The sequence below is a fragment of the Spermophilus citellus genome (genome assembly GCF_964194105.1).
Source record: "Spermophilus citellus genome assembly, chromosome: 17".
Classification (NCBI taxonomy): domain Eukaryota; kingdom Metazoa; phylum Chordata; class Mammalia; order Rodentia; family Sciuridae; genus Spermophilus; species Spermophilus citellus.
This window is the reverse complement of record NC_138199.1, coordinates 43377140-43520510: the sequence shown is the minus strand read 5'-3', so window position 1 is coordinate 43520510 and position 143371 is coordinate 43377140. Positions and strand designations below refer to the sequence as shown.

General features: G+C 43.5%; 4 protein-coding genes and 2 long non-coding RNA genes across 9 annotated transcripts in view; 3 read left to right on the top strand and 3 right to left on the bottom strand.

Annotated features, from left to right (window-relative positions):
* DGKE (diacylglycerol kinase epsilon) overlaps positions 1-13382 on the top strand; it is a 26181-nt gene extending 12799 nt beyond the window's left edge. For both annotated transcript variants that reach the window (XM_081272976.1, XM_081272975.1), the window contains exons 5-12: positions 143-286; positions 645-802; positions 1133-1184; positions 2417-2530; positions 5356-5427; positions 8968-9095; positions 9311-9422; positions 9776-13382. In XM_081272976.1, coding sequence (XP_081129102.1) covers positions 143-286; positions 645-802; positions 1133-1184; positions 2417-2530; positions 5356-5427; positions 8968-9095; positions 9311-9422; positions 9776-9955 — 960 coding nt within the window. In that variant the 3' untranslated portion in view covers positions 9956-13382. The remainder of the gene's footprint in view (positions 1-142; positions 287-644; positions 803-1132; positions 1185-2416; positions 2531-5355; positions 5428-8967; positions 9096-9310; positions 9423-9775) is intronic.
* Positions 13383-44269: 30887 nt separating this feature from the next.
* On the bottom strand, positions 44270-59178 carry TRIM25 (tripartite motif containing 25). The gene is made up of 8 exons (XM_081270592.1): positions 58493-59178; positions 53972-54067; positions 50661-50894; positions 49019-49190; positions 47267-47332; positions 45193-45342; positions 45018-45113; positions 44270-44872 (listed from the first exon to the last, which is right to left on the bottom strand). Exons 1-8 carry the CDS (start codon positions 59084-59086, stop codon positions 44343-44345), a joined length of 1938 nt encoding a protein of 645 aa, XP_081126718.1. The 5' UTR covers positions 59087-59178; the 3' UTR covers positions 44270-44342.
* A 10375-nt stretch (positions 59179-69553) lies between these two features.
* COIL (coilin) lies at positions 69554-89070 on the bottom strand. 2 transcript variants are annotated; one of them, XM_081270593.1, is made up of 7 exons: positions 88711-89070; positions 79817-80924; positions 79602-79688; positions 79282-79329; positions 77904-77973; positions 73584-73672; positions 69554-70829 (listed from the first exon to the last, which is right to left on the bottom strand). In XM_081270593.1, exons 1-7 carry the CDS (start codon positions 88953-88955, stop codon positions 70746-70748), a joined length of 1731 nt encoding a protein of 576 aa, XP_081126719.1. In that variant the 5' UTR covers positions 88956-89070; the 3' UTR covers positions 69554-70745. The 2 variants fall into 2 exon arrangements, with proteins under 2 accessions (XP_081126719.1, XP_081126720.1); XM_081270594.1 differs by lacking the exon at positions 79817-80924 and having other exon boundaries at positions 88711-88970.
* A 9631-nt stretch (positions 89071-98701) lies between these two features.
* Positions 98702-131133, top strand: SCPEP1 (serine carboxypeptidase 1). The gene is made up of 13 exons (XM_081270595.1): positions 98702-98829; positions 102575-102723; positions 107078-107167; positions 107945-108100; positions 108454-108528; positions 114490-114562; positions 120043-120080; positions 120685-120813; positions 121634-121727; positions 122776-122889; positions 125109-125246; positions 126147-126310; positions 130324-131133. The coding sequence occupies exons 1-13, from the start codon at positions 98748-98750 to the stop codon at positions 130384-130386; spliced, it is 1365 nt and encodes a 454-aa protein (XP_081126721.1). The 5' UTR covers positions 98702-98747; the 3' UTR covers positions 130387-131133.
* A 7832-nt stretch (positions 131134-138965) lies between these two features.
* On the bottom strand, positions 138966-141534 carry LOC308636089. Its single transcript, XR_014019340.1, has 3 exons — positions 140498-141534; positions 139455-139538; positions 138966-139330 (listed from the first exon to the last, which is right to left on the bottom strand). It is a non-coding gene; the product is annotated as an uncharacterized lncRNA (long non-coding RNA).
* LOC308636088 overlaps positions 139888-143371 on the top strand; it is a 14209-nt gene continuing 10725 nt past the window's right edge. The window contains exon 1 of one of the 2 annotated variants that reach the window (XR_014019337.1): positions 139888-139917. This is a non-coding gene — a long non-coding RNA (uncharacterized lncRNA). Of the gene's footprint in view, positions 139918-141531; positions 141617-143371 lie in introns of those variants that run through there. The other variant, XR_014019338.1, reaches the window with a different exon arrangement.

The following is a 143371-nucleotide window of genomic DNA, read 5'->3' as shown; positions in this document are numbered from 1 at the left end:
GGTACCTGACATGTTATTAATGATAAATACACAGTGGCCAGTATTAGTTAACTATATGCCTACTCATCTACAGGGAAATAATCTCTCAGATGAAGGACAATATTGTATAAAAATACTTTTTTTCTTGTTCTTTCATTTCTAGGTTTTTGATGTAACTAAAACTCCTCCTTTCAAAGCCCTACAACTTTGTACTCTTCTTCCCTATTATTCAGCTCGAGTACTTGTTTGTGGAGGAGATGGGACTGTGGGCTGGGTCCTGGATGCAGTTGATGAAATGAAGATTAAGGTATTTGTCTTTAAGAACCGCTGTAACGGGGATGTAGCTCAGTGGTGGAGCACTTGCCTAATATGTATAAGGACCTGGGTTCCATCCCCAGCACCAAAACAAAACAAGAAAAAACAAACTTACTACTACAGAAACACTTCTAAGATTAATTATACAGTATTGTTTTAATTATGTAGGAAATATTAGAAGACATCACCAATTCAAATGGATAAGGATGGGATATTGTGATAAAGCAGTTAGTACAACCTAGAATTGTTATATTTTTGTCTTTATTGCTTTGGTTTTCAAGTTTTACAAAATATTATTATGTTATACATTATTTAAAGAGAAAATCTGAAGTATATCTTCCATGTTCTAGGGACAAGAAAAATACATTCCACAAGTTGCAGTCTTGCCTCTAGGAACAGGCAATGATCTGTCCAATACACTGGGTTGGGGTACAGGTTATGCTGGAGAAATACCAGTTACACAGGTCCTAAGAAATGTAATGGAAGCAGATGGAATCAAACTAGATCGGTAAGTTACACTTTGCCAAAAAGTGTATTTCTTGAATGTTGGGAATAGTATTTGGTTTGTAAATGAAGACTTGTGTAGCTGTGAACTTAAATGTAATTTGAATGTAAAAGATTATATTAGTTTTACTTATAAGTAGATGCTGATGTCTGTCTTTGTTATTTTATAAGGTCCAAAGGCAAAGTATGCTGAGTACTTTCTCAAAATTTGCATTCTTTCTTAGATGTGGTTACTTTCTCTAATGTTATTTTAATAGAAAAACCTCATCTATCAGGCATCCAGAGTATTGTTTTTGGTTTAAAAGTTTGTTTGGTTTTTTTTCCTATCTTCCAGATGGAAAGTTCAGATAACAAATAAAGGATACTACAACTTAAGGAAGCCTAAGGTATGTTTTTAGTGCTTCTGTTATGAATAGTTTTAGCAAACAGACACAGAATGTCCACAGTGCATAAGTTGCAGCACTATCTAGTTGGATGCAGAGGCCTGGTGCTTATCTGGAGGGAGCTGGTAATGGAACAGAAGAGACCATGTGCCCACCTCACTAGCTTCTGTAAAAGGTGCTGTGGGGAAGAACAAGGTGTAAGCATACTTCCTTCTGCCTTGGCAGATAAGGCTGAGGAAATTACAGAGGAAGTGATGTGGGAGCTGGCCCTTAAAAGATTAATACAGTTTAGATCAACAGAGAAAGGAACAAAGGACTTTCCACAGAAGGAATAGTTAAATAGTGTGAGGTGTGGTTAGCAAACAGCAAATAGTACAGAGATAATGGATCTGTGTTTTTGTTTTTATTTGCAGTGCTGGTGATCATACCCAGGACCTTGCTCATGCTAGGCAAGCACTCTCCCACTGAGCTACAGCTCCAACTCAAATCTGTATTTCAAAAAGATATTCTGGAGATAGTGTGAAAATAAGTTAGAAGCTGCATGAGAGCATTAACAAGGAGAATCTTAGAGTGAGGACAATTCAAAGACATTTTAAAGTTGGAATTGATCGAGCCTTGGCAATTTATTGGTATAAGAAGAAAGAGAAAACGCATATTACTACTAGAGTTCTGATTTTTATTATTGTATATATGGAAACGGCATTAACCAAGATAAGAAAAACAGGAAGTTTCAGGCTTAGGTAGGAAGAAAATAGTTACATTTGGGGTATATCAACTCAAATAACTGTGGGTTGGAAGTTTGAGCTTGTTAACTCAGGAATAAGAACAGAGCTAGACATATAGATTGGGGCGTCCAGGCTAGGTCGGGAAATAAGATACTTAACTATCTATAGCCTGGATTGAGACTGATAGAAACTGAGAGTTGCAAAGGTTTGAAGTAAATACATTGGGACTGTCAAAGTGAAGCCCTGAGTGCACAGAGGAGAGCCTTTCTAGATGCTGGGGTATGAGTGTGGCATGGTAAATAGAAATGGAAAGTCAGATTCATATTCATAGTTACCAGCCTAGAACTGAAGTTTGTTTCTAGTAACTTCACCAGAGAGTATAAAGTAGCTCTATGTGAAAAATTTTAAAAGTACTCAATTTTCAAAAAGGAACAAAAGACTAAGATTTACATATTGAAGTATGACACCTGCTTGCAGAGAGACAGTTCTATTGCTTATCCTTTCTCACAGGAATTCACAATGAACAACTATTTTTCTATTGGACCTGATGCTCTCATGGCTCTCAATTTTCATGCTCATCGTGAGAAGGCACCATCTCTGTTTTCTAGCAGAATTCTTAATAAGGTGTGTTGGATAAAATAACATTTCCTGCTTATCACTGAAGGTACAGTAAAAATCAATAGTTCAATTATATTTAGCACTCTTAGATCTCTTAGATTCTAATTGAACTAACTTATAGAAACATTTACCTGCTCTGTTGTGTAGGACTGTCAAGTTAGATTCTTTTTTTTTTTTTTTTTTTTGAGTTGTAGTTGGATATAATACCTTTATTTTATTATCTTTATGTGATGCTGAAGATTGAACCCAGCGCCCCACATGTGCTAGGCAAGTGCTTTACCACTGAGCCACAACTCCAGCCCTCAAATTAGATTCTTAAATATATTTTATTAACTGGAACACATTTTTTTTTAAAGAGAGAGTGAGAGAGGAGAGAGAGAGAGAGAGAATTTTTAATATTTATTTTTTAGTTCTCGGCGGACACAACATCTTTGTTGGTATATGGTGTTGAGGATCGAACCCGGGCCGCACGCATGCCAGGCGAGCGCGCTACTGCTTGAGCCACATCCCCAGCCCTGGAACACATTTTTATTTTATTTTATTTTTAGATATCAATGGACCTTTATTTATTTATTTATTTATTTATTTATTTATATGCAGTGCTGAGAATTGAACCCCAGTGCCTCACACATGCTAGGCAAGTGCGCTACCACTGAGCCACAACTCCAGCCCCTAACTGGAACAGATTTTTGAAAATTCAATGTTGGAATGTTTTTCAACATATTTTGTTTAGGTGAAAAGTAAATATATGATAACTTATATAAATGGCAACTGAAATTGGAAAGGCAGATAGGCAGAGTAAAATTTTAGTTAAGTCATTAATGAAAAAATATAAACCATTGGCTTATAAAACTCCATAAGACAGATGAGGTAAGGAAAAGAGCACTTGTTTACTGTGACTCTTAGCTATGGTCATCACTCTGGTTTCTGGCACAGTCAGTTCCTTTAATGGAAGCTTTGTTTTGGATTTTGTTTGTTTGTTTTGGTACTGGGAATTGAACTCAGGCACTCAACCACTAAGCCACATCCCCAGCTCTATTTTGTATTTTATTTAGAGACAGGGTCTCACTGAGTTGTTTAGCACTTCGCTTTTGGAGAGGCTGGCTTTGAACTCATGATCCTCCTGCATCAGCCTCCTGAGCCACTGGATTATAGTCGTGCACCACTGTGCTGGGCTCAGAATTTTTTTTAAATGACTTTAATGATAGAACAAAAGAATGTGAAAGACAAATACAACCAGGCATGTTAGCACACACCTGTAATCTCAGCAACTCAGAGGCAGAGGACCCCAAGTGCCTCAGCAACTTAGCAAGACCTTGTCTCAAAAAAATAAAAAGGTTGGCGAGGTGTGGTGGTGCATGCCTGTAATCTCAGTGGCTTGGGAGCCTGAGGCAGGTGGATGTGAGTTCAAAGCCAGCTCAGCAACTTAATGAGGCACTTAGCAACTCAGCAAGACCCTGACTCTAAATAAAATATTTAAAAGGGCTAGGGATGTGGCTCAGTAGTTGAGCACCCCTGGGTTCAATCCTCAGTACCAAAAAATTAAATTAAATTAAAACAAAATAACTAATTCTATTCCTGGGCCTATTTTACAATATTTCAAATTTTATTTCGTTCCCTTTTATTATAGTTACTAAAGCAATAAATATTGCGATTTATATAAATGATAATTAACTCTTCTGTACTTCGTCAACCTTTCTGTATTCAATATTTATATTCAAAATGAATCATTAAATGTTTGCTTAATTTATCTGCATTTTCCTTAAGCAATTGGAGTAATCAGCAGAAAAACATCATTTAAACATAAACCACCCCTATTCCTTCTGAAAAACAGACTAAACTTTAAACTAATAGCCTATAATCCCAGCTACTCTGGAGGCTGAGACAAGAGGATCACAAGTTCAAGACCTGGGCAACTTTAGCAAGACCCTGCCTCAAAATTAAAACACTAAAAGGGCTGGGCTATAGCTCAGTGGTATAGTACTCTGGGTTCAATCCCCATTACCACCAAAAAAAGTATGGCCTTTATTGTCATCTCAAAAGAGGGATGATTAACATTTCCTCTGTTGTACCACAGTTCAACTCTTTTTTTTTATTTTCAGAAAATGTATAATTTAATAAATATTGTATAATTGGAATCTTGCCCCGAGTGTACAGTCCAATTGGAGAGATAATGCTCACCGGGAACAAATTTTTTAAATGACAAGTATAATGTGATATCAGCATAACGTCAGAATTGTTTAGGAAAGAGAGAGGTGGGAAAGTTTCCAAGGAAGCTCAGGTGCAAGGGCCAGACTTGAGTCTCTGAAGAATGAGCAGCATACCTAGGAAGAGAGACCATGGACTCATCCTAAACTGGGGCTACTGATCTTATTTCTTTTTTGTACCAGGAATTGAACCCCAGGCACTCTACCACTTAGCCACATCCCCAGCCCTTTTCTACTTTTTTTTTTTTTTTTTTTTTTTTTTTTTTTTGAGACAGAGTCTTACTGAGTTGCTTAGGACCTTGCTAAGTTGCAGAGGCTGACTTTGAACTTATAATCCTCCTGCCTCAGCCTCCCAAGTCTCTGAGACTATAGGCATGTGCTCACATAGAACTCTTTAAGCCAAGAGTAGCATAATAGAATGAAATGTAAAATGAAAAGGCTGGTAAAAGAGAATCACACACCAAAGCATCCCTTGGAGTGCCCTTCTGTCCATCAGTGTTCATTCCACTCCAAGGAAATGCTGTTCAAGGCAGAATGGGGAACTTTGTACAGTGTCTTTTTCTTAACATTTAAAAGGGTTTGTGAGATTTGTTTTAATGTCATATTTTTGTTCATTTTTCATAGGCTGTTTATTTATTCTATGGAACCAAAGATTGTTTAGTGCAAGAATGTAAAGATTTGAATAAAAAAATTGAGGTAAGCCACAAATACCTTCCACAAAGTTTTAGATGTTTTCAGGATTATGAAGGTTTTTTAACAGAAATGCTGATTCTTCTTTTAAGTTACTTTGCTAACATATGTGGGGTATTTATTTGTGTGCCAAGCACTTTGCTGAGTGCTTTATATACATTATCCCTCTAAACAGTTCCCATAAACTATAAGGCAAGTAGTAGTATATTACTATTACACAGAAGAGAAAACTGAATTTAAGTAATTTGCCCATATTCGCACAGTTGGTTTCACAGGCATGGTAGTCAGGTTTGAACCCAGGTTTATCTAACACCCAAATCTGTTTAACTGATATGCCCTAATGATTTGCACTTTAAGTTGTCTACTACAGTGAGTGCCTGATTTATCGTAAATGCTCAGAAGACATTTAAATGCAAAGTTCAATTCAGACTGTTTTGGTGCGATCTCTCTCTCTTTTTTTTTTTTTTTTTTAAGTATCCCTCCTGGTGCCTTTCCTCTACTGATCTCCCTTTGATTTTTTTTTTTTTTTAAGAGAGAGTGAGAGAGGAGAGAGAGAGAGAATTTTTATTTTTTTTTAATCTTTTTTTTTTTTTAAAGAGAGAGGAAAGGGGGAGAGAGAGAGAGAGAGAGAATTTATTTATTTTAGTTCTCGGCGGACACAACATCTTTGTTGGTATGTGGTGCTGAGGTTCGAACCCGGGCCGCACGCATGCCAGGCGAGCGCGCTACCACTTGAGCCACATCCCCAGCCCTGAGAATTTTTAATATTTATTTTTTTTTAGTTCTCGGCGGACACAACATCTTTGTTGGTATGTGGTGCTGAGGATCGAACCCCGGTCGCACGCATGCCAGGCGAGCGCGCTACCGCTTGAGCCACATCCCCAGCCCAACGATCTCTCTCTTATATACCTAAACAAAATAATACTGTACATGCTGGCACATTCCTATAATCCCAGCTACTCAGGAGGCTGAGATAGGAGAATTGCAAATTTGAGGCCAGAATGGAGAACTAGACCTTATCTCAAAATAAAAAGATCTAGAGAGATAGCTAAGTGATACAGCACCCAGTACAAAAAAAAAAAAAGACAGAGAAAAAAAGGAGTGATGGTAAAGGACTAGGGATGTAGCTCAGTAATTGAGGGATCGCCTAGCATGCATGAACCCTTGGTTCAATTCCCACTACCAAAGCAAAAATGTATAAACAGTAAAAGTAGAATTCTAGTGATTGATTATTGTTACAGTATACCTGATAACATGAGATGGCAAAACCTTGTGTGTATTTCTTGCTTGCTTTTAAAAATAATCTAATGGGCTAAGGCTGTAGCTCAGTGGCAGAATGCTTGCCTAGCATGTGTGAGGCACTGGGTTCAATCCTTAGCACCACATAAAAATAAATAAAGGCATTCTTTCCATAAAAAGTAATAATAATAATCTAATGGTTATAAAAACAACAAAGATGCTAATGGAGAGACCCAAAACTAGTAAAGTAAGTATGGGAATAAGTAAGATGGGAAGAGATAATAAAAGAGAGAATAAAGTGAGCAGAGAATAAGGAGCCAAATTTACATTAGCCAAGGAAAGCCATGCTGTTAGCAAACACTCAAGAGCCTGTGGGAGCCACACCACACAGAATAGCCAGGTTCTCCATAAAGAAGGTCTTGGGCATCCCAGCTGCCCAGGAGGCTGAGGCAGCAGGATCGTGAGTTCAAAGCCAGCCTCAGCAACTTAGCGAGGCCCTAAGCAACACTGATCCTGTGTCTAAATAAAACACAAAATAGAGCTAGGGATGTGGCTCAGTGGTTGAGTGCCCCTGAATTCATTTCCCTGTACCAAAAAAAGGTCTCTGGATACTTTATTATATTTCCTTCTTTCTGGGCTTTGATAATATTGGTAGCACATATAAAATAGCACTTTATTTTGTTGTCTGAGTTTTAATTTATACAAAGGTGTTTGTGAAGCCACCTGCAAAATGCAAGGTACTGTCCTAAATACTGGAGTTGCAGTGATAAATCCCTTCTCTAAGTTTACAGCCCAGAGGGAAAAAAAGATACTTAAATCACATTGCAACATAGTATGAGAAGTGATATAAAAAAGCAGGTGGTCTTATAGGAGTTAGGAGCTTCAGATGCTTGTCTAAGGAAAATGACAATAATATGAAGTCATTCTAGAAAAAGTAACAAGCTGAAATCTAAAAATTAAAAATTAGCTAAGTGAAGAAGGTAAAGAAGATTGTTCTATGGTATGTTCTCCTTGCCTCTTCGGCCATGTTTGCATGGCCGAAGAGGCAAGGAAGAACATGATATAGTAGTGTTCAAACAGAAGCATAGTAGCAAAAGCTAAGGATGGACAGAAACCAAATCACAGAGGTTTGTATTGGCCTATTAAGGAGCTTGAATTTTGTCATGAGCATAGAGTCAAGCCACTGAAGGGTTATAACATGGGTCTTAGGTGCATTGTGTCAATCCAGCTGCTCTGTGAGGAGTGCACAGGAGAGAAGTAAAGCTAGTAATAAACAGACCGGTTAGAACAAGCAGAAGAAGGAGATGATGGTTCTGCCCTAAGGTACTTTCCCAAATGATAGAGAAGTAGTATCAGCTGGGCACAATGACACACACCTGTAATCCCAGCAGCTTGGGAGGCTGAAGCAGAAAGAACACAAGTTCAAGTCCAGCCTCAGGAACTTAACAAGGCCCTAAACAAATTAGTGAGACCCTGTCTCAAAAAACAAAATGTAGTTAAGCAGTCCTGGGTTCAATTCCTGGTACCCAAAAAAAGAGAAAAGTAGCCTCACCTGTTTTCAGATTGATGAATGTGGAGGAGAAAGGCATAGGTGGCCAAGATAAATCCCATGTTTCTGGCTTGGGGAAGGTGAGGGATGTGCTGCTCTTCCCTATGAAATAGGTTGGTGAGGGGAAGCAGGTTGCTGAGAAGGGTTTTGTCTGTTTTGTATATGCATCATGAATACCACAGTCAGTAGAAGTGTTTTGTGGGCCTTTGAATATGGCCCAACTCGCCAGCAAACTGTGCCAGCAAAGTAGAACTGTCAACACAGAGATGGCTAAGACTACCCCCCACAGCCTGCAGCATGGAGAGAAGAGGGGCTTAGTACTGGCCACAGAGGTAGGAGTCCCCAGCGAGCAAAGGAGTTTTCAGGTGCAAAAGAGGCTTCATTAGTATCAGGTCAAAGGTAAGCTGTGAGTTAGACAAGGCCTGAAGAGAATGATGGAATTTAACAAAAAGGTCATTATTAATGCCTTAATTAAACACAATTCCTCTGATTGGATGTGGTGTACACCTATAATCCTGGCCACTCTGGAGGCTGAGGCAGAGATTATAAGCTTGAGGTCAGCCTGGGCAATTTAGGGAGACCCTCTCTCAAATTTAAAAATGTTTCACTGAGGAGGTGGGAAAGCCCAGACCATCTCCAGTGAGAGGTGGGAAATAGTCTTCTCCTACACCTGCTTCTCTCATGTCTTCATGATTCCAGCTGGGTATGTGTGGAAGTCACGAGCCCTGTGGTAACTAACTGCTTACATTTCTTTAAAGCTAGAACTGGATGGTGAGCAAGTACAGCTGCCTAATTTGGAAGGCATCATTGTTCTGAACATTGGCTACTGGGGTGGTGGCTGCAGATTATGGGAAGGAATGGGAGATGAGACTTACCCACTAGCCAGGTATGTGTATTCACAATCTTATGTCACCATTTTCTTTAAAACACCCTATTATTATAGACTTTCACATTTTTTTTCAGCTTTTCTTGTTTATATACTCAGTAATATAAACATTTAATAGGTTGATGGCCCCATTTGTGTTAGAAAATAACTGCCCTTACTTGGCTGATTTTATTTCATTGCATCATATGATCCATATTTCCTTCTTCAATTGTTAGGCATGATGATGGTTTACTGGAAGTCGTAGGAGTGTATGGGTCTTTCCACTGTGCTCAGATTCAAGTGAAACTCGCAAACCCTTTTCGAATAGGACAGGCACATACAGTTCGGGTAGGTAAAATATGCTGTAATACTCTATTTTCAGACCATTCATCTGTTGAAGAAAGGAGGCATGGTGTTTTTTTATCTAAACAGGTTTATGGCCCATGCTGTTGGTAACCCTACTTCAGAGGCTCGAGTGGATGGGAAAGAAACAGGAAACATGGCCCTTAATCCAGTCAAAGAAATAAGGCATCTCCTGAAAATGAATCCCTAAACAATCCGTGAATATTTTCATATATTGAGTTTAGTTTTCTAGAAATGAGATGCAGAAGGATTAAGGGACCATAGGTGGTATTAGTAAGGAAGATCTTTCTGAACTTCTTGGGACTGACTTTTTTCTAATTTTTTTTTCCTAACATCAGCTGATTTTGAAGTGTTCGATGATGCCAATGCAGGTAGATGGAGAGCCATGGGCCCAGGGGCCCTGCACTGTCACCATAACTCACAAGACACATGCTTCAATGCTGTATTTCTCTGGAGAACAGACGGACGATGACATCTCTAGTACTTCAGAGCAAGAGGACATAAAGGAAACTGAGTAGACAAATGAGAAAATGAAAACTTAGTGTAGCATCTGCACAAGCCAGTAGATACATGTTCATCCAAAAGCAGAAATTCTGTATCAGCTATTCAGTCTTAATTTCACTCATAGTATAATGGATATACATGTAAGGGCTGGGATCTAGCTCAGTGGTAGAGTATTAGCCTAATGCATGAGGCTCTGGGTTCAATCCCTAGCACAAGGGAAAAAAAAAAAAAATACAGTATTTAATGGGTACACATTTATGTAAATAGCATTCCCAAAAGAGTCAAACTTCCAGTTAGTACAAATTCGTATTCTCTTTTCAGCATACTTTGACCATGTTACTAACTTTGGAAAAATCACTAAAGATTACTTGAACATGAAATGTTTTTCATGGTTGTATATTTTGAGAGTGAAGCTTACTCTGAAATACGCACTCTCATTCCTTATTCTTAAATAAAATATTTGATGGACAGTATGTGGGTAGAAAAATCATTTCCATCTTAATTTTTAATTCGGTGACTCCATATTGTTTTAAAAATTAGCTTGCTGTTTTGAACGGAAATGGTTCATGTCAAACTGGCATGGTGAATGCTAGGCAGTCTCCTGCAGCATGCTTTTTCAAACCCTTAAAGGAGAAATGTAAAAGAAAGACAATGATCAAAATTTGCTTAAAATGTTATAATTTTTATTGTTTGGTCATTTTTAGACTTCTAGATACTGTTTATTGTTTGATATTAATCCTGTCCATGACCATGTTGAGCGAAAGTTCAGGACTTTTGCATTTTGTTTTGTTTTTGTTTGCAGTGCTGGGAATTCAACCCAGGTGCCCACGAATTCTAAGCAAGCTCTCTACCACTGAGCTACACCCCCAACCCAAGGATCTTTTTTTATATCAAAAGAGAACCAGATAGGGGGATTAATCTAAAATAAGATTTAGAGCGTTTTTGGATTAAAAGCTACAGGTTCCAACAATTTTAAAAAAAAATGGTTAAAAGAAACTTACTGATCAGATTAATTGCTCAAAAAAGTTCAAGACTAACTCATGTTTTCAATATTCAGTAGTCTTCTAAGATTTTAAAATAGGGTAGTCTTTCATATTTAAAACTCTTAAAAGAATTTCCCCATGGGGAGGTAAGTGGACAGAAACCACTGCTAAAATGTTTATGTTCTATTTATTTTAAAATGAGAGATATATTTTTAACTTATTTATTATTTACCTTGTTGTGTGATACTTGTGTTTAGTGTTTACACTGTATTATATAGTTTATTTAATAAGTTAAATTGGTCACATAAATTATCCTAGTTATAATTAGATAAAAATATGAAGTCAGGTGCAGTGGCACACATCTGTAATTCCAGAGATTTAGGAGACTGAGGCAGAAGGATCAGAAGTTTGAGGCCAACCTCAGCAACTTAGTGAGACCCTTTCTCAAATTTTAAAACAGGACTGGGGACGTAGCCCGGTGGTAAAGTGGCCCTTGGTTCAATCCCCAGTACCAAAAAATAAAAAAGACATGTAATAAAATCCTAATTTAATTCTCCTCCCAGAAATATTACCTCATTCCTCTATGTTTAAAGTGGGTAGGGCATGAAAAGCACTGGCAGAGTGCTTTTGGATAAATGCAGACATTGTCCCTCAATGCCAAAAACTTATTGAGGGGCAGTTCCATGGCTGCCCGGTAGAGGGTGCTCTTCTGCCATTGTTAACCAGCCTTACCCTAAGGGTCTGCAGTTGGGCACATCCAGTGGGCCTCCAGCCTGGTGTTTTTCTGACAAATGGCCTATTTGTGGGCTTAATGGTCTTTCATGACATTAATCTCTGAAAAACTAGAAAATCCCAGTGGTTCCCCTTAAGGGTCTGCTATGACCCACATGAACCATAAACTTCAATTTGAGTCACCCCAGGCCCAGACCACATTTTGAAAGAACTTTGTAATGTATGCAGTAATCAGTATGTTATATAAAATACTTTTACATTGTTAAATTAACTTCTTTCAGATGTCCAAATGTGATGCTAAATTCTAGTATTGAAAGATTTTGTACACAAGTCTACTTTCAACTTATTCAGGCACCTTTCACATCAGGTAACCATGGCAGACATAGTGGGAGAGTTTTGAAGATTTTCTTTTATGGGCTGATCATGTTTTGAGTATAATGAAGTTTATCCTTTAATTCATGATCAAAGTTTTTATGGTTACCACACTTTATTAATACATTGTTATATTCACTTTGTTGTAGGTTATACCTATAATTCATAGTGTTAATTGTAATCGAAGCAAAGTAAATAGTTTGGAATATCAGAATTAAAATAATCAAAATAACTATAATTTTAATTGTTGAAATTACTCTAACCATAATGTTACACTGGATTTAAGTTTATGTATAATGCCTTTATTTATTTAAACACATTTTTCGGTTATAATCTAATGAGGTTTTTTTTTTTCCTGCTGACCCTTCATGAAATTTTTCTGCTGCCTTATTGATTCATTCAGGTTTAATTTTTATTTAGGAAAGTTATTTCGGAATACTATATCACAAAACATATTGCTATCTTTAATTTTAACAAAATTCACTTACTTTTTTAGCACTAGTTGCCCAGCACTTCAGATAAATGTATAGGCCTGTGCCTTGTTTAAATAAAAACGTTTTGTAATAATTCATGTTTGCAAGTTATATAGTAGGGTGTTAATTGTTTATATTACCAGGGATTCTACATTTTATGAAATAATTCACCATAAGATTTTTCTGTTCCATTTAAAATTGTCTTGATATTAAAAAATAACTTCTACATTCTCAGGAAGAAATATGTGAAGTAAATCATATTTCCATATCCTTTCACATTTCTCTCATCTTTTACTGCCCTAATACATTCCTAATTCCTCATAAACTTAGTGGCTTAAATACTGATTACCTGGCAGCTCTTATAGATCCCTGAGGTAGATAATAATTTTCAGTGCTTTGTTATATTTAATAGGAGTCATCTAGTAGTAAGATTACATGGTTTAAATTATTTAGGTTTTCTGCAACAATTAGATGTGAACCTTTATTGTAATGCTAATGTTTGTAAATTTTTTATAGTTAAAATTATTTATTTTTATTTTTTCAGGATATGTCAAGAACATGTAGTGTTTACTTTCTGAAATGTATTTGCCTAGAATTGTAAAATATACTGTGACTTAGAAATTCCATAGTCTGTTTCGCACTGTAAAAATTAATACTACCAGCATGTCAAGAAAAATAATTTGCATTTGTACTATAAAGTAAAATTGTATCTAATTTATGTTATGGGGATTTTAATTTGCACTAACTAGAAAACTTTAAAGGTTCTGTTAAAATACAAATTGATGTGGACTCAAATACCAAATTTGGCCATTCAATAGAATGGTTGATAGTTTTGTGCAGTTTTCCTTCAAAATAATATTAAAGCAAGAACCAGCACTTTATATTCAGAAATGTTGTTTGAGACTTTTTTTTCCTTCCTATTTTCACCTAGCTTAGGACAGTGAAATGTTAATTTGTTTTTTAAATCTATAAATTTAAAAAAGAAAATATAATTTTGTTACTATATCCCAATCCAAATGAAGATACATGCTTAGCAATAAGACAGAAAAAGGTTTTTTTTATTTTACTTTTAAAAAGTATGTCCCTGTGAGGAGCATGGTGATACACATCTCTAATCCAGCACCTCTAGAAGCTGAGGCAAGAGGATTGCAAGTTTAAGGCCACCCTTGACAATTTAGGGAGATATTATTTCAAAATAAAAAACTGTTAAAGGGCTGGAATTGTAGCTCAGCAGTAGAGCACCCCTGGCCTCAAACGCCAGTACTGCAGGGTGGGGTGGGGGAGTATTCCCCTGCTTTCTGAAATCCCCCTTTAAGACCTGTCTTGTTGGGTTTTGGAATTTTTTTGTAGTGCTGAGGATTGAACCCAGAGTCTTCTTGTGCATTTAAGGCAAGCATGCTACCAACTGAGCCATATCCCCAGCCCATTGTGTTTTTCAAAGTGTTCTCTCAGCATCGGAATCAGGCAGACAGGTCGTTGAAATTACAGCTTCCTGAGCCCAACTCTGGATTTAATAAATCATTGTCTCTGGACTTGGGACATGGAAATCTCTTGGTATTAACAAGCACCCAGACATTTCTCCTGTGCATGGAAACCTGAAAGTTGTTGATGATCTGTGCCTCTTATATTCACCCAGAATATATATATTTTAATGTGGTGCTGAGGATTGAACCCAGGGCCTCTCATGTTCTAGGCAAGCGCTCTACCGCTGAGGCGCAACCTCAGCACCCAGGGCTTTTGCCAGGAGAATACTGTACAAAAAAAATTAATTGAATGTCCTCAAAATTGTTTTTCCTTTACTTTGCTAACATACTTCTTCACAGGCAAATAAATCATTCTTCTAAGAACTCTGAAAAACTTTTTTGCATCCTATTCAAATTGATGTATTTGCTACCATATAAAAATAGCCTCTGCTGGGGCCAGTGGCGCACACCTGTAATCCCAACTGCTCAGGAGGCTGAGGCAGGAGGATCATGAGTTCAAAGCCAACCTCACCAAAAGTGAGGCACAAAACAACTCAGTGAGACCTTGTCTCTAAATAATTAAATACAGGGGCTGGGATTGTGACTCAGAGGCACAGCACAGTGCCTAGAGGCACTGGATTCGATTCTCAGCACCACGTATCAATAAATAAAATAAAGGTTGATTGATATCTAAAAAAATTGTAATAATAATTAAATACAAAATAGGGCTGGGGATGTAGCTCATTGGTTGAGTGCCCCTGAGTTCAATCTCCTCTACAAAAAAAAAAACAAGGACAGGAGGTAGCTTAGTAGTAGAGTATTTGCCTAACATTAACATATGAAGCCCTGAGTTCAATCTTGAGGATGGGGGACTGTATTTTAAGATTCTGGGGAAAGAATTTTTAAAAGTCACCCTATTACAACCATGTTGCTGGTACTCAACCAAGGACATTTCCCCAGTCAGTAAAGATACCCTGAGCTAACTCCCTATTAAAGGAATGCACTAAACAGGAGAGGAGCCATAATCTAGAAAATTTTCATCATGTGGGTTGTATTTCTGGGGGACTGACAGAATGTTGAAAAGGATGAGCTGGGGAGAGTTCTGTTTTCCTTTCCTCTAAGATTATCCAGGTAAGAGAGCATCCTGATCAGAGGAATAGATTGGGCTACTTGAGAAACTGAAGAGCATTTGTTCTTATTTGAGTTCTGGGCTCTGCTGGCAGTCCTTGCAATTTGATCTGCTTGAATGACCGCTGCAGATAAATCGGCACTGTGGTCCATACATCTATTCTTTATAAGTTCAAAGCAGCCCAGCTGAGTCCTTGGCCCCGGCACTCTTCTGAGGGGGTGACTACTTCATATCAGAATCACAGTATTGAGGACACTTGTGGAAACTACCTGATTCTCCAACTGGCCTTTGGTATTTTCTTCCCTGTTTGAGCACAGCCCTGGTACCTACCACTTTATCAGCCTATGTTGATTGCTTTTGTTGTGTTGGGTCTATACCGTGATCATTGCCTACAGACAGAAATGTGAATTGAAGCATCTGATAAGTTAAAGATGTTCGCTTGTTTTTTAATAAAAGTTAACATGCAACACTAGCGGGGCATGAGTGCACAGTTGTAATCCCAGCAACTCAGTAGGCTGAGACAGGAGGATTGCAAGTTCAAAGCCAGCCTCAGAAACTTAGCAAGACCCTGTCTCAAAAGGGCTGGGGATGCGGCTCAGTGGTAAGGCACTCCTGGGTTCAATCCCCAGTGCCCCCCAAAATTAAAAATAATAAATTTAAAAGTATGGTCTTGTGGGTTTGGGGAGGGGTTTTTTTGGGGGGGTACTGGGAATTGATCTCAGGGGCACTCAACCACTGAGCGACATTCCCAGCCCTATTTTGTATTTTATTTAGAGAGAGGAGGGTCTCACTGAGTTCCTTAGCACCTCACTTTTGCTAAGGCTGACTTTGAACTCGCTATCCTCCTGTATGAGCCTCCTGAGTTGCTAGGATTATAGGCGTGCGCCACTGCACCCGGCTTCTTATATTGTTGTTTTAATACTTTTTTTTTAGTTATAGATAAATGCAATACCTTATTTATTTTATGTGGTGCTGAGGATCAAACCCAGTGCCTCACACGTGCCAGGCAAGCGCTCCACCACTGAGCCACAACCCCAGCCCTTGTGTTGTTTTGACACAGTAATGAGACAAATTAAGAAACTTTGGGCTGGGGATGTGGCTCAAGCGGTAGCGCGCTCGCCTGGCATACGTGCGGCCCGGGTTCGTTCCTCAGCACCACATACCAACAAAGATGTTGTGTCCACCTAGAACTAAAAAAAAATATATATATTAAAAAAAAAATTCTCTCTCTCTCTCTTAAAAAAAAAAAAAAAAAGAAACTTTGAGTGCTTGCTTCAGCAGCACATATACTAAAATTGGAACGATACAGAGAAGATTAGCATGGCCCCTGTGCAAGGATGACACACAAATTCGTGAAGCGTTCCATATTTAAAAAAAAAAAAAGAAAGAAACTTTGAATTCACTTCCAGAAAATAGTTCTTGGTCTATAGTAGGGCAAACTTGACAATGTGGCAAGTTGTAAGTCCTGTACTTTTGAGTAGAAGGAATATATGGTGTGGCTTTTGTAGTCTAGAGGCACCGAGTGTCCACGTGTACATTAGGAGAAACACATCCGCTTGTTAGTAGACAGGCCCCCAGCAGAGTGGAGCCATAAACAAATGGAGTGAAATGTGAGATGGTGAAGAACAGGTTGGACACCAAGCCCCCACGCTGACTGCCTCTGGGGCATTATCTTGGTTTTGTCCCTCTGTCAGGTGGAACCCGTGCCCTCCCTGGAGCTGCAGTCTCAGAGGCCCTCAGGCTCTGGGCAGGTGGTAGGTGCAGGGGGCTGTGGAAGCTAGAGAGCTCTGACCCTGGGAAGCAGGCCCCTGGGGAGAGAGCCTACTTTTGTAGAAATCAGACAGACTTTATATGAAATCCTCTTACTGGTTGGCAACTCCCTGACCGCCTGTGGCCTCCCTGTGCTGTGACGGTTCTAATGTGGGCAGAGGGGCCCATCCTAAGGCCTGGCAGAGGGTTTCCTTCCACTTGAGTTTTCGTGAAGCTTTGGTTTATGATTGTGACCTCGCTGTCAAAGAATGTTTGTCACAGATAACGGTTTTTTCATTTCATCAGGTCTTAGAGGAAAGAGTGTTTATGGTCCTACTTTATCCTGTCATTCTAACCCAGATTCTAGATGTCCTTTTTTTCCCTCTCTCTTTTCCTTGTGTGTGTGTGTGTGTGTGTGTGTGTGTGTGTGAGAGAGAGAGAGAGAGAGAGAGAGAGAGAGAGAGAGACACTGAACCCAGGGGCGGCGCTCCACCCCTGAGGTATATCCCTAACCTTTTTTATTTTTTATTGACTGTCTCACTAAGTTGCCCAGGCTGGCCTTGAACTCAGCAACCCTCCTGCCTCAAGCCTCCTGAGTCTCTGGATGACAGGTGTGCATCACTACACCTGGCCACAGTCATCCATTTTTACAAAAATTCTTGAAATAAAACTAACTGTTCATTTACATGCTTTAAAAAAAATGGATGAGGGATAATTTTACACATGAATTGCATAGCTGTGATAACAGCTGAAATTCACAAGGAAAGCTTTCTTATTTACTAATTCCTAACAATTCCATGTTTGGACTTCTTAAATAGCTTCAGCAAACACTTGGGTATTTGTAAGGTGTGTTTACTTTTAGCCTGTGACAACCTATATAATTCTGAGTTAGACATTACTAAACTCATTGTACAGAGCTAGAGGTTGATCCCCTGCCATCCTACCCACTGCTTTTTCTTATTTTATTTATTTATTTTTTATTTTTTCATGTACCAGGGATTGAACCCAGGGGTGTTTAAACACTAAGCCAAGATTCTGCTCTGTGTGTTACAAAACACGTACTCTGCAGAACAGAGCTCCAGTTCCCAGCTGAGGATGCTGCATTCAAAGGGCAGCCCTGAAAACAGCAAGCTATCATCTCCTATTGCATGCCTGCATGTAGATCCCGACCAGTATCTCTGCCAGGTTGTTCTCAACCAAATCAACCAAATCCTCTGTCAACTGGTGGCATGTATACCATGGTATCACTCATTCCTTGAAGCTGATTGGACCAAGGGAGAACCATCCATTGATCATCAGCTAATCAGATTTTCCACTGGACTTCATCTTCTTGAAATACCTGTGTAGCCTTTAAATCTGTACTCTTTGTGAACTGTTTGCTTCCAAATCCACCAAAAGCACAGAAATTGCAAGTAAGATCTAGACATTTTTGTAGATATTTTGACAATTGTCTATGGAATCTAATGGTTAAAAAAAAAACAGGTCATAATTTACAGGTCTTATAATTTTTCTAAAATATTAATACACAACCGATGTGATGCTGCAATCTGTATACGGGGTGAAAATGGGAGTTCATAACCCACTTGAATCAAAGTGTGAAATATGATATGTCAAGAACTATGTAATGTTTCGAACAACCAACAATAAAAATTAAAAAAATAAAATATTAATACACAATTTTCTAAAAAATATTAATACACGATGTTTCAGAAAGCAAGACTAAAGCCAGGCGGTGGTGCACGCCTGTAATCCCAGCAGCTTGGGAAGCTGAGGCAGGAGGATCGAGAGTTCAAAGCCAGCCTCAGCAAGAGAGAGGCCCTAAGCAACTCAGGGAGACCCTGTCTCTAAATAAAATACAAAATAGGGCCAGAGATGTGGCTCAGTGGTCGAGTGCCAATGAATTCAATTCTTGGTTCAAAAAAGAAAAAGAAGAAAGCAAGCAAGTAAGACCAAAGTCCTTCACCAGGGATAATTTGAGATGCACTGCTTTAAATAATATGTTCATTTCCGTTCGGAGAGGAGGGGACCCAGCTGCAGTGAGTTTCTTTTCCTCATCAACAAGCTCTACAATGATGCAGGAGCCTTGCTATAACCTGATCAATGGGAGCTGGGGCTGTCAGGGTCTGATCCCAAAGCTTTGCTTGTGGCCATGATTGAGGTAATTGCAAAGGACTCCAGACCAATGAAGCACACAGACAACCAGGGGGAGGGGACAAAAGATAAAGACGAACTTAGTATTTTGAGATAAACAGGACATGATGTCAACTGGAACATAATACACGGAACCACATGGCCTGGAATTAAGTGGCATAATGAGATCTGTAGAGCACTCAATCATCTATAAAGCAATTTTATGTAAAGTATTTTATTTATTCCTTTAGAAAGTCAGTAGGGTAAGCAGAACAGATATAATTTCTGTTTTCCAAATGAGTACACTGTGATTCAGAAAGGTTAATGATAAACCAGTGTGACACTTAGCTGAGATACCTGTCCAGCCTTGTAACGCCAAACCCTAGTGGGGTTTAATCTTCTGCCTACATCAGGGGTTCCTATCCTTCATGGGGTCCAAGCAGCCTTATGCAGTTGGCTACAATTGCAGACCTTTCTTCCTCTTCCACCCCACAGCTATGCAGACAGCAAAATTATATGGCAAATTTTAGGGGCCTCCTACACTGCTGTTTTCAACAGGAATGTGGTGTGGTGGCACACGCCTGTAATCCCAGCAACTCAGGAGGCCAAGGCAGGAGGATCACAAGTTGGAGGGAGCATCAGCAATTTAGCAAGGCCCTAAGCAACTTAGGGAAATCTTGTCTAGAAATAAAAAATAGGAGGGCCGGGGTGTGGCTCAGTGGCAGAGCACTTGCCTAGCATGTGTGAGGCACTGGGTTTGATTCTCAGCACCTCATATGAATAAATAAATAAAATAAAGGTCCTCCTGCCTCAGCCTCCCAAACCACTGGGATTATAGGGGTGCACCACCAAGCCAAGCTTCTCTAGTCATTTCCTACTTTTGACTCATCTGCAAGCCCACAGAGAATTCAGTCACCTGCAGTTTCAGAAGAATTCAGGATGTAGGAACATATCAGGAGAAAAGAAAGTGATACTTAGCCTAGGCCTCCCAGGAGATGCCAATCTGGCAAATTCAAAGACCCACATGCTAGACAAGATGGCGAGATGAAAAGGTTGATACAGAGGATTCTTGGGAAAGAAATTTGAAGAAGTAACAAATGACCAAGTGTTAAGAGTCTTGAACAAGAAGCTAAAGCATGTCAACCTACAATCTGTGAACTTTGGGGCACCATGTACAAAATGGCATTTTAAGATTACTCTGGCCAGTTGCAGTGGCACCAACTTATAATCCCAGGGACTCAGAGGCTGAGGCAGGAGGATCGTGAGTTCAAACCCAGCCTCAGCAACTTAGGGAGGCCCTAAGCAACTCAGCAAGATCCTTCTCTAAATAAAATACAAAAAAAGAGGGCTGGGGATGTGGCTCAAGCGGTAGCGCGCTCGCCTGGCATGCATGCGGCCCAGGTTCAATCCTCAGCACCACATACCAACAAAGATGTTGTGTCCGCCGAGAACTAAAAAATAAATATTAAAAATTCTCTCTCTCTCTCTATCCTCTCTCACTCTCTCTTTAAAAAAAAATACAAAAAAAGATGGGAATGTGGCTCTGGAGTTAAGCACCCCTGGTTCAATCCCTGGTACCAAGAAAAAGAAAAGATTACTCTGGGAGTGGTGTGGTTGGAAAGGAAGGATTGGAAACAAGAAATGCAATTCAACAGAGCAGAAATGAAACATGCCTGGAAGAAAAGTTGACAGGCAAGATGGCTAAGGACACTCCGAGGAGATGGTGAGCTATGAAGCCTTGGGCTGCTCGCCTTGGGCTGCTTGCCTCGAGAGCAGAAACGAGGACGTGCAGCTATCAAGCTCACACCTGGCAAGGCCACCTCCTGACCAGGTGAATCAGTGAGGTTACAAGGAGCCACTTTCAAACTTCGATCATGTATCACAGCAAAAAGAATAATTTAGGCAATTTACAGATTGCAAAAAGAATAAGCCAAAGATGCCAAGTCCCTGTGACTTTTGTCTCACCCACCAAGAAGTCCACTACCACAACTAAGAGGTCCAGTGCATGCAGTGTCTCAGGACAGCTCCCTGCTCGACAGAAGGTGGCCCCATAGCAGCTCCCTCCATGTCCATGAAGATCACAAGGCGTTCTGCCAAGACTCAGATAAACTACTGTTCAAGACATTGCCTAAGTAGATATGAGCAAGGTCACTGTGACACCATGGCAGAGCCATGCCCCCACACGGGATGGCACCTTTTTGAGACCGGATCTCGCTAAGTCACTAAGGCTGGCCTCCAACTTGCTATCTTCCTGCCTCCCCCTCCCGAGTACCTGAATTGTTTTCTTTCTAGCCCTTTCTCCCAATTAACATTGATCTGTGTGCCGTCTGTTCCCTCTATAGAATGCACAGCCCACAGAGGCTGGGATCAGGGTTTGTATTTCCACTGCTGCATCCCCAGCAGGAGAACGATGCCTGGTGTCTCGTCAGTCCTCAAGATGTATCTCCTGTATGAATAAGTCAATGGCAGCCCCTGGAGCAACTGTAGCCTTGTACAGGGGACCTGCAGAGGCATGTGGGGGTAGGGGAGAAATATCCTAAAGAGGGAAGCCCCGAATGACCAGTGACTCAGGAGGGCCGTTCTTGGACGACACCATGTTCAGCAAGTCGGTCTCTGCTGATCAGTTCTGCTTTGTTAAGGAATGTGGGGGTATAACTAACAGCCTGGGAAGCAAGTGTCCAGTGGGAAGGAACAGATCAAAGATGCAAAAGTGAGGTGATAGCTGTGGATTAGAACCCAGTGCTGACATAGATCTTTCAGTCCCCAACTTGCATCAAGGCTGGGAGTTATCACTTCCCATATCCTCTCCTTTTCCCAGCATACAGGCTGCTGGTTCCTAAAAGTGGGCAGCAGTGCCTGCTATAGCTACTTACTCTTTGGCTACCTTCCAGATGGGTGACAGATAAGAGGGCACTGCATGTCACTGTTAGAATTTTTTTTTTTTTTTTTGGTACTGGGAATTGAACTCAGGGACACTCAACCACTGAGCTGCACCCCCAGTCCTATTTTGTATTTTATTCAGAGACAGGGTCTCACTAAGTTGCTTGGTGACTTGCTTTTGCAGAGGTTAGCTTTGAATTCACAATCCTCCTGTCTCAGCCTCCTGAGCTGCTGGGATTACAGGCGTGCACCACCGTGCCTACTGTTAGAATGTTTTAAGGAAATCTGGCTTGATACACTACAATGAATCCCGTTTGTGTGTATATTTCAATGCACTAATTGAAATAATAATAATAATAATAATAATAATAATAATAATAATAATAGAAGGGAGATCAGCAGAGCAGAGCAAGCAGATGGAAGGGAGATGGGGAGAGGGAAAGGGAAGGTCCTGCAGAATGAGATTGATGGAATTATATATATGTTATGTGCATGTAAGAAGGCGGCATGACCAATCTCACTATTATGTATAATTAAAGGCAGCAATAAAAAAAGTTTAAAAAAGAAACCTGGGGCTGGGGATGTGGCTCAAGCGGTAGCGCGCTCGCATGGCATACGTGCAGCCCGGGTTCGATCCTCAGCACCACATACAAACAAAGATGTTGTGTCTGCCAAGAAGTAAAAAATAAATATTGAAATTCTCTCTTAAAAAAAAATAAAAAAGAAACCTGACTTGAGGCATATTAAACAGGTAGACATAAAAAGTAGTTGTTTCACCTCTCATAGGAGCGCACACCTATACTCCCTGAGACTTAGGAGGTTGAAGCAGGAGGATCACAAGTTCAAGGTCAGCCTAGAAAACTTAGAGACCTTGGGTAACTTCTAAAACATAAAAAGGACTGGAGGTGTACCTTAGTGATAGAGTGTTCCTGGGTTCCCCTGTGTGTGTGTGTGTGTGTGTGTGTGCGCACATATATATCTGTTAATAACCCTGGATTATTAATTACCTTTATTGGACAACTAGATGCAATATTCCTAGAAGTGTTTAAAGCACAAAACTAAATTCTATTTTTTTTATTGTGGTGCTGGTGTAACAATGGTCCACTTTATGCTTTGACTATAGCCCTTGCTGCTCTGCCACTGCAACTTATTTTTGAAATGAACATATTTCTTTCTCTTCCTCTCCTCCTGCCCTCCCTAATTTCTCCCCTTCTCTAATCTCAGGGGAAACAGGATTACTTTTCTTTCCCATTTTAGGCAGATTTATCTGTCCTCGAGTACACACTCAACATAGAACCTAAGTAATCCAGATTTGGGGGATGGCACCAGAAGATCTCAGAAAAGAAATGACTATCCCCAAATTAGCAAGTGAATGACAACTCCAACAGAGAACACGTGAATGTAGCCTTCAGTCACCTCTTTAAAAGTCTCTGTTCCTGCTGATGGGCAGAATCACAGCCTCTAGGATGGGAGTCCTCTGTGTTTCTCCTTTGCTAGCAAAATAATCAAACTTATTTTTCCTTTTTCTCAAAATCATGTCCTCATTATTACATTGGCATCAGGGACAAGGTAACAAATTTGGCACCCTAGATGGGACCCAAGAGCAGCCCCCACTCCAGCTCTCTTGGGCAGACCTGGCTCTCCAAAGAACCCCATTTTGATGCTGGGATGCAAGATGCTGGCGAACACTTGTTGAGAGCCAACTGCTGGAGAGTTAGGAGATGGGTGAGTTTGCCGTGGGTTGAACCAGAGGAGCAGTTCCTGTGAGCAAAGGGAGGGACTGAGGGACCCTCCCAGCAGCTGCCAAAGCTCCTTTGGCTTTGGAGAACTTCTGCTTTCTCTCCCTAAGGGGTACAGGTTGCTCCATTGTGGTCCACTTTGAGAAAAAGGAAACTGAACTCAGTAAAGTCACAACACCCTTGGCCATCTGGTAAGTCCCCCATGTGCACGCCAAGACCTTTGATTCTACACACCTGTTTCCTCTTCATGGGAACATCTGGTCCCTGTTTGTGGGGACACCTGTGGCACCACTGGGGTAGGAGTCCTGGTTAAGCAGGATATTTACTCCCTTCTGATTTTTCTAGGTTCTCATCTGTTTATTGGCCTTGGGTTTGGGAACTCCCTCTGGTTGACTGTCTATGTTTTCGTTTTGTTTATATCTGTTATTACCCCCTTTTAAAACATGGCCAATACTGCACTGATCCTATAGGTAATCCCCTGGGAAAGATCTGGGCTGCTCAATTTAAAGGTTCCCATCTGTCAGACATGGTTTGGGGGTCCTCTCTGGTGGTCTCTCTGTTTTTCTTTTTTGAACAGTCTTACAATTGGAGTTGGTCTGCAGAGGTAAAGTGAGTTTAAAAAAGGACCACCTACAGGTATAAGCCTGTCTATGATAATGTTTTACTGTAACCCTCTGGCTTTTGAATAGCTTTCTGGATTATGATACAATCTTGCTATTGGAGTTGGTGTGTCCAAAGTCAAGTAAGTGGAAGAAATTTGTACCTGCAGATGTGTCTGTTTTAAAGTTTCCCATCTGTCAGCCCTGGTTTCAGTGATTCTCTCCTGTTTTTTGTTTTGTTTTGTTTTGTTTGTTTTTTGGGGTACTGGGGATTGAACTCAGGGGCCCTTGACCATTGTGCCACATCCCCAGCCCTATTTTGTATTTTATTTAGAGATGGGGTCTCACTGAGTTGCTTAGCACCTCGCTTTTTGCTGAGGCTGGCTTTGAACTTACATCCTCCTGCCTCAGACTCCCAAGCCGATGGGATTACAGGCATGTCACCACGACCGGCTGTGTATTAAAGTCATAAATGATTACTCTGTAACTAGTTAAACAAATAACTGTTACTAGGTTATAACAATTTAGTTGATACCCTAAATATATGTGACTAGGTATATGTATGCATCTGAAAACTATATCTAAGTCTTATATAAGTGTTATATAAAAGTTCATAAAATGAAAGTTTTGTAAGATTAAAGGCAAGATAACATTAATAAGTATTCTCTTTTATAATTGTATCTGACACACAAGGGCCACACTGTCACTTGAAGACCTATCTTGTTTGCTTTGACAAAGTCAATTTCTGATCATTAGCACTGTTTCCTGAATGTAGAAGAGATTTAAGGTGATCCTTTGATTTCTGCTAGCACTCTAACCCATGCAGACCTGTGATTATTGCTACTGTACACTCTGGATTCTAAATTGTACTTTTAAAGTTAAACTTAGTTAAATGTAAAGCTTAGGAGACCACTTTTCCAAGCTTGTTCTCCAAACTAAAATTATCTGTAGCAATAGTCTCAGATTTGCATAGAAATAACAAACTTGGTTGGCATATATTCATGTCATTTGATGTTTTATAGATGAATAAAGTAACCTGTTTTCAGTAAGCTATAGATGCAAATTTGTGGTACTCTCCACACTGCAATTGGAATTTAAATGAATTTTTGAAAGATAATGAGAGTCTTATCTCTTTAAAGGTGACATTGTGCAACATGGAATCATTCTGCCACTTTTTCCACAAAAAGAAAGTTAAAAGCTCTCTTAGCCTTTCTTTGATTCATGTTCCAGATGTAATGTTGTATTGTGTTATTTGTGAAGAGCCTCCACCTTACCTGAGATAAGGCTCTGCCTCCCACCTCACCCCATGTTAGAATGGCTCCAAAATAGGCTAGACTTCAGCTCATTTAAAGTTGTGTTCAAAAGATTGATTTTTGTTGTAAAGATGACTGTGACCTCAAAAAGGGGGTATAATATATAAGTAAGTAAAGGTTTAAGATTATAAAAATCATTTTTCATAGTTCACAGCTATTAAACTGAATATTTTTTTGCTTTATTAATTTCACTTTGTATTTTCTTTGTAAACTTTATAACTGTTACCTGTGTTTTTTAAATTTATTCTAATTTGTTATATATGGCAGCAGAATGCATTTTGACTCATATTACACATATATAGCACAATTTTTCAGATCTCTGGTTGTACACAAAGTAGTCACACCATTCGTGGCTTAATACATGTACTTAGAGTAAAGATGACCATCTCATTTCACTGCCTTTCCTACCACCATGCCCCCTTCCTTTCCCTCCCTCCCCTTTACCATATCTAGAGTTCCTCCATTCCTCCTGTGCTCCCCCTCCCAACCACACTATGAATCAACCTTCTTATATCAGAGAAAACATTCAGCATTTGGTTTTTTGGGATTGGCTAACTTCACTTAGCATTATATTCTCCAACTCCATCCATATACCCGCAAATCCCATGATTTATTCTCTTTTATTGCTGAGTATGTTCCATTGTGTGTATGTATGTGTGTGTGTGTGTGTGTGTGTGTGTGTGTGTGTGTATATATATCACATTTTCTTTATCCATTCATCTACTGAAGGGCATCTAGGTTGCTTCCACAGTTTAGCTATTGTGAATTGTACTGCTATAAACATTGATGTGGCTGTGTCCCTGTAGTATGCTGTTTTTAAGTCCTTTGGGTATAGACCGAGGAGAGGGATAGCAAGTCAAATGGTGGTTCCATTCCCAGTTTTCCAAGGAATCTCCATACCATTTTGGGGCTGGGACTGTAGCTCAGTGGTAGAGCGCTTGCCTAGCATGTGTGAGGCACTAGGTTCAATCCTCAGCACCGCATTAATATATATATAGGTATTGTGTCCATCTACAAAAAAAAAAAATCTCCATACTGCTTTCCATATTGGCTATACCAATTTGCAGTGCCTATTAGTGTTTTGCAGAGGTACTACTTCTGAAAAAACAACCTGGGTTAATTTGAGATTATAAGCCATCACCTACAGGACAGATACTATATAATGCTGACTTCCAGTACTAATACTAACCCCAATTATGAAAGGGGCAACTGTAAAATTATAGAAATTGAAGTTATAACCTGTTACTTCCTCTCTCTCTCTCTCTCTCTCTCTCTCTCTCTCTCTCTCTCTTTTAGGTGCTGGGGATTAAACCCAGGTCCTTGTGTATGCAAGGCAAGAACTCTACCAGCTGAGCCAAATCCCCAGCCCCTGTTACCCCCTCCTTAAGATTGGTGAAAATGGCTTGCTAGGAGTTTAAAACCAAAAACTCGGAGACCAAAGTCAAGGAAGTAAAAGGGCCAAGAAAAAGCATCCAACATTGGGCTGGGGATGTGGCTCAAGCGGTAGCGCGCTTGCCTGGCATGCATGCGGCCCAGGTTTGATCCTCAGCACCACATACCAACAAAGATGTTGTGTCCGCCGAGAACTAAAAAATAAATATTAAAAAAAAAAAAAGCATCCAACATTTTGGCCCTTTACCTCTAAGGTCAGCCAGGATGCAGAGAATGACGGGACCCCTCTCTGGACCCTGAAACTCTGATGAGTCACCCAATCTGCTGATCAGGGAGATTGAGAGGACCCTAGATAACAGGAAGCTAACCAGTGCACATTCTGCAAAGAGGAGGGTCACTAGAGACAGAACTGTCCCTGATGCTTCCAAGAGAAGCCACATATGGTCATCAGGACTCTGACCCATCCTGGAAGATGGCATCCCTGGTAGCAGAAAGCTAAAGAGGATTCACATACAACCACAAGAGTGATCTCTAAGGAATTTCAGCTGACTATTAAGAGTAGATAGGAACAAGGTCAGTTTTGACCAACTAGGTCTTAAACACCTGGCAGGATAGTATAGCCAAAGCACAGTCCTACGTGGACATTTAAAATGAAAAACTAAAAAAAAATAAAAGGAAAAAACAATGCTTTTTTTTTTTTAATGTAATTTAAGATGTACTCTTGTGTCAATCCAACCAGAAATAAGTAAAGCTAGAGTCTACAAAGGAAGGATTCTTGTGTGGGAGTGTCTATTAATAATGATCCACAAAGGACTCTAGAATTGCAAGTTTGTCCTGAGTTAATTTGAGCCTGATCTCATAGACCTACAAATCTTCCTAAGCTTCTATATGGATAAAATTGATCTATTTTTCACTGATATAATTATGAGTTACTGTCTTCCTGGTTTTCACAGACTGGCTGAAATACTAATTGCTTTTGTGCTAATTGTTTACCCAAAAAAAGTAATGCTTTGCTATCTTGTTTATTGATACCTGCCCTATGTCTGCCTTATCCAGACACCTGCCATCTGCCACTGTGGACCTCTGGACTGTTCTGATGCTGAATGCCCTGAACTGTCCATGCCCCACCTGATAGAGAATAAATAGAGAATCCACCTGATAGGATTTTGGGTTACTTCCCCCAACTTTACCCTCTTTCACCAGGAAGAGACTCCCAATTTTCCATAGAAATGGAATGTAGAAATTGACAGTGTGGAAAAGTAACCATGGTCCACTTTATGCTTTAACTATAAATAGCCCTTGCTGCTCTGCTACTGCAACTTAATTTTGATGGACATGTTTCTTTCTATTCCTCTCTCTCTGCTCCTCCCTAATTTCTCCCATCCATAATCTCAGGGGAAACAGATTACCTTTCTTCCCCATCCTAGGCAGAGTTATCTGTCCTTAGAACACACTCACTATAAAAACTCAATAATCCAGACTTTGGGGATGGTACCAGAAGATCTCAGAAATGACACTCTCTCAAATTAACAGGTGAATGACAACTCCAACAGAGAACAAGTGGAAGGTAGCCTTTGAGTCACCTCTTTAAAAGCCCCCTGTTCCTGCTGATGGGCAGAATCACAGCCTCCAGTATGAGAGTTCTCCTGTGCTAGCAAAACAATAAACTTTCTTTTTCCTTTTTGTCAAAACCATGTCATCATTATTGGATTGGCATCAGGGACAAGAACCAAGCTTTCGGTGACACTGGGAATTGAACCCAGGGGCACTTTGCCACTGAGCTATACCCCAAGCCCTTTTAAAATTTTTGAGAGGGCTGGGATGTGGCTCAAGCGGTAGCGCGCTCACCTGGTATGCGTGCGGCCCAGGTTCGATCCTCAGCACTACATACAAACAAAGATATTGTGTCCACCGAAAACTAAAAAATAAATATTAAAATTCTCTCTCTATCTCTCTCTCTTTTTTAAAAAAAAAAAAATTTGAGATAAGGTCTCACCAAGTTGCTAAGGCTGGCCTCAAACTTGTAATCCTCCTGCCTAAGCCTCCAGAATCACTAGAACTACAGACATGAGTTACTGTGCCTGGCCAGAAACTCAATTTTTTTTTTCCCTCAGGGGCACTCGATCACTGAGCCACAACCCCAGCCCTATTTTGTATTTCATTTAGAGATAGGGTATCACTGAGTTGCTTAGCACCTCCCTTTTGCTGAAGATGGTTTTGAACTCGCAATCCTCCTGCCTCAGCCTCCTGAAGTGCTGGGATTACAGGCATGCGCCACCGTGCCTGGCTCAGAAACTAAATTCTTAAAAGTGCTGAACAAAATCAATGCTATTCCCATTTTATAAAGCCCTTGCTGCTTATTTGTAAGAAACAGCTATCATTATTACCTCTTCCTACAATACAAGGCCAAGAGCAATTTGTGCTGTTTCCTTTTGGGATATTTCTAGAACTATAAACGTAAATTTTACTAGTGATTTGGATGTGCCAACGATCATTAGTCAAAAATATATGTTGGGGATAAGTCGTATGAAATATAAATAGAGAACTTCTGTGTGTGGTGATTGCTGCACAACTCTGAACTTTGCCCTATTCCTAGGGTCCCATCTGCTGGGTGGGGCTGTTTGTGTGCTTTCCCTTTCGGATTCCTAATGACTCAGAACAAAACAAAACTCGGAACTCGTGATCCTCATACCTCAGCCTCCTGAGCCACTGGATGTGCTGAGGATTGAACCCAGGCAGGAAAAAAAAAAAAATTGAGCCCTCCTGCCTCAGCCTCCCAAGTCACTGTCATGACAGGCATGTGCCACCGCACCCCACCCTTCTGCTGTGGTTTGAATGTAGTTCGTCCCCAACAAAAACTCTTGTTGAACTGTTATCTCCGCTGTTTCATGTTAGTGGGGTGGAAACTTAAACCATGGTGTTCAGAGGTCATTTGGTTCTCTAAACTGAGGTCATCAGGATGCAGCTCCCCTCCTCTGACTGAATACTGGTGCCTTTGTCCCTGGAGGGAGTCTGAGGAGGTCCCTGGGGTTTGGAGGAGAGGGGAGTCAGAACAACAGGATTTTTTTTTTTTTTTTTTTGGTAATAGGGATTGAACTCAGGGCCTTGTGCATTTGAGGCAAGCACTCTACTAACTGAGCTAAATCCCTAGCCCTCCCAAGCCCTATTTTCTATTTTATTTAGAGAGTTTGATTAGCACCTCACCTTTGCCGAGGCTGGCTTTGAACTGGTGATCCTCCTGTCTCAGGCTCTCGAGCCCCCAGGATGACAAGCATGTGCCACCATGCCCGGCTGCAGTTTTTTCCTACAACATGTATATGTCAAGAATCCCTTCTTACCGGGCACAGTGGTGCATGCCTGTCATCCCAGTAGCTTGGGAGGCTGAGGTATGAGGATCACGAGTTCGAAGCCAGCCTCTGCAAAGGCAAGGTGCTTAGCAACTCAGTGAGACCCTGTCTCTAAATAAAATACAAACTAGAGCTGGGGATGTGGCTCAGTGGTCAAGTGTCCCTGAGTTCAATCCTCAGTACCCACCCACCCCGAAAAAAACAAAACCTGCAAGATGTGTCAGAGGCACAAGAAGAGATTTATTCTGGAAAGCAAGGAGTACACATTCAAGGGGAGACGTGGGCTGTCTGAGAGCGAGTCATGTCTTGGGAGTCTCAAGTACTCCTTTATGTATGCATGTAATTTATTTATTTATTTGTTTATGGGTCCTGGGGATTGAACCCAGGGGTGCTTAACCACTGAGCTACATCCCCGGCCCTTTTTATATTTTATTTTGAGACAGAGTATTACTAAGTTGCTAAGGGTCTTGCTAAATTACAGAGGCTGGCTTTGGACCTGCCATCCTCCTGCCTCAGCCTCCTGAGCCACTAGGATCCCAGGTCTCTGCCACCATGCCCTGCTCAGTCCTCCTTTTTTTAAAGGAAATATTGTGAGGGATGGCGTTGAAGGTCTGTAGAGAGGACATCTTGGTGATGACAAGATGTTCTGGTGGTCTGACTGTTCTCAGGATCTTTGACACTGTTTCCGTTATCTGATCATAGATAATGTTTGCAGTGCACCCGCTGTGAAGGCTCCTTAAACCATCACATCTCCCTTTGTTCAGTCTATTCTCAAAATTCAATTCATACATGGCACAGGGCAGTTTTCCTAAGTAAGTGAATTTCTAGTAACTTCAAGATTGTGAGAAAGATGAACAGATTTCCCAGAAATTTGAGAGTGAAAAGAAAAACCGGCTTGAGGAGTTATAGGCCTGGGAGGAATATTGGCCCCCAAGTGAAGGCCAAGGTCAAGGAAGGTCAAGGCTTTCAGAATAAAGTTGCAGTCTCCTTTTCCTTCCTTTTGTCTTTTCTCTATCTTTTATTTCTCCTCTCCTGTCTCAGCCTTATAAGAAGAAGGAGAGACCAGAAGCCACATCCCTGTCCAGGGCTTTGTGATGTTCCATGCCACCTAGGGACTCCGCCAGCAAGAAGGTTAGCACCAGAGGCATGACCACGCACCTCCAGAACCAGCTGCCCAAATTAACCTTTTTTCTTTATAACCTTATCCACTCTATGGCTTGTATCATTAACAACCAAAAACAGAGAAATTCTCATCCTGCAGTAACTTATCAACTAGCTCAACAGCCTTCATCTACCATGGTGACCTCAGAATACTGCACTGACCCTGCCTTTTTTTTTTTTTTTTTTGGTACTGGGAATCAAACTCAGGGGCACTCAACCACTGAGCCACATCCCCAGCCCTATTTTGGATCTAAAAAAATAGCCAGTAGAAATTTCTCAACTGGAAGTTTTTTCTTCTTTCAAATTTTTAAAGCTTTTGTCTTTCTAGAGAGAAAGTGCCAGCTGATAACTGGGCACACAACAAGTAACAAATAAATATATATTCATGGAAAAAGTCACAGGAGCTAGTTTTGCTCAGTTTAATAGTTTGAGTGTGTGTGGGGGGGTATGGTATGTGTCAAAATATTGCATGCATGTTTTATCTTCTGCTGCTAAAATGTTTCCATTATGAAATTAAATGTAACTGCCCATGGATACACAAATATCACCAATGATTCTTGTGGCAGAGGCTTCTCATGAATCCCCTGAAACTGTGTGCAAAGTTTGGGTTTGTGAATGTGTGTGTATGTGAGTGTGTGTGTGTGTGTGTGTGTGTGAGCGAGCGCACGTGCCATGTTCTAATAAAAGAAATCTGAGGTGTAGCTATAACCAGAGATCCGTGATCCAGAAGGATTTCAAAGCCACTGACTGCTTATCATTCCCTCTGTCTGCCATCTCTCTAGGTCTAAGAAAAGTCTATGAATCTACCAGGAGACAGATTTCTGTCCAGATGGCAACCTCTGAGATAATGACTTCTTCATTTTCTGTCCTGCTTTAATTCTTCATAATGACCATGTGTCACTTTGAAAAATAATGAAGTGATTTGAGAGAAGTAAGGGGGGGAAGCCCATCAGGGTGGCCTACCAGCCTCCTTTTTTTTTCCCTTTAAATTTTTTTTATAGTACTGAGAATCGAACCCAGGGCCTCACACCTGCCAGGCAAGTGCTCTTCCACTGAGCCACATCTCCAGCCCACCCAGCCTGTCTTACACCTCCATGGATAGGAAACTCCATTCCTAAGGGCTCTAGTCGGTCTTAATCCACCCCAAAGCATTAACATTTCTTCCACATATTGAATTTATGTTTATATAAAGAACAAATTGGGGCTGGGGTTGTGGCTCAGTGGTAGAGCACTTGTCTAGCATGCATGAGGCACTGGGTTCGATCCCCAGCACCACATAAAAAAAAATACTAAATAAACCAAAATAAAGGTATTATGTCCCTCTACAGCTAAAAATATTTTTTAAAAAGAACAAATCAATGAAGTTCCACGAGGCCAAAAAAACAGAAATGATTCTTGGGGTGAAAGAGCAGGGAGGGAGTGGCCTGTGGCTGATCCTTAGAAGCCCGCCTACTTGGCTATACCACATCAGGGATGAAGTTCAAGGACACCAAACAGGACTCAGCACAGCCTGGGGATGCAAAGGTCTTATCTGTGGTTTGGAAAGTGGAATGTGGAGATGGGGAAGACAGTGAGGCAGAAAGAAGGGCCAAGTTCAAATACAAACGGGGGTGGCAGAGGGTCACCTCTGTCAGGAGCCCTCAGAAGTAGGAACATTGTGTAGGGTGTGAGTCCAGGAAGGGAATGCTCGAAACATCAATATGCCACAGTGGAACAAAATAGCCTTTCGTCTCTGTCCCTTGTCCCAGTTTCTAAGGCAGCCTCCTGCTGAATTTCCCTCCAAGTGCAAGTGCAGGCCAGGGTGGGCAGAGAAGGTAGAGGAATAATTGCATGCTCAATGCTTTAGCTTTATGGCCCATTTTTACCTCTAAAATTCCATCTGGATGGCAAGTTCAAGGCCCACCTGGGCAACTTAGCAATACTCTGTCTCAAAAAATAAAAAATAAAAAGGGTTGGGGATGTAGTGCAGTGGCAGTGGCAGAGCACCCCTGGGCTCAATCCTCAGTTCTGCAAAAATTAGTTAATAAATGAAAGCTTGGTATGTGCCTTAGCCATCCTTTTAAATGAGCTTCAGAGCCCAGGTGCCTCATTAGGGCCAGGATGCTGTTGCCATGACGACGAGGACAAACAACAGAAAGGATTAAAAACTGTTGAGGATCCACCAAAAGAGCAAATTCCCAGGGTCCTTGACATTTCACTCACTGTGGTTTGTGTTCTCTTAACTGCAGGCTGGGGACACAGCTCAGCTGGTAGAGTGCGGCACGCACAAGGTCCTGGGTTCAATCCCCAGCACCACAAAAAAAAAAAAAAAGAAAAAGAAAAAAAAGAAAGAACGCAGCAGGATATGAGAAGCTAACCTTCGCTCCTGAAAGCCCACTGAGCAGGCCTTCCTCAGAGTTCAAGGAACAGGGAATCCCACCTTGGAAATGAACCTAAAGCTGATGAACATTCCTAAACCTACCCCCGCTGCCACCCGCCCTGCACTAACTCTCCACTTAGGGGATCAACCAGTGCTCTTTTCTTTTCTTTCTTTCCTTATTTTTCTTTTAATATTTTTAGTTATAGGCGGACACAATACCTGTATTCATTTTTATGTGGTGCTGAGGATCAAACCCAGTGCCTCACATGTATTAGGCAAGTGCTTTGCCGCTGAGCCCCAGCCCCAGACCTGTGTCTCTATTTTCAAAATATGTTTTAGTGTTCACAGACCTTTATTTTATTCATTTATTTATATGTGGTGCTGAGAATTGAACCCAGTGCCTCACACATGTGAGGCAAGCGCTCTACCACTGAGCCACAACTCCAGCCCCTGTGTCTCTTTTCTTTAAGCGAAAGAAATTTAAGCGAAAGAAAAGAGACACAGGTTTGTTCGACTAAATTGCTCTCCTTTCTACCGTCTGCCCACCAGTGCTATCTGATATCACTCCTGGCTGTCCACAAATGAGCTACCAGTTCTTCCTTTGTTATGGCGGTGAGGCTCTGTGACCTACCTGGGATCCGTGCTCAATAAATGCATGAATCTGTGCTTCTGGGGAAGATAGGCAGGTAAGAAAGTCCCTTGGCCCATGAATTCGAAAGAATTGGCTCAGGAGAGAAATGAGGACAAAAAAACAAAGAAATAACCTTTATTTTCCTTTTTTTTTTTTGGTACTGGGGATTGAACCCAGGTGGCTGGCTTTGAACTTGCAGTCCTCCTACCTCAGCCTCTGGAGGCACTGGGATTACAGGAGTGCAGCACCGCACCCATCTAGACACAAGCATTTCTTAACGGTCCCTTATGAGCTGCCTGTGTTAGGGGACAGGCAGATGTGAATTGTGGGAACATGAAAAGAATAATTCTGTAAAATGGGCCCACGGTGCTGACACCCACATGCTTTCTTTGCCAAAAAGCAATTTGCCTGCAGCCCTGGCCTAAGTGGACAGGTTATGTCACATTCCCCAGAAAACTGAGGCAGGGGCAAAGGTCAGGCAATCAGTGTAGGTAATGAATGATGGGGATCAAGAGAGACCACTGGTTATCAGAGAACAGTGTGTTGCTAACAGTGAACCTTTGCACTCCTGCTCCCAGTCACGTACACGGGGAAGAAAAAGAAGAGAATGATTATAAAGAGGGGTTCTGGGGCCTATAGGAAAGCAATCTCACCCCCTCCTATGGACACCCAGCCCCTTCTGTTTGGAGAAGTCTGTCTCTATTCTTAATAAAACTTGTCCTCTACACTTGCCTTGGTTCCACACCACAGGTATTTTATTCTTCAACACCCAGGAACAAGAGCCCATTCCTGGCCTGTACCCATCCTGCTCCACAACTCTGTCAGTAGCTCCATCCTCTGCTACAAAAACAATCTAGAGCCAGGCATGGTGGTGCACGCCTGTAATCCCAGAGGCTCGGGAGGCTGAGACAGGAGAATTGTGAAAGCCAGCCTCAGCAATGGCAAGGCATTAAGTAACTCAGTGAGACTCTGTCTCTAAGTAAAATACAGAAAAAGCTCTGGGGATGTGGCTCAGTGGTCAAGGGCCCCTGCGTTCAATCCCTGGAACCAAAAATAAAATTTAAAAAACTGCCTACAGGTTCAGTCATTCCCAGAGATGGACAGCTGGTTAGAAGACCCAGATTGCAAACCCAGATTCATCAGGCCCCAGAATTCTTGTGCTCTACTGAAATCCCCTCACTCATGTCGCCACCAGTTGAGGCAGAGTCGGCCGTAAGCAGCTCAGAGTGGCATCTAACAATGCTGTACTTTGCTTTTGTTTTCTGGTACTAGGGATTAAACCCTAGTTTAAATTGTATTTAAAAAGGATCTTGCTAAATCACCCAGGCCAGTCTTGAACTTGTGATCCTCCAGCCTTAGCCTCTTGAGTCACTGGGATTACAAGGGTGTGCCACCACGCCCAGTGTACCACACTGCTGTACTCTGTGTTTGTTTTTAGTAAATGTGGAAACAGCAGAAGCACATCAAGATGATTTTAGTCAGCTGTTAAGATCTGAAGGAAAACTTGAAGCTCACAAGGTTCAGGGATCACCCTGCTGCGCCAGGCAGGAGGACCTACCCAGTATGTTCCCTCCACACTGGAATCGCCTACAGGCCCCAGCCCAAGAATGGAGAGGCACAGAACGGGGAGGCCACCTGGAGAAGGGACTAGGGGGTGAGTTCTCAGGATGCCATTGTCAACCAAAATCAATTCTACAAACAAGTGGTGTGAAAGCCGACTCTGTCACAGAGACAGCATCGCTGAAATCGAGCACTGTTACTAGTGTCCTTGGGCAAAGGCACAGGCCCTGGGGGTGCCAAGAGACAAACTTGGCCACTTGTCCCAATATGCCAATCAAAGAGACGAGTCGTGGTGAAGGGTGAGAAAGGGAGAACTGGCTCTGGAGCATTCTCTCTCTCTCTCTCTCCTCTCTCTCTCTCTCCCTCCCTCCCTCCCCATGGGACCCAGGGCTTTGCAACATACCAGGCAAGTGCTCTACCATGGAAGGACATCCCCAGCTCAGCCCAGGAAAGGAGTGTTTCAACACGGCCACACTGGGACAAACTGATACTGGGGCACAGTGACCCAAGTTCTATCTTCCAGGGACTGACAGAAACTTTGTGGTTTTACAGAAAAGGGCAACGAAGGAGGTTTGCATAGCTGCTGAGGAGGTCATCCTGGTCAGGTCATTCTGGTTGATCATTCTCTCAGGACTGGTTCTGTGTGCCTCTGGAGAGGTCACCATGGCTGGAGGGATGGTTCTGTTCTGATCATGAGAAGATTACTCCTGCTCGGGGGCAACCTCGGCTCTGAGATGGCATCACTGGCCGGGCTCCAGGAGATGTCTCATCATGTCTATGGTGGGTTGAACTGTGTTTCCAGTCCTTTGTCAGAGCGATGCTTATCCATCAGGCCTATTCCTGGAATGCAGATAATTGCAAAAGGAAGTAGCTCAGAGAAAAAGCACTGAAGCCTTGGAATGGAATCAGAGAGCGCCAGGATGGAGTCGGTCAGGCCTGATCAGCAGAGGGACCCTCATTTTCTTCTTTCATGCATCTGTGCCACGTTCTCCCTTTCCACAGGCCTCTCTCGGTGCCTCTTTTCCCTCCCCTTCACTCTTAGACCTGCTGTTTTAGGCTCTGGGAAGTAAGTGTGTTGGGATTGGAGTCAATACAATGGGAGTAGCCTAGCACTCCAAGGTCAATGACAACTGGGGATCCATCCATTATTCCTGATGTTACAGACATCGCAAGACCACCTGGGGCTGGATGGGGTGGCTCACGCCTGTAACCCCAGGAGCTCAGGAGGCTGAGGCAGAAAGATCTCTAGTTCAAAGCCAGCCTCAATAACTTAGCTGGGCTCTAAGCAACCTAGCAAGAACCTGTCTCCAAAAAAAAAAAAAAAAAAGGATGGGGATGTGGCTCAGTGGTTAAGGATCCTTGGGTTCAATTCCCCATACCAAAAAAAAAAAAAAAAGGGAAGGAAGAAAGGAAGGAAGGAAGGAAGGAAGGAAGGGGAAGGAAGGAAGGAAGGAAGGAAAGAAGGAAGGAAGGAAGGAGGGAGAAGGAAAGAAAAGGAAGGAAGGAAGGGAGAACTAGTGGGAAAACATGTAAGACCCATGAGAGAGTCAGTTCAACCCTGGCCAGTGGTCCACTCCAAGAGACCACAGGGGATTTTGAAATAGCCCCCCACCCACACACAAGCACTCCCAGCTTGGCTGTGTTTTACTGAGGAGTCATAGATTACTACCTTGAACTGTGTGTGTGAGTGTGTGTGTGTATGTGTGTGTGGTGCTGGGGCCTTGTGCGTGTGAGGGAAGCACTCCACCAACTGAGCTATACCTTGAATGTCCTTAGAAATTAGAAAGTGTCCCAGGCCACTGGAAATGCTATCTCTGAATGGGAGGGCCATTCTGTCACTGACATTCTGAGCACTTTTGTGGCTACAGTGAGGAGAAAAAGCTGCAAGAGGCGGCGGGAATGAGAGAGAAGAAAACATGGGACATTAAAGAACAGCACGCACACCTGTCATCCCAGTGACTCGGGAGGCCGAGGCAGGCAGATCCCAAGTCCCAGGCCAGCATCCGCAAATTAGCAAGAACCTGTCTCAACATAAAACATTAAAAATAACAAGTAAGGGGCTGGGGTTGTGGCTCAGTGGTAGAGCACTTGCCTAGCATGTGTGAGGCACTGGGTTCGAGCCTCAGCACCCCATAAAGATAAATAAAGGTATTGTCCATCTACAACTAAACACTAAAGATATTAAAAATAAATAAATAAAAATTGAAAAAAAAAATGAACAAGAGGTAGATATAGCTCAGTGGTAAAGCACACCGGGATCCTGTTTTAATCAGCTTTTTTGCTTCTGCCACTCAAAGATCTGACCAGAACAACTGTAGAGGAGGAAAGAAAATTTGATAGCTCACGGTTTCAGAGGTCTTAGTCCATAGAAGGCTGGCTCCATTCCTAGAAGCTTGAGGTGAGGCAGAACATCATGGCAAAAGAAAGCAGCTCACATGATCAGGAAGGAGAGAGACAGGGGAGGGGGAGGGGGAGGGGGAGGGGGAGGGAAGAATGGAGAGAGGAGGAGAGGGGGAGGGGGAGAGGGAGAGAGGGAGGGAGGGGGAGAGAGATTCCTCTCTCTAGATACAAAATATATGCCCCATAGCCACACCCCCAATGAACCACTTCCTCCAGCCACACCCCACCTCCCCCCCCACCATCCAGTTAATCCTATCAGATTAATTTGCTGATTAGGTTAATGCTATCGTCCAGTCATTTCTCCTCCAAACCTTGCATCATCCCACACATGACTTTCTGGGGGACACGACATCTAAGCCATAACAGGTTCAACCCCCTGTATCAAGCGCGCGCACACGCACGCATGCATACACCCACACCCACACCCACACCCACACCCACACCAGCAGACTGTTCTGACAGGTTGATCAAAGGGGCTTATTCAAAGCTAGCTGGTCCCATCATCTGTTCTGACAGGTGTACTACAGAACAATGGGCCCATAGCCACCCAGAGTTAGATCAGATGCCACAGGAGAGGGATAGAGCCCAAGACGGTCCTTACTTCAGACATTAGCCCCACTGTAGGGTTCCCAGGCCAGATTACTGTGACCTCCCTCAGATTGAGTCATTCGCTAGAGAGCAGTGTCACCAATATTTGATCCTAAACGGGGTCCTTTGTCCCTCTGGGAATGTGGAACCAATAATAAGATGGATGTATATTGAGCCCCGAGGGGTTTATTCCTGGCGAATAGTGGGGGGGGTCAGGAGGCTACAGATAGAGGGTTAAGGACATGAGAGGAAGAGCCAATAAATGGGAACAAAATTCACCGATGATCTGAGGGTGGCTGAGGACGATCCAGCACCACCTCATTTCCCTCCTTTCATAGTTCTTTTCAGTCATCCTCACGGCAGTTGTCAACTGTCATGGTGAGTTGTGGGGGGTGTCATTTAGCATGCAAATGGGATTATAAATCAAGTTAGAGGTTGTCTGGGATCATTCTAGCAGTTGTCTTGATCCACCCAGTTTTGGCAAGCCTACCCAAAGAGGAACTTCTAGCCTGCAGGTGTTATGGTGAGATTACTCTAGATCACCTGAGTCAATCTTAGAGCAGGAAATGGAACCATCTTTATTCCCCAGCTGGTGTTCAGGATTCCGCAGCTGGAGGGCCAAGGGGCAGGCGGCAAGTCTACACCCTTTGACCTCCTCGAAGGGTTAGAGCACACCTTTATATTCCAAAAACTACATTAATCTTAAGTGGCTGTTGCTATGATTCAAAGCCAGAAACAAACACCATGAGATCTAAAATCATAAGCAGAAGGGGAAGTGGGTCAAAATGACCCTGTGTTAAGTACAAGTGAAAAAATGTTTACTCACGTCCAAACATTCTCTGACAGGGTACATTGCCCAAGAAAAATGGGAACCAAAAACAGAACAATTTTACATTGTATAAGAACTGCCATTTTGTGTTGCCAAACATGTTATACTAAGCAACTGCTGATGGGTACAGAGGTGGGGTGATCCCAAGGGAGAAGCATTTTTTGTATGACATGGAGTCTCGGGGTAAAATGGAGTCTGTTTGGTCACTGCCCATAGAGCCTGGACTAGAACACAGGTATCCGTTCCTCAAAGACAAAAAAGATTATAGAGGGGGCAGAAATTCAGCTGGCTCACCTAGGCAGTACAAGATTAGGGTCAAGTAACAACAGAAGCAGGAAAGCATTATATGTATTAGAATTTTATTTATAAAGGACAAATCAGAACCAGACAAAAATACAGGGCAAAGTCTGGGAGTGTCTCAAATACAAAATTTCCCTGCCATGTCCTCATGGAATCAGGCCCCTCATCCTCCTAGCCCAGCCAGGTGCTCAACCCGGGAGTCCACCGAGCATCTGTGTCCAGGTATCTTACTGGAATTCCATTATGTAGGTAGGACTGAGTAAATCACTGGATCATTGGCCACATGATTGAACTCTATCCCCAGGACCCCTGCCCTGCCCTCCCCTCCTTGAGTCAGCTGGCTCAGGGCCCAACCCTCTCATCACATCCTGAGTCATCTCATTTCTTAGTACAAACTCAGGTGCCATCCAAGGGGCTCGGGAATAACAGACACTCCTCCTACTCAGAAAATTCCAAATATTTCAAATCCCTCCTCTGAGTAACCAGGAAGAAAAGCCAGTTAAATTCTTTAATATACAATAACTTCGAATATACACCTCCTTCCCAAACAAGGTTAAAACCCACTAAAACAGGGCTTGCAAAATGATCTGGGCTGTTTTCTGTTTCACTTTTTATTATGCAATTTTTTGAAAGGTAGGCAACAGTAGAAAGAAGAAAACAGTGAGCCCTCCATTCGCAACACCATTCACCCATTTTTCTTGTGTGGCTTATTCTTTCATTGATCCTGGCATTCTCCGGAAGCTGAGATCAGACATTCTATCAGTCTGAGAACTCTTTATCCAGGCCTCGGAGGTCTGGGAGTGGCTGGGTGGAATCTGGACAAATGGGCCACTTGGTGGTAGCTTTCAGGCATGGTACACATCATCTGTTGAGTCCAGCATGATGGACAAGGATTGTTTTTTACCTGTCTGCACCAAGATGCGAGAAAATACACACCAAACACCACTCTATTGCATTCAAAATTTCTAAGACATATCAGCCAGTCTCAGCCCCGTTTATAGCTGTATTTTCTTTTTAATTTTTAATTGTAGATGGACACAATTTTTATGTGGTGCTGAGGATTGAACCCAGGGCCTTACATGTATGAGGCAAGTGCTCTACTACTGAGTCACAACCCCAGTCCCCTAGCTGTATTTTCTTAAAGAATCAAATAAAGCTGGGCACAGTGGCACAAGCCTGTAATCCCAGTGACTCAGGAAGCCAAGGCAGAAAGATCAAAAGTTTAAGACCAGCCTTAGCAACATAGCAAGGTCCTAAGCAACTTACCAAAACCCTATCCCATAATTAAAAGTAAAAATGGCTGGGAATGTGGCTCAGTGGTTAAGTGCCCCTTGGTTCAATCCCTAATACCCACCTACACACATAAAAAGAACCAACTAAAATTTTTTTCAAAAAAATGACAGACATTAATTAAAATCAGTAAGGATGTGGGGGAGTCAGGTAAGAGATAACATATCAGTATTAGATACAGATCACAGTTTGATTGAAGAGTAATTAAAACAGACATAACTGGCCAGGCAGTCTTGAATAACACAAAGACCTGACCTTAACCTTTGGTTTATCATGACCAGGGTGATGGAGGCCAGTTCCCAGTATCTCCGACTAAGATAGGATTTTGATTTCATGTTAGTATTTCTGGGAATTTTGGATACTTCTGCAGGATACCAGGGTTTCCCCATCACACAGGTGAGGAGTTATTTCCTCCATGATGGAATGGTACAGATGCAGAACAGTCATCCGCTACCTTCTCATCTTATTCTGAAAAATGAGAAGACAGATGGATACAAAAGTTCCTCCCACTCTAGGGTCTTCAGTGCACGCAGTGGGCCCGCAAGGCTGGATAATGTAAAGTTTTACCACAGCAAATGGAGTGGGTGGGTCAGCACAGCTAACATGCACTCCTTAGGTCACATCTCCAATGACCTTGTACAGAGCTAAGCACTAGTCACCTAGATGGCTCTCATGCAGAGGGACTCCTGCTGCTCATTTGCCATGAAGCGCCCCCTCATTTCTGCAGAGAAGAGCCCTAGCAGGAGTCCTGGATTCCTCTTGCACTTTCTACTCCTCTAAGCCCAGCTGTTTCTCAAGTATGCATTGACTCCGGATCAACAAAGATACTTGTGAACACCTTTGAAGTAGAGAAGCTTCAAAGAACTTTTCTTCTATGTAGCAAGGAAGAAAACTTCTTTTGAGGGAGGAGGGTACTAGGGATTGAACCCAGGGGTGCTCTACCACTGAGCTACACCCCCAGCCCTTTTCATTTACTTTGAGACAAGGTCTTGCCAAGTTACTGAGGTCTTGCTAAGTTACTCATTAAGTTGCTAAAGTTAGCCTCAAATTTGCAATCCTCCTTCCTCAGCCTCTCAAGTCGCTGGGATTACGGGCATGTGTCAACATGCCCAGCCAGTAAGAAAACTTTGAAAGTCACACATACCAGCTATGGCAGGGATATCTTCCCTAAGATGATTATCTTTTCTCCCAAGGAATGGAGATCATTGGGAGATGATGGATCATACATCTGTCAGGAATCTCAAGTGCTGCTCGGAGTCTCCCAGGAATTCCAGCACAAGGCCTGAGATGTGTTAAAATTCTCAAATATCTATACATAAGGTCTGGAGTCCCCATTTTCCCCAATGGTGACTTCTTAAGAAGCCAGACTCAGGAAGCTCCCCTCACATTTTTGGGGTCGAAACTTCCATCCTGACAGCAGGATATAAGGAGTTTGGGGGAAATTCTGAAATCCGTTCACTCCTGCCCCTTAATATACTGGGTTATTTTCACTGCATAAAACACTACAGGGAAAATAGCCACTTATCTGACCCTCTTTAGCTCATTCCTCCCCTGATCCTCCAAGTCTTCCTGACCTCTAACCTGGTCAATTTGAGTATCTGGAATGGGCTCAAATGAGGAAGATAGCAGAAGGAACCAAGGTCAACAACAGGATTGAGGAGAGGGCCAGAGCTGTGTCTCTAGCCCATGGCCAGGAATAAATGGGAATGTTGCCATCTCCTGCTGGGCCTGCTAAAAGGCCATTTTGTCATAGGTAGCCACCCCAACAGGTGACTGAGTATGGTCCATGCAGCAGCCATGCATGGCCTGAATGGTGGCGGACTTCAGATGCCTGCTGAGGCTGGGTGCGTGGCTGAGCTAGCCACAGTGGCATCTGCAGCAGGCAGTCCAATGTCTACACTGTGGGGGAGGGAACGCTACTGCCAAGGAGAGCTGTCATGGCAAGACACCGTAGTAAGAGCCAAGCCACCCCACCTCTGTTAACCCAGGCCAGGGTCCGTCTTGCCATGTAGCCCAGGCCATTGGAGGAAACAAGGCCTCCAGCAAGGCTCTGCAGCAACAGCCAAAGCTTTTGACCAGATGTCCCTTGTTAAGGCTGGAAGCGATATCCATTCCAAGTAGATCTGGGTCACCTTGACCTTCCCTCAATCACAAATTCAACACAGGCTGTTCAACTGAACTTTTTTTGGGGGGTGCTGGTCATCAAACCCAGGGGCAAGTGCTCTCATGCTGGGCCCCAACCCCAGCCCTCAAATGAAGATTTTAAAATCACGGATGGGGTCATGAAGGGAACATGATAAGGCGGGAAGCAGGGCTGTCCTTCACGGGAGGGAAACCACTATTTCTCTGGGAAACTCTGGTCCAGTTGGAGAACGGCTACCCATGGTTTCCCTCCAGCACAGATAACAGCAAGGAGACAGAGCCCAACATGCAGAGAGCTGAGAGAACATAATGTTGAAATTCAGCCTGGGTGTGTGAATCAGTGACAGAACCTGGGCTTAGCATGTGCGAGGCTCTGGGTTTAATCCCTAGCACTGAAAAGAGAAAAAAATATATATATCGAAATTCAATGACTCTAGAAGACAGAAGGCTACCCCAGAGAGCAAGAGTCAGCCCCTGGACTAAGAAGGAAACTGCCATGAGTAGTATATATATATGTCTTCCGCAAGAGCAATTGGGGCACGAATGACTTGACTTCCCAAAACTCTGCCCAGGTTCCCCAGCAGCCTGGAGATGTCCTGAAACAGTCCGAAGGAGGTGGCCCTGCCCAGATGGGTACCAGGAAGTAGAAGGAAAAGCTTCCTGTCCACAACACAATCACCCCACCCTCTTCCCCTGGCTACCTCCTTCCTCCCATCCCATCTCTCACCCTCCCACCCGCTCCCTCCCTATCCTCCCACCCGCTCCCTCCCCATCCTCCTGGGGAAGTTCTCCAAGGAGTCCCACCTGGGTGCTCTTTGGGCAGCCAGCCCAAGGGCCTGCCTACTTTGGGGAGCAAATGGAGAGCGTGGCACCCGCCGAGAACACCCAGAAGGCCGGGTACAGAGCTTCGGTGAAGTCCACGACGTATTTATACATCATGTGGAACTTGTCAGAGACAGCAAAGAAAATGACAAAACCGTGGTCACAATTGAGGAGCACGCCCACCCGCGTGGCCTTGGTGGGGGGCAGCGTCTTCCCCGTGTTGTTGTGCCAGGCGGAGATCTTGTTGTTGAACCACTCCACGCACCAGGAGGTTTTGTTGCGGCCCAGACGGCTCTCAGGACCCTGGCGGTCCATGGTGCCATAGCAGATGCCCACCCCACAGAAGTTGTTCTTCTGCAGCTCCACCTCCCAGTAGTGGATCCCTTTCTTGTAGCAGTGCAGACCCAGCACCTGAGAGCAGTACGTGAACCGCTGGGGGTGTGGCCGGTACTTCTGGGGCACATCAGCCACGGAGGCGGTGGTGTAGTTCTCGGTCAGAGCCACTTTGTAGTGGGCGGTGTTGTAGTCCAAGATGACCTTAACAAAATCTGAGAAGACACCACCCCAAGCTGGGAATTACGAGGGGTCCCCTCAAGCTCTCACTCCTAGATCTTCCCCTGATACTACCTGTTAGATTGTTGGATCCCCCCCTACCCACACCGGCTCTTCCGTTCCCACCACCAAGCTACTCACACTCTAAGAGCTCAGATCTGGTCTTGGCTAAGAAGTTTTCCAGCACCTTGGTCTTGATGGTCATGGCACTTGGCAAGGTGGTGGTTTTGGCTGCATCTGGGAGAGGAAACAGAGAGCAGTTTTCAGGGCAAATTCAGAGCGGACACCCCACTGGCCCTTGGTCATGATGACGCACCATCAGGGGATGATTTCATTTCCACCGACTGTCCAGGGGCTCCGAAGCTGAAAGTCTGGTTGGACAAGGCAGAGGCAGCAGTAGCGCCAGGGTCAGGTCCAACAGCGATGGGTGAACCCAACTTACTGTGTTTCTTGGTTTTCTTTTCTTCTGAAAAAGAAAATTTCACAATTGATCTATCTTAAAGCACAATGCCATAACACTTCAAATAAAGCTGGGATGTTTTAATTTTTTTAAAGATCTGGGTATCGTGGTGCACACCTGTAAATACAGTGGTTCAGGAGCTGAAGAAGGACGATCATGAGTTCAAAGCCAGCCTCAGCAACTTAGCAAGACCCTGTCTCTAAATAATATAGTCTATACTCTCAGGAGGCTGAAACAGGGGGATGGCAAGTTCCAAGGCCAGTCTCATCAACTTAGTGAGCCCCTAAGCAACTTAAGTGAGACCCTGTCTGTAAATAAAACATAAAAAAGGGCTGGGGATGTGGTTCAGTGGTAAAGTGCCCCTGGGTTCAATCCTCAGTACCAAAATAAATAAATAAATAAAAAAGGTCTGGAGGTATAGGTTGGTGACAAGAGTGCCACTAGGTTCAACCCCCCAGTATTGCAAAAACAAAACAAAAATTAAGGGGCTGGAGTTGTAGCTCAGCGGCAGAGCACTTGCCCGGCATGCATGAGACACTGGGTTTTACCCTCAGCACCACATAAAAATAAAGGTATTGTGTCTATCTACAGCTTAAAATAACAAAGAAACAAGAAGTCAGTCCAAAATAAAAACTTACCAAATATCACAACAGTCTTTTAAAAATATTTGGGCTGGGGTTGTAGCTCAGTGGTAGAGCACTTGCCCAGCACATGTGAGGGGCTGGGTTTGATCCTCACTCACCACTGCATAAAAATAAATAAAGATTGTGTCCATCTACACCTAAAAAACAATATTTGGAGTGTATGCCTATAGGAAATGAGTGGACTAAAACCCTGATTCTCCATGTGTGGTTCCCAAACCAGCAGTACCTGTGTCACCTAGTATCCTGTAAAAAACGCCAGCAAAATCTTGGGCCCCACCCCAGACCCGCAAGAAAGGGCAGGGGTGAGACCCAGCCATCTGTGGTGTGCAAGCCCCAAGTGATTCCAGAGCACATTCAAGTGGGCTTCTAGAAGGATACATCCCTCTGTCACCTTGCCCACCACTGGAAAATACTGCCAGGGATACTTTACATACAGACAGGCTGAGCTTCTCCGGATGGCTTCCACCCCACCCCACCCCTGCCAGATCCCCTGGGCCCCACATGGCTCTATGCCCCCTTACCCACACACTTCAGTCTCTCTCAGGAGCCCCATTTCCTCACCTCTACCCCTCCCCAACCCACTCCCAAAAGACCAGCACCTTGGGACGCAGCCTAAGGCACAGGCTCCTTCCTGATAGTTACCTCTCTCAGGTGTTTTTACACTCAGTGACAGGTCTGCTCTCTCTCTACCTACTCCCTCACATCAACCAGTTTATTCTGAGCTGTTTTCAACATAGAAGAACTTCAATTCATTCTTGAGTTTAACTTCCATGGCTCTGAAAATTTTCTAGAGGGTCATTCTGTCATTTTTCCAAATTGGCTCAGTGGAGGAGAAGGAGAGGGGCACTATTGAAAAGGGGCAAGAAATGCTAAAACAGCTGAAGCATATTACAGAGCAAAGACTGAGAGAGGTATGGCCTCCTCTGCTCCTCAGGACAGGGTCCACCTCATCTCCTCTAGGGCTCTGCCCAGAGGCCCGGACTTGGGTGTAGCCAATGTTTTTAAACAAACACTAGCTTTGGTAACCTTCCATTCCAGACAGCCCAAATATCCAATGCAGGTAGACAAGCCCTCCTTCCTGGGCCAAGAGCACTCCTGCAGCAGTGCAGCCCTGCATTGCCCTTCCTCTGGGTCTGTAGGCAAACTTGTATCCAACAGAGGCCCCAGGCCCTGTGGTGGTGTGGAATGAGCTACGGCCATCTGGAAGGAGTGATGTCCCCTGTGTCAGCCAAAACACCAGCCAGTCACAGCCATGCAGACGCCAGGAACAAGGTGGGGCTACTTACGTGAGGACTTTTTCCCAGGGTTCAAGGGCTTGTTTGTAGACTGGGTGCCATGGTCTCCAGAGTCATCTGTGCCAGAGAAGGACTGAATGAATGTGGCTCCTCCTCCCACCCCAACCTCAGAAGCCAACTTTGCCATGGAGGGAGAAGAGAGCATTTATACAGCCAGCCAGTCTTTCCTTCCCTCCTTCTCTTCTTCTTTCTTGATAATAGGGATTAAACCCAAGGGCCCTTAACCACACTGGGCCACATCCCAGCCCTTTTTAAAAATATTTTATCTAGAGACAGGGCCTCATTGAGTTGCTCAGTGCCTCGCTAAGATGCTGAAGTTGGCTTTGAATTTGAGATCCTCCTGCCTCAGCCTCCGGATCTCCTGGGATTACAGGCACATGCCACAGAGCCCTTTTTTAATTTTTTGAGACAGGGCCTTGCCGAGGCTGGTCTGGAACTTGCGATATTCCTGCCTCGTCCTCCCCAGTTGCTGGGAAACAGACGTGTACCATGGCACCCAGCATAACCATAGCCATTTCTGACTTCCTCGTCCAATTACTTGCAAGAGAGAATAAAAAGGTAATAGAAGGAGCAGTTCTGTGTGTTCCCTCTTTTTCTCTGCTTAAAATGTAGCTGAGGTGAAGGCTGTTCACCATCACCCATCTCTACGACCTCTGAGATCTCTCTGAGCTTTGGCAATGGGGATGACTCCGGCTCACTCGTGGTGAGACCACAGCTCCTAGCAGATAGTGAAGTCTCTGTCAGCATTAGTTCCTTGCCTGCTAGTTCTCCTCTCTCCCCTCCCTCCTCTTGCAGACCAGGCTTCAACAGCTTTGGCCCCAACAAATAACCTCCACGAAGCAGCCTCGCCATCACCTGTTCCACATTTCTTCTGCAAGGATGTTCAGCTGGCCAAGCTAGAGTTCAAGCCCAACCCTGATTATACAATAGAGATTTATTATGTACCAGGCTCTGCTTTGGGCACAGCAAGACACCTCCAAACAAGAAATAGGCACAGGCCAGGCACGGTGCTACATGCCTGTGATCCCAGCAGCTTGGGAGGCTGAGGCAGGAGGATCATGAGTTCAAAGTCAGCCTCAGCAAAAGCGAGGCCTTAAGCAACTCAGTGAGACCCTGTCTCTAAATAAAATACAAAATAGGGCTGGGGATGTAGCTCAGTGGTTGAGTGCCCCTGAGTTCAAAAAAAGGTGAAATCTGGGCTGGGGATGTGGCTCAAGCGGTAGCGTGCTCGCCTGGCATGCGTGTGGCCCGGGTTCGATCCTCAGCACCACATACCAACAAAGATGTTGTTTCCGCCGAGAACTAAAAAATAAATATTAAAAATTCTCTCTCTCCTCTCTCACTCTCTCTGGAAAAAAAAAAAAAGTGAAATCTGGCTATGGATTGGATATGGGGGAAGAAAAGTGGTGTCAAGGGGGAATTCCAGTTTCTTTGACCCCCAAACTAGCCACTTCCCCACCAAACACACTGACAACCCAGCCAGCACCCATTTAAAACCCATCTGGATTGGCCTCAAGATCAGACAAAAAGAAGCCCATTCAAAGAGTCCCATCAGATCATAGAGCCCCCAAGTCTTTTTAAAAGGATGGCTTGATGTCAGGATGAAGCAGAGACTCCTCTAATCTCAGGCAGCTGTTTTGGACCTCTGAAACTTGCTCCCAAGCTCTGGACCATGCCCGCTCTCCCACTCCGAGGCAGAGACCCACCGGGTTCAGGGCTCTGTGTGGTTGCTGCTGAAGTTACCTGAGCTGATGGGCTCTTCGGGCTTCTTCTCCTGGGACTGTGCCACGGACTGCCTTAGCTGGTTTTTGACCTCTAAGGCACCTTGGTAGATACCCTTGATCAGCTCATGGTCCAGCTCCACCCTGGGGATGTAGACTGGCTTCGTAGAGACTGTTTGCAGTTTTGACGCTTTCTGCAACAAACCAAGAGGTTAAGGGCAGGTAGCTCCGGGGAAGCCAGCACCTGAGCTCAGTCCTCACCAATCCCTTGAGCAGCTTCCTGTGATTGCAAGTTTGAAGTCCAACAGGCCTGCTCAAATTTCAGGTCCAAGGTCACCAGGCTTTAAAGTACCCCTTTAAGACCTAGAGCTAGAATAGATCTCAAAGGACACTCCTCTTACAGATGGAGAAACTGAGGTCTAGACATGACAAGTGGCCTGCCCACACCACCTATGTGTGTATGGTCACACCTATGTGTGAGCGGGTGGCACAAACTCAGTTGGGACAGAGGTCTCCTGAGGTACGTCCACTCTGCCAGCTGTGGCTGTCAAAGCACAGAAGACACAGGACCTTTCCTCTCTAGAGAAGCAGCCCTAATCCCAGACCTGATGATGGACAGGGATGCTTCGCTGGGAAAGGAGAGTCACTAAGTTGAGTCCTATAGTACCAAGGGGACCAGATAGATGTGGACTGAGCCTTTCTCATACAGGCCAGGCAGCTGCAGATAAAAGCCCTTAAAAAGGGCTGGGGTTGTGGCTCAGTGGTAGAGCCTAGCACACAGGAGGCCCTGGGTTCAATCCTCAGCACCACATAAAAATAAATAAAGATATTGAGTACAACTACAACTAAAAAATAAATATTTTTTAAAAAAGGTATTATGTCCAACAACTACAAAATAAATATTTTTTAAAAAAAGCCCTTAAAAGAGGAACGGGGACTCCCTAGGTGGAGAAATTTTCCTGCTGACTTGACATAATAAACTGCAAAGTTGAGAGAAGGCCTCGGCGGACAGCCAGCACTAAAGTAGTGCGGGCATGGTGGCTCACCCCTGTAATCCCAGTGGCTCGGGAGGCTAAGGCAGGAGAATCTTGAGTTCAAAGCTAACCTCAGCAACTTAATGAGGCCTTAAGCAACTCAGTGAGACCCTGTCTTTATTAAAGGCATTCTGTCCATCTACAACTACAAAAAATAAAAAATAAAAAAAATACAAAATTGGGCTGGGGATGTGGCTCAGTGGTTAAAGTGTCCCTGGGTTCAACTGAAGGAAGGAAGGGAGGGAGGGGAGGAAGAACATAGGGGCCTAAATCCTACAACTATAAGGAAGTAAATTCTGCCAACAGGTGAACCTGGAAGATAACCCTAAGCTCCAAATCAATACAATCCAGCCAACACCCAGACTGTGACCTTGAAAGACCCTAAGCAGACAAGTCACAAAGTCATACTCAGATCCTGGGCCAGGGAAACTCAGAGTAAATATAAATTCTCCTAAGCGCCTCAGTTTGGGATAAGTTGTGGCTCAGCGAGAAAATGAACACAGCAGGTGTCTCGGGGATGCTTCCAATGCTCCAGGTGCATCTGTAACCACACCCCGGTGAGGGCTCTAGGTATCCTGCCTGCACTCTGTGGGAGCACAAACTGGCAGAAAGAGGATTCGGCACACCCACCTCAAGAAACTCGAACTCGTCCCTCTTCACCAGGCTGCTCTCGATCTCCTCCTTCAGGGTTTGGATCTCATTTTTCTTCTTGAGGAGAATCTGGTAAATGGAGTCAAACTTGTTGACGACCCTCTTCTCTTCTTCCTTTAGCTTGCGTGTGGCGCTGGCCTCGGAGGCCTCAATGAGAACCTTCATTTCCGTGTACTCCTGTCTCACCTGCTCCATCTTCCTGTTTGTAGCCTCCTAAAAGGCCCAAGGCAAGAGGACTCCCATCAGGCAAAAAGGCTAAGGTTGCAGTCCCAAGTGTCAATGGGATGAGGGCTCTAGGTCCTCGTGCCTGCACTCTGTTGGAGCACAAACTGGCATGACGGCCTTGGGACGCCACTGGGCAACACTTACTCAATATGAAGTGCTCGCAACCCAGACCCAGCTCTAATCCTAGGTTTATACTCTAGAAAAATCATTGGACACCTACTCCAGAATCACACACACAAGAATGTTCATAAGCCAGGTGTGGTGGCACACACCTATTCATCTCAGCAGTTCGGGAGGCTGAAGCAGGAGGATCAGAAGCTCAGAGCCAGCCTCAGCAACTTAGTAAGACCCTGTCTCTAAATAAAATATTAAAAAGGGTAATAAATAAATAAAAGGTCCATTGACAGCTAAAAAATATTTTTAAAAAGGGGGGGGGCTGGAATTGTGGCTCAGTGGTAAAAGCACTTGCCTAGCAAGTGTGAGGCACTGGGTTCGATCCTCAGCACCACATATAAATAAATAAATAAAAGGTCCATTGACAGCTAAAAAAAAAAAAGGGGGGGGTTAGGGATGTGGCTAAGTGGTTAAACACCCCTGGGTTTAATCCCCAGTACAAAAAAAAAAAGGAATGTTCAGGGTCTGGGGCTGTAGTTCAGTGGTAGAGCGCCTGCCTTACAGGTGTGAGGAACTGGGTTCAAGCCGCAGCACCACATAAAAACAAACCAACAAATAAAAAAAGATATTGTGTCCATCTACAACTAAAAAATTAAAAAAAAAAAAAAGAATGTTCATAAGCAGCCTTGTTTGAAAACAGTAAAAACCAAGCTGGGTGTAGCAATGTATACCTATAGTCCCAGCAACTCAGGAGGCTCAGGTAGGAGGACTACTTGAGCCCAGGAATTCAAGGCCAGCCTGGGCAACATAACAAGATCCCATCACAGGGAAAAAAAAATGAAATGTGACAAGTATAAGTTGAGAAGTGTATTATAAGTTTGAAATGCACATCAGAGGTCAAAGACATAAAACCCAAAACAGGAATGCAAAATATCTGACTAACACATTTTATTTATTAGTTTGTTTATTTATGGTGCCAGGGACTGAATCTAGGAATGCTTAACCACTGGGCTTCACCCCCGGTTCTTTTCATTTTTTCATTTAGAGACAGGGTCTCACTGAATTGCTGAGGTTGGTTTCAAACTCATGATCCTCCTGCCTCAGCCTCAGAGCCGCTGGGATTACAGGTATGTACCACTGTGCTCAGCATGAATTGTATCCTGGGAATGTAAGTCAGTGGCAAAGTGCCTGCCTAACACATATGATGTCCTGGGTTTGATTCTCTGTGCTGCAAAAAAAAATAATAATAATAATAAAATAAAATGAAATTATTTCATGTGTTTCTCATGTTAATTTAAAATCATGTGGAAGGTTTCCATTGTATTTGTTCGTGCTGCTTTAGGAGCCTTAACATCTTGGATAACTTCAATACCTCAGCATCCAACGTGACAAACACACAGGGAGGGACAGACTACTACCAGTGTGCTCCAATGTTCACGCTCACCTTTTCCTTTAGGAAGAGAACACCCTTGGAGTTTCAGGTGGGCACACAGCTGCCCAGACTACATTTCCCGCACTCTCCAGCAGCTAGGCTTTGCAATATAACCAAGCTCTTTCCCATGAGGGAAGTTATATGTGCCATACTGTGTCTCTTGCTTAAAAGGAGACAAGAGAAGGAAACCACTTGTCATCTACCTGTTCCCCCTTCCTAGGCTATAACAAAGACTTAATGGGGACCCAGTGGCGACAGCCAGCCTGACGTGACTTCTGTTATCTTGGTCATAATAAATGCCAGTTTGGCACACATCCCAAACCCTAAGGGTCAAAGTCATTAAGGTAGTCAGCCGAGCATATTGTGCTGGCCACTAATGCCTAGATTGTTTTTTTTCTTTCTCTTAAGTATTTTTTTAAACATTTATTTATTTATTTATTTATTTTTAGTTCTCGGCGGACACAACATCTTTGTTGGTATGTGGTGCTGAGGATCGAACCCGGGCCGCACGCATGCGAGGCGAGCGCGCTACCGCTTGAGCCACATCCCCAGCCCCAAGTATTTTTTTTTTTAAGATTTTTTTTTTTAAGGGCTGGGATATAGCTCAGTTGGTAGAGTGCTTGTCTCACATGCACAAGGCCCTGGGTTCAATCCCCAGCATGACCAAAAAAAAAAAAAAAAATTCATTTTTTCTTAAACCTTTATTTATTTTTATGTGGTGCTGAAGTTCGAACCCAGTGCCTCACACACACTAGGAAAGTGCTCTACCACTGAGCTACAGCCCCCAACCCCCTAGACCACTCATTACTTAACAGATGTCGGGCATGGTGATAGTTTCTACAAAAGGACAGGTGCATTCCAGTTAGCCGTGGGCCATTTTTGCCTAGTTTAGCACATAAACCCATTCCCCCTGCCTTGGAGTTTGGGGATCCTCCTGTCTTGCTGCTACCCAAGACACACTTCTCTCCACAAGGCCCTAACAAAGTGCCCTTTGTGCAATTCTGGATCTTTTGTGAGGAGTCGTGATTCCACTGATCAGAATGCAAAACTAAGGCTCCAAGATCTGCCATGGTGCCCCAGGCCACAAAAGCTAGTACATAATAGAGTTGTTATTATAACCAGATCTCATCTGACAAACTCACAGCTGCTGCAATAAAACAGGAGGCTTGGGGACAAAGTCTTTGAATATCTAATCTTTCTTTTTACTTGTTCAAAAAATTTTTTCTTGAACCCAGAGGCCTCACATATGCTAGGCAAATGCTCTACCACTGAGCTACGTCCCTAGCGCTGAACCTGATTTGTAATCACTCCTGCCATGTTGGTTGGGCTTACGGGTAGTTCTCAGTTGCAGCTTGTGAGGGATCTTTTTCAGGCACATAGCTCTTCATCTGTTTTGCAAGGTTGCTGACTAATTCTGACTCTGCTCGTGCAACCAGCGCTGTCCAGCTCAGAGCCCTGTCTGTCTTTGCTGGAGGTCAAAGGAGGCTGGGAGTCGTTTGTGGGGGGAGCTGCTACTCACCCTCAAGCTCTGCTGCCTGGCTCTTACATCCTCCAGTGCTCTTGTCGCCCCGCTGATATGACTGCACATGACGGTTAGCTTATGCCTCAGTTTGTTCTGCAGAGGAAACAAGGAAGGGTGAGAGAGAGGTCCCAGCCCCCACACCAGGAACCACCCCCTAAATCTATCCCACTGTTTCTGCCACCGCAAGTCTTTCTTTGAAGAATTCTATTTATTGCCTCCCTTCATCCTTTTAGGGGGATAGTACAGTCAATAAAGAAGTAAAGATTTGGAGCCAGATAAAACAGGTTCAAGGGCTGAGGATGTGGTTCAGTGGCAGAGCACTTGCCTCATACATGTGAGGCACTGGGTTTGATCTTCAGCATCACATAAAAGTAAATAAACAAAATAAAGACATTGTGTCCATGTATAACTAAAATAAGTATTTAAAAAAAAAAAAAAAAACAGGTTCAAGTCCTAACTCCCAGTGGTCCAACTGTCTCCCACTTAGTTTCCTTGACTATGAAACAGATGCAACTGTTGCAGCCTTACAGGGCTCCCGGGTGGACCCACACAGTGCCAGGATCCCAGTCAGGACATACTAAGGATCAGCATCCAGGATGCTGAACTTCTTCACTACTCCTCATTGTACAGCTGATGGAATCGAGGCAAGGAGACAGCGAGCAGCCAGGCTCACACAGAGACAGATGGAGCTGGGGCGGCCACTTCAGTAATGGCAGATGAATTCATTCAGACAACCAGAAAAGCAGACAAATATCATAGAAGAGAGATCTGCTAAAAGATGCTGGAAAGCAGGGGAAGACTTCCGAACCATGAACCTGGGGCAGGGAACCCAGAGTCGTAAGCTGGACCTCTGTGGTTGTCCTCCCTGGACACATCTGCCAATTCTAGAAGGAGGCTGGGCAACCTGCGTCAGCTTCAGAGAGGCAGGGGAACAAAAGTAGAGTCCACACCTCATCTGGTCACTCTAGGCTGGGACCATCAAGGCTAGGAATATGGAGGAGCCAGCCCACAGGGTCTGCAGCCCAGCTGCCCATGGCTCAGGCCCTGAGGTTGAATTAAGCTAGTTTGGAATTGCTAGACTCCTGGCCACCTCCGGAAACAACTCAATTACACATGAAAGGAGATAATGTCATCCTCATTTATTTCGGTAAGTCTCCTACATCAATGAATATCCAAGTCTTCTACATTCCTCTCAGACAAATGTTCGGGCACAGAAATGGGGAGAAAAAAAAAATCACCACTGCCACCACCCTCATAAGGGCAGGTAGCAGTTATGGTGTGTTTACTGTGTGTCGGGTTCTCTTCTAGTGTTGACCCACATTAACTCATTTAAAGCTAAGAACAATACTATGGGGCCTGGGTAGGAATCACCCAACCTTCACAGACAAGGACACTGAGACACAGAGCAATGGGCGCCCTGTGCAAGATGGCATTGCTAGTAATTGGCAGAGCTAAGTTTCTAATATTAAAGTTACAGACCCGTTATGAAACTGAGCACGCTGGAAACTTCTAGAAAAAGAGAAATCATTTCCCTCCTCCAACAAGCTGGCTCAACATACTTTGCCCTTCCTTCCACTTCTCCCACTCCACTAGAGATATTCAGGGCTGAACCTGACCTTCAATCTACAGTTGAACAACCCAGTGACAGTCACATGTAAGGGCTAGAAGCAGAGACCAAGGCCACATGAACTTAACCCAGAAAGCCCAAGCCACCATCAATGTTTCAGACTCAACCTCTGTTACACTGCTCTTCCACCTGCACATTACCAGTAACTGAGATAGGGTTAGGGCCAAAGGCCAAATCCTGGCACATCTGATCTCACAGAGCTGGAGGAGACCTCAGAACACCCAGGGGCTAGAAACTGTTTCAACTCCAAAAGCTGCTCTTAGCACTGCACCCCGATCCCCATTCACCCACCATTCACCAGACACATATGACAGTCCCCTCATTGTGCACAGGGGCCCACATGACTTCAGGGCAAAGGGAAGAGGCCCAGGAACTTCAGGGGACTGGGGATACAGCTCAGTTAGTAAAGTGCTTGCCTGGGTTCAATCCTCAGCACCACACACACAAAATAAAGGAAGGTCTGAGGATTGTGGCAGAGGTCAAGGACTTGTGTTCCTCTGCACAGGAAGCAGCAGAGTCCTGAGTCCACCCCACACCGAGTCAGCCACCCAAGGCTGGGAACAATGCCCAGCTGGGAGTGGCCCTGAAACAGTGGTGAGCAGCAGCAAAAGAGACACTTGGGCCTGGCGCACTGGTGCAGGCCTGTAATCCCAGTGGCCCGGGAGGCCGAGAAAGGAGGATCGAAGGTTCAAAGTCAGCCTTGGCAACTTAGTGAGGTCCTAAGCAACTTAGTGAGACTGTCTCTAAATAAAAGATAAAAAAGAGCTGGGGGGCTGGGGATGTGGCTCAAGCGGTAGCGCTCGCCTGGCATGCGTGCGGCCGGGTTCGATCCTCAGCACCACATACCAACAAAGATGTTGTGTCCGCCGAGAACTAAAAAATAAATATTAAAAATTCTCTCTCTCTCTCTCTCTCTCTCTCTCTCTCTCTCTCTCTCTCTCTCACTCTCTCTTTAAAAAAAAAAAAAGAGCTGGGGATGTGACTCAGTGGTTAAGTGCCCTAGGGTTCAATTCCTAGTAATAAAAAAAATAAATAAATGAGAGAGAGAGAGAGAGAGAGAGAGAGAGAGAGAGAGAGAGAGAAAGAGAGAGAGAAAGAGACACTTGGGGGTGGGAAATGGCAGGGAATCCTGTTTTAGGGATTTAAAAAAAAAAAAGCCAAGCATATATGTTTGGCACATAAAGCTGAGTCAGACTCCAACTCGGGGTCCCAAAGGCTGAAAGGGAGCAGTTGCTGTAGCCAGGCTGAGAAGCCCTCCTGCCCCTACTTGCTTTCTGCCTCCTAAAAGTGCCTCTTCAGAACCAGGCTGCACCAATAAGCCCATGAACCTTGGAAAGACCAGCTGGGCAACCTGCTATGCAGGGGTTTCCCTGCCACCCAGCATGCTCCCCTCTACCCAGTCCTGAGTCACAGAAATGGTAAGAGTATGTAAGGAGTTTTCTGCAGTAAATCATTTTATGGACTGCCTCCCCCATGATAACTTTCTGAGCCTAGCATTTCCAGTTCCCTTTTTATCATTTCCCAGCTGGGGAGCCTCAAGCTCCCCTTGAGGGTGGACAGGGAATGCTATCAATTACATTTGGCAGATGAGGAAGCAAAGTTCAGATCTGCAGCGACTTGTCCCAAATTGCTCATCTCTGGAGCAAAACAGGGCTCCTGGCTCCAAGGGCTGGGCAGGTTCTTTCCGGGAACAGGTGGAGACTCAGGTATCTATAACTTGAATTGGTGGTGCCAGAAGGGAGGTCAATTCAAAAGACATACCTTGAGGTCCAGTTGCTAAGACCTAGGGAAAAAGCCCAAAGAAGCCCCCATTCGGACCCAGAGTGACAAGCAAGGCCAGGGCAGGGCTGTGGCCAGAGGGAGCAGGGTCCGGGCCTTAGTCCTGGCACTGCAATCTAGGTTCGCCCAGTCTCAAACCTCCTTGGACAGCCCAGGACAGGCCTTGTTCTCCCTGACAGTGCTGGGAGAATGAGATGAAATCAGGCCACACTTCAGGGCTTAGTTTGATATAACAAAAGTTTGTTTACACTTCTTCAGCTTCTGCTTTTGAGCCCACAAGGGGAACCTATGATTTCCCAAACCACTAAAAACATCATAGACCTGAGAGGCCCTTAGGAGTCCACCATGTTCCTCCTCCCTTTGCCAGCAAGGACGCAGGTCCGGGGACAAATTCCACACTCAAAGTCACACAGCAGGATGGACACCATAGTGTAAGAGCACTGGCTCTTCAAGTGGCTCTAATTTGGGGCTTCCTGGGACACCATTCACTCTCCCAGACCACCAGAACTCTCCATCCCAACAAGACTTTTGCTTATATGACCTCAAGCCTCCCAGAATGTTCCCCACTCTGAACTCTACAGAGATTGGAATTCTAGTCCCCAGGGAAAAACTGCAAATGGTGTATCAAACCAATCTGGGTCCCAGCTGGCCTGGCAACTTTGCTACACTGGCTTTGCTAAGTTAACTTCTCTGGACCTCAGTTGCCTGATCTGTGAAACGGAACAAGTAATACACACCTCCTAGGGGTTGCCAGCATTTAGTGAGGGAACCTCCAGGGTCCTCTTTGACACTCAGAACCCTTACTAAAAACCATCAGATAAGCACAAGCTACTGCACCTGTGACTTCAATGATTCCTTCTGTAAAACTGTTCTGTGGGGGAGCAACAGGGGGATGGCCACAATGGATAAGGGGAAGGGCGACATAATTTCCCAGCTCCCTCACTGGGGATACGCACCTGCCTAGGTGGCCTGTCACCCAGACGGCTGTGAACTAGCAAACCCAGATATCTCCTCAGAAGACGCAGTGGCATGGCAGACATGCCTTCAGTGGCCCCTCTCCACAACCCAGCAGGCCCAGGCTGCTCTGGGCATCCTCCACGACCATACCCTACCTGCAGATCGGTGCTGGCCTGGCTCAGGGCGACCGGAGAGCAGGTCTTGTGGTCCACCAGGCAGACGTGGCAGATACACTCGCCATGTGTGGGGCAGAACAGGTCCCGCAGGCGGTTGTGCCGAGAACATTTTCGTTTCAGCAGGTTTTGCATCGGCAGCTGCAACTGGTGGTCTTGGAAGGCAGGACTCTCGAGGTGTGGCCGCAAGTGCTCCGGACAGAAGGAGGCCATGCACACCAGGCAGGTCTTCACGGCCTCCGCTTTCAGGCAGTGGTCACAGAACACCTGGGTGGCGGGACTGGGGACCTCGGGAGGGGAAGGTGGCGTCCAGTCGGCCACGGACGCCTGCTCCAGCTCCGCCTGTAGGTACTGGTCCACCACCGCGCACAGCACCGTGTTCTTTCGCAACTCCGGGAGCGACGGGGACACGGCGCGGCACTGGGGACACCGGTACGGCTTGCCCTGGACGGCCCACGTCTCGTCCAGGCACGATCGGCAAAAGTTGTGGCCACACGGGGTGGTGACCGGCTCCTTGAAGAGCTCCAGGCAGATGGAGCACGACAGCTCCTCCGCCAGCAGGAACAGCTCCGCCATGGCGCTCCTGGGGACACCGGATGAGACACGCTAGCACGGCAGGGGACCGCTGCACGACCGTCCCCAGGCAGCCGAGGAAAGAAACGAAACTAAGTTGGAGAGAGGTGGTGCCCTAGGCTTTCAGGAAGTCACGTGGGGCGCAAGGGCAGGCCCCGCGGGGGTCCCCTCTGGAGAGCCAGAGGTGGCAGCTGTGGGAGTGGCCGTCTAGCTGACTCCGCAGCGGTCCCGGAGGTTTGAAGTCCTGCCTCGGGCCGGGTGAGGGTGGGACGCTGGGTTTCTCTTAGCCCTAGGGGCTTGGGGACGTCCGATGACCACCACGTCCTTTCCTGTGGCCACTCTGGATGAACCGACGTGAGTGAACCGTGAGATCCAGCCCAACTTGCGCTCAACCTGGCACTTGGGGCAAGTCCCCCCCTGTGAGAACTAGTGGGCGACCTGGGGTGTCCCCACCCGCTCTCACACCCTCGAGAGCAAGCTTGGTCTTTTTCAGGCATGCCTTTAGAAAGAGTAATTGTAGGAGCTGCTAAATGACCCAGTCCTTTTCTTTCTATTTTTATTTATTTATTTTATTATTTATTTATTTTTCCTTCCTCTTTCCTCATCCCAGGATCTGAGCTCTGATGGAGCCATAGTCACACACGGAGACTTCCACTGAATGAGATCCCCATTTTTGCTCTCTTGGGATTTGGAGACACCCACGTCTAACAAATATTCTGTCTTTTACACACACACACACACACACACGAATCTAAATATGTCTTCTCAGAATTGTTAAGAATTATTTCCTTAATGTTTTAACTCCCCCCTCCCCTGCCTGGGTGTAGGAATTGTGGACAAACAGGAAGCTACTATGTTCAAGAGGGGATGGGGCCAAGAAGAGAAAGTGGGAAGAGTTAGCTGGTGTTTTGTTTGTTTTTGTGGCAGTGCTGGGGATTGAACCCAGGGCCTTGTACATGCGAGTCAAGCACTCTACCAACTGAGCTATTATCTCCAGCCCCTAGCTGGTGTTTTAAATGGATGAAAGGATTAACAGCAAAAAACAAGGAAAAGGTAAATGTCTTAGACTAAGTCAGGTTGGTGCGGTGACTTACAACAAAGCAGACCACATGCAAAAGAAACATCTATCAGGCGCCTATCAGGCACCCAACAGAAATGCCTGTCAATCAGCGGGATCTCCTGACTAATGCCTGTCAGTCATCAGGACCCCCTGGCCAATCCCGGAGTTCAGTCAAGCTCCCCTGACCAACTCCAGCGGGTCAAGGTGAAGCCATATTTAAAATTAGGTAGTCAGTGTAGTTAGGTAAATCGGGTGAAATCTAAAATGGAGACCATGCTGATAATGACTCAGGGAAACGCAGGACGACTCGTGGAATGTTAATGAAGTCCTGAAAAGGCCCTAGACCAAAGTCCACCTCAAAGAAGTGTTAATGAACAGCCCCCAGCAAACTTAAAGATAGCCCATCACAAAGAAGTGTCCCACCCCTCAGGCCTTTCAACTCACATTCCATCACCAAAACTATAAGAAGGGGAAACAACCCGCACTTCCACGGATTCCACCTCTTGGGTCCCCTTCTTCCTCCGGGAGAAGTCTTTTCTGCTGTCCTTTAATAAACTTCTAATTTCTACTCTGATCTTGCCTCGGCATGCTTCTTTGGTGTTATTCTTCAACATCAGGGAAGCAAGGACTCGTCACCGTCACCGGTCAACAGCGGTATCAAAGGGACTCCAAAAACACCTTTTCCTGTCCCAAGACCTTCCCTTCCTGCTGTAAGCCCCATAAAAGTCCAGTCCGGTAGAGCTTCCAAGCTGTTTCTCTTCAGACCCTTCTCCAGCTCACTCTGATAAGAGTTCCATCTTGATATCTCAATAAAGCCTCGTTCAGCAGCCTTTTTAAATCTGCCTCCTTTGGTAGCTGCCCACCTTGCCTGATTTTATAGTAACTACTATTTATGGGGGACCTACTAGGTGCTGGAAAAGTCACATCTATTCTCTCCTAAAATCCTTACAAACCTGCAAGACGGTGTTGTTATGTCCATTCTACAGAGGAGGGTTACATACTTTTGCAAAGCAGGGCTGGGACCCTAGCTCAGGACTGCTGATCTCTACACTAACTGCTTGGTTCCCCTAATTCTTGTCAGGTATTCCCCAGCACCCTTACCCCACTTACTCTTGTTCATATTTCCTTGTCCATCTTGTCTGCATGGAGAGGAAGAAGACAGTAGTATGAGGGACTAGGAAATTAAGATAAAACACAGCATCTCATTTAGATTTTTTTTTTAATGTGGTGCTGGGGATCCAGCCCAGTGCCTCTTTTGTGCTAGGCAAGCGCTCTACACTGAGCCACAACTCAGCCTAAAAGCACAGTATCTCATTTGAGTCTCATAATAAATCTTCTAGGCAGGTAAATTATCTCATGATGAAGCCGGAGTTCTGAGATGAGACTCCATTCTCCACGTTGCCAATTTCCCCTGGATTCTTTATTTATTTATTTTTATGTGGTGCTGAGGATGGAACCCAGGGTCTCATATGTGCTAGGCAAGCGCTCTACCGCTGAGCCATCACCCCGGCCCTTCCCCTGGATTCTTGAAGAATAAAATCCATGGACAAATCACCGAAGGGAAGAGTAAACAGAGCAGGATTTATTTAAGTGAGACAACTCCCACCATGTGGGAGAGGGACCTGATAGCAGAAAAAAAAAAAACAAAAACCATTCTGGTATGCCAGCTTAGGAGTTTATATATGGTTCTGGGGCAGAGTATGGAGCAGATTCTTTTGTAAAATAGATATTGAAAAGGCTCGGGGCTACCCTCCAGGCTCACTTCCATCCAGGTTCACCCCCACCTTCCATTTTCCCCCTTTGGGACAAAGGAGTTGCCTGGAGGTGATCCCACAGGTAAGCCTCAAGGTCTTTTACATTTGAAATAGGCCTTGAAGGTGCTATCTACCAGTTAGTTTCCCTTTATCCTGACTGCCTGGTCCTTTTACTATCTATTATTTTATCCTCATTCAATAATACAAATGAGAAAACTGAGGCTTACAAGAAGTAAATAACTTGCCTAAAACAATGGCTATTGGCACCAGCCTCTGTTTTCAAAAGTCAAACATTTCCTTCTATAACAGGCTGCCTCCCAAGGGAGGAGTGCAGCAGTTTCCAGGAAATAAACACTACAAAATCTACCTCTAGCCTAGTTACGTGGGAGAGATAGCTTTGGTGACTCAGGCCAGAATGTGGAATGCTCTTTCCCAGCTGAAAGGTTAAGAAAGGCTTATTAGAAAATGAAACTAACTAGGAGGGTCCGCTGTATTCAATTCCATGGGGTAAACATTTACCAAGACCTACTATGTAACAGGCATTCAACAGCCTGACTGCTTAAAGAATAAACGCTAGTCATCTCTCTCTCTCTTTTAAATCAGAAACTGAACCCAGTGGAGCTAAGCCACATCCCCAGACCTTTTTATTTATTTTTAATTTTGAGATAGTGAAATTATCTTGAAAATCAGGATCTGGTCCTCGTTCCCAACACCAGAGAAACACCAATGCAAGAGCAATAAGTAAATTTTATTCAAGAAACAGAAGAGGGAGAAGGAGAGGGAGGTGGTGGGGGGGCGGATGAGACTCTGGAGAGGGAGGGGGGTGGGGGAGACTCTGACTCATGGTGGTGGGGGCGTGTCCAGAGCTGGTTCCTTAGGGAATGGGGGTGCTGTGCCCCTTCATGGATTTTAGATTTCCTTTCTTCTCATGCCCCCTCCTTCTCTAATCTTGCCTACATAACTAAAGGGCAGGAAAGGAGCTGCCCAGTGGGTACGTCTCCCTATTTTCCACACCTGCCAAAGAAGTCAGAAAAGGAGCCACCCAGGGGAACTGGTTAGCAACTCCTTGCTGGGAGGAACCATCAGTCCCTTGGAGGCTGAGGTGAACTTGGCAACTGGTTGCAAGGAGGGGCAAGAGTTCTGCAGGTATTATATTTACTTTTGAATTAGCTCCCATCTTCCCGACCCAATCATTCATTTTCTACGCTTTCTGTCCTTTGCCCTGTCTCAATAGGGTCTTGCTAAGTTGCTTAAGGCCTCGATAAATTGCTGAGACTGGCTTTGAACTTGAATCCTCCTTCCTTAGCCTCCCAAGCCACTGGAATCAGGTGTGCGTGCCACCTTGACCAGGAAGCCTAGCCTTTTAATACAGGGAGAAGACTGAGGACCAAGTAGCAAGTGTTGGGAAAAGTATAAACGGCAGCCGTACCCCAGAGAAAAAACCCCAACATGGCGCCTAAGGACTTCTTCTTCCTACCTTCTTCTTCTCTGCAGTGGCGTGAAAAGTTCCTGCCCGTGTGAACTCTCCCGCCGGCGCCAATTTCAAATCTCGCTGGCGGGGAACCTTAGCCCCAATGAGAACTAATTCCTGGGCGGGGGGCTGATATCTGGAAGAACTTGCCAATAAACGGGTGGCCTGCCATTTATCTAAGCCCTACTGAAAGACCCCCCAGACCCTCAAATCCCCCGTCCAAAAGAGAACTAGCGTCACACTGGCTGCAAAAGCAAGAGGCAAGTTTATTAATACACAGGCGCCTGCGGGTGCACAGCAAAACCTCAGCCTAAGCTTTGGTGAACTGGCACACCGGGCTTTGGGGTACAGATCTTTTATAGGGAAAAAGGAGTTGTTTTCCACCTAGCACAATAACAGGTGTTTTTGAATCCAGCATACATGTCACTTAAAGGGTAAACTTGTTTTTTACTATGATAAACTTGTTTTTCACTATGATAAACTTGTTTTTCACTATAGGTTCCCGAAAAACTCATTAATCTCATAGGTTTACATTTTGTTTCCTCCCTGTTCCCGCTTATGATCCCAGTGTGCTCAAGCATGTCCTGTGATGTGGGCAGGGTGCCCTTTCTAACAGGTTATGTGGTGAGCTCACCTGTTTACTGCATACTTTCTACTTTTCATAATTGGGCCTTAGGTTATGGGGCTGGGGTCTTTCACTACCATCTCCCCTGTAGTTCTATATAAGCACACAGCTTTTGCAATAAAATTGGAATTCTCCCGGCGAAGTGTCTTTGCGTGGGGAATTCTTTCAGCAAGGGGGGGATGTAGTGGGAGGTCAGTTCCTTCCAGAGGTATAAGTTCCTCATCTGCAAGACAGGGAGCCCAGTAATACCTTTTTGTGGAGACATTGTAAAAACAAAATGAAGTTCATGCAAAGCACATTGATGTAGGCGGGAATGGGGAGCCTATGGAGGCGCGGGGACTGTCCCTGGGCTGGAGGGTGTTTGTTTATCATGAGTAACTTCAGTGGCACAACATCCTGAAGTTAAATGTGACCCTATTGGTCACAAGGAAACTTTATGATCCCACCCAGCAGATGGAGAACAATCCTTACTGGATTCCTACTCCATTCTGTATTTGGAAGTTCGGAAAACTGGGTGAAGTAAATAATCTCATTTTCCTGCAAATATAATTTGCCTACTATTTCCACCAATGCCATTATCATAAAATTTAAGGTCAGATTATGGGTGTGGTTGTAGCACCCACTGAAGGATATGGAATTAATAAACCCCCCAAGACAGTGTGTGATCCAGAAGGAGAGAGGGAGATGGAAGCCAAAGTTTTGATCCTTCCAATAAACCATTTCTCAGTGACAGAACAGAGAAACCATGCATTAATCTTGTCCCCGTGTCAACATAGTGACCCCTGGAGGTCAGATGAACAGGACTCCGAATCCTGAAACCTCCACTCTGCCTGTAAAAACACTAATTAAAAACCAAGCCAGGTGCAGTAAGGGGTGCATGCCTGTAATCCCAGCAGCTCCGAAGGCTGAGGATCATAATTCAAAGCCAGCCTCATCAAGAGTGTGGTGTTAAGCAACTCAGTTAGACCGGGTCCCTAAATAAAATACAAAATAGGGCTGGGGATGTGACTCAGTAGTTGAGTGTCCCTGAGTTCAATCCCCGGTACCAACAGACAAACAAACAAAAAAAAGCATGCCCAGTAGAAACAAGTTCCAGATGTTTGCAACCTTTTGCCCCAATCCTGTTAAAGTCTTCAAAGACTAAGACCCTCCCCCCACCCAATGTAACCTATGTAAACCTATATCTTCCTTGTAATGGACACCATTTTCTACCCAGAAGGTAAGCTCTTCGATTGATTCCTGCTCTGCTGCTGAGCAAAAGGCATAGCTGATCCGTGAAACCTGCTCACACCCCAGTTATTTGTACTTTTATTATGGTGCTGAAACCATTTTGTTATTGTTTGCTTACACCCACCCACCCTCCGTCAACCTTCCATGAAGGATAGTGGTTCTTGTTTCCATTTAAAAGATGGCCAAAGGGACTGGAGGGGTGTAGCTCAGTGATACAGCGTGTGATATAAACATGCATAAGGCCCTGGGTTCCATCATCAGCACACACACACAAAAAGATGATCAGAGATGTCTAATGGTCATTAGACATCCAGATGTCCAGGTCTAGTCTGTTGACTTTTATTCTGTATATATGGAAAAAGACTATGGTGTCCATGCCCCCACCCCCATGAAATAAATTTATTTATCTATCTATTTATTTTGCAGTTCTGGGGATTGAACCCTGAAGCTACTACTGAGACTACCACTGAGCTAATCCCCAGCCCTTTTTATTTTTTGTTTTGATACAGAATCTTGCCAAGTTTCCAGGCTGGCCTTAAACTTGGGCTATTCCTGCCTCAACATCCCAAATTGCTGGGATTATAGGCATGCATCATCCCACCCAGCTGCCGCATGAAATTTAAAATCAAATTTATTCTCAGCCCTAAGTGAAGGATACGGAGAATAAGTCCAAGGACATTTCCTCCATCTGCTGCTCTTCCCCCATGTGCCTTGTCTGGGGTAAAATGGAAGTTTTGGTCATTTAAAATCCCAGGCCTCAGCCAGAATTAAGGAACACAAAGGAATATGCACCTGACCCCCAACCACAATGGGTCAGCTGATCCCAATACAATAAACCCCTGGGAAATTCCCTGTTCACACTCCTGCCCAACCCTAAGGGATCAGCCTACCCCAATACAATGAGCCCCAGGGACTACCCTCCTGTTCCACCCTAAATTAAGCCTAAGTAACCCAGACCCTTGCTTCAGCCTGCCGCCATTTTCTGCCCTGAAAATGAACTACACCAGGGTTCTACCAATTGACTAGCTTACTGAATACCGAATAAAGAAAATCTTGCTGAGCCGAGGTTTGCTTCCCATCTTCTACTTCCATCATTTGTGCGTCTATGTGCTTACAACGAGTGCAAAGAGTTCTAACACTTATTTTTTTCTGTAACTACCATGATCAATTTTTCATTGAGGTGCTCTTATTTATCCAAACTTTTATTTTTAAACACTATTCATAGGTTCTTCTTTATTTGGCTTATGTGGTGAGTTACACAATCTGAATGTTAAACCAATCATGCATTCCTGGAATAAATCCAGGAATTTATTATCTTCTCATATTTTATTTTAATTATTATCATTTTACACATTGCTGGATTTGATTTGCTATTTTTGGGGGGAGGCTCAACCTCCCCAAAAAATTTGCTAATTTTTTGGGGAGACTCAACCATTGAGCCACATCCCCATCCCTTTTTATATTTTATTTTGAGACAGGGTCTTACTAATATGCTTAGAGCCTCACTATATTACTGAGGCTGGCTTTAAATTTTAGGTCCTCCTGCCTCAGCCTCCTGAGTTGCTGGAATTACAGGCATGTGTCACTGTGCCCAGCTTTGTAGAGAATTTTTGTGCCTATCTTCACTGTCACAGTATCACAGTGCTTGTGCTTGTGTTCAAACAAGCCTTATTTAACTTAATAATGGCACTGAAGTTCAAAAGTAGTGATGCTGACAATTTGTGCATGCCAAAGAGATACAGTGCTGCGTTTAAGTGAAAAGGTGAAAGGTCATGAAGATAGGAATAAAGATAGTACAAGTAGGGTTTGTCACCATCCATGGTTTCAAGCATCCATTAGAAGTCTTATATCCTCCAGGGATTTGGGGGGGACTGCTGCAAATTAAGTTACCACCATGGAGTCCAAGACAGGGCTGGCAGGGACCAACTATATTGGTGATACACATGGAGTAGGAGAGCTGGAGGGTTTCACAAAAAGAAAGAAGACCCAATTGGGCATCAGACTGATCAAGGGTCAGTTTCTTTCCTTCCCTCCATTTTTAGAAAGGGTCTCACTATGTTGCACAGCTAGCCTCAAACTCCTGGGCTCAAGCAATCTCCCTACCTCATCCTTTCAAATAGCTGGCACTACAGCATTCACCATAGTGGCTGCTCCAGAGTCATCTTAATAGAGAATCAAAGCAGTTTAGAAGTCCATGGTGAGGAGACAATCTGAAGATGGTCAAAACTGAACCACAGGGGCAGAGAATGTCAGATTTATGTTCTCAAGGATAATGGCAGCAGAGTGGGAAATGGGGAAATGTGAGGCAGGTGGGCTGTAGCTGACTGTGTGTGTGTGTGTGTGTGTTGCTGGGGATTGAACCTAGGGCCTTGTGCATGCAAGGCAAGCACTCTACCAACTGAGCAATATCCCCAGCCTAGGACAGAGCCACTTTAAGATCAGCTACAAAAGCATCCTGGGGTCAATAATATTGTTCTAAAATTACAATAAACTCTCCAAAGCATAATGTACTTTGGATCTTAAATGTCCCCAAAAGTCTATGTGTGGAAAGCTTGGTCCCCAGTTGAAAGTACTATTGAGAGGTGGTAGAACCACTGTTGGGTGGAAAGTCAGGTCACTGGGAGCATGCCCTTATAGGGGATACTGGAACCCTGGTCCCTTCCTCTCTCTTTTCTCCCTGGCTGCCACCGAGTAGCTTCCTTTACCACAAGCTCCCACTGACAAGATGTTCTGCCTTGCCACAGGCCCAAACCAATAGAGTCAAGTGACCATGGACTGTAACCTCTGAAACCATGAGCCAAAGTCCATCTTTCCTCCTTTTAGGCTGTCTATTCCAGGTACCTTATCACAGGTACCTTGATTAACACACCCTCTGCTAATTGGGTGGTAGTTGGCAAGTTAGAGAGGAGTTAGATGAGTTACTACTTTAAACCCACGGTATAATTCTATAATAACAAAGCTGGCATCTGAGTACTACTTTCCTCATTTAGAATGGTCCCTCTGGAGTATCAAGCCCAGGAGTTTGAATATGAGAGCTCCCCTAAAAGCTCATATGTGAGACAACGCAAGAATGTTCAGAGATGAAACAATCAGATTTTGAGAGCTATAACCTAATCAGTGGATTAATCCACTTGAATGAATCAATTGGGTAGTAACTCTAGGCAGATAGGGTGTGTCTGGAGGAAGTAGGTCAGTGGCGTGTGCCTTGGGATTCATATTTTGTCCCTGGTGAGCAGAGCTCTTTGCTTCCTGGCCTTCATGGCCAGAGCTGCTTTCCTTTTTTTTTTTTTTTTTTTTTTAAGAGAGAGAGTGAGAGAGTGTGAGAGAGAGAGAGAGAGAGAGAGAGAGAGAGAGAGAGAGAGAGAATTTCTTAATGTTTATTTTTTAGTTTTCGGCGGACACAACATCTTTGTTTGTATGTGGTGCTGAGGATCGAACCCGGGCCGCACGCATGCCAGGCGAGCCTGCTACCGCTTGAGCCACATCCCCAGCCCAGAGCTGCTTTCCTTTGCAATGAGTTCCTCCATGATGTTCTGTCTCCCTCAAAGCTTTGGAGTTGGCCCACCAAGGACTGAACCTCTGAAACCATAAGCCAAAATAAAAGTTTCCTTCTCTAAGTTGTTCTTGTCCCAGTGATGTAAAGATGACTAATCCAAGCAGCAATCAAAGATCTGCTCTGTGGCCAGTACCTGGTACTTTCCTTCTCATCTCCCCTTTCCTCTCTCACTCCTAGGTAAGTGGTATAGTTTAGAGCTTCCAAGTTGGAGAATCACATGATGATGAAATCTCTGGTTTCAAGTAGTAAAAAACACATGTACATTTTACATAGTGTTCCAATACATACACAACTGTATGTAAATGAAACAAAAATTTCAAAAAGCAAACTTAAATTCTTTGGGTGTGAAGCACTTATTTTTTCTAACCTATCATATTTTATTTCTCCCAAAGCTGGTCAGGAATCCTAAATTGATACCATCAACTTTCTAGTGGACTCTACCCATCACTATAGAGGAAAAAGGCAACTCGAACTGATTAAAATTTGAAAATATACCCTGACATCAACACTTCTCTTTGATCCAATTAATATTGATTATTTATCTTAATTTGTTTTCCAAACCCTGGAAAGAAATTATATTATGAAGAACCCCACTGCCAAGATCCCACCACTCAGGGTTAAACTCACTCTTTCTAGAGTAATATTTCTTTCTTTTTTTTTTTTTTTTTTAAGAGAGAGTGAGAGAGAGGGGAGAGAGAGAGAGAGAGAGAGAGAGAGAGAGAGAGAGAGAGAGAGAATTTTTAATATTTTTACTTTTTAGTTCTCGGTGGACACAACATCTTTGTTGGTATGTGGTGCTGAGGATCAAACCCGGGCCACACGCATGCCAGGCGAGAGCGCTACCGCTTGAGCCACATCCCCAGCCCGAGTAATATTTCTTATTACAATCAATAAATACACATTTCAATACACATCCATGTCATGCAAATTTTAATTTGCATGATCCAGTGGCTCCCAGATGGAATGAACTTGGATGGACTATGCAACATCAGACTCTTTGATGAAGGCAAATGTTATGGAAAACTGCAATGTCTTACATTACTTAACCAAGACAGTAATTCGCAATATTCAACTAAACACGACTCAACATGGACATTATGTTCAATATGATTTTATTTAAAAATTTGCAAAGCTGAAGGAGGATCTGATCTTTTGTTAGAAGAAAGCCTTTTTCACAGTATATATTTAGCCATTTTTGCTTTGTATTGAGTCATAACAGAAAAAAAAAAGGAAGTTTCTGTTCAAGATCCTCACTCCAACCCACTGAGCAGGTGCCTGGCATCTTGTAGCAAGATAACATGTTCCGTGGTCTTAAGTCCCACAGCAAATCCCCTACCCAAGGTAACACAGTTCTCCTCCAGGCACACTGCTCTTACACAGGGTCCTGAGAATCCTTAATTTTTAAATTAGGAAAATGTGAAAGGATTCTTGAACCCACACTCTGCAACAAACCCAACTATCTGTTAACTCTTGGCAATTTCAAGTATAACATACTTGAAATTTATAAGATGCTCCATGTTTAATGGAACAACTCAAATGTTAAAAAATTTCAAGCAACATGCTTTAATATTTTAAAATGTTACTTAATGAAACTTATTGAAACAAGATACGCAGCACATTCTTGTACTTGGTATTATAAACTCCTACTGACGATCGCTACTTAATGGTCAAAAAAATAGAAAATGAGAAGAAACCAGACTATTGGAATATAACAATGTCTGCAGGGAATGTCAAGTTCTAACTTTTGTTAACTGAAGTCAACTTAAAGAAAAATCAGGGGGTCTACAAACCACCCATATTATTTTAAATGATGAGGTAGATTTTTTTTCCCCTATGCAGGCAAATGAAGATAACAAAAAATCCAGACTTTCAAATGCTCTTTAAAAAAAAAAAAAAAAAAAAAGTTCAGGTTATAGTCACTTTCACAAAAAAGACATTTATAAACTATGAGGTGGAAAGGTCATCCTCAGACATGTTCTATACTTGAGGTGGTACTTGGAGATTCAAGAATCAGTCTTGGATCAATCAACTCTCTCCAAAAAACCGTGATCTGAGGAAAAATACAAAATAGTTTAAGCACTTCATTTTGAGGTAATATAGGATTTAGTAAGTTAAAAAATTTAAGTAATTCCAGCAGTTTGGGAGGTCAAGTTCAAAGCCAGCCTCAGCAATGGTGAGACACTGAGCAACTCAGTGAGATCCTGTCTCTAAATAAAATACAAAATAGGGCTGGGGTGTGGCTCAGTAATCAAGTGCCCCTGAGTTCAATTCCCAGTACCAAAAAAAAAAAAAGAAAATTTAAGTTAGTCAACATCCCACCATTCAGGGTTAATCTCTTTGTAGAATAATATTTCTCATTACAAATCAATCAATACATGTTTCAATACACATCTATGACATGCAAATTAAAACTGAAGAGCATCTTCCTTGGTCCAGGGGCTCCCAGACTAGATGAACTTGGACTGGACTATGGACATCAGACTCTTCAATGAAGGCAAATTTCTATTGTGCAGGATGATTGAGAACTGGAATAATTTGAGTCCTAGTAAATTGAGTTTAATTAGGACATAAGAATTCATTTCCCTAAAATGTAGCTTAAGTTTAACATTAAACACATTTCATCTTTTATTTACAACTGGGGGTTGTAGGGACTGAGAAAATGCAGAAGGAGTAAGAGGTTACAAGTGCCAGAAGGATTTCCCCTGTGGACAGGTGGCCTGCAGATTTCTTGGGAGCTAGATGTGGCCAACTGTGTATCACTAGGCTGCCCATGCCCTTCTTGGAAGCTCAGTAGTTCTTACTCTATGCTGCCTGAAAACAAAAACTACAATTTACAAGTAATCACTAACGCCAGGCCACATGGATGTATACTGAGAGCCATCTAGTGTCAAAAACAGTAATGACAGCTGGGATGTGGCTCAGTGGTGGAGCTCTAGCCTAGCATGTGAGGGAGGCACGGGTTTGATTCTCAGTACTGCATATAAATAAATAAATAACATAAAAGTCCATCAACATTTAAATTTTTTTTTTAAAACCCCAGTAATTACTGGCTCTGTATTCTACTTCAAGACTTTGTTTAAAAGGGCATAGTGAATGTGGCTCAGTAGTTAAGCACCCCTGGGTTCAATCCCCAGTGCCCCCACCACCCCCAAAAAAATGCATAGTGAAAAATCCTCCAAGGTTCAGTTTTCCAATGCAGTCTTCCAGGAATACATTTTAAGAAAAATAAATAAATAAATAAATAAATAAATAAGCTCTTATATTGCAGATAAAGAAGAACAGGGGATTGGACCAAACTGCCAATCCTATCACAACCCTAAAAATGCACTTTGGGACAAAAAAGTATCATCCACCTAAAAAACACAGGAAAACATATAGTTTGGTTAGAGCTTCCACGACTTAACATTTCAGATGAAATGTGAATTTTCTTTTCTCTTTTTTTTTTTTTTTAAAGAGAGAGTGAGAGAGGAGAGAGAGAGAGAGAGAATTTTTAATATTTATTTTTTAGTTCTCGGCGGACACAACATCTTTGTTGGTATGTGGTGCTGAGGATCCAACCCAGATCGCACGCATGCCAGGCGAGCGCGCTACCGCTTGAGCCACATCCCCAGCATGAAATGTGAATTTTCAATAGTGAAACTTCCAGAATAAGATTCACAACATTCCAAATACAAGAGTCTTAAGAAAACATTTTCTTCAGTATAAAAATTCTGGGAGGGGCTGGGGATGTGGCTCAAGCGGTAGCGCGCTCGCCTGGCATGCGTGCGGCCCGGGTTGGATCCTCAGCACCACATACAAACAAAGATGTTGTGTCCGCTGAAAACTAAAATAAATAAATAAATATTAAAATTTAAAAAAAAAAAAATTCTGAGAGTAAGGAGTGACCGCAAGGGCACAGGATGGAAGCTCCTAGAGGCTGTTCATATTCTATTTCTTTCTTTCTTTTTTTTTTTGGTACTGGGGATTGAACTCAGGGGCACTTGACCACTGAGCCATATCCCCAGCCCTATTTTGTATTTTATTGAGACAGGGTCTCACTGAGTTGTTTAGTGCCTCGCTGTTGCTGAGGCTGATTTTGAACTCGAAATCCTCCTGCCTCAGCCTCCCAAGGTGCTGGGATTATAAGTGTGTGCCACTATTCCCAGCTATGTTCTATTTCTTTATCTAAGTCTGATTATGTAGATATGATCATTTGTAAAAATTGTTCAAGCTATACATTTATGTGCATTTTTTATGAATTGTACATGCCAATAAAGTTTTTCTACTGGAATCCCTATGTAACTATGCTTGTAAGCAACTCCACACTATCAAACAAAAGTTTGAGCATCTTATCACATAGGCACTTTGAGGTACATGATGGCACCAACTCAGCACCTGGCACTTGTTACTGCCGCTCAACAGCAAAGACTAGCTGCCCCCATGGCCTAGATCCTTTATGGTTTTTGTTTTTTGTTTTTTTTTTTTTGGTACTGGGGATTGAACTCAGGGGCACTCAACCACTGAGCCACATCCCCAGCACTATTTTGTATTTTATTTAGAGACAGGGTCTGATTGAATTGCTTAGCGCCTCACTGTTGCTGAGGCTAGCTCTGAACTTGCAATCCTTCTGTCTCATCCTTATGAGCCATGGGGATTACAGGCGTGCACCATGGTGCCCGGCCCCTTTATGGTTTTAATATAAGCAATTTGGGAAGCTACAATGTCACCTTCCATATCCCACATTACCAGTCAAAAGAAAATGACCAAAAAAAAAAAAAAAAAAAGAATGACTGACCAAACAAGGCAAGAAGAGAAGTATGCCTACCTTCCTCTCCTGTGTCACAGCATACTCAACTATCTCGGTTCCATTTTCATTGTGATAAACCAAATCAAATTTCCCAGGTTCTTTCAAGGCTGAAATCAGAAGGCAGGGATAAAAGACAATAAGTTATTCCTCAATAGTTAAAATATTTCTCTATAGAGAATTTCTATCATTGGGAAAACAGTCACAAATAAATCACCAACTGATACGCAAGTTGGGTGTACAAGAGATCGGGGAGCGCTCCTCAGACGACCCTTAGAGAACCAGTGCCACAACATGGTCACTTCCTGACTGTTCATCAACAACCTTTCCTTTAAAATGAGCTTGAGGAACTGTCACTACTAATCTCAGAACTGAACATTGAACCACAAGATGATCCAAAAAGATAATTTATATGTTTCAATAAGGCAAGGTGACATACAATGTCGTTCAGTCCCAGAAATCACATATGCATACTATTTGGAAACAGAGGCAGGTTTCAGGCTCCCACAGTAGTATGGGATTGGGGAAAAAAACCCTGTGAGACAAAACTATCTTATCAATCAACAGGAAAAAATATGGTTGTCTTGAAATTTTTCAAAATTGTCATCAAAACATCAAAGACCCTCACTACATAGAGAAATGAAAATTAGTAAAAATATTTCTGTAGTCCATTTTTATTTCAAACATTAGAAACTGAAAGGTAAAGCACTTTATTTCTTCATAAGAAACTTATCGAGGGCGGTTGGAACGATGCTGCCATCAGGTCATGCAGCTTACGATACAGATGGCACGGCTTTTCCCTGCCTGGCAGACTATCACAGTCCCTTCGAAGTGTGGATCAGCTTTCAACATTTTATTCTCAGAGCTTCTAATGTCAAGATGTGGCTCTGAGCATTTCCTTTTCACTGTGTGGAATCTTAGTGAAGCTTTCCACTGGTGCCACTGCTGGGACTTTTCATCACAGCCGCCTTCTGTATGTCAGGAAGTTCACAAAAGTGGCAGAGTGGACTTCCCCAGTCAGCCACTTCACCTATGACTCCACTGACGCAGGCGAGGGCACGTCCAGCATTCTCACTTTAGTTTCTCTACGGTGCTTTCATGTTTTTAAAATGTTTTTTAAAAATGTACGTGGTTTTACACTAAGAGACAAGGAGGCAGCACAACCATCTGCCATCTGTACAGAACGTTAGATGTACAGTGAGCAGTCAGTGACAGACTCTGAAAGAAGTGACGTGACTCGTCACTCATCAGGAGGCACATCTGTAATTTAAACAGTGATTTGTGGACTGAAGAACTATCAGTACGTAATGCAATTACAGTTAACATACCTAATATTGTGGGGGACTGATGCTAAATACTTGCCTGGTATTATTGGGGGACAGACACTACTTAGTATTTAACCAAACCATGGTAACTGAAATTCATGTATATCAGAACTATGTAAATTGAGAACGACTTGTATTTTTCTTAAAGAACAGGTAGTTTTTTTTGTTTTTGTCTTCCAATACTGGAAATTGAAACTAGGGGTACTCTACCATTGAGCTACATTCCCCACCCTTTTAATTTTTTTGAGACAGGGTTTTGCTAACTATCTGAAGCTGGCCTCCAACTTGTGATCCTCCTGCCTCAGCTTCCCAAGTTGCTAGGATCACATATGCCTCTGTGCCCAGGGGGTTGTTTGGTTGGTTTTGTTTTTTGGCATTAGGGATTGAACGCAGAGGCACTTTACCACTGAACTATATCCCTAGCCCTTTTTAATTTTTTATTTGGAGATACTAAGTGGCTTAGGGCCTTGCTAAATTGCTGAGATTACAGGTGTGTGCCACCACACCTAGCAGTAGTCATTTCTTGATGCCCCAAAGAAAAGTGCTAGCCAGGCATGGTGGCACATGCCTGTAACCCTAGTGACTCAGGAGGCTGAGGTAGGAGGATCACAAGTTCAAGATCAGTCTGGGCAACTTAGCAAGACACTGTCTAAATATAAAAATTAAAATTAAAAGGGCTGGGGATACCTCAGTGGTACAGTGCTCTTGGGTTCAATCTACAGTACCATATACATATACACCAAAAAAGAAAAATTATAATTAGATATTGTCATTGTCAACAACTTGACATGCAGTGATTAGGTTTGTGTCACTGGAATTTGACCAGGCACAAACTTCTGTCCATCATTCCTAAGAATAGGGATTTCTATAAATAAAACCTCATCTGGAGAAAGCTAGAGCTGGGCCCCATGGCCTACACCTGTAATCCCAGCAATGCTATAGACTGAGGAAAGAGGATAGCAAGTTTTAGGCTAGCCTTGGCAACTTAGCAAGATCCTATCTCAAAATTAAAAATAGCATGCACAAGGCCAGGCGTGGTGGCACACACCTGTAATCCCAGCAGCTTGGGAGGCTGAGACAGGAGGATCTGGAGTTCAAAGCCAACCTCAGCAATGGTAAGGTGCTAAGCAACTCAGTGAGAACCTGTCTCTAAATAAAATACAAAATAGGGCTGGGAATGTGACTCGGTGGTTGAGTGCCCCTGAATTCAATTCCTAGTACCAATAAATAAATAGATAGATAGATAGATAGATAGATAGATAGATAGCATGCACAAATATAACAACAAATCCCATCACTATGTACAACTAAAACGCGCCACTAAAAAATATGGAAAAAACCGGGCATGGTGGCGTAGGCCAGTAATCCCAGCTCAGGAGACTGACGAAGGTGAATCACAAGTTCAAGACCAACTTTAGCAAGATCCTATGTCAAAAAAAAAAAAAAGCCTCAGGGGTGGAGCGCCCCTGGGTTCAGTTCCTAGTACCGGGAGGAAGGAGTGGGAGAAAGAAAGATTCAAAAGTTCAATAGACAGAAATCAGTCAAAAGAGTTTTTCAATAAAATCCTTTTGTGATATTAAGTAAATGTTTAGATATAACTTACACTGGCTTTCCAGCTGTGATTGTCATCATCGTCATCTTCTTTTCTTGGGGGGGAGGGGTATTAGTTAGGTATACGGAATATTGATCCCAGTGATGCTCTATCACTGAGCTATATCCCCAGCCCTTTTTACTATTATTATTATTTTTTGGTGATGACTTTTAAATTTTTTATCACTTTTTTTCCGACCAGGGATTGAACACAGGGGCACTTGACCACTGAGCCACATCCCAAGCCTGACTTTGGATTTTTTTTGAGACAGGGTCTCGCTGAGTTGCTCAGCCTTGCTCTTGCTGGCTTTGAACTCAAAATCCCAAGTGGCTGGGATTACACTTATGTGCCACCATGCTTGGTGGAATTTTTAGTCTTTCATTCACTGACTTGTATAAGGAAAAAAAAAAAGGAAAAAATTAATTGCTTTAGAGTCTGCTAAAGAGAAAGTCAACTCCCCTGCTCTCTGGTTAGGGACCCCTGCAACATATTTTAAGTTAAGGTCCTTGTGATAAAAGCTGTCTTATCCAGAACAACAGGTAGGATTAATCAGGACAAAGCAGGGAACCAGTGACAATAATGTGCAAATACTCAACTAAGTAAGACATGCAAGACCCTGGGTTTGATTCCCAGCACCACCAAAAAAATAAAATGTGAGAGTATATGTATATACACACATTGTAGACATTTTATTTTGCCAATCTTTTTGAAAGACAGCTAAGTAGGTCTTAAGTTTACTAAATAGAGATGTCTTTCTTTCTTTTATAAACCATACCCCTAATACATTGTCTATAAGTTCCAATTTGGGATTTTCTTTCTTTTTAGATTTTATTTTTTTATTCATTCATTTATTTGTTTGTTTATATGTGGTGCTGAGATTCGAACCCAGTGCCTCACTCATGCTAGGCAAGAGCTCGACCACTGAACCACAATCCCAGCCCAGGATTTTCTTTTTAAAGTGATGTAAGAATGCAAAACTTTGCAAGGCAACTAAGGACAGAACCTTCTTAGACTTTTACCAAAGTCTTCCCAATCTTTTATAGCTGACCCACTCATATATAATTTAATAGCATTTTTTTTCAGTAATACTCCTGAGTCAGCATTCAATTGTTTCCTAAAAATAACTTTTTGAAATTAGTTTTCACCAGCTCATATAATCCTTTATGAAGTCACACAAATACAATAAGAACAAGTAGCCCACCAGCTTTGAGAACCAATCCAATATATCTTAGTAGACACAATCCAAGGATTAGGCGTGCAGGCCCCAGAGGTGTGGGGTGTGGACAGAGTGGTGAACACAGCCAGTTACAGGTGCTAGGTTAAGTTGAGAAAGAGAACACCTCTGTATATTAATGCTATTGTAGATATGAAGCCATTGTAGATATGAAGAGTCTAAATTTTCAAATTCATTTCCAAAAGACTCACCAGGTAAGGATGAGAGAATTTCTATATCTACTTGCTGGGTCTCTGGATTGTGGCTTAATATTTTTCCTTCCTTTCAAAAATAAAAGTCCAAGTCAAAAATCAACATATAAAACACTGTGAAAATACTATAAACCACTGAATTGTAGACTTTAAAATGGTTAAAAAAGCAAGTTTTATGTGTTTGAATTCTATTTCAATAAAAAGCATTAAAAATAAATCAACATGTAGGGGAAATAAGAACAGCAGATTTATAATCATTTATCTGAATATACTGAAATATATTCAGAGGCAAAATAGATACATTTTAATCATAAATGGTAGACATCTACAGAACTTAAAGAAAGGCCAAGAATACACAAGGTCATCAAAAGTCACTAAATAAGAGAAATGAAGAAAAATAGGCTAGGATGATGTACTCAGGTGGGACTGGCTATCACAGCCTTTAATAGGAGAGGCCACCCATACCCCAGTGGTGCGACTCCCATTTCTGATGCCGTTGGGGCCATCCTAAGGGCTGAGAACAGTCCCTTAAGGCTGAAACAGGAAGGTACTTTCTTACTGGTAAGTTTATAATTTCCTTCCTCCCAGGTCCCTCAGATTTGGGAGCTGGTTTTCAAATGCATCAAGAGGAGGCATTACCCTATGGTTGCTGGTGGGCAATGAGACAATGGGTGGTCTTTGGGGACACACAGGAAGGCCAACTAATCGGTTCCTCCTGCACCTACCCAGGCTTTCTGAGTATAGACAACAGGTACTTCTAAAAACCAGGTTCAGTGGGGGTCAAGGGCCTTGAGAGACTATTTTCTTTGGAATAGAATTAAATAAATCAACTGATCAAGCTAGAAAACAGCACTTAAGATGAATGCAAAAATATAGGACTCATCTTTTTTTTTTTTTTTTTTGTACCAGAGATTTAACCCAAGGGCACTTAGCCATTGAGCCACATCCCTAGCCCTTTTTTAAATATTTTATTTAGAGACAGGGTTTTGCTGAATTGCTTAGGGCCTCACCGAGTTGCCAAGGCTAGGTTTAAACTCGAGATCCTCCTGCCTCAGCTGCCCAAGCCACTGGGATTACAAGTGTGTGCCACCACTCCCAACAACAGTGATGATTTTAAAAAGTTTACACTTTGATAAGTAATTTAATCTTCTACTTTATGACTTTAATGAAAAAAAAGAACTATTTTATCCAAGCAAGTAGTATTAAATATAACTTTAATCTTAATAGTATACTGACAACTTTGTCTCACTATGTTGCCTATGCTGGCCCTGAACTCCTGGCTAAAGCTATTTCTGCCTTAGCCTCCTGAGCAGTTGGGACCACAGGCACACGCTAACATGTCCAGCTGAATTAATTATTTTTAAATAAACAAGCTTACCTTGTAGTCAGAGACATCAGGAGAGTAATCAGATGTTAGTTCCAAAAGCTAAAAAAGAAGAAAAAAACCTAGAGTACACAAGCCCTCTCTCTTATCCTCTCTTATCCCCATGGTTCCTCTGTCTTACCAACCTGCCCCTGGAAGAAAACATGCAGTGCCCACCCTCACCAGTCTGAGGCCCCATCCATGAAACTTTGGTCACACTGGTGTTCCAGGGAAAAGGGTTTTTATAAATATTATTCAACATGACTTGCTAAATAAGTTTATTTGGAAGGGGAGCTAACCTTTTTTGTTGTAATTGTTGCTGTTTTAAAATATACCTTAAATGCAATCTTCTCTCCGACTTGAGGGGCAGCTGCTAACAGTGGTAATAGACTATAGTCCTTCTTGTGTATTGCTACTGGATTCTGAAAAACAGCATTAGTCACGTGACTTCATTACTGGTGAGAAAATGGGAGCCCATGACATGGAGTCCACGTGACATGACTACTTTCTCCATGGAGAAAGTAGACAACTCATAATAAACAATACTTACCTGGATAATAGTAGATGAATTTGTTACTATCTCATTTAATTGCTGCTGCTTCTGATATTCAGTGCTAGTATTTAAAACACAGGAAACAGCATGCCCTCTTCCTCGACCTCTCCCTCGCATGCCCCGACCTCTTGTTCCCTTCCAAGAAAGAAGGTCCTCTCCTCTCCCCCATCCTCTTCCTAAACTGGTGGGGAGAGACACACTGGGAAGAGGACCAGGAGCCTGTTTGCTAGTATTTGATTCCCAAAATTTCCACCCTATGGAACTTGGAGTCTGTACTGTCAGCCCTGGACCTGGACAGCCCCTCCCTGAAAAGAGGCCTACTGTCTTTAGGAAATCTGTAGCATACTCCGGAGTGCTCTTGGACACAATGCACTGCTCCTCTGAATCTGAAGCGGAATCTGAACTAGAAGATGAGGCTCTAATCTTGCCTTTGCTGGTGGTAACGGCAGCTTTTGCAACCAGTTTGTTTACAACTGTATTTTTTGTAAAGGGTCCTTCTTTTGATAAGTCAGTTGATAGTTTTTCTGAAGAATTTCTAACCTCCAATGTGACATTGCTGATATCATCATTGTTCGAATCTGGACTAGAACTAGACTCAGACTCCGAGGAGGAATTGGGGCTGTCTTTTGAACTTGTGACTCCCCCACCTTTTCTTCTGACTTTCACAAGACTGTTTTTAGCAGAACCTTTCTGAGGAGTATACTTCTGGGTGATCCCCTCTTTTGACATCTGTGCTTTAGGACACTTGGAATTCTTGGTCTGTTTTTTATTTTCATATTTCTCCTTTTTCTTTGGTGTTCTCTTTTTGGTGTCTTCTTCCTCCTCATCCACTGGGCAACATGTTGCTTTATTTTTTCTCTTGCCTTTTTTCCTCCCAGTCTGTTCTGTGACAGCTTTTGGTTCCAGATCCACGACCTTCTCATTAATATTATTGTTGTTTTGCTTCTTCCACTGCTTCTTTGAATATCTACAACCTAGTTCTGATTCTTCATCCTCCTCCAACTTATAAGCCCGCTTCTTTGCTTTTCTAGATGGTAAAGGAATATCATCTCCATTACTGACTACTACAGAAGTCTCAGGAATTTCTCTCTCTTCTAACTTAACTCTGTCAAAAAAAAAAAAAAAAAAAAAAAACAAGAGAGAAAGCTAGAGTGAGCAATTCATAAGTATGTCTCCAGGATGTAGCTATACACTGAGATGATTCTGCAAATGGTCACTACCAGCAATGAAAAACTGTCATGTCACTTAAGGAAAACAAAGGCTCTTTTTGACAAAATGGCCCATATAGCACGACTTATGGTCAACTTTCATAGGCCAGTTTTACTTACTGAATACCGTGTCTCAAATATTTTCTACACATTTTCTCTGATCAAAAACCACAAGAAAGTAGGTTTTTTCATTTTTGGTTTTTTTTACAAGCCACAAAATTATAGTTCAGACAGGTAAGTTACTTGAGATCCCCAGCTGATAAGTAGCAGGAAAGCAATTCAAACCTGTCTAGCTTCAAAACTCATTATCTTTTACTACATGTATGTTACCTACCCTAAAAGGTAATAATTGCTAACTTATCCATTTTTGTTTTGGAATGTGTTGCTTTTTAAAAAATGAAATTTTATTTTTAATAGCCAAAATATGGAATCAACCTAGGTGCCCATCAACAGATAAGTGGATTAGGAAGACGTGATATGTGTGTGCAGTGCAATATTGACCAGTCATAAAAGGAATGCAATTCTTTCATTTGCAGCAACATGAATGGAACTAGAGGACATTCTGTTAATTAAAATAATGCAGCTGCAGAAAGAAAAATACTATATACTCTCACATTTGGAAGCTAAAAATTTGATTTCAAAGAAATAAAAAATATAATAGTGATTATCAGATCCTGGGAAGAGTGTTCTACAGCACCATAGGATAACTATGGTTGACAACAATTAACAAATATTCCCAAATAGCTAGTAGAGAGAATTTTGAATGTTCCCAACACAAAGAAATGACATATGCCTGAGGTAACAGATATGCCAGTGACCCTCATCAAATCATTACACATTGTATACATGTACTGCAATATCATCATTCCCTATAAATATGTACAATAACTGACAATTAAAAATATATACTTAAAAATAATAAGAAGTAACATGAGATTTGATTATTATTTTTTGTTTAAACTTAGGGAAATACTACACAATTTATGTTCTCTGGAATAGTGACAGATGCCCATAAAATTGCATGACAGTTTGTGATGGTTAATTTTATGTGTCAACTTGCCTGAGGTATGGGTGCCCAGACATTTATTTAAGCATTATTTTTTGTCCATGGCATGTCTATGAGAGTGTTTCTGGGTGAAATTAACGTTTAAATTGTAAGACTATGTAAACTGCTTTTCCACATGTGGGTTGGCCTCATCTAATCCACTAATTGCCAAAAGAGAACAAAAGGGCCATAGAGAAATTGCTTTCTGTCTGATCCTTCAAGCTGGGATATCAGTCTTCTCCGGCCTTCAGAGTCAGACTTGGATTAGAATCACATGATTGACCCTCTGGTCGCCAGCTTACTGACTACAGATCTTGAGATTTCTCAGCTTCCACAACTGTGTAAGTTAATTCCTTGCTAGGAGCCACAAGCATATATACGATGTATGGCACCTTTGGTTGTAAAGTGACGCCAGCTAGCCACTGAGATGATTATGTTAAAATTTACATTCATATGCAAACTGGACTCCCGCTGTTCACCTTGGCCTGCTACCGGACTCAAGTTACGGGACTTTACGGGACTGCTGGAGAGTTCCCATTGGTTGGGGAAGGATAGTAGGAGGGAATTCCGGAGGAGGTGGGGGGGGACCCCGGGGGTTCCGGTCGGCGCGCGGTTCCGGTCGGACACCCTCGTGGGAGGACCGGTTTTTGACTTGCTGGCGCTGAGAGTGTTAGCGGCTTTTTCAAAATAAAGTTTTGTTCCTGCTTGATTGGCTCGTGATTCTGTGCCCAGCCAAGACTGCGGCAATTCCTTATATTAAATCATGTGTTTTTCCTATTGGTTTTGGGGAAGAAGCCCTCTCCAAACAGGCACAGCAGCAAAGCAAGGCCAGATCTGTGTGTACACGCATGACTGTCAGACAACATGATGCCTTCAATAACCATGTACATATGCATTCACCAGACAAAGGAAAGGTGGTGCGGCACACTCGGGTTGCATTTGCAACCCTGTGGTAACAGCTCTGTGGTAACTTCTTTATGATCTTATAGTACAGAATACCCACGCAAAATATATTTTTCCATATAGGGGAGACAAAGGGGATAATATGCAATGGGAGGCAAGGAGGAGAGGAAGTCCTGCTGCAATCGAAACTTGGCCTTTGGATGTGAATCTGCTGAGTCTGTGCTGGCACAAAATAAACACCGCTTCCTGTGGAACACTGGTGCCCTGTCTCTCTGTGCACAAATCCTACAACAGTTTTGTTTTTCTGGAGAACCTGGACTAATACACACTGCATCCAAAATTATTTCATTATAGAATAGCAATTTTCCCCAATGAACTGGCAATAGCTAATCCTGAGTGAACAGGGAAAGATACGGTCATATTTGAAAATAAAGTATAATTGGTAGGGTTAGGGTTAGGGGTTAGGGTTAATTGGTGAATAAGGGCATATGTATAAGCATTCTTTATTTTTTTAGAAATATCTTTTAGTTGTAGATGGACACAATGCCTTTATTTATTTATCTTTATGTGGTGTCGAGAATCGAACCCAGGGCCTCACACATGCTAGGCAAGCACTCTACCACCAAGCCATAACCCCAGCCCGAATCCCTTATTTTTTTAAAAGCCCAATAATCTTGTTGATTTACCTCCTCAAAGCAGTAGATGAGAAAAATCCTCAATTATTTTTCAACAAACAACTATTTAGAAATCCACAAATCAAGATAAAATAATAGCTACCGAGCAGGAGAAAATAAAGACAGAAATAGAACTCTGAATGACCAGGGATTTATATTATAAAAACATATCCTCGGCCTGGGGATGTGGCTCAAGTGGTAGTACGCTCGCCTGGCATGCATGCGGCCCAGGTTCAATCCTCAGCACCACATACAAAGATGTTGTCTGCCGAAAACTAAAAAAAATAAATAAATATTAAAAATTCTCTCTCTCTCACACTCTCTTAAAAAAAAAAATCAGTTCCCTTCCTTTCCTTTAAAAAAATAAAAATAAAAACACATCCTCTCTATTCCCTTCTAAAGGCCTCAATATTTAACAGCAAAGAAGTCATTCTTAACTGGCACAATCTAGTGTGGCATCCTGTGAATCTAACATTGAATAAGTTTCAGAATATCAGATTTTTTTCCTTGACATTTTTTATTAATTTGTTTAACTTTTAGCAATGCTATGATTCAAGCTTCAATTGTGAGATGACTAATTAGGATCAAACTCTTCCCCAAACTTCAAATAGCTACTCAACTTCCTGCTCGGACATTATAGTTTATTAAGTCCCTACATACAAGACAGCAAATGCTGCACCCAGTTTAGGCAGCATTCATACTTTTCCCTGGAGCTGGTAACACCATCATGCTTTCTAAAGCATCACCTCACCCATTTTTTTTGTTTTGTTTTGTTTGTGGTCCTGGGAACAGAACCCAGGGCTTTGTGCATGCTAGACAAGGGCTCTTATACTGAGTTACATACCCGACCCTTATTCCTCCTTAAGACACTGCATGTATAGGTATCTGACTGAAAAGTATGACTTGTGATTACTGCAGCCTCACTAGCTACTGTTCCCCACAAGAAACAAATATGAACAGAGTGAGGCAAAATGTCACCCAGGGAACAAGAAATGGTCTCCTTAAGTCTTTTTGATTGCCATTTTTTTTCTTTTCTTTTTTTTAGTACCAGGGATTAAACCCATAGGTGCTTAACCCCTGAGCTATATCTCCAGCCCTTTTTCATAGAGTATTTGGAGACAGGGTCTCACTGAGTTGCTTAGGGCTTCACTAAATTGCTGAGGCTGGCTTTGAACTAGGGATTCTCCTGCCTTAGCCTCTCAAGCTGCTGGGATTATAGGCATGCGCCACTGCCCTCAAATTACAGGGGGCATGCCTGCTTTAGTAATGTTCATTTCTCTATATGAACTATAGACAACAAATGGAGCTGTCTTCTACAAACAAAAGTGAATGCAATTGTTCTTTTATAAACTGAAGTGAATTACCTGGGTAATTAATTAGCAATGACAGAAATTTGATTTCAAGGAACTTCTAAAACATATCCTCCACTTTTTATTCAAACTCTTTGCAGGGAAAAATTGGTGGTATTATCAAAATGCAAATACTCCCTTTTATATTTGTAATTTTGCTTCTAGGATTTTATTATACAGAAATATAGACATGCCCATCTGCCCCACCTGACACCTACTTTCTTATACTGTCATCTTACCAAGGTCAAAATGATTGCCTGGGTTAAAAATCCTCTTTCTGCCACTGTAATTAATTTTTAAAAAACCATTACCTCCGCCCTTCTCATCTATAAAAATGAGGATAATGATAATAATTATAGTACTCAAATGAACTATATATCTAAAGCATGCCTGGCTCAAAACAAGTGCTATCCATGTTAGTTCTAATTTTCATTAATACAATGAACGCTGTTAGTCCTCTGAAGGAGTCGTTGGTGGATTTTTGATGAACTTGCCTCATCAACCGAACATGAAATTCAACAAGGAAGGTGAAATAGGAAAGCTTCACTCCTTTGGATCCCACCAGTTCCCTGCAGTCTCCCTCCTGTCTTGCAGCTGGTGGCAGCAGCCACATTGCCACCTTCAGACAGGTAAAAAGTTACCTGACCAAAAGCACAAAGTTTGTGAGTCACAGAGTCACAGATGCTTTAGAGAGGTTTGACTTTGTACTGACTACAGGAATATGAAATGAGAACATTTGATCAAATACTGTAGGCATTTGAAAGAGTGAGAGAGGAGGGAGTGAGAGAGGAGGGAGTGCACTTTATTTCCTCACAGGATGACTTCAACTGAAAGCTCTCTTCTGGGCTGGGGATGTGGCTCAAGCGGTAGCGCGCTCACCTGGCATGCGTGCGGCCCGGGTTCAATCCTTAGCACCACATACCAACAAAGATGTTGTGTCCACTGAGAACTAAAAAATAAATATTAAAAAATTCTCTCTCTCTCTCTTTCTCTTAAAAAAAAAAAAAAAAAAAAAAAAAGCTCTCTTCTACCTGGTGACTGTCCAAACCAGTTGCTGCAACCAAACCTCTGTGAAACCCTCTTAGGGGGCTGTTATGAACTCAACTGTGGCCCCTTAAAGTTCATATGTAGAAGTCCTAAGTCCCAGTACCTCTTGTGACTGTATGAGGAGACAGAGCTTTTAAAGAGGTGATTAGGTCAAGATGAGGCCATTAGGGTGGATCCTGATTCAATCTGACTGGTGTCCTTAGAGGAAATTTGGACAAAGAAAAACACCTGGATTGCACACAGAGAAAAGCCCATGTAAGGACATAGGGAGAAGGATGCCTTCCACAAACTAATGAGAGGTCTCAGAAGAAACCAAATCTGCAATATTATGAGAAATTATTGTCGCTAAAGCCATCCATCTGCAGTATTTTGTTATAGCAGCCCTGGCAAACTAACACAGGGGTCTCCAAGCAAGGAGCACTTCCTCTTCTCATGGGACCTAAAGACCAACTTCAGGAGCTCACTGTCAACAGTCTGGGTGCAGATGTCCAGTCAGATTCCTGGGGTTTAAGAGAATGAATTATGAGGAAAAAATAATGGCACACAGGGGCCTCAAAGATTATTTCTCAGGATTCTCACAACCTGGCTCTACCTTTCCTCATGAGACTTCTCAATTCCCCAGCACCTCCAACAGAATTCTTCTGATCAGCAGGCTTGTCTCCTCTGATTCTTTTTTTTTTTTTGCCTCTACAACTGCACTTTAGCCACCTAATATGTGCCCAAACTTCAAGGTACTGCTCAATTCCCTGACCACTTTTGTTCCAGGATCTCTCTCCTTTTTGTGGGGGCAGGTGGCAGTACTGGGGATGAAACCCAAGTGCTCTACCACAACTATAGCCCCAGACTTCTTAATTTTTATAAAATTTGAAACAGGATACTGCTAAATACCAGACTGGCTCAATTTCTCAGTCCTCCTATCTCAGCCTCCCAAGTAGCTGGGATTATGGGAATGTGCCATTGCACCTGGCTTGATCTCTCTTTTCTCAATCATCTTCTGTACTTAGCAGTATAAGTTGATCAAACTATTCAATCTAACTGACTGCACCACACAAGATGATAGTATTCAGAAGCACAAAGCTACGTATTTGGGTGTACTTCAACAATATTAGGTAACTGACAACAGAGAATATGTTTCCTTTGTAGCTCTGAAAAAAAAGTGAATTTGTCAGGGGAAGACAATGATTCAGGGAGCATGAAACAAAACATTCCCAAATTTAGTTTTCTCCTACAGGATTGTCCCTATTTATCATTGAAGCCAGCTACAGAAGTCGGTCCCCCTCTCCCCCCAAGTGCTGGTTATTTGACCCAGGGCTTTGCACATACTAGGCAAGTGCTCTACCACTGAAACATTGTTATCAGCCCCTGCAGAGGATTTCTCATCATATGCATTTGGGCATTTGAGGCATTTAGAAGGAATCTGCCTGCCATTGTGCTCTAATTATTACTTATAACAACTTTCACCATTGTTTTTGACATTGTGAACTTCATTATAAACAGCGTAATTCCTAGATGATTCATTAAGTGAAGTATAACTGTACTTAGCTAGCAGTCATAAGTTATTAATTCATTAGGCAGGGGACAGTTGGGAAAATAAACTTAATAGAAGGGGATACAGTCTTTACAACCGTAATATTTAATCGGTCCCTAAATTTCAGAGCAAATGGAGGCCTATTACAGTCAATAAAAAGAGAAAAGAACATTTTTTTTAAATTTGGGCTATTTCAAATTGTCATTTGAAACAGCTGAACATTGTTAATAAGTCATAGCATTCCTGATTTAAGAGAGACTCAAAGATACAGTCATTATTCCAAATTAAATTCCCTGATGTTCTGAAGAAATCTTGTGAATCTGACATGCTTCAGGGAAAGCAATTTTCAACAACAAAAGGCAAGCAACAGGATGTAGCCTGGCTCCCAACTCCGAAATTCACTGTAGCTTAGGCTTAATGAGGTGGTGGTGACAAATCAGTCCAAGATGAGAATCTGAACTGGAATGATCACATCTCACTATCTGACTGAGACAACGAGGTATTGGCAATTCATACTACAACTGCCCCTGGATACTCACCTACCATTTTCTAAAATTTCCAAAAGCATATTTTAAATTATTCTTGTGTGTCCTGATGCACAAAGAGAAGGATCCAAACACCTATTTGGGTGAACCCAAAACGCCTAGTGAGACACAGAATGTCGCCCACCAGAAGTCTCAGCGAATACTGCACAGAACTAAAGTGGGACAACCGGAGCATTAGGAAGAAAACAAGACTGTTTTCTCCATCGGGTCTCCGGGCAGATGACCCTGAGAGTATGCCAAGGAAAGCCAGGCTCCCAGACATTTGCCACCATGTGCACGGAACACAGTGCCTGGAGGGGTGCAGGTTCCCTAAATCAAGGCTGGAAGAAGCACCTGCCCTCTTCAGGAGCATGAGAGCTGCTCCAAGTTTGGTTCACCTGAAAATCAGAAGCTCCCGGAGAACGACACTAGTTAGGATGCAGATTCCTCAGCCCCAGCCTTGACTAGACCAGTCTGGATCTCCGGGGTTCCAGTATTTGGATTTTTTTTTTTTTTCCCCAGTCTCTAACCCGGCCGGAGGCGACCCCGGCGTGCGCAGGCGCGTCCCCGTCCAGCCGCCCGCCCCGCCGCCGTCTCCCCGCGCCGCGCGCACCTGAGGCAATCGTTGTCCCTCACCAAGCGCGCGCTCTCGGCCGGGGGCAAGAGCCCCCCCTCCAGGTAGAGACCTAGAAGGGCCCCAGAACTGAAGCCGAATCGCTGGCGGATGAGACTGATGAGATCCGTGACGACTCGGCATCTGTTTAGGTCGACCAGAAGCCAGAAGACCGTGCAATGCGGGGTAGCTGGAGGAGGGTAATCAAATTGAAGCCGTAGCCTAACCGTCTCGGAGGCTGCCATCTTGCTCGTGCTCAACGGAAGCCCAGAGAGACCACAGGGCTACCGAGAGGCGTGCTCGGACGGCCCGCCCCCCGCACTACCCGGGGTCGCTAGCGTGTGCCACCTATGGGTGGCACATGGCTATTACAGGTTTCGTGAGAACCCGGAAGGTGTTTGATTCCATTCAGATTTGTTCATGACAAGGGTTAGGGATAAGTGTATGAAATGTCTGTATTCCTTTCCTGCCCAGCATTGTGTAGGGTCCGAATTTAGGCAAGTGGCTGGTGAGAAATTTCTAAGATATTCGCTCATATGTGTAAAAGAAGTTTTGTGGTTTTTTTGAAAACACTTCCTCTGAGCAATTCTTCATGGAGTTGAAAAATATGTAATTCCTAATGTATTGTCAATATTGATATTTTAAAATAAACCATTAATCACTGTTCTCTATGCAGCCAATGGAATATCTTTTATATCAGGGATTGAATCCCCAGTCCTTTTTAATATTCTATGAAAGACAGGGTCAGGCTGAGTTGCTTAGGGCTTAAGATAAATTGCAGAGGCTGGCTTTGAACTCATGATCCTCCTGCCTCAGCCTCCCTCCCAAGTAGCTGGGATTATAAGCATGCACCACCGCGCCTGGCTCCAATGGACTATAATTACCTTACCCATTTGATATCCTCCACCATTCATATTATCAAATAGAGTAAATCCTGGCATTTACTTCTAGTAAGTAAATCAGAAATTTTATATCATTTATTTCTTGAACTAGAATTTCCACGTCTCTCACATATAATTTTTGTTTAATTTTCATGAGGAAGGTATGGATTGTAAACTATTATCTTTTTTTTTTGGGGGGGGGGTTCGATCCTCAGCACCACATAAAAATAAAATAAAGATGTTGTGTCCACCGAAAACTAAAATATATATATATATATATATATATATATATATATATATATATATATATTATTAATGGGACTCAAGTTTCAAAAGGAATATTTACCCAGCCATTTACTTTCTCAATATCTGGAAGGTTCTACTGAGATTTAAGTGATTATTTTACCACTCACTCTTACATTTAGAGGTGCCTGTTTTACACATCTAAAATTAGATAAAGTTTTTGGAGTAAAAAATGACAATTATATTAAAGTGGGGATTGTAGCATTTAAGCTCATCCCACTGGCTATGATCAAAGACCTGTATATATATTCATGACAGATGAACAGAGAGATGTTTGTGAACTCTTATATGTAGATTAACAATTTAATCTCATAGAAAAAAATCAGTTATATTTATAAATAGGAATTTGACAGAACCAGAAGAGCTTATCAACATCTAAGAAAGAAGAGCTACTCCCAATAAAATGAAGATGTTCAACATCTTACTGGATTTTATGTATATTAATGATTGCTGTTATGTGCATTATTTACAGTAGATTCAGTACATATTCCCTTAAAATTCATCTAAATTTAATACTTGATAGAAACAAATAATAAGGGAAGTGGGTGCCAGTGAGATTCATTTCTTTGGGGAGAACAGCAAACGGAACACAGACACTTTCCCAGGCAATCAGCTTTAGGAAAGAGCCCACTGAGAAAGTTTAAATTTTGAGAAGTGGAACTTGAGTCTCTTAAAACTATCTATGCAGCTGGGCCTGGCGGCACATGCCTGTAGTCGAAGCTACCTGGAAGTCAGAAGGATCCTTTGATTGCATGAGTTGGCTCCATCATTTTGGAGTCTGTGGTGAGGCAGAACATCATGGCAGGGAGTGGATGGTGGAGCAGAGCTTCCCACCTCACTGCAACCAGGAAGCAAAGAGAGAGGACAGGGGAGGGGACTGGTGGCAACATCTCCATCAAGGGGTAGCCTCCAGTAGGTCCCACTGTGACAGAAAAGACTTCTCCCCAGAGGAAGAAGGGGACCCAAAAGGCGGAATGAAGGGGACCCAAAAGGCAGAATCCTGGAAGGGGGAGGTCTTCCCTTTTTTATAGCTAAGGTCTTCTTTCAGCTTTCCCACACTCCTGTCCTCTGTTTCCCTTTATCTTTCAGTGGTAGAATGCAGGTAGGAAGTCTCAAAAGGTGGGGGATAGGGGGGCTGAAGGAGTAATCTGGGCAGCTTTTGATTAGCATCTCCCTGTTTGCTGGGAGCTGCTTCATTAACATTTCCTTAGGATGGGCTCAGAGCCTTGGGGACATTAACATTTCAATTTCCACAAGTGCTGCTCTGGTTTCCTGGACTCCATTCTCTATAATGGTCTCCATTTTATTTATCTTACTCGATATTAGACCCGATTTACCTAACTACACTAACTACCTATCTGTAAATCTGGCTTCACCACCGACTAAAGGTTCTACCCCCCTCCCCCCAGTAGCACCACAGATGGGTGACCAAGCATTTAGCACATGGGTCTTTGGGGAACATTTAAGACCCAAACCATAACAATGCCCATCAACAGGGACTAGATTGAATACATTAGTACAGCTATATGACACTGTAAGGATCCGGCGAATCGTTGGAGAAAGAGACCACAAGAGACCAGCTTCATGCAATGGGCAGGAGGGAGTTTATTGAAGAGGATCCTAATTCAGCGCGCTGAGGCTCAAGGCTCACTCAGGAAGGGAGAGTGGCCCAGAGCCTAGAGCAGAGGTCGAGCAGAGCTTAAGTACACTTTTGGGGGAGGGCGGGGTCTTTGCATACATCAGAACAAATCATCATGAGGCGCAGGAAAATCGAACAACTCTGAGACGTGATTAGCACATTCATTGGCGGGAACAGGTCGGGCGGGGGTGATTGGTCACTTCTAAGCGAGGTACACATTCAAACTGATTGGTTCGGGCCCTGTGACAAACTGCACAGGGCCCTAGGCTAAATGGCCAGTAGGGCGTTGTTTTAACTATCTCAGGAATTTCAGGTTCTGGGTGTAACAGAGGAACTTAATAATACCTAATCTTTTACATTTTTTTTTTTTAAAGAGAGAGTGAGAGAGAGAGAGAGAATTTTTAATATTTATTTTTTAGTTCTCGGCGGACACAACATCTTTGTTGGTATGTGGTGCTGAGGATCGAACCCGGGCCGCACGCATGCCAGGCGAGCGCGCTACCGCTTGAGCCACATCCCCAGCCCTAATCTTTTACATTTTAATTCAAGCTTTCCAGCTTAGAAACTTTACCCTTTCAACACGAGTATAGAATTCCACTGTACAGATATACCATCTTTTTTCCCAATCTGATTTCCAATGAGGTTATTACAGATATATTGATGTAAGAAGGTGTTATAGTTTGGATCTTTAATGTCCCCCAAAATTCTCATGTGTTAGGCTATGCAGGGATGATCAGAGGTGAAAAGATTGGATTATGAGAGCCGTATCCTCGTGAGTGCATAAATTCATTTGATAGATGTAATATTTGAACGGTCTACTGGGTAGTAATTGTAAGTAGGTAGGACATCCCTGGAGGAAGTAGGTTACTGGGGGCGTGGCCTCAGACTAAACCTGTTCCCAGGCCCTTCCTCTCTTGCTCTCAGCCTCCAGGCGCCTGGAGCGGAGCAGCTTTTCCCCACCAGCCTTTCCACCGTGATGTTCTGCCTCAACTCAGGCCCAAAGCAATGGAGTCAGCCAACTATGGACTGAGACCTCTGAAACTGTGAGCCAAAATAAACTTTTCTTCCTCTAAGTTGTTTTTGTCAGGTATTTTGATCACAGCAATGAAAAGCTAACACAAAAACTGTCTAGAATATGATGAGAGAAAAGAACAAGAAGGAAACGCATATATATTGTACATTCTGAGACTTTGAGTCTTGTTTATTCTATTTGCTGGCTTCCTCTGGTACTGCTCTGACAGGGACAGGAGAAACTGCCTCATTAGTGCTGGGTGGGGAGAGAAGTCTAGGTTCCCTGCTTGGATTCCGTTGACACCTGAAGGGAAGAACCCTCCTTACTGCTGACTGGTGGTGGACCTTCCTTGTACAAGTTCTGAGAAACTGATGTGACTCCATTTTTGAAAAACCAGCCTCTACCTCAGGGACCCACAGAGCACTCCTAGGCACATACCCACCCTGCTGAGTTGTTTGTAAATAACAGGAGAGGTCTGCTGCACCAGATGTCCCAGACTCAGTTAGGCTAGGTGAGGATCCATAGCAACCCCCCTAGCAACCTCCAGTTATTATTCCTGTAGGAATTTAAGTTTAGAAACCAAAGTTGAAAATAGGCCTCCAAACAATGTCGATACAGTAGCTCAGCATCACAAATCTTCTGGGGTTATTCATGACACACCCTTTTATGAACAGTTCAAACTGTCACTTAAAGAACAACTTAAAAGTATGTGTGTGTGGAGAGAGAGAGAGAGAGAGAGAGAGAGAGAGAGAGAGAGAGATATGAATGAGGGTGGCTTTTGGGAATCAAACATAGGGCTTCATGAAATTCTAGGCACGTACTCTACCACTGAGCCCAGTCCCTAAAATGTATATAATTTTGAAAGCTCACAAAATTACTCTTCTGGAAACTGCTGAGGAAGAGGGACGCAAAAAAATGATTCTGGGCTCTCCAAGTTTTCCTGGCTCCTAAGAATGATCTCTAATACATTTTATCTCTCATATTTTCTTATCATCACTGAACTTCTTTAGCCCATTTGAGGGTTTTTTTTTCCATATTTTTATTGGTGCGTTATAATTTTTACATAATGTTGGGATTCGTTGCTATTTGAGTTTTTTAATATTTATTTTTTAGTTGTAGTTGGACACAATACCTTTATTTTACTTATTTATTTTCGTGTGGTGCTGAGGATCGATCCAAGGGCCTTGCCTATGCTAGGTAAGTGCTCTACTGCTGAGCCACAACCCCAGTCGCCCCCCACCCATATGAGTTTTGAAGTTCCTGTGGCAATTAGCCCCGAAGAACAAGAGAATCACCTTCCTCATACTGACACAACAAAATTGCCTGACATACAAATCTGGCCCCATCACTGCCTGACTAACCCTTTCCCTGGATAATACCACCTTTGGTAAATCCTAAAGTTGACAACCAGTTTTGCTCAGGATCCTGCATTATGGTCTAGACCTACCCAAGTCCTGTTCTCCAACAACTTCCCCATGACTTGTAGGCTGTCAGGTTCTGCACAATAGAAAAAACAAATTTTTAAATTTTTTGTTGTTGTAGATGGAAATTATACCTTTATTTAATTTATTTATTTTTATGAGATGCTGAGGATCAAACCCAGGGCTTCACACATGTGAGGTGAATGCTCTACCACTGAGCCACAAACCCAGCCCCCAAACTTGGAAAAAGGCAAAATAACCGCTTGGTTTCCTAGTACCATGGCAAAGCATTTTGCAGTAAGCCTGCTGGGATCTCCCAAGATACACTCAAATGCAACCTTGAGGTCAAAGTCTAATTGGTCAAACATCAATGACAACTTGATCCTCAACCTCAACCTCGTGAAGTCCACAACTCAGCAGGAAAGATAAAATTAAATAACCACACGCACAATTATTTAGAAGCAATTATGATGAGCATCATGAAAGAAAGGTACAGAATGCTGTGAAGATCCATTAAAAGGGTCCTAGTCTTAACCTAGTGTTGGGGAAAGTTTCCCTGAGAAGAGACATTAACTGACAGCTGAAGGTACCACAGAAGCTAGGCAGGTGCAGGGGAAGTAAGGGTTGGAGGGTATTCCCTACAGACAGGACAGCTCCTGCAGGTGTACAGGGACAGAGAAGCACAAAGGGAAGACACAGGGGAGAATTTGCTGGATGGGCCATTAACAAACCCCCAACCAATCTCCATCAGCTTCCCAAACCTTTCTAAATGAACGATTTTTGCAGACAGTCTTGAGGCACGTTCCCAGTCTCTTTCTGCCTTTTTTACTGCCTTTCTTTTATGTTTTTGAGCTGCTCCAAGAGAACAAGTTCCCATTACAGAAATGCAATCAAGTTCAAACTGAGCATTACCTTTTAAAAAAATGTTCTGTCAAACATTTAAATATTTTCTCTCATTAGAAAAATGTCCTCTGTCTTTTCATCCAGCCTTGACCCCTGCCCCATGCTGGAGATGGAACCCAAGGCCTCACAACATGTTAGGTGAGCGCTCTGCCCCCAGCTACATCCCAGCACTGGCCTCAGTTCTTTGGCTGCTTTTTATCTCTACACAGCTTCCCTTCTTTTATTTATTAATCTTTACGATTTTTTTTTTTCCATTTTACAGTACTAGGGATAGAACCTAGGGGCTCTCTACCACTGGGCTACCTCCCCAATTCTTTGCTTTTTTTTTTTTTTTTTTTTGGTATCAGGGATTGAACCCAGGGGTGCTTAATCACTGAGCCACATCCGAAGCCCTTTTTTTGTATTTTATTTTAAGACAGGGTCTCACCGAGTTGCTTAGGGCCTTGCTAAATTGCTGAAGCTGGCTTTGAATTCATGATCCTCCTGCCTCAGCCTCCTGAACCACTGGGATTACAGACATGCACCACTACGCCCAGCCTCAATTCTTTTTATTTTTTATTTGAGACAGGGTCTTACTAAGTTGCTGGGGTTGTCCTCAAACTTGCCATCCTCCTGCCTCAGCCTCCAGAGTCACTGGGATTACAGGTGTGTACTCCTATACCTGGCTGCACCATGGTTTTAGAAGGCAGCTCCCTTGCTTTCTGTCATGTCCACAGCTCAACTGGGATAGGTTGCTGAAAGGTTCAGAAGAGGGTTTGGAGATGGCATTCAAGATAATTTATTGGGTAATGCTTACAAGACATCAGTGACTGCCCCAAGAAGAGTTCAGTGGTGACAGGCTCAACCAGCAGCTCCTTTGTCCCTCACAGAGCTTCACCAAGCAGCACCTCCATCCCTCGTGACAATGCTCCAGAAAAGAAAACCTGCATCCCTCAAAGTGATTTATCTGGTCAGGGTCTCTTGGACCAGTACATAGATCATTTCCACAGTGCCCTCAGTTCCCCACCTGCCCCCACTCAGAGAAGGATTTTATATGTAGGCTGCAGAGCAGTGACATCATCAGCATTGGCTTGCTTAGGTTGTTTGTCTGACCAGCATTCCAAGGAGCATCTGTCCATATAAGAAAGTAGCTTTCCACAACAACATCAGCTTGCCCGGGTTCCCAGTGTGCAGGAGAAAGCCGGTGTCCTTCGAGATAACATGTATCAGGATATTCCAGTCCAATCTTGTTCTCAGTGTTCCCTTAACTTGGCTAGGTTTTTGGGAACAGAGAATGGGCACCCAGGAACATGGTGTTTACTGTCCCCTTTTCTTTAAAGATGGTACATCTTACCTGTATCTTTATTACTATTGAATAGGCCTGCTGCATGGCTTAACAAATATAGTTACACAATAATGATTGCAGCCTGTTATGGTTTGGCTACAAGGTGTCCCCCAAACACTCCTGTGTTAATGCAAGAATGTTCAGAGGTGAAATGACTAGACTATGAGAGCTGTAACATAATCAGTGGGTAAAATCCATTTGACGGATTAATAAATTAAAGGGACTAGGTGGTAAGTATAGGCAGGTGGGGCATGGTTGGAGGATGTAGGTGATTGGGGACCCTTGGGGTTGATATTTGTCCCTGGTACTTTGTCTTCTCTCTTTCTCTGTCCCTCAACCCCCACTGCTTCTTTCCAGACACCGTGGGCTGAGCAACCTTCCTCTACCACAAGCTTCTGCCATGATTCTCCACCTCATCTTGGGCCCAGAGTGATGGAGTGAACCCATCATAGACTGAATCTCTAAGACTGTGAGCCCAAATAAATTTTTCCTCCCTTAAGCTGCGTTTGTGTGTGTGTGTGTGTGTGTGTGTGTGTGTGTGTGTTTTGTTTTGTTTTGTTTTGTTTTGTTTTTTTGGTGGTGCTGGGGGCTGAACCAAGGGCCTTGTGTATGCAAAGCAAGTGCTTTACCAACTGAGATATATCCTCCGCAGCCACCCTTAACTTCTTCTTGTTGTATATTTTAGCCACAGTGACAAAAAAGCTGACTAACACAGTAGCCTTTTATACAATAGTATCACTTCTATTTTACTTTAGAGAAATAATCTTGATATGAAAAAACACTACATGCAAAAATATAGATGTTTATTATAATGTTATTCTTGTCGTGAAAAGTAGAAATCCTACCTAACACAGTAACTGTAGTGGAATGGTATGTGCCTTTGAAGCTCTGGTGATAACAGATCACAGTTTAGGATGGTGCTAGCTACATAGTTATTGCTTTGTTTGCTGTTTTGGGGATTAAGCCCAGGGATGCTGGACCTATTGACCTACATCCTTTTTTTTTTTTTTTTTTTTTTAAATTAACTGAGACTGGCCTTGCTAAATTTCAAAGGCTGGCCTCAAGTTTGCAATCCTCTTGCCTGAGCTTCTCCAGTGGCTGAGTTAGAAGTTAACCATACTCAGCATAGTTATGTTTTTAATAAAGGTGTAACTTTTTCTTCTCTCTCTCTCTCTCTCTCTCTCTCTCTGTACTGGGGATTTAACTCAGGAGCACGGGGCATTTGACCACTGAGCCACAGAACAGCCCTATTTTGTGTTTTATTTAGAGACAGTATCTCACTGAGTTGCTAAGCACCTGGAGATCCTTCGCCTTCCAAACTGCTGGGATTACAGGCCTGCGCTACCGTGTTGGCTCTAAAGGTATAACTTTTATGTATCTTCCAAGTGTTTCCCCAGATGATGATCCTCTGATGGTGCATCTTGGTGTTTCACCCATTGGGAACCATCTCACACTGAAGCAGGAGAGAACCTGGGCTCATGCTTATTTTCTCTGGACAGAGTTGGGCTGTGTCCTTCTAGAGGCTATAGAGTAAAACAAATGTGTAGATTTATGAGGCATGGGAGAGACCCCAGCGAAGAAGGAAGCAAGATTCAGGGATTCAGGGCCACAGAGTACATTACTTTGGTTTCTTTCTTTTTTGGGGGAGGGGGTTGCTGTGTGTACTTTTAAAACAAAGTTTTTGAAGTACATCTGACCTTCATGTAGCTTTTACTGTATTTGTTTCCTAGCTTTGAAAGGTGAGTTATTCAGTAAACCCCTAAGATAAAAATGACCCTTCTCTCTCTCTCTCTCTCTCTCTCTCTCTCTCTCTCTCTCTCTCTCTCTCTCTTTCACACACACACACACACACACACACACACACAATCTCTGGGTCCACTTTTTCTTCATTCCCCTTTCCAAACCCCCAATCCCTGGTTTAAAATGACTGTCCTGGAGGTAAGGTCGCAATATGGAATAATGTTGATCACAAATTAGAAACACAGAAAAGAAACAGAGCATTTTATTACTGTGCTTGAAAAGATGAAGTAAAACACTATGAAAAAGTACCCCAGAAATCAACAATGGTTATGTATGATCTACCATTTTTTTTTTCACATTTACAAAATGTTCACAATCTATGTAACTTTAAAAAGAAAATAGTTTAAAAAATCTTTGAAAATGGAATCCCATGTTTCCAATGACCAGCTGGTTCAGGCTTAGTCTGGTGGCAGTTTTTAAAATGCCAGCCTTTTGTTGAAGAAGGCAGAGACGGGTGGAGCCGGAGGGGCATTGGTTACTTCCGTACAGTATGTGCACAATTGAAGCCGAATAAACGCATTACATGCCTCCTCCCTAAAACCGCAGAGAACCACTTAAGCCAGCACGGGGGCAGAACTGGCCCAGCGCCGGGGCAGCGGTTCTAATTGGCCTGTCCGGCAGAGGGCGCGCTGGATGCAGCGAACCTCCCGGCCGCTCTGGCCCCGCCCAGGCCCCGCCCAGGCCCCGCCCACCGCCGTCATGTGGGGGGGCTCCAGGTCCAGCCTGTTGCTGTTGCTGCCGCGCTGTATTCATCATGGAGCTGGCGCCGCGGAGCTCGCCTGTCTCGCGGTGGCTACTGCTGCTGCTGCTGCCGCTGCTATTGGGCCTCAGCACCGGTAGGTTCGAGCAAAAAGCTCACCAGCAGCGGGTGCGCACCCACCCCCCTGTTTCTCTCTAAGGGTGAAACTTTGCTAGTGGGTTTGTGGTTTTAAAAACAAAATTCTTTTCCTGGTTCATTCTTTAGTAATTTATATTGCTTTTGAACCTCGCCTTTTTTTTTTTTCTTTTTTCAGTTCAAAGTATTTTTCTACCCTTTTCTGGCTCTGGATGATCTAATGCTTCCTTTCTCCCTTACGCCTAGATATACGCAATTGTGCACCAATGTGTGATTTGGGGGAAACTGCCGATCTGTGAGATTTCCACGATCTAAAAAGTCTACTTCCCTTTTTTTGTTGTGGTGGGCTGCCAGATGAGGTTATAAGGTCTTATAAGCCTGCAGTAGGCAGTCAGAAAGACCCCTGAAAGCCCTACCAGAAACCGGCCCTTTCGTCTGCTTGATGGGAACAGGCAAAAACAAATTTGTGTTTAAATACGATGACTTGCAAATTGATTTTTACTTTATTCAGCAAAATATCTCCCCGTCTGAGTCTACAACAGAGAATATGAACTAGCCACAAACTTGTCTTGTGATCTCAGGCAAGTTGCTTAACAGTTCTTGTTTTCTCTTTTGTAAAATGGTAATTATTTGGCCCTTCAGCTTAGGTCACAGAAATGCAAAATATGTTCCCCCAGATTTTACAATGGTCGTTGTCAGGGAAGGGTGAAGTGCCAGGGGTTAGATTTGGAGGGACTTGAAATTCTGTCATTTTCAAGAAACTAAAATCTCTGTCATTTTCAAGGGACTCGGGTTTTATCAGTCATTTTCAAGGAGACTATAATCTCATGTTACTTGTATATAGAGCCTTTTAGCCACACCTGTAATATTCTAGCCATTCTCTTTTATTTCTTGGGCATTTTCTGATTTTCTTCTCTCTCCCTCTCTCCTTCCCCACCCCCACTTCCTTTCCCCTCACCCTTATAGGGAATGGAACCCAGGGGCTCTCTACTACTGAGCTACTGCCCCAACCCTTTTTATTTTTTATTTTGAGACAGTCTCACAAGTTGTGATCCTCCTACCTCAACCTCCAGAGTCACTGGGATTTCAGGCTTGTGCCACCAAGCCCAGTTTCTTCATTCTTTTCTTTCTTTTCTTTTCTTTCTTTTTTTTTTTTTTTTTGGTACTGGGGATTAAATCCAGGGGCGCTTAACCACTGAGTCACATCTCTGGCTCTTTTTTATATTTTATTTAGAGACAGGATCTCCTTGAGTTGCTTAGGGCTCACTAAATTACTGAGGCTGGCTTTAAACTCAGGATGCTCCTGCCTCAGCCTCTAAGCTCTGGAATTACAGGCGTGCACCACACCATGATTTCTTCATTCTTTTAATTTACAAGACAACATCATCTCCTCATCTATGCCCATCTCTTCCTTAGTTGGGACAAGCTTTTGTTTTAATTGCTAATGATGCCTGAAATTTAAGAAAAAGAAGGCAAAAACTTGGTCACAGGGAATTCTTCTCATCATCTTTTTTTTTCTTTAACCTACTCAGTGGCTTTGAGGAAAAAAAAAGATACTGTAATTTGGAAGTTATTACTTCAACAAAAGGTGACAGAAAATGTAATTTATCCTACCCCTTTCCAATACATATTTTGCAGATGCTAGAGAAAAGTTAACTAAGGAAAATTGGAATGAGAGGATTTAAGGAAATAAAAAAATATATATATATTTTTACTCTTCATTCAGCAAATAAGAAATATATAAAATATATATCTCCAAATTTTTTAAAAAAATAATTGGGCTATAGCTTGTTGGTAGAGCACATGCTGAGGCCTTGGTCTGATCCTTACCTCCATGACCTCTGAAAAAAAATTGATCTACATAATTAAGGAAAATTATTCTTTTGTATATTTGTTACAGATCTGTCTTTCCTGTTTGCCTTTATATTTTATTTAATTTTATTTTTTGGTACTGGGAATTGAACCCAGGATTGCTTCACCATTGAGCTATGAGCTATATTTCCAACACTTTTCGGGGGAGGGGGCAGGTAAGGGGGATTTAACCCAGGGCACTTGACGGAGGAGACACATTTCAAGTCTTTTTTCTTTTTTATTTTGAGACAGGGTTTCCCTAAATTGTTTAGGACCTTGCTAAATTGCTGAGGCTGGCTTTAAACTTGTGATCCTCCTGCCTCAGCCTCCTAAACTGCTGGGATTAAAGGTGTGCACCACCGCACCCAGCTCTTCAACTTAATTAAATTTTTTTTCTTTTTTGGTGGTGGGTACTGGGGATTGAATTCAGGGGCACTCAACCACTGAGCCACATCTCTAGCCCTATTTTGTACTTTATTTGAGTCAGGGTCTCACTGAGATGCTAAGTGCCTCACCAATGCTGAAGCTGGCTTTGAACTTATGATTCTCCTGTCTCACCTTCCCTAGCCACTGGGATTATTTAATTTTATTATTTAATTTTTGATGTACAGAAATGTTGTTGACAAGTTTCTGCCTTCACCTCTTAATGTTTTTCCTTATAATCTCTGGGGTTTGCTTTTTTTTTTTTTTCGGGGGGGGGAGAGAGAGAGAGAGAGAGAGAGAGAGAGAATTTTTTTTTTTAAAGAGAGAGTGATAGAGGGAGAGAGAGAGAGAGAGAATTTTTTTTTTCAATATTTATTTCTTAGTTCTCGGAGGACACAACATCTTTGCTGGTATGTGGTGCTGGATCGAACCCGGGCCGCACGCATGCCAGGCGAGCGCGCTACCGCTTGAGCCACATCCCCAGCCCCTGGGATTTGCTTAAATCCTTTTCTCATCTAGAGGTCAGAAAAATATTCAATTGCAATCATCCCTCCGTATCCAGTTGGATCCAGGATCCATCTTGGGTGCCCAAATGCATACATGCTCAAGTACTTTATATAAAATAGTATAGTATTTGCATATAACCTACACACATCCTCCCATATCTTTTAAATAATATCTAGATTACTTATAATACCAATACACAAATAAATGCTATGTGAATAGTTGTTATACTTTTTTGTTGTTTTTTTTTTTTTCCCAATTGGTGAGGGGGACCAGGTATTGAACTCAGGGGCACTCGACTACTGAGCCACATCTTCAGCCCTATTTTGTATTTTTATTTAGAGAGAAGAGAATGTCTTCCTGAGTTGCTTAGTGCCCCGCTTTTGCTAAGTCTGGCTTTGAACTTGCAATCCTCCTGTTTCAGCCCCCCAAGCTGCTGGGATTACAGGCATGTGCCTTGCTGGCTCCAAATATTTTTTATTCAAAACTAGTTGAATCCAAGGATATAAGATCTGTGGATAGAGAGGACTGCCTGTGTATATTTTTGTTTAATTTTAAAATTTTAAACACTTTAATTTTTAATTTTAAAATTTAACACTTGGTTACTTGGAATATATTTTGATTTATAGTGTTGAAAGGACCTAAACTTCTTTATACTGAATAGTCTTAGCCCCATTAATTTGTGATGCCTCTTTAATCATGTATTAAATGGGGATATAAAAACAAGCATCCTGCATTTTGAGCTTTTTTTTTTCTCCATCAAAATGTAACTATCTCTCTTGTTTTTAACAAAAGGGCTTCATGCTTGTTAAAAATTCAAACATTAGCTGGGCATGGTAGTGCATGCCTGTAATCCCAACCATTTGTGAGACATTTGTAGCCTGGCATGGCTCTCTCTACCAGATCTGGAATTCACCTGAACATCACCTGACAATCTTCAGGAAAATGACCTTGAGACTCTTTTGCAGGAGCTGTCATTGACTGGCCCACAGAAGAGGGCAAGGAAGCATGGGATTATGTAACCGTCAGAAAGGATGCTCACATGTTCTGGTGGCTTTATTACACTACCAACCCCTGCAAGAACTTCTCAGAGCTGCCCCTGGTCATGTGGCTTCAGGTAAACTAACTTCTTTCCCTGGCCTCACCTTGAGACCAGGCCTCCCTCTCTCAGCTTATTTATTTATTTATTTTGGTTCTGTGGAATGAACCCAGGGATACTTTACCACTGAGCTGCATCCCCAGGCCCCTAACTTTTTCTTTTTTTTTTTTTTTTTTTTTGAGACAGGGTCTTGCTAAGTTGCTTAGGCCTTGCTAAATTGCTGAGGCTGGCTTTGAATTTGTGATCCTCCTGCCTCATTCTCTGAGTTGCTAGGATTACAGACATGTACTACTGTACCTCTTTGCTTATTCCTAAGGGCTCACAGCTCAACAGTTTAAGTCTGGTTTGGTCCAGCAGCCAGGCTTGGGGCTTTGGCATCCTGAGGCAAATTGAGGAAAAGGTATAGCCAAGGAGGTGAAATTGGAGAGTAAAGGGAGTCTAGCCTTTTTTGAGGGTTTTTTGATTTGTTTTTGTGGTACTGGGGATTAAACCCAGGGATATTCTACCAATAAGCTACATCTCCAGCCCTTTTATTTTAATTAATTAATTAATTAATTTGTTTATTTTTGGGTACAGAGATTGAACTCAGGGACACTCAACCACTGAGCCACATCCCCAGCCCTATTTTGTATTTTACTTAGAGACAGGGTCTCACTGGGTTGCTTAGCACCTTGCTTTTTGCTGAGGCTGGCTTTGAACTTAGGATCCTCCTACCCCCCAAGAATTACAGGTGTGCGCTACCACGCCCAGCCCTTTTATTTTATTTTGAGACAGGGTCTTGCTAAATTGTTCAGGCTGGTCTTAAACTTGCAATTCTCCTGCCTCAGCCTCCGATATAACTGGCATTAAGATGTGCACATCTCACCCAGCTGCCAGGGTCTTTTTATTATTGAGGCCAGACAGTTGCAGGAACCTTGACTAATGATGTCTTTGGTTTTATACTGATAGAAAGGGTTTTGAAAGGTTCTGAAGCAAAGACCAAGATACAGCAAACCTCCTTCACCTTTCCTTTTCCTTCCTCTCCCCCTCCCCAGGATCCTCTCCTGGACCCTAATACCTCATCCCCAGAAAAGCTCATCTTTTCAAAGAACTGCTACTAGTCTTTTATATCTTAGTGTGAATGTTAGGCCCTACCCTTCTTCCTAAATGTGTCTGCATTTTACCGTTGAGCTCTGACTGTAGGATTGAAGGCAAGGAACTACTGGAAACGTACTTCCTGCGTTCCTGTAATATCTGTCTAGAGATAGCCACGCCTGGAAGACTAATCTCAAGGGAGGGGTTGAAGAACAGTCTTGCTTCAGCCTCTGGAAAACGTGGGCATGGCCCAGTTGGCCAATAAATAGGGCACCCTGGTACTTATCTCCATGGGATGCAAATGGGACTTCCTCCAAAAAATGTTTCCCAGTGCCCAAGCTTTGTCTGCCAAATTTGTCTGCAGATTTTCAGCTGAGATGAAGGGAAGATGGACACTTTTCAGCACACATACCTCCTCTAGGGGCTACAGGTGAGGCTCAGCCCAAGGCTGCTGATAGGAAAATGCTCAGAAGAGAAAGCTACGTGTGTCAGCCCCGATGGGGCAGCTGGAGGGGAGGGTGCAGCATGGTTGCCTGGGAGAGCCAGGTCAGGGACAAGCCCAGCCGGTTCAGCCAGAGACCTGGGTTTTCAGCGCCTTCCTGCTGCTTTCATCCATGGCAAGACCCTACCCTTCTCTGAGCCTTAGTTTTCTAAGCGGGGTGATTTGGATGGTTTTCAAACTTGTTAATCAGCAGAACTTTTTTACGCACAGATGAAAGTTTCCACACAGGAACCAGAGCAGATAAAGCAGAAGTGCTGAGGCTGGGGTGGGAGGGGGTGCTGAGTCCTGTGTGTCCGGCCTCTTCTTTGTCCCTGGCCACCCTCAGGTACTTTCTAGGCTCTCTGGAAAACAATTTGAAAAACACCAGATTCCAGAAACTTTTGGTTGACTACTGGGTCAACTTGAACCAGTTTGCCAAGATTTTAAAATCAGGACGTTTCCTTCCTCTTTCAAAATATCAGGAAATCCAGCAGTTTGGATCTGAAGTCACCATCCCCAAAGTTGAGTGGTAGAGACCCCTTTCTCAGACAGCTTAGGAGCCTGCAGGGAAGGGGGATTCTGCCCCACAATCTCTGCCCAGCCTCCAGCCTCTGTGACCTTTGGTTAGTTAGTTTAACCTTTCAGGCTGAGATTCTATTTAAAGATTAGCTACTGAAGACACAAAGATTGCTCTTCTCCATTTCCCTAGAGGCTCAAGGGAAAAGGAAAAAAATACATATATATGATTAAAGAAGAAACAATTAATTCAGATGAAAGGCGTTCTCTCGTAGCAATCTACCAAGGACTCACGCACTGATTTCTCCAGAGGATCTTTGAGAATCGAGGTCACATCAGGAGTGGAGTAGCAAGCTATTTTAGGGATACTTTCAAGTCATGTACGCACTTCTTTTGATCCACTGACACACTTACCATATTTCAGAGTCGCTGGGTAGCCCTGGGCCACCACGGTAGTGCCCCATCCTGAAGATTTTGCAATCTTGTGTGTGTTCAGATAGAACAGCAGTGTCCTCCAGCCAGCTTCTCCAGCTTCTCATTTGGTCCCTAAAGACCACACCCTGGGCTTGGGATGTGGCTCAAGAGGTAGCGCGCTCGCCTGGCATGCGTGCGGCCCGGGTTCGATCCTCAGCACCACATACCAACAAAGATGTTGTGTCCGCCGAGAACTAAAAAATAAATATTAAAATTTTTCTCTCTCTCTCTCTCTCTCTCTCTCTCTCTCTCTCTCTCTCTCTCCTCTCTCACTCTCTCTTTAAAAAAAAAAAAAAAAAGACCACACCCTACCAATGGTCTTAGGAGCCTGCAGGGAAGGGGGACTCTTCACTTTGATCCTGTCCCATCCTGACTAAAAGTTGGGTTTCATATTGCCTTGTAAGCATTTTTCAGTGTTGCCACATCGTTTTCATAGTTTGATTCTAACTGACAGCATAGCCCACCCTGCAGGCGTGGTTCACTCCTCTGTTTCCTGTGGTGGGATATTCCAGTCACAGCCTTCCTCTTGTTGTGGCTGCTGTCAGCACACGAGATGAACATCTCCAACTGGACTGTGAACTTTTTACTGCTGTGTTGGGAAATCTTAAGATACAAAGTGCCTATAATCCAGGGGAGTCGTGGCCTTCCATTTATCTTAGCAAGGTTGGTGACAGTCACAGCACTAGTGTGAGGAGCCTTTCCTTGTGGGGGTCTCTTGCCGTTGTCCATCCAGCCCTCAGCCCTGCCTCCCCCTTCTCTTTTCTTTAGATTTCCCTGCACAAACTGCCTGGGTTTCTGTTGGGCTGGAATGATCTCCTTTCCATCTTCTCTCCCTTTCCAACTCATCCAACTGTGCACAAAGAGGCTATCTCCTTTTATTCTAGGCCTTGAGCCTTACTGATAATGCTGTCATGCACCCCCAACTCAGCTGGCCCACTAGATTTTTCCAGAAAGGCTCCCTCCCTTCCCTTGACCATCTCCTGTTGCCGACAGAAAGCCCACCCAACCTCCCCCACTTTTGCCCCTTCATTTCTTTCTCCTCCTCCCCTTTCTTCTCCTCCCTGAGCCTTTCAGAGCCCATAGAACTTCTGCCCGTCACAGAGTAGTGTCCCCAAGCTTCAGTGCAGAATCCTGCCTCTGCCCTGCCGCTGGATGCCCACATATCAAGCGCTCCTGCCCCGGGACTTGCACATTTGCTCCGTTATATCCAGGGAGTTGACTTGACCAAGCAGCCTCTCAGTCTGAGCCCTTGTCTATCCACAGGGGTTCATCACAGAGCCCAGATAATCCCCACAGAGCCCCTGCATGGCCCAGAGCCAGCCACATCCCCTCTTCAGGGCCTACTGCTCTTCTTTGAAGTGAGAAGGGTTAGAGTTGTTTTTGAAAAGTCTTTTGTGATGTAGGGGCAAGGTTCAAACTCAGAGAATCAGGAAGGTTCCCTTGAGGACCTCTTAGCCCAACTCTGTCCTTTCAAAGAGGAAGACTTCAGAAGTTACCACAAGAGCCTGTTGCCGGAGCCCGTGGGTCGCTGGGGACATGCATCTTGCACAGACTGACCAAGCAATCACTAAATCATAAGTTGTTTATAGTGATCGGGCTCATCCATTGTGATGACTAAGATTTGACTCGATTTTCTTTTCTTTTTTTTAATATTTATTTTTTTAGTTTTAAGTGGACACAATATCTTTATTTTACATTTATGTGGTGCTAAGGATCAAACTCATGCCTCAAGCATGCTAGGTGAGCGCTCTACCTCTGAGCCACAACCCCAGCCCCTTGACTCGATTTTCTTTAGGTTTACTTTGTTGATTTCTGTCTCTTCCACAGGGTGGTCCAGGCGGTTCCAGCACTGGATTTGGAAACTTTGAGGAAATTGGGCCCCTCGACAGTCATCTCAAACCACGAAAAACCACTTGGGTATGAGGATGGCAGCCCCCAGTTGCACCCGTCCTGCAGCCTCTCCCGGGGGGTTGCACAGTTGGCAGTCCCCACTGTCTGTGTTGCCCGAGGCTTTGGACATTAGCTATAGGCTTCCTCTTATCTTCTCCAAGTTGGTGGCTTTTCTCTATCTGCCTTTAGAAACCTTCTCTGGTGGACACCTGGGGCCCTGTCCTTACCAACATGCTGGCCATCTCTGTGATCTTAGATTCCAGGGTCCCACCCTCTGACCACGCTTGCAAGTCCTCCCTTCCAGTCCACCTGATGTCTTGACTGTGACTCCAAGAGCCTTGTTCGTCTTCCACTTTTGAGGCCTCTGGTTCTCAGTCTTCCCCTTCCCCTCATTCTTACCCCTCTTCCTTTCCCAGTCCCCCTTACTCCACGGGAACCGCATCCTCCTCTCTCTCCAGTTCTGCTGGGCCCACCCTGGGTGACCTGCTTCTTCTATCCTGCTTCTTGCTCAGTCGGGCACCACCTGGGGCTGCCTGAACTAACGTGTTACATTCATTCCATGCACTCACGTGTGTGGAAAGCGACTGCTCAGAGTCTTTGATCACCATTTATGTGTCTGTCTTTCCTTTTGGCCCCACTTTCTATGCTGCTGTCTACGTTCCTGTCCCTTTTCTGAAAATCCCTTTTAGCAGCAAGACATCACCACCAACCACACCGATGTCATAACGTGGGATTTGCTGAGCTCCTGTGAGATGATAGAAATGTCCACTGATTGCACCATCTCATTCTCTCTGTGGCCTGCAGCTCCAGGCTGCCAGTCTCCTCTTTGTGGATAATCCTGTGGGCACTGGCTTCAGTTATGTGAACAAAAGCAATGCGTATGCAAAGGACCTTGCCATGGTGGCTTCTGACATGATGGTCCTCCTGAAGACCTTCTTCAGTTGCCACAAAGAATTCCAGGTATGTAAAGACCTTGGAGCAGCTAAGTAAAGGGCTAGCAATCGCATCAGGACATCCATCGAATAAAAGTATGCTTTCCCAAGAGTTCAGTGCCCCGCTGATTTCAGATAAACCCTTTTTTGCTCCTAAGGTGGGTTGTAGGCTTCTGTTTCTGTCATTTCTAAAGGGCTCTAGTGTGAAAGAATGACCCTGGAGTCAATGTGCTAATCAGACAAAACAATCCAATGTGGAGAGAAAGACAAAAGCAGATTTGTTTTGCCTGGACATTACAAGCAATAAAAATTTTAAATTAATTTGTGTGAATTAGAAGCAGTCAGGCTATTTCATTGTTTGTATATTCCTTTTCTTGCTAGACGGTTCCATTCTACATTTTCTCAGAATCCTATGGAGGAAAAATGGCTGCTGGCATTGGTCTAGAACTTTACAAGGTAACAGGGAGGATTTGTTGTTGTTGTTGTGATTTTGGAAAGAACACTAATTATGTTTTTTTAATAGGATATTAATGTACTTTGAGTAGGATTTTATATATGCAGAGTGAAGTGAAGTCTGGAATAATATTTGAAAAGCTTTAAGAACAGTGAACGTGGTTTGTCTACATATTGAGTAAAACTGTGGAGCTGACATAGTGACCAATAGATTGAATGCAACATGATAAAGAATCAGAAACAGATTATATTATGTGTGTATGTGTGTGTGTGTGTGAAGTATGCATTTTTACATGGACCATACATGTATGGGAACCATCCATAAAGATGGCATTTCACATTATTGAGAACAGACAGAATATTTGATAAATGGTATGGAGATATAAAGTTGGATTCTTGCTTTGTATAAATTTTAACTTAATTCTAGATAGATTAAAATCCAAACATGAAAATGTTAAAATGCAAAATAGCTGGAAACATAAAACTATAAGAAATAATAGAAAGTTTTATAATCTTGGATAAGATAGGCTTTCCTTCGTGATATAAAATATCCATCTGGGTGCAGTGGAGCACACCTGTAAATCCCAGTTAGACACTGGAGGCTGAGGCAGGAGGATTGTAAATGAGAGGCCAGCCCTCAGCAACTTGGCAGGACCCTGTCTCAAAGAATGAAAAGGGCTAGGGGTGTAGCTCAATGGTAAAGCACCCTTGAATTCAATCCTCAGTACTAAAAAAAGCAAAAACACAAACAAAACAAAAAACTAATGAGACATCCAGAAGCCACATAGGAAAAGTTTCATTGTTGGGCTACATGTAAAACTTCTTAGGGCCTCATAGGCAATTATACATATACAGGTATATGTATGTGTTTGTGTTTATGTATATGTGTATGTATGCACATGCATACATACATAAGCACACAAATATGTACATATAGACAAATGTACACTTGTACAAATATATAATAGAAAAAAGGTAGTCATATAAATATATCAATAAATCCATTTTATTTTTCTATGTATTTATTTTTTAAAATATTTTCAGTTGTAGATGGACACAATACCTTTATTTTATTTATTTAGTTTTTTTATGTGGTGCTGGGGATCGAACCCTGTGCCTCACACTTGCTAGGCAAGCACTGTACCACTGAGCCCCAACCCCAGCCTGATAAATCCATTTTTAAAAGAGAATATCCTAGGGGCTGGGGCTGGGGCTCAATGGTAGAACACTTGCCTGGCATATGTGAAGCACTGGGTTCAATCCTCAGCACCACATATAAATAAATAAAAATAAAGGTCTGTCAACAACTAAAAAAAATATTAAAAAGAAAAATTCAACCTTTGTAATGAACAAATGGAAAGATTCACAAGCAGCTTTCAGGAATTTGAGAGGAAAAAACCCTACTATTTCTTTAAAAAAAAAAATAAGAGAGAGAGAGAATATCCTAGTAAAATCATGGGCAAAGGATATGGATAAGCACCTGCAAACATGAAAAATCTTCAACTATTAATAGTAAGCCACGCCCTTGAAATTTGCAATTATTTAAAAGATTGGCAGCATCCAGTTTGGGTAAGAAGTTAGAGAAATAAATACCCTCGTGTGCTTTGGGTGGGAATGGACATTGTTAAGTCTTTTTTACTTATTTATTTATTTATGGGGGTAAGTCATTTAAAAAGAGCAATTTAGCAGCATGTATCAAGTTTGGAAATGTAGGTGCCCATTTACCCAATAACTTCACTCCCCAAAATCTGTCCTACAGAAATACTTACACATATGTGTCTATCAGAGGATATTTATTATGTCATTGTTCATGATGTTCACAAACTGCAAACAGCTCGATGGCTGTCAGAGGAGGATGGCTCACGTTAAGTGATGGGACACTTTGCAGTCATGAAGAGTGGAGAGAGCTGTGCAGGCTGAGGCTGGGAAGTCTCCCTTTGCTATGTGGCAGGCAAGCTGTAGGACAATTTTGGGTACCTTGTTGGTAAATGAAGAGACACATCTATTACATATGGTTTATTATGAATGCTGTATATTTATATGCTTGTGAAGGCAAAGATGGGTCAGGAAGAAAACGTTAACTAGAGTTAGCTGGTGTGGGGCACAATTAGGGCAAAGTAAGAGTCCCATTTTCTCCTGACTTCTGTGTTTAAGTTGTGTAATGGTGAGCTTGTATGAGTGTTTCTAAAAAGATGTATTAATTATTTAAAAAAATAATCCTGTAGAAGCAATATATGGGCGTCACAGAAAGTCAGAAGAGGGGCTGGGGCTGGGGCTCAATGGTAGAGTGCTTGCCTCTCACGTGTGAGGCCCTGGGTTCGATCCTCAGCATCACATAAAAATAAATAAATAAATAAATATATTGTGTCCATCTACAACTAAAAAAAAAAACGAAAGAAAGAAAATAAAAAAGATACAAGTGATAGAAGCAAATGCTTAGTATGTGCAAGGGCCCTGAGTTTCATTCCCAGCACCACTGAGAGACAGACACAGAGAAGGGAGGAAGGGAGGTTGAATATGCAGCAAGTACAAGGTAAAAATGAAAGCCCGTAATTCCAGTGGCTTCATGACTGCAAATCCTCTGAGGTAGGAGGATTGCAAGTTCAAGGCCAGCCTCAGCAACTTAGTGAGGTCCTCAGCAACTTCGTAAGACCCTGTCTCAAAATACAACATAGAAAGGGCTAGTGATGTGGCTCAGTGGCTAAGCATCCCTGGGTTCAATCCTTGGTACCAAAAAAAAAAAAAAAAAAAAAAAAAGAAGCAAGCTTCACTTTCTTAACTTTCCTACCAGATAGGAAACACCTTAGCATATCACTTTCTAAATATTTTTCTGTATAGATGAAAAAAATTTTAACCAAAACATGGTCCTCAGTCTTCTGTCCTTACCTTTCTGTTTCAACCAGTTTTCATCTCAGCTATTCAGACTTCATTAGTTTGTCCCAACATGTCCTTTATAGCTGCTTTGCCCAAGCCGATATTCAGTCCATACACAGGAGTTACATCTGGCTGTGATGTCCCCAAGGACTGTCTACCTCTAGCACAGTCCCTATTTTCATGACCATGATGTGCTGAAGAGACTAGAGCATTTGTCTTACAGAACGTCATGTTTCTTGGCTTTGTCTGGCAATTTCTTTGTGGAATTATTTAACCTATTTCTCTATTCACTGTAGTTCTTACAAAACTGGAAGTTCTATCTAAAGGCTTGATGCATTCAGGGTAAACATTTTTTTGTTTTAATTTTTTTTAGATGTTGATGGACCTTTATTTTTAAAAAATTTTTTTAAACATTTATTTTTTAGTTTTAGGTGGACACAATATCTTTATCTTACATTTATGTGGTGCTGAGGATCGAACCCAGTACCTCATGCATGCTAGACGAGCGCTCTACCACTGAGCCACAACCCCAGCCCCAATGGAGCTTTATTTTATTCACTTATTTATATGGGTGCTAAGAATTGAACCCAGTGCCTCACACATGCTGGGCAAGTGCTCTACCACTGAGCCACAACTCTAGCCCTCAGGATAATCATTTTATTTTATTTTATTTTATTTTTTTCTAAAGAGAGTGAGAGAGAGAGAGAGAGAGAGAGAGAGAGAGAATTTTTAATATTTATTTTTTAGTTTTTGGTGGACAGAACATCTTTGTTGGTATGTGGTGCTGAAGATCGAACCCGGGCCGCACGCATGCCAGGCGAGCGAGCTACCACTTGAGCCACATCCCCAGCCCCAGGGTAATCATTTTAAATAGAAACTAATAAAAGTCGGATTTCAGTAAGCTATGACCCATGAGTCACATTGGCCCCCAACCTGTTTTTGTACGACTCATGAGCTAAGAATGACTTTTCCATTTTTAGGTGGTCAGGAATCAAAAGAAGAATAGTATTTCATGACACATGAAAAGTTGTATGAAACTCAAATTTCAGTGTCTATAAATAGAGCTCTGTTAGAATGTTTAGTTGTTTACATATTACTATGTCTGCATCAGCACCACAGTGGCAGAGCTGAGTAATTATAATTTAGGCTGGTTGGTCCACAAAGCTGAAAATATTTAATATTTGACCCTTTATTAAAAATATCGCTGACCTCTGTCATAGGTGATATGCATTTGTTTTGCATCAAATCTGAAAGCATATCATAATACCTCAGTCTAGTTGGACCTTTCTATTGAACCCTTTTAGCCACTCCTGCAACAGAAGGTTATGGGAGTAGAGTTGGTTTTGCTCTTTGGGTGTCCAGCTCCTCATCCACTTTTCAACTTCAGGTTGTAATTCTCATCTAGACTATTGATTTCATTAGAAGTTCCAAAGTGCTATCATTCTGTTCCCTCTTTTACAAGGCAGACTTCCCTTATTACTTGGGACTATTTAAATTACTCAAATGAGTTTCTTCTGGAAAAGTCAAACAAATGCATAATTCCTCCTTGTTAATACGGATATTCAAAGTCAGGCTATTCATTGTGTTCTTGTTTATATATATATATATATCTTTATTTTGTTTGTTTGTTTATTTATTTATGTGGTGCTGGGGATTGAACCCAGGGCCTCAGATGTGCTAGGCAAGCACTCTAACCACTAAGCCACAACCCCAGCCCCATGTTCTTGTTTTATTTTGTTTATTTATTTATTTAGATGGTGGTGCTGGGGATTGAACTCAGAGCCTCATGCATACCTAGCAACTGCTGTCCTACTGAGCTATATCCCCAGTCCTGTTTTCTTGTTTTAGATCTCTTAATAGCCTTTGTTTTTTTTTTTTGGAACTAGGAATTGAACCCAGGGGTGCTTTTTCACTGAGGTAACTCCGGAGCCCTTTTTATTTATTTTGAAGCAGGGTCTCAGTAAATTTTTGAGGCTGGCCTTGAACTCCAGATCCTCTTGCCTTAGCCTCCTGAGTTGTTGAGATTACATGTAGCTGTGCACCACCACGCCTGCCTAGATCTTTGAGTAACTTATATTCACATAATTAAAAATTTTAAGAAATATTAAAAGAATGCTATTTAAGCTCTCAGTCTTGCCTTTGTCCCCCTCCCCTAATGCACTTATTAAACATTTATTAAGCTGCTTCTGGATTGTTCCAGAGGTGCTGCATGCTGTGTAAACTAATTTACATAAATTTATGTATATTCTTTTTTCCCGTTTTTGTATAATACACATCATTCTGTACCTCCCTCTCTCTCCTCTTCTCTTCTCTTCTCTCTCTCTCTCTCTCTCTCTCTCTCTCTCAAATATTTTTTTCATTGTTGATGGACTTTTATTTTATTTATTTTTATGTGGTGCTGAGGATCTAACCCAGTGCCTCACACATGCTAGGCAAGCGCTCTACCACTGAGCTACGTTACGACCTCAGTCCTGTATTTTTCTTTTTTAAAAACATTAACGACATATATTAGAGATATTTTCATATCAGTACTTACAGAGCCTTACCATTTTTTTTAAGATTTTTCATACATCATGGAAATAACCAGAATTTGTGTAGCTCATCTTATTGATAAATGTTTAGGTTATTTCCAATTTCCTGATAGTGGACAGATTCATATTTAAATGAATAAAAGAATCAGGGGTTCAAGTTTCTTGTCCTAAGGCATCCCCTGCATCCTCGAGGACTCCAGCCCTTCAGTGACTGCTACTTGGCATTAATCTCAAGCACCTTGGGAGGATCACAGACTTCTTGGGAGGGGGGTGTGACCATGTTTCTGCCAGAGACAACTAGGGACAGACCTCACACACATCCTGCCAGCACCCTGTGACAAAGGAGAGAGAAGCAGGCGCTTCCTCCTTTTTGCCAATGGCCGCTGGAGAGCTCCCCTGCTCTTTGGTGGGTGCCTGGGTCTTTCAATGGCCAGAGAATCTAGGAAAGGACGGGCAGAAGTTCTCCGTGCTCAGAAAAGGCGGTGGGTAGGCCTGCCTCCTTGAGAAAGGGCTGAGGCCCCTGATCCCTCATGAGGGTGTTTCTTGGCTTCTCTTTCAGGCCATTCAGCAAGGGACCATCAAGTGCAACTTTTCTGGGGTTGCGTTGGGTGATTCCTGGATCTCCCCTGTTGGTAAGTACAGAATTTGTAGGCCTATCTTTACTTTCCCTGCCCCATCCCTTGCTCAGACTTTGGGCTGTATGGTCCAGATCAAAGCACAAGGTAGCAGAATTTCTGGGGGTCCATGGAGAAGTCAGCACAGAAAGTGTTTGCCTCGGGAGCATCCAAGAAATGTGGGGTGAGGATGCATTGACAGAGCACCTACCCCTGGACTGAGTTCTCAGATTCTCGCAACAAAGGAATTGAATTTTGCAATTGGAGATATTCCGAAAGACTCAGAGGTGATGGAATATATCCTCTGGCACTCAGAATGAGTGGTTAGTGAGGATCCAGAGGCAGGTCTGTGTGACTCAGCAAGAGGACGAATTTGTGTTGTCAGCTTGTCCCCTCTACCACCCTGATGTTGGCATGAGCACTCAGGGTGAAGTTTCCATCTCTCTATCCTATTGATGGCAAGAGAAGGTGATGGTCAGGTCTTGCCACTCAGGTGCAAGGTTTCACAACCTAGCATTCTTCTTGGAGCACCTACAGGAGTTTATTTGCAGATGTCCGGGGTGTGGCTTCAGCTGTCTGAAGTAATCATTTTAGTGGGGTTAACTGCCATAGGGTTTCTCAACCTCAGTGCTGTTGACAATTTGGGGTTGCGTGATTTTTTTTGTTGAGAGGGGCCATCCTGTGCATTGTAGGATATTTATTAGCAGCAGGCCTGGCCTCTGCTCATTAGATGCCATTAGCATCACCTCAGTGTGACAATCCCAGAATATCTCCAGCCAGGCATGATGGTGCATGCCTGTAATCCCAGCAGTTTGGGAGGCTGAGGTAGGAGAATCACAAGTTCAAGGCCAGCCTCAGCATTTTAGCAAGGCGCTAAGCAACTTAGAAAGATCCTGTTTCTAAATAAAACATAAAAAGGGCTGGGGATGGGGCTCAGAGGTTAAGTACCCCTGGGTTCAATCCCCAGTAACCCCACCCTCAAATCTCCAGATGTCAGCAAATGTCCAAGGGGGGACAAAATCATTGCTGATTGGAGACTACTATTCTATTTTTTTTTTTTAAAGAGAGAGTGAGAGAGGGGGAGAGAGAGAGAGAATTTTTAATATTTATTTTTTAGTTCTCGGCGGACACAACATCTTTGTTGGTATGTGGTGCTGAGGATCGAACCCGGGCCGCACGCATGCCAGGCGAGCGCGCTACTGCTTGAGCCACATCCCCAGCCCGAGACTACTATTCTAAATTAACAAATGGTGACTTTTCACAAACCAAACTTTAGAATTAGGAATCAGAAGAGGGGTTGTCTCTGGAAGAGAGATAACAATTGACCAAAGATAGTATTTTCCCCCTAAGTAGAGAATTTGGCTTGTTAAAGAGCCACGTCCCTGGTGGATTGGGGATGTTCTGTTGCTCCCTGGAGTGGTTATTTCTAGCCCTCCAGCCTGACATCTCCAGGGTAGGACTGAAATTGCATGAATCAAGTTAAGTTGAAAAGGAAGGCTGCTATTGGCTTTTTCTTGGCAGAGGGACCTCTTAGGACTTCACAAAACTGCAAGAGCCTTGGTCAGAGGCATGAGGACCAGCAGGCTTCCTTGTGAGACACCGCTCTGTAGCTCACGTCAATGACAAGGTGCTGATGAGGTCGGATGCATCAGAGGGCTGCAGTTTCATAACTGAGCAATCCTTGTTGGGAGCACAGATAAGAGTAATTTGTGACTCAGAATTCCAGTGCTGGTCCTCACACTTCCTCATGGGATCTAATCACAGTTTCACCACAGCACTAAACTTTGCATGTGCTAATTTCATTTAATCATTACAAAAGCTGCACAAGATGAATGCTGCTATTATCCTAATTTTGTATGTGATGAAAGAGAGACTCAGAGAGGTTAAGTAACTTTCTTAGATCTGTACAGCTTAAGTGTTAGAGCCAGGACTCAAACCCAGGCAGCAGGGGCTGATATCCATACACTTAAACCACGATGCTATGTTACCTCGCCAGACCAGAAAACGTAGCCTGGTGGCTTTCTAAGGGCTGTTCATTCTGTTCAGAATCTACCTTCTCTCCTTGCCATGACCCATTTCCCTTTATGAATTTGCCTGTCTGGATCCTTTTTCCCCCATACTTTTTATTGGTACCTTAGGATTGTTCGTAGTAGTGGAATTCATTGTTAGATATCCACACATGCACACGGCATGATAATATAATTTGGTCAATTGCTTGTCCAGATCTTAATCTGCCCATCCACGGGTACTTTAAGTATCACTCCTCCATCCCCAAAGCATTCCTTTTTTGAGATGGAAGTACTGTTAATTTCCATGAACACCTTTTTTCTTTACTAGCTAGAAGGGAACATAATCAAAAGAATCCCAGCTATTTGATATCACACTCAGGTAGATCACAGTCTTCAAACTCCCTCTTGCCTCACAGTGAGTGTCCTTCAACGTCACTTCCCCAGAACGGAGCTGAGTCTTCTGCCACACTCCCAGGAGCAGATGTAGCACTGTCCTCTGACTGGACCTCGGTCTGACTTAGGAGACTGACTGCTTGGTTTTCTTTAAGCTTCCTGAGTGGCCTGTGTTTGCAGACGTCATTTCCAGCACTGCAGAGTGTTAATAAGAGAACCGGAAAAGGTTCACTAGACAATCTTTTTCTACATAGGAACCTGCAGGACAGTGGTTCTAACTAGTCGCAGCTCCAGTGACTTTGGGTATACAGATCCCCTTGTCCCTGTGTAGTCACCCCAGTCAGTCTCCCTAGGGTGGGGTTCATTATTTCATACCCAAGAGACCAGATCCAACTTGTCCTGAAATTAGAAGCGATTCCTCTCAGTCCCGGGGTGTCATTTAGGCACTGGGCTGTGGGTAGGACAATTACAAGGAGTTCTCTAGGTTAAGATAAGCGCCAAGTAGGGCCGCCATCCAGGGCAAGTAAAGCAGCCACCGGAGGGAAAAAACTGCAAGAGTCTAAACTCGGAAGATTGTCTGCTCCTCATTCTCCCAATATGAGAATGTCTGGGTTCAGCAAGTATTTTCCAGATCACTGGCCTCATACTTACACACACATTCACTGGTTTCTTCCCAGAAATCCCTGTTCAAAGACACATGCACCAGCCAGTTGCAGTGGCTCACGCCTGTAAACCCAGCAACTCACAATGGGTCTAAGGCAGGAGGGTAGATCACAGGTTCAAGGCCAGCCTCAGTAACTTAGACCTTGTCTCAAAATAAAAAATAAAAAGGGCTGGGGGGAATGGGGTTGTGGCTGAGTGGAAGAGTGCTGACCTAGCATGTGTGAGGCACTGGGTTCAGTCCTAAGCGCAGCATATAAATAAATAAATAAATAAATGTCTATTGACAACTAACAAAATATTTTTAAAAGGCAGGGGGGGTTGGGGGGTTAGGGATAAACTTCAGTGGTGGAATGCCCTTGGGTACAATCCCTAGTACCACAAAAAAACACACAAACACACATGGCTATTGGCCATCATTGTGGACCACACAGCTCCAGAGCATTTCTGGCTTTACAGGAAGTTCCTCTGGGCAGTGCAGGTCTACATCAGAGGTTGGTAAACTGTGACCCTGACGCCTACATCAGTAATTTTTTTAATTGGAACACAGCCACACTGTTCATTTACCTGTTGTGTGGCTGGTTGGAGTCTGCACAGACAAGAGTTGAGTAATTGCGACAGTGATCAGCTAGCCTGTAAGGTCAGGTTATTCACTATCTTTCGCTTTATAGAGTTTGCCAACCCCTGATCTAGATCAAGCAGAAAATGAGATGCACTAGAGGATTATAAATGATTTGGTATTTCTTTTTTTTTTTAGAGAGAGAGAATTTTTTAATATTTATTTTTCAGTTTTCGGTGGATACAACATCTGTATTTTATGTGGTGCTGAGGATTGAACCCAGCGCCCCATGCGTGCCAGGCGAGTGCATTACTGCTTGAGCCACATCCCCAGCCCATGATTCGGTATTTCGAGAAACTATGGCTCAGGCTTAAACTGGGGAGGTGAATGTTAGCTAGGTCACAGAGGACCTGGTATACCCTGAGATGCCTGCATTTTTCAGGGTGAACAATAAAGAATACCTGTTCCAGGAAATGCTATACAGAGAGCTCTGTGGTCACATAAGTTTTGAAAGTGCTAAACACTGGCTCCACCTCCCTGGAGTCTACAGGCATATTAAAGACTCTGAGAAGTCCTATAGTAAAGAGATAGGATCCATTTTGCATAGCCCAAAGTTTTCAATGAAAAATTATTCTTTTTTTGTGGAGGGGGGGTACCAGGATTGAATCTACAGGTACTTAACCACTGAGCCTTCCCCACAGACCTTTTTTCATATTTTATTTAGAGTCATGGTCTTGCTGAGTTGCTTAGGGCCTCACTAAGTTCCTGATTTTAGCTTTGAACTTGTGATCCTCCTGCCTCAGCCTCCTGAACTACTGGGATTACAGGCATGCATCACCACGCCCTGCCAAGAAACTATTCTTTTCCTGGCACCTATATTAAAATCCCACAGAGGGCTGGGGCTATAGCTCCTTTGGTAGAGTGCTTGCCTCACATGCACACTAACATGAGGTTATTTGACACAGACTTTGGGAACTTGGTCTTAGGGAGGCATTGAAGGCTTCTAAGCAAAGCCGTGACATTTTCTTTTTTTTTCTTTTCTTTTTTTTTTTTTAATAAAGAGAGAGGGAGAGAGAGAATTTTAATAGTTTATTTCTTAGTTTTCGGCAGACACAACATCTTTGTTTGTATGTGGTGCTGAGGATCGAACCTGTGCCGCATGCATGCCAGGCGAGCGCGCTACTGCTTGAGCCACATCCTCAGCCCCAGCAGTGACATTTTCGAAAGTGCTTTATATGTTGACATCCTTGATTCTTACTTGGCACCTCTCCAGGGCACTTGTCTCACCTCGTGTCCAGGTAGCCGTGAACTCACCTGGGCCAGCTCACTGTGCTCCTTGTTTAAGTGTTTATCTTACTCCTGTTTGTCTCCTTGGGCTGTTTGGTGCCCTCATATCCTTGGTCCCTTCTGAGTGTGGCTGTGGAATAGACCTGAAAATCGTGTGGAGAGCCACAGACAATTGAGTTATTAGCTAGAGTCTCCCCACCAGAGGAGCAAACACGCGGAGCGGAGATACGAGGGCAGGAGATTATTTTAGGCTGTCAAATCCTAGACGACTGCAGATCCCAGCCTGCACCACTCACGCTCGGCCTGCCTGTGAGGATGCTCTGCTGGGTGTGACTCCCTTGCTGGGCCAGTATCAGGTCAGATGAACGTGCCATGAGCCCTCAACGTCATCAGAAGGCCCCACAGCTTTACCCCACCTCTCAGCCACCAAGGCCTCCTCCCACCTCCTGTGTGGGTGCTAGGGAGCTCAGCAGCCTTCCCAGCGGAAGCCACTGGACATCCAGCACCTGTCTTTGGAGGAAAGCCAATGAGGCATTTCTCTGGGAAGACAGCCACACCCCACTTAATTTGTACCTATGTCATTTCTTTAGATTCGGTGCTCTCCTGGGGACCTTACCTGTACAGCATGGTGAGTAAGTGGGTTCTCACCTTCGCACCCTCCGTGGGGAACAGCCCCGCAGCCCTCTCCGCTCTGACCTCCTCCTGTCCCCAGAAAGAGGAAGCTAGTTGAGTTTGCACAGATGGTTGATAGCGTTCCTTAGGGACAATTAGTCCAAATTAAATTAGAGACTCTAAGCAACTGCCAGCCTTGGGGAGAAATTCAAAGAAAATCAGCACACTTATTTCATTTTTTTTTCCAGATATAAGAGACATAATTTTAAGCTCCCTTTGTAGCATAAGAAATTGGAAATCACCTCAAAGTTGAAAGATCATAGGGAACACCCACATACCCACCTTCTCAATTCAGTTAATTTTCTACTGAATTTCTCACATCATCAAAAAATTGTGACTTGGACTGGGAATGTAGCTCAGTGATAGTGCACTGGCCTAGCATGCATGAGCCCAGAGTTTGATCCCCAGGACTGATGGGGGACTTGTGACAATACCCGCTCACGTGTGAGCTCCCCTGTCTCCTTCCTCCCACTCTTTCTCCTGCCCATCCTTGGCCACTGAAACACCAGATTTATGTCCCCAAGTAAAGGATACCTTTTTGTCCTTTGTTTGCATTCCAGTCTCTTCTGGAAGACAAAGGTCTGGCAGAGGTGTCCAGTGTCGCGGAACAAGTCCTGGATGCTGTAAATAAAGGGTTCTACACGGAGGCCACCCAGCTGTGGGGGAAAGCAGAAACCATCATTGAAAAGGTAAAGAGGACATGCTCAAGGACCATCATGGCTTGGCTTTTTCCCATGGGTACAGCGGCCCAGGACTGGTGTGGTCAGGATTGGGTTGGTGTCTCTTCTGGGTCTCCCCACAAAGCTTGAAATAATTACATGCAAAATGATAAATCTGACGGATCTGAGCCGTGTTGTAGTGACCACTTAAAGAGTCAGAAAGTCACCAATGCCTGCCAAACTTGCTTGTCCTTGACTGTATTCTATAAGAAGACTGTGTAAGTGTAAAGAGTTTGGAGATTTTTTTTTTTTTTTTTTTTTTTTTTGGTACCAGGGATTAAACCCAGGGGTGCTTAACCACCGAGCTACATCCCCACCCCTTTTTATTTTTTATTTTGAGACAAGGTCACACTAAGTTGCTTAGGGCCTTGCTAAGTTGCTGAGGCTGGCTTTAAACTTGCGATCCTCCCACCTCAGCCTCCTGAGTTGCTGGGATTATAGATATGCTCCACCGTGCCCGGATTTTTAGCTACTCTTATTTGGATCCTTGCCAAGCAACATTCTGACTCCAATGTACCAAAGAATGCACCAGCTGAGGACCCTCCACAGCTCTGACATGGGCCCTGGGTTGTCTCCTGTGGTGTCTAAGATGGGTTCTGATGAGCTTGAACCTGAAGTGTGGGCTGACCCAGCTGTTTTCTGCACCTTTAGAGCTGCATCTCTCTCTGGTGCTAGTAAATTTCCAAAGCTAAAGCCATCCTTGGAGGCCATGTGCCTTTCTTTTTTACACCTCATGATAGGGAAAAAAAAGAAAGAAAGAAAAACAGCCAAATGTACTTGTGTATTTCAGAACGCAGATGGGGTGAACTTCTATAACATCTTAACTAAAAGCAATCCCACGTCTGCCATGGAGTCAAGCCTAGAGTTCACCCAGAGTCATTTAGGTGAGTGAACCTTAGCGCCCTTAGCTCCTGCATCAGTCTTCATCCCAGAAGGAACCCATCTTTTAAAAAGCTTTATGAAGGTATACTTTACATACCACAGAATTCACCCATTTTTAAGTGGATAACGGGTTTTAGTTATTCACAGAGTTGTGCAGCCATCACCACGATCCAGTTTTAGAACATTTCTGTCACCCCAAAGAGAGCCCACATGTCTGTCTGCCGTCACTTTTCTTTCCCACACCCGGCCCCAGGCAGCCACTGATCTGCCTTCTGCTTCTCTTAGTTTGCCTTTTCTGAACATTTTACAGAAATGGAATCAGACAATAGTCTTTCGCATCTGGCTTCTGTTGCTTAGCATATGCTTTTCTTTTTCTCTTCTTTAGCTTTCTTTTTTTTTTTTTTTTTTTTTAGGCTATGCTAGGAATCCTATCCAGGGCCTGGCGCATGCTAGGCAAGCACTTTGCTACACTCCACACTCCCAGCCCCCGGGGAACCAGCTTGTGTCCACCCATTTACCATTTACATGCAAATTTTCTAGGGTGTCTCCTTGGCATCTGCCAAAAAGCTGAAATAGTCCAGGATCATGGACTATCTTATCCCAACATGCATGCACTAGAAGGCTCATTCTAGACCTAGTTATCTTATTTTCCTCCCCAACAACCCAATGCTGGATGTGCTTAGTCAGATAGATCCCCGAAGAGCTGAATTTAGTGGTCTTTCTGACTCAGGTTCACTTCGGAGGCAGAATGCCTAGAATCCTCCCTCATAAGAGGCCTGAACAGCTGTAGGAATCTTGCTAGATTCCTCTTCTCAGCAGATTTTCTCGGGCTGTTCTGGATCACCTCAATGGCCCACAGTGCACGGGATGCAGTCATCAACACGAATAGTCTCTCCTCTGTCATTCTGTTCCCAGCTTTCTTCCTCCCCCCGGGGTGAATCCAGCCCAAAACCTCCCTCTTCCTGCCCAGCTTCCCCAGCAGCTTGGGAAAGATGTCCCCATGGTCATGTTTCCAGTCCTTTGACTCACTGCCTCCCTGTTTGGTTTCAGTCCGTCTTTTTCAACGCCACGTGAGACACCTACAAGGAGATGCCTTAAGTCAGCTCATGAATGGCCCCATCAGAAAGAAGCTCAAAATTATCCCTGAGGATATCTCCTGGGGAGGTACTTATGTGACCTGATTTGTAGAGTTTGAGGGAAGAAAGTGCAACTTCAGAGGTCTTAATTTGCACAGTGGGTTTCGGTGGCGATGGTATGTTACAGGTAAAACAATACTACCTGTCCACATTTTGCAGATGAGGAAGTAGGTGGAGAGACAGTCGATGACATGTCAAGTTTGGTTGAAAGCAAGGGGATGGCAGGGAAGCGGGTGGAGAGAGAAATGGCAGGTGATCGGTTATGAGTCAATAATTGTGGAAACCTAGTATGGGTATATGGGAATTATATTCTTCTCTTTACCTTGGTAATGGTTTGGGATTTTCCATAATTTTATACGTGTGTGTGTGTGTGTGTGTGTGTGTGTATGTGTGTGTATAGATAGATAGGTAGATATAATTTTATGCATATGTATTTTACATATATATGATAAAAAAGCCATGACCAAGGCTGCAGCTGGTCACAGATGAGATGTCCAGCCAGAGGTCCTCTGAAGGATGCAGATATGCTCATGGGCTTGGTCAGATCTTGACCAGCTCTCTTGCCAGCCTCCCCAACAACCCAATGCTGGATGTACTTAGCCGTGTACCACATTCTGGTCTGAAGGCTATAGTACGGAAATATTGGTGTCTCAAGAGACCAGAGCCAGGAGGAAAGCCTCAAAAAGTTCCCCGCTTAGTCCAATAGGGAAGCCTTAAGCAAGCAGCACTCTCGAGTTTCTGGAGGAAAAACATTCCATGCACCTTGAGAGGGGGTTTGGTTTGTATCTGAGATCCCCCAAGACTGTGGGGTCAGGAGACCCCTTTCTAGGGTGTCTCCTTGGCATCTGCCAAAAAGCTGAGATAGTCCAGGATCATGGACTATCTTATCCCAACATGCATGCACTAGAAGGCTCATTCTAGACCTAGTTATCTTATTTTCCTGGATCAAATGCAAGGATAGAATATGTGTGAAGCTGCAAGGGGAGGGTACCACTGCAGAGAGCTGTCATGCCACGGAGCGACGTGGGGAATCACAGGAGGCCAAGTGTAGGGCACGCTCACGAGCACATCTTTTCTGCTCACCACCCTCATTTTATCTTCATGATGATTTTTTCCTAGCCCCAGTGAATGGGCAAGGTGACTATATTTTTGCAGATGATTGCTGATAGAAAGAGGAAATAAAACCAAAACCAAAAACCTCTCTTTGGCTCCATATCTGCCTGTGTGTGATCAAGAAAGGACAAATTGTTCTTGGACAATACCCCAGAGTCTTTTTTTTTTTTTTTAAGAATTTTTTAATATTTATTTTTTGGTTATCGGCGGACACAACATCTTTGTATGTGGTGCTGAGGATCGAACCCGGGCCGCACACATGCCAGGCAAGCACGCTACCGCTTGAGCCACATCCCAGCCCACCCCAGAGTCTTGAGTTGCAGTCTGTAGTGAAACTTACATCTTAGTGTCAACCAGGCCTGAGTTCAAGTCTTAGCTGGCTACTGACAAGCTGTTTGACTCTGGGCATTTTCTCGGCCTCTCTGAGCCTCATTTTTTAAAAATTTTGTCCAAGTTAAGGCCCCTTATCTCTCAAGGTAGTGATAAAAAAAAAAAAAAAAAAACAATAAAATGCTCACTTAGCACCGTGACTGGCAGATAAATGGTGGCCTCTGCTGTTATTGTAGTCATCCAATGTGATGCTGCTGCTGATGGCTATAACCCAGCAGGAATGCTGGGTTGCCTGGCTCCTCTCCAGCCCGGGGTCTGTTGTCCCTTTTATTTTCCTGTGGGCCAGCTGTGAACTGGTTTAGTTCTGGTTTGGCTCATTGTAAGGTAACCAGCCTCATTCAGGACTTGGAAGGTGGCCCTGGTATTACTCAGCACAAAAGAAAGAATAACATTGGCCCCAAACACAGTTTATTCCCTAGGTGGACAAGCTTAGAGTTTTCTGGGCCTTTGCCTCCCTGTTTCCTTACACAAAACCACCTTCAGGTTTCCATTTCCTATTAAAGATGGCATCTGCTGTCATCACAAGCTCCCAGTGATCGGATCACGTGTGCTGCCCGGGTTTCTCGTCTACTCAGTCAGCTCAGGCACAGCCTGCAGACCCGGTGGGGCCCTGTCTGTGGAGCACCTGTCCTTCAGCCTTTGCTAGGAGGTCCTTGGTGGTGACTCCTAGATGCTTGGGCTGAAAGAGACCTCTTGTTCTGGCAGATTCCGAGCTTCTACCTCTTTCTTCTTTCCCTTATTCAGCCCAGTCTTCTAGTGTCTTCCTAAACATGGAGGGGGACTTCATGAAGCCGGTCATCAGCATTGTGGACGAGTTGCTGGAAGCCGGGGTCAATGTGACTATATATAATGGACAGCTCGATCTCATTGTGGACACCATAGGTAGGAAGCATTGCTGAGGGACACATCGAGGCTGTTTTATGGATTGAGCTAGAAGGGAACCGGTCATGGACACATGAGTCTTGGGGTTGGTGACATTGGTGCCAAGAGGAAGGCCATTTCCTGCTGTGTCCATCTACCCCTGACCTTGGCTCTTCAAGAAAGGGAAGCTGCATGCAGCTGTGACCCCTCAGAGAAGTCTGGGCCCTTCAGGTTTTGAGGCCCTTGACTATGATTAAAGGACAGGACAATGCCTGCCCCCTAACAACTCTCTGTGCCCAGGGGAAATGGCTTGTGGGATCCTGAGCACTGCCCTGTTGCCTTGCTGGCCAGCCTATGCTCACTCCTGGTTTCAGCAAGGCCAGGCGGAGGCTCAGAGACTGGGTCTCAGAACTGGCAGGCACAGCGAGGCCCGAGATGTGACAGGCGTGAGTCTCCTTGATGCTGGCAGGATTGAGTGGCCTTTTGACTTGTAGGCGAGGACACCAAGGACAGCTTAGAGAGCTGCTGCTTTCTGCCATGAGCTGCCCAGGTGATCCTTATCCCCTCTCATTCCTGCTCCTTCTCAGTCCTCCTGACAGCCCCGTCAGCCTCCAGGGGTCCCTGGTTTCTTTCTAAAGAGCAGAGGGCAGTGAGAGAATCAGAGGCAAAAATAGCTTCATAGCTGTTAGGTTCTCACTGTTAGCCTGAGTATCTCTGGGAACCTGCTAGAAATGCAGGTGCTAAGGCCATACCCAGAACCACTGAATCAGAATTTGCATTTAAACAAGATCCCAGCGAATTTTATGTTGCACATTATAATTTGGGAACCACCAAGTTATAAGACCTAGTCTCCCTCCTTCCCCTCTCCACACATTCTACCCAGGTGTTAATACCTGGCTCTTCTCTTTGTCCCTCTACCAGGACAGGAGGCCTGGGTGCGGAAGCTGCAGTGGCCAGAACTGCCCAAATTCAATGAGCTGAAATGGAAGCCCCTGTACAGTGACCCTGAATCCTCCGAAACATCTGCTTTTGTCAAGTCCTACAAGAACCTGGCTTTCTACTGGATTCTAAGAGCTGGTCACATGGTGAGAGCCAACTTTTGTTCCAAATTAAAATCATGCTGAGCTGGGTTCCAAGATGACATAGCAAATGGAAAAATTTATGTTTGGTATGATTAGACACAGTTGGAATATAGGTGCCCTGAAAACGTTGCATAAAATTAGCTTTAGGCAGAGCATGGTAGTGCACGTGTGTAATCCCAGCAGCTCGGGAGGCTGAGGGAGGCTGAGGGAGGAGGATCGCAAGCCAGCCTCAGCAACATTAAGGCACTAAACAACTCAGTGAGACCCTGTCTCTAAATGAAATACAAAATAGGGCTGGGGGTGTGGCTCAGTGCTCCTGAGTTCAATCCCTGGTACCTAAAATAAAATAAAATTAGCTTTGGCTATGTGTATAAGCAATGTTTAGACTTGGGTCCCGTCTCTGAGATTTCTCATTCTGTACATGCACATATTCCAAAATATGAAATCCAAATCATTTCTGTTTCTAAGTATTTCAGATAAGGTATACTCATCTCGTATTAGTGTTTCATTCCTGTTAGGTTTGAATGAATATAAACTCATTTTAAAGAGTAAGTCCTCCAGGGGCTGGGGATGTGGCTCAAGCGGTAGCGCGCTTGCCTGGCATGCGTGCGGCCCGGGTTCGATCCTCAGCACCACATACCAACAAAGATGTTGTGTCCGCCGAGAACTAAAAAATAAATATTAAAATTCTCTCTCTCTCTCCCTCTCTCACTCTCTCTTAAAAAAAAAAAAAGAGTAAGTCCTCCAGAGAGAGTTACTTTGGGCTCTGTGTCCTTTATTCTTGGTTTAAATGAGTTAATTAGATATTTTTCCCTTAACAATTTGTCCTGGTCTGGGAAGAAGGGAAGAATTGCCTTCCTTGGCCATTTTCAGGGAATGAAAGTGAAAGCCTACTTCTCTGTCAAGCTGAGTCACAGAATGAAGGAGCAGGAGCATCTCCAAGCAGTGGTGGCCCCAGGATGTGTTAAGAGGAGTCTTTGGGTGCAGCGATGAGCCATGAGCCTGTCACACTGCAGCACTTACAAAATGAACATACTGCCTTCCCTTAGGTTATTTGTTGATTGAGCGACTTTTCTTGAGTTGAGGGAGGTTATGGAGGCCTTAGTCCTGCCCCCAAATCCCTGTCCCACCCACATACCTGAAAAAGAGTTTAAGAAACTTTGGCAGGAGGCAGAGGGACCCCAGAGACTTCTTAGAGCAAACATCTGGTTGTCTGTTAAGTGCTAAACTCTGTGCTATATAATAAGTACTGGCAGCACAGAGATGAATGGTTCATAGTTCCTACCCTTAAGAAGTTCATGGTCTAGGGTACAGTCAGGTCAGTAGATTTGTGTGCATGTGTGTGATACTGGACAATGAACCCATGGTTGCTCTACCCTAAGATACACCCCTTTTTTTAAATTTTTCATTTTTCATTTTGCTAAGTCACCTCTAAATTGCAATCCTGCCTCAGCCTCCTGAGTCACTGAGATATCAGACATGTACCAACATGCCCAGTGCAAATAGACTTTTTTTTTTTTTTTTTTGATACTGGGGATTGAACTCAGAGGCACTTGACCACTGAGCCACATCCCCAGACCTATTTATTGAGAGACAGCGTCTCACTGAGTTGTTTAGTGGCATGTTTTTGCTGAGGCTGTCTTTGAACTCGCAATCCTCCTCCCTCAGCCTCCCAAGCTATCGGGATTACAGACGTGTGCTACTGCACTCAGCACAAGTAGACTCTTAATAGCATGGAGTAAGCAGTGCGGAGAAGGGATTGGACCAAGGAAGGGTCCCCAGCCCAGGCTTGGGGGTGTAGAAGTTTGGCCCCTCCATGATGAGCAGGAGTGAATTAGGTAAAGAGGAGAAGCAAGGAGAGCAGTGTGTGCACATGCTCAAGCGGGGCCTGCAGGCAGCAAGGCCTCTGGAGATGAGCTGAGGAGAGGTGAGCTTGGAAGGGGGACTTTCCACCCCACCCTGAGGAGCTCAGAGGTTAAGGGGCCACGGAGGGGACAAGCAAAGGAGTGCAATTGCCAGATCTATCTATGAAATAATCTTCGCAGCCGAGGGCACGGAAAAAAACTAAAGCAGACAATCTATAAGGGAGAAAAATAGAAGAATTTGCTCATGCAGAAGACAGGAGCATTGGCAGGACTTAGTAATCATTTGGGATGGAAAAGAAATGAAGGGTGGCCTCCTGGCTTCTGCTCCAGCACCCTGGCTTGGGGCAGGGAGGCAGTTTGCATCTGCTGAGTTTCATTTAACAGCCAAGTGCATAGTCCACAAGTGCTTCATATATAAACTGAATAGGTAAGGTCTGCAGTCAAGACCTGGAGATGAAGGTTTGGGAGTCAGAAACAGGAGGACGCAGCAGGACTGACTGAAGACTTACAAAGCAGAAGAAGAGCCACAGTGAGGTTGAGGCAGGCACTGCAAGAGAAGTAGGGAGACCTAGGGCAGGTGGCATTTCCAAAGCAGGGTGGGGCCATTCATATCAATGCTAGTGAAGACACAGACCAAGAACTGAAATGCAATGCCTGGATCCCAGGGTGGCTTTAGCATCATGGTGAGCGCTTCAGTGGAAGGGCAGGCCCCAAAGCCAGGTGGAAAGTGGGAGAACACGAATGAGGAGTGAGGGAGGAGATGACAGCTTCCTTTAAAGGGAAGAATGTAGCCCTCCCCCTGAGAGGACAAGCAAGGCCACAGGGTCTGCGGATAAGGGGCATTATCTATGGCTCCGTGTATCTGAGCACCTTCATACTGACTGGGTTAAAGCTAGCAGGAAGTCTTAGAGCAAAGCACTAGTTCCATGCACTAACCCCTTGCTTCAGTGTTAGAGTACAGACCCATTTCCTCTTGGTTTGTCACATTTAGAACAACAGACCAGTTGGGGACAGGCTTAAAATAACTCTTACAGAATGTTGTTGTCACCGCCTATCACTTCCCCTTTATTTGATTAAATGCCTTGCCTCCTGGGGACTCTTGATTGACAGGGGAATTCCAGGACAGAAATGTACCAGAGAGAATCATGGAACCAAGGATTTCAGACCCAGAAGAATACCTACCTGCTCTACCTGTCTCTTTGTAGAGGAGAAACTGAGGCCTGTGACCCTACCTTTTTAGGTGGTGTATGGGAAAGAGTTTTTTTTATTTTTTATTTTTTTGCAGGATTGAGAATTGAACCCAGGGATGCTCTACCACTGAGCTACACCACTAGCCCTTTTTATTTTGTAATAGAGCCTTACTAAATTGCCCAGGCTGACTTGAACTTTTGATCCTCCTGCCTTACCTTGGGAGTTGAGATTACATTTTATTCTAAAAAGCTAAAGGAAAACAAAAGAAACAACAGAAAAAGGCCAGATGCCACCCACACCAAGGGTCTTGTTTGTATTTGTTCAAGGCTCTCCTGTTAGCCTTCCCTCAGTCTCTCCTCCATGCACTTCCCAACCTGAGATCCCATCTACATAGAGAATTCTTTAAAATGTTTAGCATCCTCTTTCCTTGAACAGGCTGATCCCAGCACCCTGAGCATAGTCCCTGTAAAGAAATCTATAAGGGGCTCCTGGGGATACAGCTCAGTTGGTAGAGTGCTTGCCTCGTGCGCAACAAGGCCCTGGGTTCAATGCCCAGCACCACAAAAAAGGAAAAAAACGAAATCAATAAGGCCTTGAGATGTAGCTCAGTACAAGAGCTCTTCTGAGCATGCGTCAGGTCCTGGGGTCCATCCCCAGCACTAGGGGGAAAAAGGGGGAAAAAAAGAAACAGATCAGCCCCAAATGCAATAAAACTTTCCTACGCTGACTTCTCCAGGCCCCTGTCACCCAACACAGGGGGAGCTCAGAAGAACTTTAACCCAGCACAGGGGTCATTTCCCAAAGGGACTCTCTCTTTAAGGATGCACTGAGGTGCAGCTGTCCCCACTGGTGTTGTCTCAGGGCTGGCTCCCTCCTGGGAGCAAGGGTTCAGGATATTGTCCCCAACCTCAGCCCAGGAATGGCACTAGGAGCACTAACTTGGATCCTGCTTGGTTCTAGGTTCCTTCTGACCAAGGGGCCATGGCTCTGAAGATGATGAGGCTGGTGACACAGCAGGAATAGGAAGTACCGAGCTGAGAGGAGCTGGCGTGGCCTGGAGGCGCAGGAGCAAACCGAGGACTGGAGGAAGCTGTGCTCCTCCCTGAATCTAACTCAGGCTGGGATTGTGAAGGCCCCTACCAGCTGCCACAGCCTCGGGCAGCTTGGGAATCATTTCTGCTTCTTAAAAAACATTTTTTTTAATGGATTTGTTTTTATCAAAGTGAAGGATTGTCATAGAGTGACTTTTTCTGATTGCAAAATCAAAGGATATGATTTGTTTTTTAAAAAAGGCGGGAAATACAGTTAAGCAAAGAACAAAAGAAAGACTCATACCCTCCCTTTCCAGGGGTAAGCACTGCTACCAATTCAGTATCTAGCCTCACAGGTATTTTTTGGTTACATATATAGACATTTATATTTTTTACAAAAATGGAATCATGGCTATATTGTTATTTTACCATCTCCGGTGTTCAGAGATCAATATGTCCTAAACACCTTTTAATGTCAATAAATTCTTCTGTGACATTTTTAATGGCCTCTGAGCATTCCATTTTGTGGACATACTATGGTGTATTTACCAAATTCCTGGTGGTTTCCCACGAGTGATTTCTAGTTTGTCACTATTTTAAATGGTGCTCTGGTGATTATTCATCCTGATGGTTCTAGCTCTATGTACCTTCTTGCTATTTGCTTACAGTAAATTTGTAAAAGTGTGATTGTTTAGCCAAAGGATTGCTACATTTCTCTGAAATTAAAATAATAAACTCAGGGCTTTTAATTTAATTTTTTTCTTTTTGGTACCAGTGATAGAACCCAGGGACACTTAACCACTGAGCCACATCCTCAGCGCCCCCCTCCCTTTTTTTTTTTTTTTTTGTATTTTATTTAGAGACAGGGTCTCACTGAGTTGCTTAGGGCCTTACTGAGTTACTGAAGCTGGGTTTGAACTTGCAGTCCTCCTGCTTCAGTCTCCTGAGTTGCTGGGATTACAGGCGTGCACAGCTGCGCCTGGCGAGACTTTTAATTTTTAATTTGCAGCTCAAAGTCTGCACAAGGGACCTGATACTTCTGAGACTGTCCTATAATTGGAGGATGGTTTGGAAAACCAAACCCAAAGTCTATTCCTGCAGAATGTGGCAGGTTATATACTCATGGATGCAGGCTGAGCCTCCAGCAGGATTCCTTGGTCAGAGACTTTACTCTGAACTTCACTGTTAGTGAGCAAGCAGTCCAGTGTGCCCTGGAGAGGAAGAACATTAGAAATGCCTGTGCTGGGTCCCCCTGGACTTTACCAAGGCAAATCTATTTTCCTGCTGCTTTTGCTGTGTATCCTTCACTGTTGAGGAAGGAAGAAAAGAAAGAAAAATCTAGCTATGAACATAACCTGCTTTTGAGTCATATAAGTTCTTCCGGTAAATCACCAATTTACTTATTAATAAATAAGTAAAATTTAAAATTGAATTAAAACACATTGAATTCCCAACCTTTTCTTCCTTCCTAAAAATTAAGTCAGTGCATTGGGACCTGGGGATGTGGCTCAGAGATAGAGAACTTGCCTAGCATGTGAGGCCCTGGATTCAATTCCAGCACCACAAAAAGTTAGGGCATTGGGCTGGGAGTGCATCTCAGTGGTAGGATGCGTGCTGAGTATGTGCATGCTCCTGAAGGTTCCATCCACAGCACTGCAAAAATAAATAAAAAGGATAGGTCTGAACCAAATGCTGGTTTGGCTGGGTAGTCTGGGTCTTGGGAAAAACTCAATTGAAAATTAAGACATGCAATCTGAGGACGATACAAAGCTAGATTTCTCTGAATGGCAGAGTATAGAGATACTCATGTCCCACGTGAATGCTCACCAGAGGGTAAAGGAAGATTGTCATAATCAGGCCAGGGGGATGATCCAGTCTGAGGACATCAGTCAGCCTCCTTCTCCAGCCAGTCCTTTGGTTCAGGAGCAAAGTGGCTATGGCAACAGAGATGGAGGTTATGCACACTCAGTGGCATGGACTTCCACCCACCAAGGCTGACCTGGCTATAGACACTGCTGGGTACCTCATCTGCCAGCTGATGAGACAACACTTAGCCCCTCATATGCCTGAGATGGGCCAGCTTCCTGGTGTTAGGTTGATTACCTTGGACCACTTTCATTATGGAAGAGGCAACACTTGCTTCTTAATGGAATTGATGCTTGCTTTGGGCATAGACTTGCCTTCTCTGTCCACCATGTTTCTGCCAAAACTACCATCTATGGATTTGCAGAATATCTTCCTCACGGTCAAGGCATTCACAGCAAATGGAATATAGCAGCGGGCTTATTCACATGGAACGCGCCAATTTCACCTTGGTCCCCATCGTCCTGAAACAACTGCCTTGACAGATGGTTAAATAGTTTTTTGAAAATTTCAGTTACCATGCCAGCTAGGTGGTGAGACCTTGCAGGGCTGGGGTATCATCTTCCCCAAAGTGATGTAGGTTCTAAATCAGCAACCACATTGCTCCCTTACCCATCACGAATGATCCAGGAATCCGGTGATAAAATGAGATTGACCCCTCTCCCTAGTAACCCTATCCAGCAGGAAATCTTTGCTCTTCATCCCTGTACTTCAGCTGTGCTGGTCTAGAAGTCTTGGTTACAAGGAAGGAGAATATTTTCACCAGGAGGCAGAACGCCACTGAACTGGAACTTGAAGACACCATCTGGCCTCTTTGGGCACTGCATCAACTGGTAAAGTGCTGGCTGAGGTGAGGATTCTGCCTGGCCTGGCTCTCAGGGGAAATTGGGTTGCTGGTCTACAATGGCGGCCAGGAGGAAGAATGCAGGAGACCCTCTGGTCCACCCCTGAGAGCTTCAATGTCCTCTGATGAAGGTCAATGGAAGACTATGAAATCTGATTTAGATTTCTAATGGCCCAGACCCTTTGTGGAAAAAGATGTGAAGATAGAAGGGAGACCAGTAGAGTAGGGGAGGGGGATGGAGAAGGAATGAGGAGGAAGTACTAGGGACAAATCTACAAAATGATGCTAAGTCCATGTTCTAATATACCACAAGGAGGGGCTGGGGCTCATAAGTAGAGGGCTCGCCTAGCTTGCATGAGGCACTGAGTTCGATCCTTAGTACCCCATAAAAATAAAAGAAAGGTATTGTGTCCACCTACAACTAAGACGTAAATGTTGAAAAAAAATACCACAATAGATTCCACTTATGTGTATAATTATAATACACTAATTCATAATAGCAGGGTGCAGTGACACATGCCAATGATCCCAGTGGCTTGGAAGGCTGAAGCAGGTGGATTGAAAGTTCAAAGCCAGCCTCAGCAAGTTAGTGAGGCTCTAAGCATCTTGATGAGATTTTGTCTCAAAATAAAAATAAAAAGGGCTGGCGGGGCTGGGGATATAGCTCAGTTGGTAGAGTGCTTGCCTCACATGTGCAAGGACCTGGTTTCAATCCTCAGCACCACAAAAAGAATTAAATTAAAAATAAAATAAAATAAAAAGGGCTGGAGATGTGTCTCAGTGGTAAAGTGGCCCTGGGTTCAATCCCCAGTACCGAAATAAATAAATAAGAATAATTGGGCTGGGGATGTGGCTCAAGCGGTAGCGTGCTCGCCTCGCATGCGTGCGGCCCGGGTTCGATCCTCAGCACCACATACCAACAAAGATGTTGTGTCCGCCAAGAACTAAAATAAATAAATAAATTAATTAAAAAAAAAAACAATAATAATAGGAGGGAGCTCAGAATAGAGCAAACAGGTCAGGGGAAGGAGGTGGAGAGGGAAAGGGAAGAGACTAGGGAATGAGATTGATCGGATTATGTGCTTGCACAATTATGGCAATAATTAATCCTACTATCCAGTATTATTATAATGCACCAATAAAAAAAAAGTTGGAGTCATTCCATTAGGCAAGGACTCCTGAGCCAGATGAGTGCATTTAGTGATGCAAAGATGTGCCCAAGACCTGGGTGATTCCGTCCTGTGCACTGCCCTTGTGACCTCCACTTCATGCTTGTATTCTCCTGGTCTCCATTTCCCACCCACTCTGCTTTCCCCTCTGCTGGCCCCAGATACCTCTACACAGGTTGTTGACCACTACAGCCTCAGGAAGACTGCCTGTCCAGCAGCCCCACACTGCAGAAGTCCAGTCCCCAATAATACACCTGATGTGCGTCTCTGTTTCTCCAAATGAATTCTGATTAATAGAGTTGTTTCAACTTAATTATTTTAATGCACTAAAACTTGCCCACGACTGGGGTCTGCATATTTGATGATGTCTTTCTGCGACCTATACAGGGGATCAATAGCTTGATCGGGTAGAGAACTTGAGCAATAGCTTCCCCTTCTCCTTGGCATCTAATGTTGCAGACAAATTTAAAACCAACTTGCCTTTTCTTCTTCAGTCTTGAAACAGTTTATCTTAATACCCAGATGCTGTTAACTTCTTTGTTTAATAATGCAAATTGGTAATTTCAGACATTTACATTAATGTTTCTATTTGTGTTATTATAATAGATATATTATAATGTTTTGATCCTGCGAATTGAACCCAGTGGCATTTTGCCATTGAGCCACACCCCAGCCGTTTTTAAAAAATTATTATTATTTTTTAGTATGAGACAGAATCTTGCTAGTTGCTGAGGCTGGCCTCAAACTTGCCATCCTCCTGCCTCAGCCTCCTGAGTATTTGGAATTACAGGTGTGCGCTGCTGCACCTGGTGATGTTTCTAGTCTTTAATTTTGCCTGACACCGAGTGAGCTTTCGCTTCCACAGGTTCAGATCTTCAGTTTGACGACATTTTCCATTGTATATTTGAATATTTTAAGGATCTGTTTCCCCACTTTTTTTGTCCTTTACCCTCTATCCTAAGTACCTTTTCTCATGACTACTCTCAACATCACTACTTCATTTTCACCGTTCTGCAATTATCTTTCTCCTTAATTCATCTTTCCTAATTATGCCAACTGCTATTTCACCATATTACTCTTGTCTTTTTATCTCCTTTTTAATTTTTTATTTCATAGACTCCACAATGACTTTAATTTCCCTGAAAGGAGGCAAAGTATTTATAATTCCCTAGTGTGAATCTTCAAAGGAAAGTTCCTCATCGATCTTTTGTACTTTGTGTTAATTTCCTCCATTTCAGTCACGGGGTTTTCCCCTCTATGTTTATATATTATTTGCTGTTTGACTTATTTGTTTGGTTTTGGTTTTTGAGACAGGGTCTTGCTGTCTATGTTGCCTGTGTTACCCAGGATGACCTTGAACTCATCAATCTACTGCCTCAGCCTCCCCAGTAGCTGGGACTACAGGCTTACACCTCTGTGCCTGGTCTCCTGTGTTTGTTTTTTTATTCATTTACGTCTTTGAGGGAAGGCAGTTATATAATCTAATTACCCATCCCGCTCATCTGGTTATTTTTTGGTTTGTCTCCTTGGCTCTTGTTCAGGAAGACTGGATATGATGGATCTCTACGGTCTGTGTAATCTTTCACCAAGGAAGGTGAATGCTGGGGTCTTGGGCAATAAATATTGGGAACTTATTCCCTGTGTTTGCTACCTAATGGCAGAAATGCTCACAATTTATGTTCTTTTTTTTTAAATATTTTTTTAAAGAGAGAGAATTTTTAATATTTATTTTTTACTTCTCGGCAGACACAACATCTTTGTTGGTATGTGGTGCTGAGGATCGAACCCGGGTCGCACGCATGCCAGGCGAGCACGCTACCGCTTGAGCCACATCCCCAGCCCACAATTTATGTTCTTTTGATTCAAGATGAACCTGATAAGAAATAAAGTCAAAAGAAACTTGGGAACATCCTATTTGATGGATATGTTAGTTATCTATTGCTATGTGTTAAATTATCCAGTAACAGAGTGACTTAACATTAAAATATATATGTGATATATTTTAATAAAGTATGTCAATTGTAGATAGACACAATATCTTTATTTAATTTATTTTACTCTTTTAGGTGGTGCTGAGGCTCAAACCCAGTGCCTCACACATGCTAGGCAAATGCTCCACCACCGAGCCACAGCTCTAGCCCTTCCCAGAACATTTTTATTTGACAGCTTCTATGGGTCAGGAATCCAGGTGTGGCTAACCTGGGTCTTCTATCCTCTCTCACACAGAGCTGCAATCCATTGTTGGCCAAAATCCCAGTCTTCTCAGACTCAACTGGGGTAGAATCTGCTTCCACCCTCACCCATAAGGTTATTGGGAAGATTCATTTCCTTACAGAGCTGTTGAACTGAAGGCCTCCCTTAACCCCTTGTCATGCAAACCTTTCTACAGGGCAGCTCACAACAAGGCAGCTGGCTTCCTCTGAGCAAGGAATATGAGTCAGAGGGAGAAAGTAGAGTACAAGAAAGACAGAAGTCACTGTCTAACCAAACCTCAGAAGTTATGTCTCATCAGTAACCTATTTGTGGGTTTGTTTTTTTTTTGTCTGTTTATTTGTTTTTGGTACAGGGAATGAACTCAGGGGCACTCAACCCCTGAGCCACATCCCAGCCCTATTTTGTATTTTATTTAGAGACAGGGTCTCACTGAGTTGCTTAGTGACTCACTTTTGCTGAGGCTGGCTTTGAACTCATGATCCTCCTGTCTCAGCCTCCCAAGCCACTGGGATTACAGGTGTGCGCCACTAAACCCATCACCTATTCTATTCTTTAAGGATAAATCAATACATCCAGTCCACAATGGAGATTACACAGGGCAGGAGCAGGAGGTGGGCATTTCCAGGAGCCATTTAAAAGCTGCCTCCTACAGTGGCCTATCCCATACTCTTTCCTACTTCCTTCACCTCAGAACTCTTCTTATCAGGAGCAAGGTCAGAGGAAAAGCATGGTCCTTTGTGGCTTTTCAGGCTCTCCTCACTTATCCTTCCACATTGGTAAGGAACGTGCTCATGGGTATGTTTTAAGCTTCTCAGGAGACCTGCCTGACTTCTGGTCCATCTTTGCAAATTGGATGGATGTTAGTAAAACCCTTAAAAATTGCATCCAAGTGGGTACAGTGGCACATACCTGCAGTAACTGCTTCATGGGAGGCTGAGGCAGGATTGCTTGAGCCCAGAAGTTTTGAAACCAGCCTGGGAAACATAGTGAGACCCTGTCTCAAAAAAAGGTGGGTAGGACTGGGAGTGTTGCTTAAGGATAGAGTACTTGCCTAGCATGTACAAGGAACTGGGCTTGATCCCCAGTACCACAAAGAAGGAAGGAAGGAAAGAAGGAAGAAAGGAAGGAAGAAAGGAAGGAAGGAAGGAAGGGAGGGAGGGAGGGAGGGAGGGGAAGAAGGAAGAAAGGAAGAATGGGAGGGAGGAGAAAGATTTTTTAACTGGGCATACTACTATTCAGAAGAAAACTACATTTCCCAGCCTCTCTTGCTGTTGTATGGCCATGTGACTAGGTTCTGGCCAATTAGATATTTAACAGAGTATTCTCCAGCAATAGCTGGAAAACTTTTTAACTCTTTTCGACCTCTTTTCTAGGTAACATGTAGTTGCAACACTTTGGGATCATGAACATAAGGACCCTATCAGGTATTGTGGGAATTTGCTAGAAGAATCCAAGTTCCTGAGGATTTTGAGGGGTAGACTCACCTTTCCACTTTTTACCACTTTCCTCTTTGTACATGGGACAGAAATAAATTTTTGTCTTGAGCAATTTTTAATATAAGTTTTATACCACTTATAGGTAAGCCTAAATATTACTAAATAATTTGTGTGTGTGTGTGCTGGGGATTGAACTCTGTGCCCTGTACATGCTAAGCATTCCTTCTACCATTGGGTTACATCCACAGCTCCTTGCATTTAACTAAATATAGTGTGGATTTAGAAATTGAGAAAGGCATGGTTCCACTCTTTTTTATAATCCTGGAGAAATTGCCACAGGAAAAAGTATTTCAAGTGTACTTTGAGACCAGGTTGGGAGGTTAGACTTTGTACATGTTCAACATAAAAAAAAAAAAAAAAAAAGTATGTGTCCACAGTAGGAAATTCCAAGTAAAATTATAGGATCCACAGCATTCAATCTCCAATTTAGTTGCCTCAATTATAAAGGGAACACTGAGAGTTAGGGGTAGGGAAGTAGACTTCTCCCCATTTATCTTGTTTCCAAGGATTACTGCCCCTACTCAGAGCTATTAAAAGTTCCTTTTAAGAGACACCAAAAATAAAGTGGCACTGGCATCTATCAGGGAGCCCATTTAATGCCACTCCTAGGAGTGGAACCTGCTTTAATTTGCTCAAGTCCAAGTCAAGCCCTGTTTTTATATAGACTAGGATATGGAAACCTCTGAGAAAAATATTTTAAAATACAAATGTGAATCTAAAGGCAAGAAAGCCCAAGCCAAGTTGTGTTAGGATGTACCGAGGCACAACTGAACTGAGTCTGGGGAAAACACAGATGCTTTGGGGCTTGGATCTACTAAAAGTCAGGATGGGGAAATCAAGTTTTTTTGTTCCTTAAAAAAATTGTGGTCACTTGTGGGGGCAGTGAAGGGGGTGCAGTATTTTGCTGTGACGTTTCCATTCACTCCTGGCATATGATCTCTCCTGACCATGAGAATTTGTCATCAGAGACTGGGATTGTACAAATTCTCATGGTCAGGAGAGATCACATGCCAGGAGTGAATGGAAACGTCACAACAAATTCTTACCATGTGTGAGGCCCTGGGATCAACCCCAACACACACACACACACACACACACACACACACACAATTTGTTGGTAGTAAACATCAGTATCAGTATCTAGTGCATCAACATCAGGACTATTGATGATGGGAGGTGAATAGGAGGGAGCCTGGCTCAACACAAAGGAGGGGAGCCCAGAGGGTGTGGCCCTATTGTTTCCCACATGTTCACAGGGGCACAGTAGCACACACTTGTAGTCCCAACAACTCAGTAGACTGATGCAGGAGGATCATAGATTTGAAGCCAGCCTCAGCAACTTGCCAGACCCTGTCTCAAAAATAAAATTAAAAAAGGAAAAAAAAATCATAAGTGCCTCCAAGGCCAATGTACTTAGTAAGATACATACATACAGCCATTCTGGGCCATTCTGTTAGTATCATAAATGACGAACCTTCTGCTGGTCAAATGATCCATGTATGTACACACTTCAGGAAGTTTCTGATTTCGTAAGTCTTTTTCAGAATGGGCACTTCCTCTATAGAGTGAGAGGGTAGGTTGTAGAACTTGGCAATAAAATCCACATTCCCTTGGGAGAAAAGTCGTGTATTTAATCAGGGATGGCTGTTTTGAAAATGGATTTGACATTATGTTCCAGTGTGTTCTACCAGGGTAACAGCTCTTTGTTACTGTGTGTGTGTGTGTGTGTGTGTGTGTGTGTGTGTGTGTGTGTTTAAAGCTCCTAGACTGCTGCCACAACCCCTGGAAGGCTGCTTTTGTTCCTTGCCCACTTTCCCTTTAAGGGTTTAGTGTTTCAGAAGGCAGAGTTCCAAGTGCCCTCTGGGCTAATTGGCACAAGGTGAGAATTTTCCAACTTGGAAGAGAAAGAGCCTATTCACCAGGGAAGGCTCTTCAAGGTAATTGCTCAGTGAGTTTCTCCACTGCCTTTGGCAATCTTCAGGGACAAACCCCTCTCCCTGTTAGGAGGAGCTGGAAACCCAGGGACGGAGGGAAAACAGATTTGCTGAGAACTTTGAAACCAGTGACCTTCAGAGAAGAGCAAGTAGAGGAAAGGCCAGGACAGGCAAAGGCAGCTGACATTTCCCTCCCCAGCAAGGCAACAGCTTGGCCTTACTGGCTGTTCCCATTCCTCCCAGTCTCTAAAGAGCTCTGGCTTGGGGGCTTGTTGAGGAACCCCCTCAAAGGGAGAGCGGCATAGGCCTGTGCCAGCCATTTGTGAGCAAAGCCTCCTGGTCTGGGGGGTGGGGGGCTCCAAGAGGAGGCCATGTGTGTCTGGGGTGGGGAATTGGGGAGAGCAAGGAACAACAGGGGGAAGAGAGAAGGCAGACCTCTGAGTCACCTCCTCCCACCCTGGCATGGGGAAAAGGCCAAGGGAAGAGGGTGCCAAGCAAATGGGTGGCAGGCTGACAAGCAGCAGGAAAGCATCAAACTGAATTGTAGTTTTCAGCACCCCCCCCCCCACACACACACACACACCAGCTCTGTTCTGGAACCTTCAGTACAGTCCTGCTGCTTGCTATTGCCTTGAACGTGGGGCGTGCATTCTTTCTGGGAAGAGGCAGATGCAGGGGCCTGTGGATGGTGGGTGGGGAATAGGAGGGGGGGAGTGGAGCTCCCAGTGGGCGTGGTCCCACCGTTTCCCATCCCAGTCCTGGAGAAAGGCCGAAGGGCGGCCACAGGTGTCTCCAGCGGAGAAGTGGCGCTCAAAGCCAAGCTAAAGGGCAGCCCTTAAGAGGGCTCCCAGGCTGGGGGTGAAGGCAGGGCTGCCTGTCTCCCAAGCACGTGTCTTAATTATCTGCCCAGGAGTGGCTGGCCCCTGTTTCTGGTAGGGGGAACTTGGCAAGAGCCCTAAATTCATGAGGTTGGAGCAGGCTCTCTGGGTTTGGCTCTATTTACTAATGTATGACCTTGAACAACTCATTCAGATTCTCTGTACCTCAGACTCAACTGCAAAAGCAAGAAAATGATGGGACTTTCTTGGAAAGGTTACAAGGGGTTAGTGGAAGCCCGGGTGGCCTTACCTTGGTGTCTTGCTGCGTAGTTTGGCTGAAACACCACCAGAGCCACACTGTTGGGTCAGCAATGGGAGTGGTTTTGAGAGTTGCTGGGAAACCTAGATTGGCCAAAATGGAACAAATCATGTCAAACTCATTTGTTCGTGTGGGTTTCTTTGTTATTTTGTTTGATAGTGGGGATTGAAGACAGGGGGACTTGACCGCTGAGCTACATCGACAGCCCTTTTTCTTAATTTTATTTATTTATTTATTTATTTATTTATTTATTTTTAATTTATTTTTTTTTTTGAGATGGGATCTTATGGTTGCTGAGGCTGGTCTCAAACTTGGGATCCTCTCTGCCTCCAGAGTCACTGGGTTTCTAGGCATACGCCCCTGTACCCAGCTTAAGTCAAACTCATTTGCGATGAATCAAACAGTTTTTTTCCTCCATATGGGGAGGAAAAATGTGAGCAGTCCCCCTCCCCGAGACATTCCTTAAAGGCTTTTGTCACACAAGACTGCCATTTGTAATGTTCCCTCCTGCGATGTCTCCAGAAGGCCCCAGTTGAGTTCGCATTCCAGCCCATACATAAGACAGGTAAAAACCACAGTGGCAAGAAGGGGGCGCTACAGAAGACCGTGTAGACAGGGTTCATGCCGCTTCCACCGGGAAGTCTCAGAAGTGGAGGACAGCTTGGCTGGCTGCAGTAGTCAGAATAATAGCCATCCTGATTGAGGGGCCCCTGTTGTAAGGGCTTTGTAGCTGTTGATTTATTGAATCATCAACCTGAGCTGGGGTTGTTTATTCTACTCATTTTACACCTGGGGAACTTAAAGCAATGCAAGTTTAAATAACTTCCCTAAGATCCTCTATGTGACATTGTTGGGAGATGGGGACCATAGGGAGGTGTTTGGTTCATGGAGGTAGCATCCATGAATGGATTAATGTCTTCCTGCTGAGAATGAGTTCTTACACTTGACCTTGACCTTTCCATTTCCCACATGGGTTGAAGCAGTATGCCTCAGCAGCAACTGAACAGATGCCAATTGTACACTCTTGGGCTTCTCAGCATCTAGAACTGTGAGCCAGAATAAACCTCTTTTATTTATTAATTACCTAGTCTCCAATAATCTGTTATAGCAATAGAAAATGGACTAAGAGTTTTATTAACAATGGATAGCAGCATTATATTTTAACAGTCATTACTTGTGTGTGTGTGTGTGTGTGTGTGTGTGTGTGTGTGTGTGTGTTTTGCTGGGGATTGAACCCAGGGCCTTATGCATGCAAGACAAGCACTCTACCAACTCAGCTACATTCCGCAACCCCCCACCCCCAGCTTTTTTTTTTTTTTTTTTTTTTTGAGACATTTTCATTGCCTGTGAAAAATCTCTCTCTTGGATAGCTCAGAGGCACCACTAACTCAATATTTCTAACGAGAGAAGCTTAATTATTTTTCCTATTTTGTCCTCCAACCCCACCTTTTCTTTTGATCCACAGGGTAGCAAATGGCTCTACCTCTTATCTTCTCCCCACCCAACACTGCAGACAGCTTCTACATTAAGGCTACAAGGATCTTTCTGAAACAATGTTGGTTTGGAGGTGGGGATTGAGAGAGAGGGAGCAACCTCAGGTGGTTTTCCATTTTCTGGCTTGAAATTAGCTATCAAGGTAGGGCGGATAGTGGGAGGAACAGGTTTGGACCTCTTAACTTGCAAACATCCAGGTTTATTAAAAGGGTGATACTCAGCATGGCTCAGCCTTCTAATGTGATTGAGTACAATGCAAACAAGAGAAACAACCATGAAATTGCTTTGGCTTTAGTCCAGCCATACTTTCTTTTATTTTCTTTGTACTGGGATTGAACCCAGAGACACTCTGAGCCACATCCCCAGCCCTTTTTATTTTTTATATCAAGACAGTGTCTCACTAAGTGGCTGAGACTGGCCTCAAACTTGCAATCCTCCTGCCTCAGCCTCCCAAATCACTGGGATTACAGATGTGTTCCATGGCACCTGGCTCAGCCATATTTACTTTAACAGCTTTATAAAGCCTATGTTTCTTATTTTTGAAACTGTTAAGGGCTTAAGGAGTCATATAATTTAAAAAAAAAATTTTAGTTGTAGATGAACACAATACCTTAATTTTACTCATTTATTTTTATGTGATGCTAGGATCAAACCCAGTGCCTCACACATGCTAGGCAAGCGCTCTACCATTGAGCTGCAACCCCTGTCCAGGAGTCATATAATTTTGAGTTGTACTTTATTTCATGAGTGAATATATGCTGTGGTAGTATTGGGGATTTCAGGAAGGTAATGGGAATAAGCCTCATGAATGGTAAAAGTCTACTAT

Bases quoted from the DNA above. Each gene is read 5' to 3' on its own strand.
- SCPEP1 (XM_081270595.1), top strand. From the start codon at position 98,748: ATGGAGCTGGCGCCGCGGAGCTCGCCTGTCTCGCGGTGGCTACTGCTG. The intron at 120,814-121,633 runs GTAAAGAGGACA...TGTGTATTTCAG, and splicing joins CAGAAACCATCATTGAAAAG to AACGCAGATGGGGTGAACTT. The intron at 121,728-122,775 runs GTGAGTGAACCT...GTTTGGTTTCAG, and splicing joins GTTCACCCAGAGTCATTTAG to TCCGTCTTTTTCAACGCCAC.
- TRIM25 (XM_081270592.1), bottom strand. From the start codon at position 59,086: ATGGCGGAGCTGTTCCTGCTGGCGGAGGAGCTGTCGTGCTCCATCTGC. The intron at 47,333-49,018 runs GTAACTTCAGCA...TCTCTGGCACAG, and splicing joins CGAAGAGCCCATCAGCTCAG to ATGACTCTGGAGACCATGGC. The intron at 44,873-45,017 runs GTGAGTAGCTTG...GTGTCTTCTCAG, and splicing joins CAGATCTGAGCTCTTAGAGT to ATTTTGTTAAGGTCATCTTG.
- COIL (XM_081270593.1), bottom strand. From the start codon at position 88,955: ATGGCAGCCTCCGAGACGGTTAGGCTACGGCTTCAATTTGATTACCCT. The intron at 77,974-79,281 runs GTAAGCTTGTTT...TATTTTTGAAAG, and splicing joins CTGATGTCTCTGACTACAAG to GAAGGAAAAATATTAAGCCA. The intron at 73,673-77,903 runs GTGAGTCTTTTG...TTCTGATTTCAG, and splicing joins AATTCTCTCATCCTTACCTG to CCTTGAAAGAACCTGGGAAA.